The sequence below is a fragment of the Phocoena sinus genome, chromosome 1 (assembly GCF_008692025.1).
Source record: "Phocoena sinus isolate mPhoSin1 chromosome 1, mPhoSin1.pri, whole genome shotgun sequence".
In the NCBI taxonomy this organism is placed as follows: Eukaryota; Metazoa; Chordata; class Mammalia; order Artiodactyla; family Phocoenidae; genus Phocoena; species Phocoena sinus.
Window position 1 is genome coordinate 1,208,680 of NC_045763.1, and position 135,429 is coordinate 1,344,108.

At 63.6% G+C, this 135,429-nt stretch overlaps 5 protein-coding genes across 10 annotated transcripts in view; 2 read left to right on the top strand and 3 right to left on the bottom strand.

Moving 5' to 3' along the window:
* Positions 1-4,776: 4,776 nt before the first annotated feature.
* On the bottom strand, positions 4,777-29,457 carry MORN1 (MORN repeat containing 1). Its single transcript, XM_032629743.1, is given in 11 exon segments — positions 4,777-5,447; positions 5,897-6,021; positions 6,415-6,538; positions 15,048-15,158; positions 16,112-16,208; positions 24,833-24,920; positions 25,500-25,590; positions 26,562-26,672; positions 27,161-27,259; positions 28,174-28,245; positions 29,382-29,457. Coding segments are annotated over 11 exon segments (1,458 nt in total). The 3' UTR covers positions 4,777-4,983.
* A 273-nt stretch (positions 29,458-29,730) lies between these two features.
* On the top strand, positions 29,731-40,530 carry RER1 (retention in endoplasmic reticulum sorting receptor 1). Of its 2 annotated transcripts, none has more exons than XM_032639719.1 (7): positions 29,731-29,885; positions 33,379-33,460; positions 34,494-34,598; positions 36,373-36,472; positions 37,748-37,826; positions 38,993-39,128; positions 39,695-40,530. In XM_032639719.1, the coding sequence occupies exons 2-7, from the start codon at positions 33,380-33,382 to the stop codon at positions 39,782-39,784; spliced, it is 591 nt and encodes a 196-aa protein (XP_032495610.1). In that variant the 5' UTR covers positions 29,731-29,885; position 33,379; the 3' UTR covers positions 39,785-40,530. The 2 variants fall into 2 exon arrangements, with proteins under 2 accessions (XP_032495610.1, XP_032495619.1); XM_032639728.1 differs by lacking the exon at positions 29,731-29,885 and adding an exon at positions 31,184-31,506 and having other exon boundaries at positions 39,695-40,319.
* Positions 40,531-40,679: 149 nt separating this feature from the next.
* Positions 40,680-46,954, bottom strand: PEX10 (peroxisomal biogenesis factor 10). The gene is made up of 6 exons (XM_032639705.1): positions 46,744-46,954; positions 45,715-45,795; positions 44,918-45,324; positions 43,507-43,682; positions 43,285-43,417; positions 40,680-42,430 (listed from the first exon to the last, which is right to left on the bottom strand). The coding sequence occupies exons 1-6, from the start codon at positions 46,853-46,855 to the stop codon at positions 42,362-42,364; spliced, it is 978 nt and encodes a 325-aa protein (XP_032495596.1). The 5' UTR covers positions 46,856-46,954; the 3' UTR covers positions 40,680-42,361.
* Positions 46,955-97,870: 50,916 nt separating this feature from the next.
* On the top strand, positions 97,871-123,567 carry PLCH2 (phospholipase C eta 2). The gene is given in 24 exon segments (XM_032614324.1): positions 97,871-97,994; positions 100,023-100,169; positions 101,943-102,185; positions 102,393-102,523; positions 105,799-105,969; positions 107,450-107,543; positions 107,694-107,897; positions 108,176-108,296; positions 109,848-110,019; positions 110,414-110,521; positions 111,543-111,701; positions 113,990-114,055; positions 114,383-114,465; positions 114,834-114,931; positions 115,018-115,200; positions 115,568-115,675; positions 116,363-116,487; positions 116,567-116,651; positions 116,971-117,117; positions 117,520-117,599; positions 119,714-120,011; positions 121,466-122,298; positions 122,301-122,442; positions 122,728-123,567. Coding segments are annotated over 24 exon segments (4,500 nt in total). The 3' UTR covers positions 123,306-123,567.
* A 2,344-nt stretch (positions 123,568-125,911) lies between these two features.
* PANK4 (pantothenate kinase 4 (inactive)) overlaps positions 125,912-135,429 on the bottom strand; it is a 15,676-nt gene continuing 6,158 nt past the window's right edge. For 2 of the 5 annotated variants that reach the window (XM_032647681.1, XM_032647672.1), the window contains 13 exons: positions 135,410-135,429; positions 134,695-134,776; positions 133,910-134,010; positions 131,535-131,690; positions 130,730-130,842; positions 130,363-130,450; positions 129,315-129,466; positions 128,447-128,502; positions 128,243-128,292; positions 127,784-127,888; positions 127,321-127,421; positions 127,149-127,217; positions 126,810-126,962 (listed from right to left, as the gene is read on the bottom strand). The exon at positions 135,410-135,429 is cut by the window's right edge. In XM_032647681.1, coding sequence (XP_032503572.1) covers positions 126,944-126,962; positions 127,149-127,217; positions 127,321-127,421; positions 127,784-127,888; positions 128,243-128,292; positions 128,447-128,502; positions 129,315-129,466; positions 130,363-130,450; positions 130,730-130,842; positions 131,535-131,690; positions 133,910-134,010; positions 134,695-134,776; positions 135,410-135,429 — 1,112 coding nt within the window. In that variant the 3' untranslated portion in view covers positions 126,810-126,943. Of the gene's footprint in view, positions 126,477-126,809; positions 126,963-127,148; positions 127,218-127,320; positions 127,422-127,783; positions 127,889-128,242; positions 128,293-128,446; positions 128,503-129,314; positions 129,467-130,362; positions 130,451-130,729; positions 130,843-131,534; positions 131,691-133,909; positions 134,011-134,694; positions 134,777-135,409 lie in introns of those variants that run through there. The other 3 variants (XM_032647662.1, XM_032647652.1, XR_004352074.1) reach the window with 3 other exon arrangements.

Genomic DNA, 135,429 nt, shown 5'->3' on the forward strand with positions numbered 1-135,429 from the left:
GCTTTTTTAGGTTCCCAAATCCAATTTACGGGGGATTGTTTGAACCACCCGGGCTCAGCCAGGCGGACTCGCAATTACCAGCACCTGCATTAGGATTCAATTGGGCTTAAATTACCGGGGCGGGGGGCGGGGCAAGGCAGAACACCCCACTGACAACAATTAACATAAAAGGGTTCTGTCGTTTAAAGCTGTGGGTGGAATTACAAAAGGTTAAGAGACTAAATATAAAAAAATTTTTGAATATAAAATCAATGTGCTTTGTTACTAAAATCTGGGTGCTATAATTTAACCAAAATAGGGTTTAGAATATCAGGCGATAGCCACATCGATGAAATCCTCTTTTCTTCTCAACGGAAAGCAAATCGTCTATTCAAAACTTAAAAACAATGGAACAACTGAGATATGTCATATCAACAAAATAATAAAATAGAGTTTAAATTACATATTACTGACATTAGGCCTTGGGAAAGAGAAAGCATTTTCTCTCCTCCTTTTACTTATTTGTATAATTAGAAGCCAAGTTTCTAGAGGGTCCACTTTCTTAATTGCCCACCAGATGCGGGAGGGAAGATGCTGACCTGCCGTCCTTGAGAACCTGGCCCCGGCTGGGGGTGGGGTGAGGGCCGAGCCCCCGGGTAGGTGCTCGGGAGGCCTGGGTGAGGCTGGGCGGAGGGGGGCTGAGACCCCTGAGTGGGGGTGACTTCCAGGGGCCCATCCTTTGTGCACAGGCCTCGGCTCCAGGCGCCCAAGGTTCTGAACCTGTGACTGAGAGGCCACATCCCCTCTGTCCAGGAAAGTCTGGGGGCGGAGCGTGGGGCACAGGGGTGCCAAGTGCCTGTAGCTGCTGTCGCCTGCTGGGGTCCGTGTTCACGCACCCCGGGCTGTCGGCACGATTCTCAGAACAGGTTGGAACTGGAAAATTGCTTCAAAATGTAAGACGACTCGGGCTCTGCTCTAACATCAAGTCAGCCTCAGCCGCGATGCTTCTACTCCGGGCCTCCTTCCCTCCCTCCTGTCCTGGGGCAGCCCGACCTCCAGCCTCCGGGAGATCCCTAACTGCTCCGAGGTTTGAACCTGACTTCGTGCTCCAGCGGCGGGGGTGGGGTGGCCTCCCCCACTCGCAGCGGCTCCCCACCTGCCACACCCAGCGCTACCTCTAGGAGCAGGCCTGCAGGTGCCACCTGCCAGGTCCCGCTGGCCCGACCCGTGGCCGGGCCCCCAGCTCTGCCTTCACCCACCGGGGCCTCGGCTCAGGGCCCGGGGCACTGCCTCCCGTCAGTGAGTGAACCCCATGGCAGGAGGGCAGGGCAGGGCCAGGGGGGGCAGCTCCGGACCCCCAGCCCTCAGCCCCAGCCGGCCTGCCCCATCTGGCGGGCCGCCCACAGTCCCTGGGGGCCTCATTAGGCTCCCGAGGCTGCGACACCCTCACGGCGCCCGTTGGTCTAACAGAATCAGTATCTTCACCACCAGCCCGTTTTACCAAAACCCATTAATCACAACCTTACAGTCCTGTCGCGGGGCTGCAGGGTGAGGCCACAGGGCGGGCAGGGGTCACGGACGGGGCCTGCTCCCTAAAAGGAGACGGGGGGGGGGGGGGCGGGCACCGGCACGGAGGTGGCAGGAGGCCAGGATCCTTGCCCGCAAGGCTGCTTCCCGCTCAAGCTGGCGCCCAGCAGGGCCGGCAGTGCAGCATGATGACACGGTGTCTGACTCGGGCCTCCAACCACTTGGCAGACCGGCTGGGTGACCACCCTCCCCTCCTTCTCTGATGGCAGAGGCGGGTCCGAGCTGGCAAATCGCGTTGCTTGTCTCCGTATGGCCTGGTGTGGACACGTAACAAAGCTCTGGCCAATGAGGTGTGAGCGGCAGTGGGAGGGATTCCCCCGGGAAGCTTCTTAGAAGCGAAGGGCCCCTCGCTCCTTATGCTTCCCGCTTCCTGCTAGCTGGAATAGGGGCATGATGCCTGGTGCTTGTGCAACCCTCGAGGACCACGAGGTGGTGCACAGAGTAGCAGAATAGGAAACAGAAGTGGGAGTCCCTGGCAATCAGGGATGTCACCCCTGCCTCTGAACTTACATGAGCAGCAAACGTCGATGGAGTTGAAGCCACGGCTGTACTGAGAGAAGCAGCGAAGCCTTGCTGTTAGCGTGTGGTCTGCCCAGGAAGAAGCCAAACGCGGCAGGCACGCGGTGAGCTCCGTGCCCTGAGTCAGCTGGAGAGACAGGGCGAACCAACGGTGGAGCTGCCGGGTGAGGGCAAGGGGGGCCCAGGGACAAGGCCTCGGCGAGAGCCGTCCTGTGTCTGGCTCTGTGGCACGCGTCGGTCATGGCAGGCATTCAATAGCGCCCGCGACTCTGGGCCGAGACGGAAGCCGGACGTTTCCCTGGACTCCTTAGCGCGGGGGTACCCTGTAATTCGCTTCAGCAGATCTGTCACCTCAGAGATTTTCCTGGCCCAGAGTTTATCTCAGGACTTGTGCTGAATTATCTTTCGATCTGAAACCCTCTGGGTCTCTTAGAGACCTTTCCGCGTGGGATCCTGGCTGAGGCTGGTGCCCGAGGGCGCGTTCCCCAGGCTTTCCCAGGGCCCACGGCGATGCCCCCCGCCCTTGGACTCAGCAGGGGCCGCCTTCTGCCTCCTGTCCTGCCCCTCACGGCGCTCGCGCAAGTTAGCACACAGGCAGAGACAGCCACCCGAGCCCCTCAGGCCCCTGTGCTGGCTGGAGAAAAGGGCCACAGCCGTGCTGGGGTGAGCATGAGAGGGACGGGGTTTATCTCTCTGGTTCTGAGAATACAGAAGTTCACTCTTATGAGGAAAGGACCCCTGGTTTTTGATCCCTGTACACGTGGGCCTGCCCCAGAACTCCACACTCTGCTTTCCTTTAGGATGAGGGATAAATAAAACTTAAAGAAAAGATGTCTGTCCCCATATAGTCCTAGAATAAGCCATTGTATTAGAATTAGAAAAGGCTTGGGACTTCCCTGGTGTTCCAGTGGTTACGACGCTGTGCTCGCAGTACAGGGGGCCAGGGTTCGATCCCTGGTCAGAGAACTAGATCCTGTGTGCCGAAACTAAGACCCGGTGCAGCCAAATAAATTTTAAAAAGAGAAAAAAGAGGGCTTCCCTGGTGGCGCAGTGGTTGAGAGTCCGCCTGCCGATGCAGGGGACGCGGGTTCGTGCCCCAGTCGGGGAGGATCCCACATGCCGCTGGGCCCGTGAGCCATGGCCGCTGAGCCTGCACGTCCGGAGCCTGTGCTCCGCAACGGGAGAGGCCACAACAGTGAGAGGCCCGCGTACCGAAAAAAAAAAAAAAAAAGAAAGAAAACGCTTGCTCCCTCCCTAGCCCAGCAGCCCCGTGTCCCCCTCTGGCCACTTCGAGGCTTTGCTCTGCCCACCAGGGTCCCAGGTCCGACTGGGTGCCCCGCAGGCCTGCAGCCCAGGGTCTGCCTTCCTGCTGACGGGGTGCAGGGACCCCGAATTGAAGCCGTTTCCTCACTGGAGGCTGACCGCTCCCCTCCTCACGGCAGGGCTGGAGCGTGCACCACAGGACAGACGGAGGACAGACAGACGCAGCGTGTTCACCAGCCTGGGCCGACCTGGGCTCCCCGCAACACGTCCGAGGGGCTCGGGGGCAGGGCGAGTGTCATCGTGGGGGAGATGTTCTGCTGCAGCTGTGTCCGTGCGGGGAGACTTTCACCGGGAACGGTCCTGCGTGAACCCGCTCGCACGACGGGCAGCATCAGTGCTATAGGAGGAGCAACGGCAGAAGGGAGCCCACCTCCCTGAGCTCTGGGCGGCGGGCCCTCTCCCTTCTCGGGGGCACTTTCCGGGTCAGACCCGAGACGGGGACGGAGTGGGGCGCAGGGGCTCGGTCAGCCGTCCTGGAGGTCGACGCTGTGACCACCTCATCTGGCAGAAGAGCAAACTGAAGCCCAGGGAGGGTCAGCTGGAAAATGATGGAGACTCTCCGGCCAGTCCCCAGATGCTCCTGCCGGGGACCCAGGGCCCTCCGACTTGGCGCCGAGCACAGAAGGGTGACGGCCGGAACCCAGCGGGTCTGTGCCCCTCGGCTTCCCTATGGGGCACTTTCTACAGCTCAATGCCCGTGCGGAGCTGCGCTGAATCCAGCACGCAGGCCCGCACTCAGCGACGTGGGGCTCGCATTCCGCATTCCACCGAGACCTCCTAGCGGCTCTGAAAGCCCTCCCAGCGGAGGGCCTGGCGCCCAGTGAGCGCTTTTACACAGAAATACAAGCACATTCCCCGACGACAATGCAGCCAAATTTGCTTCCATAAACTGAGGCGGAAGCAGAGATGGGGTCTCTGGCCAGGCTGGCCCCGCCTGCCCGGTGAGGGAGGCACCTGGGGCTCAGTCTGGACATGCCTCATCTCAGCACCGCACGGCCACCCTGTCTGGCTCGGCCCCGGACACGGCAAATCTGTGCCCCGCACCCACCTGGCGGCGCCCAGGGCTGGAATCCTAACTGGAGGGATGGGGGCCCCTTCAAGAGGCTGAGGAGAGGGACTTCCCTGGTGGCGCAGCGGTTAAGAAACTGCCTGCCAATGCAGGGCACACGGGTTCGAGCCCTGGTCCAGGAAGACCCCACATGCTGCGGAGCAACTCAGCCCGTGCACCACAACTATGGAGCCTACGCTCTAGAGCCCGCGAGCCACAGCTACTGAAGCCCGCGTGCCTAGACCCCGTGTTCCACAACAAGCGAAGCCACCGCAATGAGAGATCCGCGCACCGCGACGGAGACCCAGTGCAGCCAAAAGTAAGTAAATAAATAAAAGTTTATTTAAAAATAAAAAAAGAGGCTGAGGAGAGCATGAGGGCCCTAAACCGAAGTGTGCGTGAGTCTGCCTGTCAGGGACCCCAGCCCCAATTACCGAGCAGCCCTCACAGAAGTGTCGAGGGCCCTGGGGACCAGGTGGGAGCCCCGGCAGCTGATCAGCTGATGCTTGGCTGAGACGCGCCCTCTGTTAACTCACATGCCCACTCTCCCCGAAGGTGCGAGCCCTGGGTTTGCGGGAGGATTCGATCCCTGAGCATGAACTGCAGTGATTAAACCAGCTCAGCCCGAGCTCCAGCACCAGCTTCCGGGAGTAATTCCAGAAAAGACCCGTGGCAAAGCCAGGCCCACACTCCACGGAGACAGGTCTCCGCTGCCCGGGCCTGGGGTGTGCGGGCTCTGCCCGACACCGGAGCCACATCTCCATGAAGAACCTGGAGCCAAGCGCACACAGAGATGCTGTCGGCCCTGTGCTCCAGGCAGGGTGGAGTCGGTCGGAAAACCAGGTGAACACGTGTGACCATCGGGCCCACAAGCTCCCCACAGAGCCGGGGGTGACCTGGGGGAGGGCTCCTACGCGGTGTCCTGTCCAGGCCGACACAGGCCTCCTGCTGGCAGCGGCCTTGGTGGGTTTGCCACCCTCCAGGGATAGCCCTGAACAGAAACAGCCCTGAGACCAGCGGCACGGGGGCCTCACCCGCCGCCAGGCTCACAGGGGACGAACAAACTGACTTCACTCTGCGTTCACGGCAACGAGGGCTGTGCACGTGGACAGCCCAGGACAGCGGTGCAGTGGCCCGGACCACTCATCCCAGCCCACCCCGCCCCTCCCCCACCGGGGGCCCTGGGTCTGCACGGCGAGCACGCCCAGCAGCCCGGACGCCAGGTTGGCAGCCCCCAGCCCGCCTTTTAACCCACCGCCACGGCGACCGCCCCTCGGAGCTGTCTGGGATGTCTTCCTGGGACGCCCCATGTCTCCCAGGCCCACTGTTCTCAGGGATCAACTACACTTCCTCCTGCCCAGGTTTGGGGGCACCGCTGTCACCCCATGCACCCCTGAGCTTGCGCTGCCCACTGCTGACCCCTTGGTTAACCCCACTCACCGGGCAGGTCGCAGGCGTCTCCCTCAGGGAGTGGGGAGTTGGCGCCGGCACCTTCCAGGGCAGCTCTGGGCTCCAGGTCTCTGGACTTGGGGCCGGACAGAGGGTAGGAGATGCATTGGAACCCACTGAGGAGGGAAGGACAGGGCTGGGCTCTGCTCGACGTGGAGCTGGGTGACACCTGGCTGCGGGGACACGGGGATCCAGGGGCCGGTCCAGGTAGGAGGAAGGGCTGAGGTGGCCGCTCGGAGACCAGGGTGGTGGGAAGGAAGGGGGGGCAGGCAGGGTGTCTCGCCGCAGTCCTGGCCTCCCTGCCCTCTGCCTGGAACCCCCTCCCTGCCCGGACCCCACAGTCAGAAGGCGCCTTGGTTCCCCCTCCGCCAGACAGAGTGCGTCGTGACCCCAGTGCCCGCAGTGTCCTGGCGGGAGCAGGAGGGGTGCGGGAGGGGCTCGGGGGAGCAGAGTCGAGGAGGGACCCCTCCCCACCCTCATGGGTGTCGCGCGGGGTCACCCTTACTCACAACGGGGTCTGGATGGGTGTCTCTCTGTGACCATCGTCCACTTTGAAAAAGCTGACCTCCGAGTAGGCTGGGAGCTGCATGTATCGGATACCCGCGGAGATCTCCACCACCTGGCCGTCCTCACCTTCCCGAAGGAGAGAGAGGGGCTGCCGAGGGCTGCAGGGGCGGGGCGGCAGCACCTGGGTTCCCCCAGCCCCCCACCCCGGCCTCCGTGAGGAATGTCTGCGGCAGTGTCCAGGAGGAGCAGGGCGCTGCCAGGGGCCAAGAGCACGGGCACCTCGCCCTCCGCTCACCTTCCTGGGCCCGCCACTCCTCTTGGCCCTCAGCCGACTGTCCACCCTCTGCCTACCCACTCCACCCCGTCCTGGGAGTCCCGACCTGAGTCCAGCTCCGGGCCGTAGGGCACCTCTGTGCCTCTGGCCCTGACCGGTCCCTACTCTCTGGGAGGGCCTCTCCTTGCTGGCTGGCCTCAGGGCTTCACCGGCTACAGGCTCAGGGCTGTGGGGGACCGACTGAGCACACGGCCACCCATCTCCCACCTCAGCCTGGGGGATGGGCTCCACCCACTCACCTACATCCCCGAGGCACCCAGCACAGGCCTGGTCACATGCACTCGGGGGCTCGGGGTCAACAACGAGCACTGACCAGTGCAAGTGAGGGCCCTGTACAGCCTCGAGTTGCTGAGATCGTAAAAGGAGACACGCAGGGCAAACACCAGAACGTCGTGGACTTGGGGAGACAAGGAGCCAAGTGTAGAGACAACTGTGGTTTGATCGGCTTCTGGTTCTGGTCCAGAGGGCGTAACTGGGACCCACGGACCCTCCTACTCGGAGCAACCAAAGAGCAGATGAAACTGAATGGGACTGTGGTTTTCAAGACCTTGGACGTCAGGCAAGGACAGCGAGCGGTTCCCGAAGGATGGGAAACACACGACGGACTCCACAGTTGCCCAGTTCCTGCCCTGAGAGGACGTGCGGGGCTGGTACAGAGCGGGTCGGGTAGAGGCTGGTAGACAGGCCCACGCAGGACGGAGCAGAGGCGCACCACAGGGTCAGTGCAGCACAGGTCAGAGCATGAGTGACGGGAGAACGAGAGGCCCCAGCAGGATGGGATGCCTGCTCGTCCTGTCAGCCAGGCTGGAGAACTCAGAAGTCAGGGCATGTCGAGTGGAATTCTCAGTAATGGGGGGCGACGGGTCTTAGACTGAGGCCCCCTGCAGACCCAACAAATCCCAAACCAAGGTCTGAGAGGATTAAACTGTCTCCAAGCAACGTAACTGCGCCCCAGAACAAAGGTCAAAGGTCAAGAATGTTTACAGGGACACAGGTGTCTCTAGCCCCCAAGGTAAAATTCACAAGGTCCGACATCCAATCAAAGATTACCAGGCAGAGAAGGCAGGAAAGTATGGCCCATAACAAGGAGGAAACTCAATCAAACTGACCCAGAACTGACACAGTGGAAAAGGACATCATTTTTTTTTTAAGTAGGTTTTTTTTGAATTAATTAATTTATTTTTGGTTGCGTTGCGTCTTCGTTGCTGTGCAGCTTTCTCTGTTGTGGCGAGCAGGGGCTGCTCTTCGTTGCGGTGCGCGGGCTTCTCATTGCAGTGGCTTCTCTTGTTGTGGAGCACGGGCTCTAGGTGCACGGGCTTCAGTAGTTGTGGCAGATGGGCTCAGTAGTTGTGGCTTGTGGGCTATAGAGCGCAGGCTCAGTAGTTGTGGCGCATGGGCTTAGTTGCTCTGCGGCATGTGGGATCTTCCTGGACCAGGGCTCGAACCCATGTCCCCTGCATTAGCAGGCAGATTCTTAACCACCGCGCCACCAGGGAAGTCCCGAAAAGGACGTTTTTGAAAGTTATTATTATAACTGTATTTGTGTGTTCAAAAGTTAAGTAGAGACACAGAAGATATAAAAGAGAACAAAGGTGGGGCTTCCCTGGCGGTCCAGTGGTTAGGACTCCGTGCTTCCACTGCAGGGGGGTGCGGGTTCGATCCCTGGTGGGGGAACTAACATCCTGCGTGCCACACGGCCAAGAAAATGAATGAATAAATAAATAAATAAAGATAAAAAAGAACAAAGTTGATTCTAGAGGTGAAAACCATGAGATGAAAAAACACACCAGATGTGATCAACAATAGATTAGATACTGCAGAACAAAAGATTCATGAACTTGAAAACACAGCTATGGAAATGATCCAGAATGAGACACTGTGAGAAAAAAGAAAAAAAGGAAGGGAGGGAGGGTGGGAAAGAGAATCCATGGATGGGGGGGCAGCCTGATACATGGAAAATTGGGGTCCCCAAAGTGGGGGCAGAGGCTACCCACTGCTTTGGGTCCCCCAAATGGGGGCAGAAAAATTATCAGAAGAAATAATGGCTGGAAAATTCCCAAATTTGATGAAAATTATAAACCCACAGATCCAAGAAGCTCAACAGATTCCAAGCACAAGAACCACGAAGACAACTACGCCATGTCGGATCACAATCAAATTATTCAAACCAGTGAAAAAGAGAAAACCTGAAAAACAGCCAGAGGAAAAGGACATTTGTACAGGGACATGAAAGCAGATCTCTCAGAGAAAACAACGCAGACAAGGTGACACCACAAAGCTCACCTGGAAGATGAGCCAGAATCCTGTATGCGGTAACAATGTCTATCAAAAAGGAAAGCAAAATCAAGATGTACGAAAGCTGAGAGAATTCATCACCAGCAGACACATATGACAAGAAATGTTAAAAGTTAAGTCCTTAAAAAAAAAAAAAAAAAAAAAAAAAAAAAAAGTTAAGTCCTTTGGGCAGAAGGAAAATGGTAGCAGATGGAAATCTGGATCCATGGGAAGGAATGAGGACCAGAAATGGGAACTCAGCAGATGACACTAACAGGTGAGACTTCCTTTTCTGTTTGTTGAATACTCTTTAAAAGGTAAATGACTGTTTAAACAAAAATAATAACAATGTATCATAAAGTTTATTAGATACATGAATGTAAAATGTACTAAAACAATAGCATAAAGATTGGGATTGTAGAAGTCAGTTAATTAAATGACATAAAAATCCTAAATGTTTATGCTTCTAATAATAGAGCTTCAAAATACATGAAGCTAAAACTGATAGAAATGAAAGCAGAAATAGACAAAAACACAAGTATAATCAGAGATTTCAACATACCACTGTCAATAACTGATGGAACAAGCAGACAGAAAATCAGCAAGGATATAGCAAACTCGACAGCAGGGTCAACAAAATTCACCTGATTGACATTTATAGAATATGCCACCCAATTCCACTCAGAAGCAGAATTCACACTCTTCTGAGCCATATTCTGAGCCATAAAACAAGTCTCAAAAAACTTAAAAGAATTCAAGACATACAAAGTATGACTCTAACCACATGGAATTAAGTTAGAATCAATAACAGAAAGATTTCTGGAAAATTCCCAAACACTTGGAAATGAAACAACACACTTCTAAATAACTCTTGGGTCCAAAAAGAACTCAAAAGGAAAATCAGGACGTATTTTGAATTGAATGAAAATGAAAGCACACCATGTCAAAATTTGTAGGACGCAGCTAAAGCAGTATGAAGGGCGAAATTTATAGCAATAAACTTCTATATTAGAAAAGAAAGGTCTGAAATAACGTTAGAAACTTTCCACCTTAGGAAAATAAAAAAGGAGAGCAAATTAAACCCAAACTAAGCAGAAGCAAGGAAATAATGAGATCAAAATAGGAATTAATCGGACTTCCCTGGTGGCACAGTGGTTAAGAATCCACCTACCAATGCAGGGGACACAGGTTCGAGCCCTGGTCCAGGAAGATCCCACATGCCGTGGAGCAACTAAGCCTGTGTGCCACGACCACGGAGCCTGTGCTCTAGAGCCTGCAAGCCACAACTACTGAGCCTGCGTGCCACAACTACTGAAGCCCGTGAGCCTAGAGCCCACGCTCTGCAGGAGAAGCCACCGCAATGAGGAGCCTGCGCACAGCAATGAAGAGTAGCTCACACTTGCTGCAACTAGAGAAAGCCCGCGCGCAGCAACGAAGACCCAACGCAGCCAAAAATAAATTTAAAAAAACCAAAACAAAACAAAATAGGAATTAATGAAATAGAAAACAGACAATAGAGAAATCAATGAAACTAAAGGTTGGTTGTTTATCAATGAAACTGATAACCTCTCACTAGACTAGCCAGGAAAAAAAGAAAGAAGACGCCAATAATCAATATTAAGAACAAGAGAGATGGTATCAATTCATTAACTGGGGAGCAAGGGAGTGCTATGAACAAGCTTATGCCAAGAAATCTGAAACCTTGGAAGACACAAAACACCATACTCACTCAAGAAGAAATAGATAAACTGAACAGTTCTATATCCAAAGGAAACGCAACTAGTAGTTAAAAATCCTCCCACAGAAGCAGCCGCACAGCACAGGGAGATCGGCTGGGTGCTTTGTGACAGTCTGGAGGGGTGGGATAGGGAGGGTGGGAGGGAGGGAGACGCAAGAGGGAAGAGATATGGGAACATATGTATGTGTATAACTGATTCACTTTGTTATAAAGCAGAAACTAACACACCATTGTAAAGCAAGTATACTCCAATAAAGATGTAAAACAAAACAAAACAAAAAAAACCTCTCACAAAGAAAACTCCAGGCCCAGATGGGCTTCATATTGAATTCTACCAAACATATACAAAGATTAACTCCAAATAGATAATAGGCCTAACTGTGAGAGCTAAAAATATAAAATTCTTAGAAGAAAATACAGGAATAAGTCTTCATGACTCTGGGCTAGGCAATCTTCTTAGATATGACACCAAAAACACAAGCAACAAAAGAAAAAAATAGGTAAATTGGACTTCATCAAAATTTAAACTTATGGGCTTCCCTGGTGGCGCAGTGGTTGAGAGTCCGCCTGCCGACGCAGGGGACGCGGGTTCGTGCCCCGGCCCAGGAAGATCCCACATGCCGTGGAGAGGCGGGGCCCGTAAGCCGTGGCCGCTGAGCCTGCGCGTCCGGAGCCTGTGCTCCGCAACGGGAGAGGCCACAGCAGTGAGAGGCCCGCGTACTGCAAAAAAAAAAAAAAAAAATTAAGAAACGGCATGATAACCCACAAAATGGGAAAAAGATATTTGCGAATCAGATATGTGACACGGGAGTTGTATCCAGAATATATAAAGAACTCTCAAAAACTCACAATAAAAAGACAAGTTGCCCCAATCTTTTTTTTTTTTTTTTTTTTTTTTTTTTTGTGGTACACGGGCCTCTCACTGTTGTGGCCTCTCCCATTGCGGAGCACAGGCTCCGGACGCGCAGGCTCAGCGGCCATGGCTCATGGGCCCAGCCGCTTCGCGGCATGTGGGATCTTCCCGGATGGGGGCACGAACCCGCGTCCCCCGCATCGGCAGGCGGACTCCCAACCACTGCGCCACCAGGGAAGCCCTGCCCCAATTTTTAATGGGTAAAGGATCTGAATAGGTATTTCTCCAAAGAAGATGTACAAATGGCCAATAGTGCATGAAAATAAATGCTCCAGATCATCACTCATTAGGGAAATGCAAATCAGAAGCACAATGAGATACCACCTCCTGCCCACTGGGATGACTATAACCAGAAAGACAGAGCAAAAAGTGCTGGCGAGGAGGTGGAGGGTTTCAAACCCTCAGCCATTGCTGCCGGGAATGAAAACACATCCAGACTGAAAAGGAAGAAGTAAAATTGTATTTATTTGTAGACGACATGATCCTGTGTATAGAAAATCCTAAGAAATCCTCAGAAATAACCAGCAAGGTCAAAGAATATAAGATCAACATGTAAAAATCAACCGTAGTCTAGTAATTTCTGAAGTGAAGATAACAAAACAATTCCGTTTATAATAGCATAAAAGAATGTAACAAATGTATTAATAAACAAATTATAATTAAACAATAATAAATCATTGATCGTTTATTAATAAATTTAAGAAAAGTGCGAGACTTGCTCACTGAAAAATACAAACATTGATGAACGTAAAGAAAAATAGGTGGAGAGATGTGTCATGTTCGCGAATCAGAGGATTCAGCGCTGCTAATGGAGGTTCTCCCAGCTTGAGTCAAGGCATCCCTGACAAAATCCCAGCAGCTTGTTTTCTTTCCTTTTTTGGGGCACGGAAGTGGACAAGCTGATCCTAAAATATTTATATGGAAATACAAAGGTCCCAGATTAGCCAAAACAATTTTGAAAAAGAAGAACAAAGTTGGAGGCATCTCCAGTTTCAAAGCATACTGGAAGGCTGCAATAATCAAGATGGTGTGGCAGTGGCGTAAGGATAGACACATCAATCAATGGACAGAACTGACGTCCGGACATAAACCTTCACCCTTACGGTCAAGTGACTTCTGGCCAAGGTGCCCAGGCAATTCAGTGGGGAAAGGACAGTCTTTTCAACACATGGCACTGGGACAACTGGAGTCCACATGAAAAAAGATGAATTTAGACCTCTATCTTATCCACAAAAAATTAATTCAAGAGGGATCAGAGACCTAAATGTACAAGCAAAAGTTGTGCAAGAAAACAGGAGAAAGTCTCTGTGAACTTGGGCTAAGAATCCTCAGATAAAGTCACCAAGACCATGGTCCATAAAAGAAAGAAATGATAAACTGTACTTCATCAAAATTTTAGGGCGTCCCTGGTGGCGCAGTGGTTGGGAGTCCGCCTGCCGATGCGGGGGACGCGGGTTCGTGCCCCGGTCCGGGAGGATCCCACGTGCCGCGGAGCGGCTGGGCCTGCGCTCTGGAGCCCACGAGCTACAACTACAGAGCCCACACACCTAGAGCCCGTGCTCCGCAACAAGAGAGGCCGTCAAAGTGAGAGGCCTGTGCACCGCAACGAGGGGTGGCCCCCGCTCGCTGCAACTAGAGAAAAGCCCGTGTGCAGCAACAAAGACCCAATGTGGCCAAAAATAAATAAATAAAATAAATTAAAAAAAAATTAAAATTGTGCCCTTCAAAAGACAACATTAAGATTAAAAGATAAGCCACAAACTGAAAGAAAATATCTGCAAATATATATTTGCTAAAGGACTTGTATCCAGAATACATAAAGAACTTGTATAACTAAAAACTAAGACAAACAACCCAATCCCCCCCAAAAGAATGGTGAAATATATGAATAAATATTTCTCTGTGGAAGACGTACAAATGGCCAACGAGCACACGAGAAGCTGCTCAACGTCGTTGGTTTTAGGGAAACGCAAATCAAAACCATGAGGAGGGACTTCTCTGGCGGTCCAGTGGTTAAGACTCTGTGCTTTCATTGCAGGGGGTGCAGGTTTGATCCCTGGTCAGGGAACTAGGATCCTGCATGCCGCGCGGTGCGGCCAAAAGATTTTTTAAAAACCCAAATAACAACCAAAAGAAAAAAACAAAGAAAACAAAAATCCATGAGGAGCTGCCCCCTGACATCCTCGGGATGGCTACGCCCTGGCAAGGACGTGGAGAAATCGGAACCTTCGTACATTGCTAATGGGATGGTTAAATGGTGCAGACACTTTGGAAAAGAGTTTGGCCATTTCTTGAAAAACTTAAACACGCACCTACCCAACAACTGACCCAACAATTCTACTCATAAATATATACCTGAGAGAAATGAAACATGTTTGCACAAAAACCTGCACGTGAATGCTCACAGCAGCCAAGTGCCAAGGACTGGACTGTCGCCCACGGACGCAGGTGAGCAAAGTGCTGGGCGGGCAGGAGGGGAGGCTAGTGGTCCACAAAGAGGAGCGCAGCACCGCGCACTGGGCGGGAGGGAGGAGCAGAGCGCGACCACAGGTGAGATTCCATCCACACTCAGTGTCCAGGAAAAGGCACTTGTGGTGCCTGGGATGGAGGGTGGGAACAGGGCAGGAACGAGGGGTCTTTCTGGGGTGGAGGAAACGTTCTGGAATGGAACTGGTGTAGCAGTGGTCGCCCAGCCCTGCAAGCGTCCTAAGAATCACGAAATCACTGAATATAGATGAATTTTACGGTGTGTAAATTATGCTGCAATAAGGCTGTTAAAATAAGCCAACTGTGACTAAATATACTCGGTTCATGCCGTACGTCATGCTTCCCACGCGGAGCCGTGGGACCGAGCTGGACCGCTGTGCAGGAACGTCTGTCTCCGGTGGTCCCGCCCCGTCCCTCCGGGTCTGCTCTGCTCACGGGGCGGGAAGCCCGGTCGTCCCTCTGCTTGGCCGCAGGGCTGATTGAGCATCTAGACGCAGCCCAGACGGATGGGCGTCTGTCCACCTTGGTCACCCCACGAGGAGCTTGAGAAACCCTCCCCTTGCCAGGCTGAGCGGCTGGCCCGGGGCCCACATGGCCTCCTCTGTCCTCTGACTCTGCGTGTGTGACCGCCGGGAGGGCCGCCCGTGTGCTCACGCACGCACATGCACCGCACAGCGGCCCCCCGCCGGCTGGAGGGCTCGCACGCCCACTGCCCTTTCTGCCGAGGCTCCGGCAGCGAGGACTTGGGAACGGGGTGACCTGGGTGCAGCCGGGAGGCCAGAAGCCACCTGTGGCATCTTGTCTGCGTTTTTGCTACTTCAGAACCCGACAGCTGCTTATCCTTCTGAAAAGAATACATAACCCTGGCCGCCTTCCTGGAGACACTTACTCATGGCAATTTCCCCACCGTCCCGCTGCAGCTGAATGGTCAATGCGAAGGAAGATTCCTGGGCCACGTCCGTCACCTCCGGACCCAAAATCACGATCCCTGTAGCTTGTGCTGGGGAGAGCAGAGCGCACCTGTCCTGGGGTCAGGGCGGTGAGTGCCACGGGTCTGCATCCCGCATCCTGAATGCCCTGTGCAGCCGCTCAGGCCTGACCGTGTCCCTGAGGGGCGCTGTGGGGGTGGGGGGCGCATGGATGGCACAGCTGTCAGGGCTGGGGGACCGTCACTGACGCCGTGACCTTAACCCCGTCCTGAGGGCCGGCTACAGTGATTTGAAGTGGGTCGTCTCAGAACTGACCTGATCACGGTAGGGGGACAGCAGAGCTGAGGTGACAGCCCAGCAGTGCCCAGTGCACCCGGGGCACGTTCCCGCACGGCCTCCCGCCCACTGCTCGGACCCGGGCCCCGCACTGCGTGCGTCTGAGTCAGCGACCTGATGTGTGCTGGACGAGGCTGTGGCTGTCTGCCCGGGAGCTGGCCTGGTGAGCAGGGTCCACCCGCAGCTCTGAGTGAGCAGCTGCACCCGTGGACCTGGCACCAAGGTTCTGATCGGTGACCCGAGTCCCTGGAGTCTAACAGAAGCCCCCATGCCCGGAGGCAACACGGGGAGGGTGAGGCGCAGGCAGAGGACCCTGCAGGCCACAGGCCACCTGTGCGCACACCGCAGTGCAGAGAGCTCAGGGTGGGGGGCTGGATGGAGGCTGTGCAGGGGGGCCAGACGCCCGGAGCCCCGTGGGTGGGAGACCCCGAGGCTGGGAGCCCTGCTTGAAGCAGGACCACTTGGGTCCAGCGTCTGACGGGGGCCTCTGCGTGTCACAAGCCCCGTGAAACCACAGCAGAGCATGTTTCTCCCAAAAGGGGATTCTAGGTTCCACTCCATCCAGCCCCGCTTGGTCCACACCTCCCGCGAGACTGCCCAGGGCCACCTGAGAAAGGACACGGCCAGACCCAGACGTGACCCCACAAGAGGACCCCACGGGGCCAGCGGCAAGGCCGGGGGCACCTACTCATGGGGTGGCCGTTGATCCACACCCCTCGGTAGACGCCCCCGGAGCAGTGGGCCATGCTGCCCTGTCCACTGAACACGTCACCGTGCCACCGTCCCTGTGGAGAGAACCATGGGCTCAGACGGGCCGGTCTCCCTGCCGCACAGCCCGGCGGCCCCCCAGGCTCCGAAGGCCCCTGGGGACCCCCGCAGAAGGCGCTGCCCTTTGAACTTCAAGAAGCCAGGAACTTTGGAGACAATGGCCCGAATACAAAATGCAAAGAAAATATGGCTCCAAAGGGCACACTTTTGAGCACAAAGCCCTTTTAACACAGAGTCACGGGAGGCCGACCGTGCAGGCGAGCGGGCCTGCGGGGTCGAGGTGCTGAGTGTTCCGACACGCTCCTTGATAACAAAAAGGCCAATTAAAATCACACTGGGAACCCGCACAGCCGCACCCTGGGGGCAGCGCCAACTCGCTGCACACCCCAACTCTGCCACCCCCATAAGAAGCCTGCTTTGTAAACGATACACACGACAGAGCGGAAGAATGGTGCCAAAGAGCAGGAAGACTGTTTTCCTGGAAAAGTTCGAGATCTTAATGGGATTTTATTCAGCTACGAGTTACTCCTATCGGAAGAAGCATTAGCCACAGGCGCGTTTTGGTTCGATTCACTCTTTGGCAGAAGTTGACTGGGCTCCCGCTTTCCCGCCCAGCCCTCCGAGTGGCCCGAGGCCGCCCAGCAGCTGGGGCCGGGCTCCGGTTGGCGGGAGCCCCTCAGGCCCTCGGGAGGGGCCGCCTGGCAGGTGGGGCCTGTGGGAACGGCCCCTGAAGAGCTCAGACACCCCAAGATCTGGGGGAACAGGTTCCACGGCTGTTTGGAACACACGGTCGCTGTGTTCACATTACAAGGTGACAGGGAAGGGGCCTGGCCGCGGCTCCCCCTCCAGCCGGGGCACCAGACAACTGTGGCGCCCTGGTGGGTGCATGGCAGTAGCGGCAAGGCAACAGCTCGCGGCTGCAGGAGGGGCCGGCTGCCAGCTGGGGGTGGCAGTTGGGCAGAGGCGTGGCTGTGCCCCCCACAGGAGGCCTGGAGCCGCAGGGCAGCCTCATCTCTCCAGCCCCCAGACCCAGAGAGCTCTGCCCTCTGGGCCCACACTCGGGCTGCGTTCCCGGAAAGCTCGGTGCCAGCACGGCTGACATCGCAGACGGTCTATCGACGTCCCCTAAGACGTGGCTCACGTCTGCAGGCAGCGTACCAGGCCAAAGAGGGGGCGAGGCCCCACGTATCACGCCAGAGCAGGGACCGCCGCCAACCCAGTGGGCCCCGTGCTGCCGTCCTGGGCTGGGGCTGGGGAGCCCCAGAGTCATTAGCTGCCCATCCCTGGAGCCAGTGTGGACTCCAAGCAGCAGCATCTCCTGGGCTTGATGCCTGGTCCCAGGAAGGGGTCCTGTGCACAGGTGTGCACGCATGCCGGCGTGTGCGCCCGTGTCTGCTGTGTGGTGGAGGCAGCAATGCTCGGTGATCGCGATGGGCTGGGTGACTGGGGGCGAGCAGAGCGGGAGGGTCCTGGCCGAGCTGGGCCATTGTTTCTGAGTCTGGGTGGGGCCAGCCCTGGGGGGCGGGGAGCCGCCCCCCACCCCCAGCTGTGTAGAGCACACTGACGTCAGAGCTTCTCCCAGCTCGTAGTCGGTTTGCTGGGATCAGTGGTGCTCCTCAGAGGTGAACGAGTCGCCGGAACCCTTTGCTTCCCCCACGCCGCCGTCCCCAGGCCTGAGAAGTGACCGGTTTCAACTCGGGAAGCAGGTCTCACGGCCAATCGAACGCAGCCTCTCAGGAGCCAAATCAACTCATCACCCCGCCCCCTCCGTTCCCCCTCCCCCGCCCTTTTACGTAGAGGTTCATGCCCTCGTCTGAGGCTCTGTGCTGGGGTGCCTGGGCAGTGGGCCGGTGGCCCCGGGGAAGGGTGGTCTCCTCCAGAGACAAACACCCCCCTGTGGGGCCCGGCTGCCTCCACCCGCACACCGCCCCCAGCTGGAGCTGCGCCCGCTCTGTGCCCGGGGCCAGTGTGCTGCCTGCCCGCACAAGCGCAGGCCTCACCCCTGTCCTGGGCAGCGGTGCTGGGGTCACCGCCCCTGCGGGGTGGAAGGGGGAGGACGCCCAGGGGCAGGTGGGAGACGGGGCTTCCAGCCACGGGGAAGTGGCGGGAGCTCTGTGCGCGCGCACGCGTGCCCCGTGACACGGCCTCGGCCTCCGTTCGAGCTTCTCCATCACGTGACTCTGAGCGCTCCCGCCAAAGAGGGCCGAGCTCTGTGGCGCTCCGCGGCCCCCTCCCAGAGGCCTCTCCCTTCCCTCTCAGTCGTGGTCCCGTCTTGTCTGTCTGTCTGCTCTGGGGCATGAGCTTCCCAGGGCAGGGCTCCATGGGGACAGCTAGGGCTCGAATGAGCGCGGGCTCCTCTCCAAACAGCACGATGGCCACTGGGGCCCTCGACCGTGTCGGGGTCCACGTCTCTGCACGCCCTGCCCCGCCCCTTGGCCCTCTGCGAAGGCGCAGCGTGGGTTTTCAGGAAGAAGGCAGGCAGGGCCTAGGGTCGCCGGGGAGCCAGGAGCAGACTCAGGCGGGTCCAGCACACAGAGCCTTGGAGCATGGCCTGCGGGCACACGGGCTGCCGCCTACAGAGCAGACAGGCAGTGAACGTGCCCCTCAGACCACGAAGCCCCAGCCCACTCCGCCCTGCTAGGTGTGAGCAGGGTCAGGCTCCCCACCAAGTCACTGTCCAGTCCTCGCCATCCACGCATTGACCGACCGCTTAATCGCTGACCGACCGCTTAATCGCGCTCCCGAAATCTGAGACCCCCCACCCCCCAGCTCAGGCTGCAACATAGCACTTTCCCAGGACAGATACACGATACACTTCAGCAGTGTAACTCATCCAACAGCGTAGAATCTAATTAATGTTACAAATCATGCTTTTGAAAACCCTGCCCTTTCTCAGTCAGCTGACACGCACCAGAGCGCGAACAAACACGTGTTAACGCGTCTCTGCGCCTGGCGGCTCTCCCTTCTCCTCCCCGTGCAGGTGAGGACCTGTGTGTGCTGGCGCAGTGCAGGAAGACGCGAGGACGGCCGGGCCACCCTGCACGCGAAGCACGGGTGCGCAGGGTCCCTGTTAGGAGAGGCCCTGTGGGGTGAGTGGGGCACATCTTGTGGCCGGCGGTGGCTGAGGCAACCCCAGGGCCTCTCAGCTCCAGGATGGGGACCTATGTGCTCAGAACTCCTTCCCTGGTCCTTTCTTTGAAGAGCACGGAGTCGGGGGTGGGACGAGGGGCCGCTTGGGTGCCTTCCCCACCACACACGAGTTTGAATAAATTGTGAGAAATACACCCCTGACTCTTCTCATTTCGGGAAGCACTTTCTAGTTAACAGATTCCCGGGAAAAGTGACGGTGCTTTCCCTGGAATTGCTTCTGCGGCTGCGTTGCCCTGTTGCGTTTTCAGGCGCTCCCAGGCGCACTCTGAATCTCCGCCCCGGTCAGAAGCCCACCTTCCCAGCTCATCCATCTCTTCCCCACCTCCAGTCCTCTCCAGGGCACCGGGGTTTGGCCGACCACACCAAGAGGCGCCGGGGCCCGGCTCTCCACAGCATCTTCTTTGATGGCATCCAGTCTGGAGGAGGTGACTTCCCATTGTCGCCAAACTCCCTCCTGGAGCAGGTGAAGACTTTCCTGAGGCCACGGCTCCTAGACCAGGGAGGGGCGTGGCCCCGGGTCACCTGCCTGGGCCTGCGGCTGCAGGGGCCCGGGGTCTCCAGCTTTCGGGGTGGCCTGCTGGGGCAGCAGTGGCCACACAGGCCAGAGTGTTGGTGGCTCCTGCCCATCATTCTCTGCAGACACAATGCCCCTCACTTCCCAGCTAACAGCAGGGTCCCTAAGGTGTCTTTGACCTCCACGATCCTGGCCATAAGTTCCCTGGATTTCAAAGTGTGACAAGCTCTGCTGATGCAAATACAAGCTGCCTTCACACTCCGGGACCTGACATCCGTATGCGTAGAACCCCACTGGGAACGTGGGGCAGTGCTGGTTCTGCTCTGGCAGCCCAGGCCCCTCCTCGTACGATGTGCTAATGGGCCCAGATGCTTCTCACGGTCAGGCCCTCATTCCTGGACTGTGACCTCCCAGCCAGGACAGTGGCACAGGGACACGGAGCCCCTGGCATTCCTACAGATGCACAGGTGAGGAGAGGGGAGGCTGGGAGCCACCAGCAGGTGAAGACGCGCATGAGGCCGACCACCTGCTCTGTGCGGTGAGCAGGTGCGCCGCCCAGCAGGCCTCCCTTCGAGAAATGCAGAGAAACGCCAACACGAGAAACGCAGCCAATGCACACGGAGGTGCCCCGGGACGGGCAGAAGCGCAGCTGCTGGCGGCACCACGGCACAGCCGCACAGGTAGGAACATTCCATGTGCACAGAGGCTGAGGTTCACTGGAGAGCACCCCTCTGTCCCCTCCGCCAGGTGTGCGCTCGCCTCCACAGCCCACAGTCTGTCCCCAGGCTCCATGGAGGCGGCCCCGGAGGACGCTGCTCTCCGAGGGGCTGCCGGGTGCCTGTCTCTTAATCACTTCATTGGCACCGCGGTTATTTAAAAAGCAGACAACATGGGACTTCCCTGCCGGTGCAGTGGTTAATCCACCTGCCAACGCAGGGGACACGGGTTCGAGCCCTGGAAGTCCAGGAAGATCTCACATGCCGCGGAGCAACTAAGCCCGTGCGCCACAACTACTGAGCCTGCGCTCTAGAGTCCACAAGCCACAACTACTGAGGCCCGCGCGCCTAGAGCCCGTGCTCTGCAACGAGAAGCCACCGCAATGAGAAGCCTGCGTGCCGCAACTAGAGAAAGCCTGCGTGAGGCAATGAAGACCCAATGCGGCCAAAAATAAATAAACAAACACAAAACCCCCAGAAAACACAAGCGTTGTGGGAGGATGTGGAGAAATTGGAACGCTGGTGTGCTGCTGGTGGGAATGGAAAATGGAAAACGGTGTGGAGGTTCCTCAAAAAGTTAAAAATAGAATCGCCACGTGACCCAGCAGTTGCGCCGTTCCCAGAACTGGGAGCAGGATGGTGCTCACAGTAGCGTCACTCACAGGCGCCAAGAGGTGGAGAGAGACCGAGTGTCTATCGACGGACGAGCAGCCGGACATAGCGTGGAAGGAACATCCACACGGCAGAGCAGGAGCCAGCCTTAAAGAGGAAGGAGGTCCCGACACCTGCCCCAACGTGGATGGACCTAGAGGACACGATGCCGAGTCAAATGAACTAGACACGAAAGGACACATCCTACATGACCCCACTTCTATGAGGTCCCTGGAGGAGATCCATAGAGACAGAAAGTAGGAGGGCGGGGGCCGGGGGCTGGGGGAGGGGTGGGGAGTGAGTGTCTAATGGGGACAGAGCTTCAGTTTGGGGAAAAGAGAAAGTTCTCGAAATGAAGGTGGTGATGGCTACACAACGTGAATGTGCTTAACGCCGCCGGGCTGTGCACTTATAAATGGAGGAGGTGGTGAATAAAGTTAAAAATGGAGAAAGCTCTCTGCCTCGTGAAGGCTTGCGGACAGCTGTGCCCTCGTGGGGGACACGCCAACTCCCTCTGGCGGCTCCATCCCTCCCAGGTGACGCTGCATGCCCAGAGGTCACAGGTTAGAGGTCAGGAGCAGGAGGCATCCCCACAGCACGGAGAGGCGGGCCCTGAGAGCTGGGAGCTCCTGTGTCCACACCGTCGGGAAGCTGTTTGGGACGTGGGGATTCAGGGCCTGGCTGTCCTCCCGGGGCCCTCAGGACATGGTCGTGGCTGCGACCGCGGGGCTGCGTGTCCCGGTGCTCAGGGTCTGGGTCGCGTGGCCCTGAGAGGCTGGGGCATCGCTGAGCAGCGGGAACGCAGGCGGACGGCCTGAACCCTGGGGAAGGACCCTCGTTAACCTGCAAAGCGCCGGGGGGACGAAGCCGCCAGCCCCTCGCACTCTGCCGGCTCCCGCCTGACATCCAAGCCGGCGTCCACTGGGCATCCGCTTGGAGGGACGCGTCTCTAGCTCCACAGCCAGCGGAGGAGCCCCCTGCAGGGCCGGGCGGTCGGCAGGGCCGGGCTGCCCCCTGGTGGATGGCGGCGGAGAACCCCCAGCGCCCCGGCTGAGCAGCGACTTGCTGGGGAGGCCCGAGCAGGGCCCCCAGTGCCCAGGCCGCTGATGCAGAGGCCCTGGAGGAGCCCAAACTGCCTCTGGGGGAAGGGCACGCGGGGTGGAGGGTGGGGGCGGAGGCTTTCGGGATTCTCTGGAAGAAGGCGAGGGCTCGGCCACCCCCTGGTTTGGGCGGCCTCCTCGTCTTTGGAATGGTGGTCGAGAGAGTCGGGGAGCCAGAGAGCAGCTGAGGGCAGTGCCAGCACTAGAACCGCGACCCCACACCTCCAGCCCGCGAGGTGTGGACGCTGTTGGGGGTTCTGAGCGAGGAAGATCCTCCCAGGTCCCCCTGTGTTTCCCTCTTCCGTGGCAGCTCTGGAGAATTCAGGCCAGTGACTGTGGCTGCCCAGGATGAGCCCTAAAGCCTGGCCCCATGAGGATGGACAGACGTCCCCCTTGGGGAGAAGCAGCAGAGCTCTGGCCGGGGCACAGCGGCATCTGCAAATGGGCTCTGGCGCAAACTGCCAACCGCAGCGGCCCAGGCGGCACCCCGGGAGTGGCTGGCTACCCAGACCAGGACTTGCGGTCCCAGGAGGGGCCTGGGAGGTGGTGTCACCTAAGCAGAGCTCTGCGTTTTACAAGCAGGCAAGGTGAGTGTGCCGGGGGGAGCCTCGCAGCCAGGGCAAGACTCTACACTCCCCAGCAGGACACTCCATCTCAGGAAGCGCCCTGGCCAGTTACCAGTTTACTGCTTCTCAGCCCCCAAACGACCCTTCCTGCCCGACTCTGTGCTCCGGGAGCTGGACCCTGAAACGTGTCGCTTTGCCAGCTAGTGCTGTGCTGGGCGCTGCAGGGACCCCGGGGGGAAGAGGCTTCCCTCGGGCTCCAGGGTGCCCACTCCTAACCCCTCAGGCACAGGGGTTTGTCCTGGGCGAGTTCCTCTGTGTCCCAGCGTTTCCTGCATACACGCCCCGGCGGCTGGCAGCAGACGCCCAGGGAAGCTCCTCCAACCCAGCGGGCTGTGGCCACACCCCCTGTCGGCAAGGTCTGAGTCTCCGGAAGGGCTGGGCTTTCCCTCGTCTCCTGGGACTTCTTTCCCAATCTCCACTCTTAACTTTCACATGAGAAACTTGGCAAAGATATGAATTCAGCTGACAACCTAATTCTGCAACCCACACAATCAAATTGTTTCAGCCCTGAGGCTGTGAGAAGTGAGGGACTCTCAGGACCGTGGCTGGAGCTGAGTGCAGACCTGAGCTCCCGTCCAGGACACCAAGGGCCTCGCGCCGCCGTCACTACATCCACAGCCACGTGCAACCCTCGGCTCCCGAGGCCCAGATTCAGCTGGCGCATCACAGCCGAGCTCGGTGGCAGCTCAGTCACTCCCAAAGCTACCACGTGCCACAAGTCACATCTCCCATGGCCTCAGCCCCACGCGGTCAGGACCGAGGATGCAACCAGGCCGGTCCCCACCCCATCTTTGGGGGCACCTCCTGGGGCCACTTTCGCATTTGCTTTTGCCATATTCCTGCTTTTACCCCTTTGAGTGTTTTGCTGCCTTTCACTAGTTAATACTTTCATGTTCAATTACTGGTGTGACTTCTGTCTTCCAGTGGATTCTGGTTCAGGCATCACCACCATCCACCTGACGCTTGGGCCAAAAATGCAGGGACATCTTCGCTTCTGCTCTTGTCAACCAGTCCAGTGTCTGTACCTCCAAACCACCCCAAATTTGGTTCTACACCCCATGCAGGCCGCCATCACCTCTCTCCATGACTGAGAGCAAGAGAAACCTTCCAAACACAGGGATCAGGTCACCAACTCCTTCCAGCACTCTCTGTGATGTGCAGGATAAAACTCCAACCCCTCGTAGCTCCAGGGCCTATGCGTGGGACTGCCTGGACCTCCTGCCTTGCCTCCCCTGACCCCTGCTCTGGCCACGCAGGCTTCTTCCTGCCTTGGAGCCCAGCCTCACCCTTCCGCTGCCTGCAATGCCCTTCCCTGTGGTCTCCATGCGGCGGCCCCTTCCCATCCTTCAGACCTGGCTCACGCGGCATTCTCTGGCCCCTGGCTGCATCTCTGCAGGGCCGGTCAGGCCCACAGGCCGGCGTGCGGGAAGCACAAGGATGATGGATTCTGGGGGCCCGAGAAGGTCTTCCCACGTGCCTGAATCTCTTGGCCTCGTGGCACCTAAAACCCCCCATCAACTCGAGAGTAGCAGCTGCCACGATGATGGGGGGTGGGGCGCAGAGCCCTGCTCGCGAGGAGCAGGGAGGGGTCCTCGCCTGCTTCCCCAGGTTATCGAGGGCACTGGGACCCCACGGGTATCTCCTCTCAAAAAGGCTTCACCAGGCCATTCCCACAGGAGAGAGTGTTGGGTCATGGGGTGTTTCAGGAACCAGACGGGACGGAAAGGTGTTAGCGGGTGGCCCTTAAGCTCTCTGAACCGCATCTTCTCATCAGCGAAAAGGGAATGGTGGCCGACCCTACATCGCAGGGTCAGAAGGGCAGCACCTGGACTGCACCCCGGGCGGCACCGGGAGCAGAGGACGCCCGGCCGGTGGGTCCAGTACCTCATAGATGGAGCCATCCGCATGGCGCAGTATCCCATGGCCCTGGCGCTGGTCCCGGACCCAGTCACCCTCGTACTCATCTCCGTTCCTGAGGGACAAACGCGGAGGCTGCTCTCAGGCTGGGAAGGGCCAGGTGGCTGTGTGACGCACACCGGCTCCTCCGACTGGGGCTCAGCACGCACCCCCGGGACCAAGGCAAAAATAGGCCCAGAACAGATGGCACAAGCTGTGGCCTTGCCAGGGCCCAGCCAGAGGGGCAGGTGGCCTTGGCGCCCAGTGGCGTGCAGTGACGGGAGGCCCCGCTTGCTGGGCCCCAGGTGTGAAGGTTTGGAGAGGAAAACGGGAAGGAAGTGGGGGGGCCTGCAAATCCCAAGGGCAGAATTTTGCACGAAAACTGCCCGGAGTGTGAAAGACGCCCAGCACTGGGCCCGAAGCTGAGAGCCTGCGGGCGTCACCCGACTCGGCCCCGCTCCACCCTCGCACCCACCCAACCTTCTCACCTGGTGTTTCATTGAAGGAGGGGGATGGATGTTCTTTCTACTAAATACACACAGAACCAATGTCAGTAACTGAGGGAGAAATTGCAGGATCATATGAAAAAATCACAGACCATACTTTCAGGGCTGGGTGTTCAATGGGGGTACGGCCCACAGGATGGCGGACTCACCGGAAGACCATCCGCCCTTGGCCGTGCCGCTTGTTGTCGTGAAACGACCCCCAGTACACTTGTCCATCTGCGTCCACCAGGTGCCCCTGTCCTGGAGGCGGGCAGGAGTCGAGGGTCACCTCGTACCTCCGTTGGGGGAGGGGGGTGTCTAGAAGAAGGATGGGGTCGGCAACCCCTGCAGCCGGGCCCCATGGGGGTCCCCCGGCCCCGCAATCGGATCTGGGGCGGCCTGGCAGCCACACGCAGCGGGAGCAGCTCTGAGTCCAGCTCTCAAGGTCCCGAGGGAGGATGGGGGCGCCCCGGGCCCCCAGCAACGGAGACTGAAACGCTCTGCTGTCCAGCTGGGGTGGTGCGGCCGCGCGGTCAAGGCCAGCTCGCAGGTGCGAGTTCACGCTGAGGACCGTCAGTCGTGCAGGGCCTCCACCACCTACTCAAAGGGCCCAAAGCCAGAGGAAGTGCTTGTGAGGACACGGAGTCTCAGGGCCTGGACACTCAGGAAGGGGGGCGTCCTGACCCCTCACGGGAGGCGTCCTGACCCCTCACGGGAGGCCTTGGAGGGGTCAGAGCTGCACCCGCGCCGGGCATGCTGTCGGGGGCTTGGACTGCTCTGCTCGCTCCGGCGACCCCGGGGCTCTGCCTGCTGCTCCCCGGAATGTGGCCTCCTGACTGGCTGGGTCCCACAGGACGTGGAGGAGGTGACCGAGCCGAGGGTCAAGAGGACCCACAGTGCTGGTTGAGCCACTGCGACCCTCAGCGAGTCCAGGAGACCCGCCCGGCCGAGCCCAGGCCAGACTGCTGACACGGGATCGAGGGCGATGGCAGAGCAGGGACCTGAGTCACCAGGTTTGAGGGGCTCGCTGTGAGCCCTGCGCTCCGAACCTCACCGGACCGGGGAGTGCACTCGCGCCCAGGCCCGTCCAGGCCCCAAGTCAGTATCCGGGGAGGGCTGGGGTCCGGGCCCCACAGTGTCCACCCCGAGGCCGATGCCTCACGCCTTCCCGCGGACCCCGGACCTTCTCTCAGGCTGCAGGAGAGCTCCCCTTCGTAACGCGGACCCCGGACCTTCTCTTAGGTTGCAGGAGAGCTCCCCTTCGTAACGTCCGCCGGCTTTGTACTTCATGATGCCGTGTCCTTGGGGTTCTCCCAAAACAAACTGTCCAGTGTAGGTGTTCCCTGGTGTGGACGGGACGCGGGAAGCGGTGTCCAGGGTTAGACTCGTTTCCTGAGTCCAGCGGGGTAACCAGTAGTTCCTGCCTGATCCGTGGGCAGTGGTAGCAGAACACGGTGTCCCTTTATCTCACCGCTCACCCTGAACAAGGGAAATGGGACTCCCTCCCTCCCAGCAGTGTACGTGCAAACTCCATTGCAAGGGGACCCTCTCTGGGGCATCTGTGTGCTGGGGGCAAAGGCCCCGCCAGGCCAGAGTCCATGGTGTGAGGCTTCTCTCCGCTGAGAACCCAACACCCGCTTGCCGGTGGGGGTCTGAGGTTCTGCGGGCAGCAGTGTGGCCACCCTGCCCCAGGCTGGCACGAGGCCATTATGAGACACCTTAGGGAAACCAGGGGTCCCCAGGTTACTGATGGAAGTGCCTTCTGCACCCGGAAGGGAGGGGCCAGCTCACACCAAGGTTGGTTTAGGAGGAAAGCGTCGGGCCAGCTAACCTGTCAGGGCCCAGTGCCGGCAGCCCTCTCCCGTGATCTCTCCGTCTACAAACTCGCCTTTGTAGTAACTCCCGTCTTTAAGCAGAAGTTTGCCCTGACCTGGTAAAAGACGTCGTGCTGTCAGGCAGTGGCTGGGAGTGGCCGCTGGGGCATGCGTGTGGCCGGGCTTGTTTCTCAGGGATGAGCGCGGAGCCGTGAAAGTCTCTGCGTTTGGCTCCATCTCTCGTCCAGCACGTGCTCTCTGCAGGCTCACCCACACACGTCCACCAACAAGAACGTCCGTGAAACATGACCGAGCGTCTTCCTGCTGTTCTGGCCATCGAAAGTGCAAGGACCCCGCCCCCAGACCTCCTCAGAGGGGACTCGATGGCCACTTCGCCTCTGTCAGTGCAGTGGCAGAAGGAGAGAGAGAGAGTCTGTGGTCATAAGGTGACACTGAAGCATACATTTCAAAAGGAGGAACCACTCTGTCCAGGCCAGGAAGAGAACCAGAGATTTCAGCACAAAAGTGAGAAACATCCGTGGGGCAAAAACGTTACAAGAAAAGTCAATAAAAGTCAAAAGGTTCAAAATATAGAAAATCCTGGCAGCCAACAGATATAAAAATAGCTCATGAGAAAATACTGAAAGATCAATCCTCCAGTAGAAAATCAGGCAGAGGATGTGAGCAGACAGAACCCCAAACAGGCACAAAACCATGTGTGCAAACTTTGGAAAGTTCAGGCCTGCCTCTGGGGGGGACTCCAGGGGACTTTCACTTGATACTTGCTCTCGTCTGCTGCTTAGATTTTCTACAAAAGCAGGCAGTCTCTTTATCATCAGACAAAAAAGAAAAGCAGATTTCATCAGCACCAGGGGAGCTGTCCAGGCCTCCAGCGCTGCAGGATGGCCCCTCACGGGCACTAGTGAGTGCTGAGGGCCCGGTGTGGCCAGCACCTGTGTGGCCCCCAGATCGGCAGGGACACGGGCCATCAGCGGCATGGCTGCAGGAAGAGGCCACAGCCCATCCTTACCATGTTTCCTGCTTCATCTCCATTCTCCTTCATATCAAAAGAAAGAATTCGGGTAAACGTAGACTCCGTAACCTGAACGTTGAAAGGAGGGTGCACAGGTTAGCAAGAGACACAGGTGACCTGGCTGATGACCAGCAAGCACTGAGGTGCGGGCCGTCCCGGGGGCTTCTCCAGGTGTCTGTGGCTTCACCCCCAGTGAACTCCCCTGCCCACTGCTCCCCAAAGGCTCAGTTTGGGTCACGACTCTCCCTGTTCATCTGTTTATGCACCAGACTCGCTGAGCACCTACTCTGTGCAGAGAGGCCCCGGGGGAGGCAGGCTAGGAGTGAGCGCAGGGTCCTTGAAAGGAGCGTGCGGGTCGGTGGGAGGGTGGATGTGTGTGCGCGGGGGTGGGGAGCCTTCCTGAGAGGGGACATTTGAACTGAGCCGAATTAGCTGGGGGTAAGTGAGGGCACAAGGGGAAGAGCCGTCCCGGTCATCTCTCTGCAGGGACCTCATCCCCCCAGCGGCCTCCTGTGCCCTCCAGACAAAATCCACACTTGCATCCAAGGAGGGCCTGCCCATCGTCACTTCTTGCCACTCAGCTGCTGGGTGCACCATCCCCCAACTCCAGTAGTTCCTGGAGAGGGCAGGGCCCCCCTTCCCACCAGCCCCCCTATTTCAAGGCCAACTTGGGCATTTCTAGGGAAGCTTGGGGTTGCCAGACTCTGGTATCCGCCATAAACGAGGCTGGGGTTCTACCTAAAGTTAAGAGATGTGGACTCGGATCTCTACGGCCCCGTTTTAGTCATTCTATGAACAGGTTCTATCAAACCTCCTCTGACCGCGCGTCGGGGACGTTGGGAGGCGCGGTCAGATGAGGCGACCCCTGCCAGGACGCAGGGACACCCAGGGTCGACTCGGTTCCTGCCGGCTGGGTCTCCAAGACACGGCCGGTTCTGCTACTCTGGGCCCGGGACCCCGCCCATCCCGCGGGCACCGGGACACGCGAACGCGCGTCCCTCCCAAATTGGGGGCGACAAGGCTGCCGGGGGTTGCGGGCTGGGCTCGGGGGAGGCGCGCGTGGGGAGCCCCGCTGGGCTTGGGGGCTGCGGGTTCTGGACTTCCTGAAGTGAAAGTGCGTGTGCGGGGACACGCAGCGAGCGCCCGGACCTGCCCGCCTCCCTCCCATCTGGACCGAGGCCCGGTAGGGCGCAGTCGGCTGTTACCGTCCCGCAGTGGCCGAGCCGGCGGGTCTCGGCGCGCCTGGCGGGAGCTCGCGCACCCATCACGGGCGGACGCCATCTTACCTCTAGAGTTTCCCTTAGCAACCTCATAGCACTCCTCCATTGGCTCGTTGGTCGCGAGGGGGCGTGGCCTCGGGCTCAGTCTCTGGGCGTTACCAATCTCTGGAGCGGAGCTGTCTGGGCCCGGAGCCAGAGGACGCGACTGCGCTTGCGCAACGCGGCGAATTTCCGCCGCTTACGTCCCTTCCGCCGACGCGACCGCCCCGCCAACGGCCTGGGCGCCCGCACCGGAAGCGGAAATGGTTGGAGGCTCTCGGCCCCGCCCCGGAGGCCATCTTGAAGGCCCGGGAGGCGGTGCCGCTCAGGACGGAGCGGAAGTGCTCGGCTGCGTCTTCCCGGACCGAGCGAAGCGCCGGCCAGGCAGCCACTCGCGTCCTCCTTCCCGCGGCCCTCGGGAGACCGCGCTCGGCCGCAGTGGACCGCGAGGTGCCGGCGGGTGGGGTGGGGCGGGGCGGGGGCGGGGCGGGGGCCGGGGTCTTGGGGGCCGCGCGCGGGGCCGGGGCCGAATGGGGCCCCTGGGGTCGCCGCGATGACCGGCTCCCGCCCCCCGCTGGCGCGTCCTGGAAGGGGCCCGTGGGGCCTCGGTGCCCTCGCCGACCCAGGGCGGCCTGCGGGATTTGGGTAGGAAGCGTCGCGGTGGACTTGGGTGTCTTGAGGTCAGGTCCTGGCCATTCTGCGAACCGAGAATTCCGAGCGCTCGGGCCGAGCCGCCCGACGGCGCCCCGCGTGCTGGGCCCAGAGCTTCCTCCGGAAACTTGCCCTGGGCATCTGGGCTTGGGAGCGTCCCGGGGCGCCTGCTGCTCGGTCGGGTGGGTCTCACTTTAGAGGATGTGTAAGGCGGACCCCCCGAGGCCCCCGGTTGTGGTGGTGCAGGTACGGTGTGGTCAGGGCCCGGTGGAGACGGGAAGGTGGTCACGCCCAGGGGAGGGAGCAGCCGGCGGCGGGGCTTGGCCGAGCGCTCGAGTGGATGGGGTCTGGAAGGGCATTTCAGCGGAGGGAACAGCATCAGACGGCAAAAGTGTGGAAAATTACCACGCTGGGGACCCAGGAGGAATGGGGAGGGGGATGAACGGAGAGGCAGTGGGAGCCAAATTGTGGGTGACCCGTGCGCCAGGCGGGACTGTCCTCTGTGTAACGGGGGCCATCTGAGGAGGGAGGTCCACTCCACAGACAAGTGCAGTGATGACTCTGGAACTCTGTACGCAAATCTCCAGACGTGATACTCCTGGTCTCTGCTTGGAATGGTTTTGTCTTACTTTTGCCTGTGTTTTCTTGAGGCTGAGCCTGAAGCAGTGATATCCAACAGAGAACGTACCCACTGCGAGCTCTGTGCCGGGCCCTGTGGGCCGTGGGACTGGCAGTGGACAGACAAGGCTTCCCCCTCAAGAAGCTTGCGTTGTAGTAGGAGGCAATAGAGAGAGAAAGCGGAAAGCAATCAGAAACGATTCCCACACAGAATAAAACAGGGTGACAGGATGGGAGGGACCGGCACCTGTTGGACAGTCACAGGGGGCCTCTCTCGAGGTGGCGGCCTTGGAACAGCAGAGGGGAGAGGACCGCAGACACCCAGCCGTGTGAGGGTTGCCCCGATCGGGAACAGGTGTGACTCGTGTCTGAGGGAGACCCACTCGCTCCCTCCCTCCCTCGGTCGCCCTACGGGCCGGGCCTGCTGCTGATGCTAACACGGCTGGCCGCTCACTCCCACAGAGGCCCGGGAGGGGCCTACGGTGCTTTACAAATCGGAGTGGGGCCGGCCGAGGTGGCCTGCGGGTCACGCCATAGACGGGCCGTTTGACTCCAAAGTTCACGTTCTAAACGTCGCTGTACGCAAGCTCAGCCATGGTGTGGAGCCGTGCGTTACCGCGTATGTCGTTTGCCAGGTGATCTGAAATTGGCTGTTTTGTTTTGGGAAGATTTTGCACACGCTCGGTTGAAAGAATGAGACTTAGAAGCAGTCATTTCTACTTACGGCACGTACTTTAAAGGAATACCCAGGTTTTTCTGATGTTCACCTTAATGCCTCAGCTCAAGTAGAAGCGTTTTAAAGGTAAACACTTTGGTCATAAAAACGTAAAATAAGGGGTAATTTGTATGGAACCGAAGGATAAATGATGTTACTGATGTAGCTTTGTGCTGGCCTGGCTTTGGCCTAAAGAGGGTGGCTGGCTGTCCTAGGTAACATGTTCTAATGTAGCCCCTTTTAAAAAATGGAATTTTTCCCAGTTGAACGTAAAGACAAACCTTCTCAAAAGACAGGACTAGGAGTTTGCCTGTTCAGTTCAGCCTCGGCTCCCCTGAGAGCAAAGGGCATTTCTTAGTCTCCTCCGTGGTACTCCTGGCACTCCTGCACCCGCTGGCCTAGCTGGCCGCCTCCACACGGTGGCTCCAGGAAATGGTGTCATTGAATGACAGACTTTCAGCACAGATGTGATGACGTGTGTGGTGGGACTGCTCAGGTTATTTTAATACCTGAGTTGTACAGTTGACCCTTGAATAACACAGGTTTGGACTGCATGGGTCCACTCACGTGTAGATTGTTTTCACGAGAAAAGTACTGCGGTACCGCACAGTCCGTGGTTGGCTGAACTGCGGATCCAGAGGCCGACTGTAAAGTTATACTCGGCTTGTCGACTGCTGGGGGCCGGCGCCCCTAACTCTGCATTCTTCGAGGGTCAGCTGTAACGGGCACGTTGTTCCACTTGGGACCCGGGATCGCATCGTGAGCCTGCGGACTTGCTCAGTGCACGTGGCGAGGACGTGTCGGCGGGCGTGGGTTCAGGCCCCAGCCCCGCTGTGCGCAGGCTGGGCGTTGGGGCAGCTCGGGCCGTCAGGAGCCGTGGTTTTCTGTCTGAATGGGAAGGGCCGTTGTGCCAGCAGGTGCCATCTCCCCAGTGAGGAAACTGAGCCCGCACAGCCATGCCACTCAGGGGCCCTGGAAACAGACTCCGAGCTGGAGTCCACTTCTGGTCCCCAGCCCTGCCGTGGTGCCAGATCGGGAAGGAGCTGCCCGCAAGTTTGCGGGCAGGGAGAGCTTTGCCCCGGCGTCTTCACCAGCTTCAGGCTGGCAGGGCCCTCCATCCTCTGCATCCTCTGGTCCCGAGGTTCAGGCGGGGGTGTGTTGGGCTGCAGGAGCTGACGTCAGAGCTACTCTTAACTTTGAGAAGTGGCTGAAGCTATTTGGGGCTTGATCCTCTGTTGTGGAATAGGGGTGACGATGCCCTTGGCTTCCCTTAGTGACCTGGGTTCTCACAGGCTAGATGCGCATGGAATCGCAGGGCATGTTGAAATGGTCAGGAGCAGATAGGATTACCTCCACGCACAGATAAGGAACTGGGACGCAGACGGATGATCACCTGAGGATCCTGGTCATGGAGTGGGGATCGGGTCTGGGAGGACCTGGAGATGCACAGCTGGCACCGTGGGCAGTGGCCTGGACAGAGGCCAGGGCGGGGCCTAGAGAAGTGGGGGCACCGAGGGGAGCCTGAGGAGTGGCAGGAGGAGGTGCTGGAGGCCGGCGAGCCCCGGGGAGGCTTGGGCGCGGTGGCCCGTGCTGTGGACCGGCCCCGGGAGGTGGACACAGAAATGGGGCCAGAGGACTTGGCCGTCAGCGAGGGCGGCTCCTGGGGACCTGCTGGAGGAGAGTGAGCCAGGTGACATTAGCAGGAACGAAAGTCCACCCGGTGCTGCTGCTTTGCATGTCACATGCCTTCCTGGCTGTCCACCAAAGCGTGTCGCTGGCTGGTTTCTTTTTTCTGGGTGACTGGTGGTAAAGACACACAGAAGGAAGCCACGGCGTGGATGAAACAGTGAATGCTGAGGAAACCTGCTTGACGGTGTTGATGAAGATAGGGCAAAATGATCCAGTCCTCGAGTACTTTTTACTTAATTTAAAAGTATGTTGTATTTTTCTTGTATACAGCATGTCAGAAGGTGACAGTGTGGGAGATTCCGTCCACGGGAAACCTTCTGTGGTGTACAGATTCTTCACAAGACTTGGACAGGTTGGTTTTCAGGTCACTGAGTGCGGAAACATTTAAATGAGACTTGACCCTGGGACGTTTCCCTGGGGCGTAAGTGTGCTGGCAGACCCCGCAGGGTGGGCGGCCCCTCCCTGGGTCTCTCGTTCACCCTCTTCACCCTCTCAGAAGCTTTTCCCATTGCCGTGAGGGTGCTGGGTCTCCTGAGGTTCAGGCCATGTACTTGTCTTCTGTGTTTTTTTCCAACAACCATTCTTAGCTCCTGGGCGGGATGGACCTGGCGGCCCCTGCTCTGCCCTTGCTGTACCCTCGTCCGGACACCCATGTCTTCGGCCCCTCTGGCCCTGGCCCAGGCTTGCGCTCCGTGGCGGGAATACCCCTTGGGGCTGCAGCGAGGCCTATGAGTTCTGGAGGAAGGAGTCTAACTCAGCGAAGAATCGCACAGTTTGGTTCAAAACTAAAACTGTAATTGATTTTTTAAATTAAAAACTAGCATCTGGAGAAGTTCCTAATTATTGAAGCAGGTGCTGGCACGTGGAGGCTCATTCTCACGAATGGTTGAAATTTTTCATCATTAAAGTCTCAAAGTTAAATTTAGACTACACACGTGTATATTAATTACACACACACATACACGTGTACGTAGGCACACGTGTGCACACATGTGAATCTAAGGATTAAGGCAGTCAGCTCTGCGGCTCCTGGGCGGGCTGGGACCGGCTCCGGGGGAGGCGGGCTTTGGGACGGGACCTCGGGTGGAGTCCCACATGCAGGGTGGTGACATTCTCCTTTCTCTGTCCCATCCTCTCTGGGGTTTAAGTTCAGTCTCCCCACGATGGCCCCTTGGGCCGATGCTGTAGGAGTACTTGCTGCAAGAGGTGGTTCTGTAGTATTTTTGCTTAAGGGGTGGACTTGCCTCAGGAAACACTGCAAATGTTGGATTAATTGTAGTCACCGCTTAGTGCCATTGACTTAAAATCTGAGGCAGATGCTGGCGAGAAGTGCGCCCTGCAGAAGGAACTGCAGGGTCTCTGTAACGTGGGCACTCTCTTTCCAGATCTATCAGTCCTGGCTCGACAAGTCTACGCCATACACGGCTGTGCGATGGGTGGTGACGCTGGGCCTGAGCTTCGTCTACATGATCCGAGTTTACCTGCTGCAGGTCGGTGGGGGGTGGCGGTGACTGCACTGTGGTGTTGGCTGGGGTGTTGTTTTTCCTTCTGTCTCTGGATTAGGTGGGTTTATGGTGAAGGAAAGGGTCTCTAAAGATAATTTTACAGCTAAGCACCAAGTATAAGAAAGACTTCAGTGACTGTCTTTAAATGTTTTCATCCCGTTCTAAGTTCCTTGTGTTCTGTTGCTGGACTTCCCAGGACAGTCTTGGTGTCAGCCGGGCCTGGTGAGGTGACAGCGCTCGCCAGTGTCCTGGTCTGCACAGGGGACCCTCTGGCGCTCCTGGACCCTGCCTCGGGCGGGACTTACGGGGGCTGGGGACTCTAGGGACAAAATCACCCGCACTGGCCACCCCATTCCCTGGGTGCCGTGAGCTGTGCTGGTGTCCGAGGAGGGCCGGGTGGGGTGACCGAGGGCGGCACGGCTCCTCCAGGCGACGGACGCCCTCCCCGCACCGTTGGTGAGTGCCAGGCTCCTGGACGGGAGGGCTCTGTAGACCCTGAGAGGAGGGCAGCTCATGCTCCCTTGTGTCCAGAGGAAGGAGGCTGAGGCTTTTTCTCCCCCTCCTTGAAAGCAAACACCCTCCTTCCAGGTATTTCCCAAGGTTTAGGAGTGTGTGCGCAGATGGGTACTTCACCTACTGGGTGCTGTGCTGCGTCCAGTGCTCTGGGGAATTCTCACCTAAGCTGAGCATAGAGACCTGACCTTGGATGGTATTGTGTCTGTGTTCCTACAAGGAAGCCTAGCCCTGGCTCGGCGCGAAGGCGGTGGGGCCCCGGTCCGGCCCTGCAGCAGGGTGCGGTCTGTATTGGGTGTCTATAACTGATGTTCAGTTTGCTGTGATCGGGTCTAGATTTTTTTAAGAACCTGGACCTTGGTCCATTCTCAGTGGAATGAATGACCTAGAAACCTTGACTTGGGGGATTTGGGCGGGGGCGGGTGCATCTCGTACGGGTTGGTTCTCCTGTGCTCCGAGCTGAGTCTCTACCCGACTTGGCGTCCCTTCAGATTCAGCCTGCCACGAGGAGCTGTGTGTTAACTCCTCCCTGTGCAGAGTTAACTCAGCTGTTAACTCTGCACGTTTAGGTCTTTGTTGTTTGACTTGAAAACGTTTCGAGGTGGAAAGGGCTCATCTCGTTTGTGTGGAAATGTTCAGGCTTTTACAGTTGCTCCTGCAGTGCAGCTGTGGTTCTGATCGGATGAAGTCTGTCCTCTAAGAGCGAGTCATGTGGCACGTGTGCCCCTTTCTCTGTGCCGCCTGAGGGGGGTTTGGCTCCACGACACTTTGCTGACTTGTGCTTGGTTTACTGATTTTCCGGCTCTGGGTTTCTTCTGGGCAAACGTTATGAACATTCCTGACACAGTGTGCGGTGGTGTGAACCGCCCGCCGGAAGGAGCCCGAGCCCCAGTGTCTCAGGCTGGTCCGGAGCCTGCGTCTGGGTCAGGCGCCGCTGGCCGAGGGCAGGGCTTGTGACGCGGGTGTGCAGGTCGGGTGTGAGGCTTTGTGAAGCACCCCCGTTTCTGCTGCCTTCCGGGGGGCTGGTGGCTTTACGTTCTGGGTGCACCTAACTGGACCCTTGAAAACGTTTGCCGTGTGGACCTTGGCTTATCCACTCTCAAGACCCACGGTGCAGTTTAAGATAAACTGTCAGCATGGTTGCTCACTGCACTTCGGTCACTTGTTATGACTCCATGTCCTGGTTCAGTCCAGACAGGGAATGGGTTCAGGGTGGCCTCACTGACCGTTTCTCCTTCTCTTCCAGGGTTGGTACATCGTGACCTACGCCTTGGGAATCTACCATCTAAATCTCTTCATAGCTTTCCTTTCTCCAAAAGTGGATCCTTCCTTAATGGAAGATTCAGGTAGAGTAGAGACTGTCCACTTTGCTCTGTTTGGGGAGAGTTGTGGGCTTTCTGTACTTCCCAGGATTGCTCCATTTTCTCTGGAAACATTTGAAATCTAAATTTTGGGGACTGTTCTCTGGGTGCTTAAAATGTACCTGCAAGTTCAGTGATCCTGGCAAGTTTGTGGAACGACTTGCTAAGCCCTCGTGACAGTCACAGGAGGCAGGCGCTCCTGTCACCCCCATGTGGTAGAGGGGGAAAGTGAGCCGTCAGGCTGTGGAACCTGCTGAGGTCCCGCGGTGTGGGGAGCCAGGGCCTGCTTCCTGGGTAGCTGGCCCGTCCATGTCCCCTCCACGCTTGCCTGTTAGGCCCCTTTCTCACAAAAGCAAGCTTCCACGGCGGCTCCACATGGCTGACTGAGGCCACTGGCCCCCCAGTGTCCCCTGAGGACGATGGGTTGAAAGGTTCGTGGCTCTGGCTGCTCCTGGCGTACCTGGGCCAGGTGGGGGCCTTGGCACACACCTGCTGGGCCAGCTGGGGGCGGGGATGGCTCACGACCGGATGCTGAGGCCTCCATTCCGGCACGTCGCAGCCACTGTTGGGAAAACCCGACGCAGCTCCTGTGGAGCCCATGGAGTCAGAGGCACAGTCGTTAACGGCAGAGGCACACTTTACGCAGCCTGTTCACATCACGATCGGAGCCTGTGTATTTTTTTCTGTGGAGTATTTGATGAAAATAGCAAAGGAAACAACCCTTTCATTTGGTGCTGCATTGGGGGGATTAGGAAACAAGAGGCCCTTTCAGTAGGCCTCAGTTTCTCCATCTGTTAACTGGGGAGGGCACCTTCCCACGTGGGGTGGGAGGCGGCTTGGGGGCCTCAGCCCGAGGCCCGGCTCGCGGCTCACTGCAGAGGGTGGCCGTCCTGAGCCCAGCGCCCCTGAGAGTGGATGCACAGCTCCCGCCTGTGTGCTCTCGTGGGCTGTTGACTTTCATCCTCCCTGTACCTCGTGTTGTATAGTTGACACGTTCCTGAAAATCAGCGTGTGGTTGAATTTTTATGTGATCACTTAAACTGGTCTTAAAAAGAAATTCTAATACAGATTTTCTAAAGCAGTGAATCGGTTTCTAAATCAACTGAAGGTCCCCATTTTATGTCCGGTTAAAGGATGTAAATCTGTTTGTCACGTATCAGGCCTGCTGGTTCACAAGCTCTAGGGAACCTTAAAAGGGCAGCTGTGGAAACGACAAGGTACACTGTGTGCCTCACCTCTGGGTGACATTCTGCCTTTCAGATGATGGCCCCTCGTTACCAACCAAACAGAATGAGGAGTTCCGGCCCTTCATTCGAAGGCTCCCAGAGTTTAAGTTTTGGTGAGTCACTTCCTAACGGTGGTTGCGAAGGACGCTCGTCCCCACGCATGGCCGTGAGACGGGGGCAGGTGCTTCGGTCCCAGCGAGCCAGCAGCTTAGACTCCTTGGAGAAACGCCAGTTCTGTTGTGTTTCCTCGTTTTGAACGTTGACTCACCCAGAACGTGAAGCGTGCCCGCTGGGCGTGGAGGGGGGTAACGGGGCCTTGTAGTGCCCACCCCCCTCCCAAGGTAACACTGCTGCACCTCGATGCCGCAGAAAAGAGGCTGCTTCTGGGGAGGCGGGTCCCGGGTATGTGGCACACTTGGCCTCGGGGGGACGCTGCTTTGCGCACGGCGCCCCCCCGGTGGCCCGAAGGGAGCCCAGCTCTCTCCCCACTCGGTCCTCAGGGTGGCCTGGGCGTCCCCAGGCCTCCTGGAGGCGGTCACGTGTGTGTGATGCTGTGACAAGTACGAATGTGACAGGAGGATGGAGGTGACCCCCTAGTGTGTGTGTGTTGCGGGAGGGGCTGGTCTGTGAACGTGTCTGTCCTGTGTTGTCACAAAAGTGAAGGCAAAGAGCTGCTGCCCTTCAGCCTGTCCTCCTGGTGCAGGGGTGGCCGTGCAGGTGCTCGGTGAGTCCCTGTGGGATGAGTGTAATCGCTGGGCCCGGGGCTGCCGGGGGAGGGTGGGCAGCGGGCAAGGCCGGGTCCTGCCCGCCTTCTGAGGTGGCCTTTGTTCTCTAGGAAAGGGAGACCAAGGGGGATTTTAAGGAGGGCTGTGACCCTGATGGGTTGGGCCCTAAGCCGGAGGGAGGGTGGCCCTGAGGCCTGACTCCACCTGCTTCTCCTGGGGACACTGCTCGGCCACTGGGGGATGGCCTGCTGGGCGTGTGTGGGACTCAAGCCTTGAGGCTCGGGACTGGATTTCTAGACGTGGGCCCCAGCAGCACATGGGGGGCATCTGCATCCCCCAGCTGCTGGCCTGGGCAGTGCCGGGGCCCCCACTGCTGTTTTACACTTCTGTAATTTCAGAAAACTTCGAGTGTCCAAGGGACTAAGAACGCTGTGTCCGTGGTCCCACGTAGTACGTCAGACATGCCACACGCAGCGCCCACCCCGCTCCGCAAGTGGAGACCCACACCCTCCTCGGGGCCTCCGTCCAGCACTGACCTTCTCTCCTTCCGGTAGGCACGCAGCGACCAAGGGCATCCTGGTGGCGATGGTCTGCACCTTCTTTGAGGCGTTCAACGTCCCGGTGTTCTGGCCCATCCTGGTCATGTACTTCATCATGCTTTTCTGTATCACGATGAAGAGGCAAATAAAGGTAAAAACCCAGATGATTCTGCACCGTGAGACAGTGCCACCCAGTACTGGTAGCTTTGGGAGAGCTGGCTCGGGCCCGAGACACGGGAGGGCCGTGTGGACCCTGCTCTCCCTGCAGGTCTGATGGGTGTGGTGCCCGCTCCCCGCCAGTACAGCACAGCCAGTTAACACCCTCAGGTCTGGCACATCATACTGTGGGACAGTCAGGGCCCAGGACCTCCTGGATGGTGTGTTCTGCCAACATCACCCTAGAATGGGCCTTGCCAGACAGGGTGGTGCGGCTTCATCCTGGCCTCCACACCCCCCCAACCACCTGGGCCCGGGTGCCACCTATCCCACGTCCCCAGCTCAGTAGCGCTAGCCTGTCTGGCACACAGGGCATCATGAAGCCCATCCCACACCCTCAGGGTTTCCAGCAGCTCGGCCGGCTCCGCTGGGCAGTGGGGGGACGGGGGCGTCTGCCGGAGCTCTGGCTCCACGCCCGGTATGTGGAGAAGCTGGGGCTCAGAGTTGGAGGGAAGGTGGGTCACGGGGAAGCCGTGCTGAGACGCGTCTGCCTGTCCCCAGCACATGATCAAGTACCGGTACATCCCGTTCACGCACGGCAAGAGGACGTACAAGGGGAAGGAGGACGTGGGCAAGACGTTCGCCAGCTAGACGCGGCCGCCCTCCGCGGGCCCTGGACGGCCGCAAGTTGCTGTGACGCCGTCTTCTTTCCTCACATAAAGTAGTTGATTACAAGGGAGTTATTTTCTTTTTAAAAAGGAGCTTCAATTATTTGTAACCGAAATATCAGGTTCTTGAAGAAACTGGCATTTAAACCGAATCGCGTTGATTTATTTTCCAGTGCCGGTCAGGCGTCCAGATGCTGGCCTTGCAGAGGGCAGGCCGGGTGGACAGCCGTGTGGGCTGGGGGGCGGGGGCGGGGGGCCGGGCCCGCGGAAGGAGCCAGGACGCCAGCTGCTGCCTCCCAGGACGCTCACCGTGGCCCCGGAGGACGCTCGCCTGTCCGTCCGGCGCGTGGAGGAGATTCTGCAGCAACTCTGGGCTCTAATGCCGGTTTCCGAATTTCATCTCGCTAGAGATGTGTTGAGTTGGCCTCTATCATGATGACTCAAAACTTCGTTCTTAACTACCATGATTGCTTCTGAGGGCCTGGAATTATAAATATATATATTTTAATTGTTTGAGATTATTTTGACACATTTCTTTGATACGTGAAGGGTTGTTTTAACTTAAACGTGTTCTCATGCAGCAGCCCCTTTTCAGAAACACCTGGCAGGAGCAGCCAGTTCTGTGGCTTTTAACACATGGCTTCCCACTTTCTACAGGGAAACAGCTCTGACCTGCATGTCAACTTTTTTGATGTGATAAAAACCAATACTCGTAAACATTTTACCGAGTGACTTTTTAATTCCAACTTCATTAAAGACAACGTCGCTGCTCTCCTGTAGTCTTCATCTAACCCGCTACGCCTCTGGCACTGTGAGGGCCTGGCGGGGGAGTGCGGCCTCCCTGGAGGGCGGGCCGTGCTGCTGAGGCCGCGGCCCAGACACCGGGGGTCTGTTCCCACTCCCTGCTGCAAGCGCCGTTTCCATCTGTGTGCGGGTTTCAGACTTCGAGTGTTTACCGCCTGGCTTTTCTTTTGCCAGGTTTTGCATAGCTGAAATTGAACTCCTCTTGCTTTTAAGAGGCCGTATGAAGACCATTTGTGTACCCGATCCTGAATTTTAACTTCATGTGTAAATGATGTCCAAATCGGTACTTTTATTACCACATTGTGGCACCTGAGGTGTTCAAACTCTAGACTTTTTTTTGTTTTGTTTTTCATACTGTTTTCCTGGTAAATGCACAGGGAAATACGGGAAATTGCAGGCACTTGGTGAGTGTAAGTAAGGGGTTTTGGGAACCGTGGAGCCTCCCCTGGGGCTCCTGCCTGTCCGGAGCAGGGCCCACGGTCACGGCCTGCCTCTGGGGCTGACCTCTGCTCACCGAGGAGTCGCTGTTCCTGCATCACCGCTCCCACAGAGTCACATGGAGGGAGAAGCGGCCTGCAGGGGCCCCTTCCACACGGGCTTCCGTTCATCTCACGGCGCTAACACACCAGCACTTCTGTGGAATTGCTGTTGTAAGGATGCCTACGGCAAAGTCCTGTCTCTGCACAGCTTAGGTAGATGTAAAAACCTGAAAATAACAAAAAAGGTGGCAGGAAGTGTGTTGGACACAGCAGTGAGCCGGTGTAGGCGAGCTGGCCCACCACCAGCTTTGGAGACGGGTGGCCTCAGTGGGTCAGGCTGGCTGGGGCCCGCCAGGCGCTCCAAGCAGGAGGAGACGGCTCGTGTTCAGAGGCCAGGACACACACTTCCATTTTATTTTTAAAATTTATTATTTTTGGCTGCATTGGGTTGGGTCTTTGTTGCTGAGTGCGGGCTTTCTCTAGCTGCGGGGAGCAGGGATTGCTCTTCGGTGCGGTGCGCGGGCTTCTCATTGCAGTGGCTTCTCTTGTTGCGGAGCACGGGCTCTAGGCGCGCAGGCTCAGTAGTGGTGGCTCGCGGGCTCTAGAGCGCAGGCTCAGTAGTGGTGGCGCACAGGCTTAGTTGCTTCGCGGCATGTGGGATCTTCCCGGACCAGGGCTTGAACCCATGTGCCCTGCATTGGCAGGCGGATTCTTAATCACTGCGCCACCAGGGAAACCCTCCATTTTCTAAAACGGGAAACAAACTTGACATTTATTCGAAGGCATCTGCCAAATGTGTTAGGGGGCAATCACCGCTCCTTTCTGGGAAGGGCTGTGCCCCCTCGCCCCAAGAGCCAGCTCCAGTGACGAGGGTTAAGGTTTGTGGGTCGTTTGGGCTGGAAGACTGACCACGCTGGGAAGGCAGGCTGCTGGTTCCCGGCCCTTGTTCAGTCCTGGCCCGTCTGGCCCTGCCCTCACTGTGTGCCTGGTATTGGATATAAACGACGGGTTTGGGGAAGGGAGGGAAGTTCTCTTTAAGTGCTGAGCTGTCTGGCTGGCAGCCCTGCAGGCCCTGCCCAACCTGCCCTGAAGCCATTTCACGGCCAGGTCCAGGTCCAGGTCCAGCGCCTGTCCTCCCCGGCGGCTGGCACGATATCTTATGTGAAAAAGAATAAAAGACTTGAGAGTTTCATGATTTCTGTGCAAGTACAGTCAACTTTGAGAATAAACTTCCTCCTGACATCAGGAAAGACTCCTGGGTTCCTCCCTCCGTCGGGTCAGCGGTAGTGCCGCAGGTAGACCAGCTTCTGGGGGAGGAACTTCTCCCTGCAGAGGGGACACTCCATCTGTGGGGGGAGGAGGAAGGTCAGGGGTTGTGACCCCTACAACCCCGGGGGTCCCTCCCCGACTGGCATCTCCAGTAAAACACGGATGTACGTGTATCTCCATTAGGACAGAAAAACATTTTTTTGAGATGATGCAGGCAGTCGGGGAGCAGAGCAGGGACGGTGACCAGCGAGGAGATGGCCAGGCCACGGGTAACTTGGGACAAGGGAGGGCGCTTGGCCGCGGAACGACCGTGGCTGACCTGAACCTCTCGGAGTTTCTGGGTGTGAGCTCACGGGTCCCCTGTCCCCACCCTCAGGGCCGGGTCCCTCCTGGCCCGGGAAGGTCAGCCCCTTGCCTGCCAGGCACGCTTGTGCCCCGGGGCCTCGCAGAACGGCCTGGACCCCACGGAGGAGGCTGCAGCCGCCGCGCCCTGCAGGCCCTGAGGAAGGCTCCTTGGGCAGCGTGTGGACAGGACATCCCAGTAACGAGGCGGCTTGACCTCAGGCCCCGAGGAGAGACGGGGCGGAGGTACACGGGGGCCCGGGACCGGCCCCTCCCTGAAGCCAGTGCAGGAGTAAGGTGGCAGAGCTCCCTGCTCTGGCCTCCTGGACCCCACACCCTGAGATCTCAAGGCCGAGCAGACGGCTCTCGCTCCGAGGGTTCCCAGGTGGGTGGCTGGGGCCTTCCTTTTGGGAGCAGAGCTGTCACAGCAGGCTTCCGGCCACCACAGCTCCCTGCCTCCATCCCAGCCAGGGGCTTTTAAAAACAGCCAGCCCCCCCCCCCCCCCCACTGAACAAGCGTGGCTGTGGAGGCAGGCAGCGGGCCCAGTGCAGCGGGGGTGGCCCGGGGGCCTACGCTCAGGACGCTCACCTTGGTGTCGGCCCAGTGGGTGATGCAGCCCCAGCAAAACAGGTGGCCGCAGGGCGTGGCCGTCGAGTACCTGCGCTCCTCCAGGCACAGGGTGCACAGCGAGGTTCTGGAAACTGCTCTCTCTGTGTAGCTCCTGGCAGGAGAGGGGGGACGATGGGACAGAACTGAGCCTGAGTTCCGTGTGGCGCTGGGTAGCCCCCGCCCCGGCACAGCCCTGCGCACCTGCGGTGGGACAGGCCACGCTGCGGCCTCCACTCCCTCTGGGCGCGCTGCCTCTGCCGGAAGCCGTAGAGCTGCAGGCCCGCGGCCAGTGCCAGGTGCAGCAGGGACACGAGCCCCAGCAGCCTGTAGCTGGCACGGGCCCGAGGGTCCTCTGCGAGCGGATGGCGGACACGGAGCTGTCAGGGACCCGGGGAGGGGGGGACAGTCACATGATCCGTTGGCGTGAGGCACTGAGTGGCCCAGGGGCCAGGCCTCCCCTGTGGGACGAAGCCAAGGCCTGCCCTCTGGCTGCGGGATGGGGCAGCAGCGCCTGGCAGGCTCTGCGCTGGGTGACAGCTGGGGGGCACAGCTGGACAGCTCAGGGCATCACCCCCGGCGGGAGCCCAGCATTGAGCGAGGACGGCCACGGACCTCGAAGCCTGCAGTCACTAGGCTGCAGGCAAGGTATCGCGGGGAGAGGGGGGACGACCAGGCCCCCAAGAACTGGGAAGCCTGAGCAGCGGCGCCCAGTGGGATGGGAGGGGCGCCAAGCGTGGCAGACCCGCTACTCAGCCCCGTGAGAGGAACAGAAGCTCCCGCTTCTAGCAAGGCACCAGACTACCCGGGTGATGTTCCGCAGCTGGGACTCCCGGCCACGTCCCCCAAGGGAAAGCTGCTTGCCCCCCGCTTCTGTCTCCTTCCCCCCGGGGAATGGGGACAGTCAGGTCAGCCAGGCTGGCCAGAGCCTGGAGCCCGAGGGGCAGGGCCCTGGTTGCCTGTGTAGGAAGAGCCCCGTGGCAGCCCCCAATGCCCTGACTGGGTCGAGCCCGTGTTTCCAGGCCCCTCTGTGGCAGCAGCTTAACAAACACCCTACCTAACAGGTAGAGCAAACGCGGTGAGGACTGGGGCTGGGCTCAGGAGAGGGGGTGCACGTGCCGGGACAGCACTGCCAAGGGAGCCTGGAGACCTCCGGGGAGGCAGGGGGCCCGAGGGAAGGCCTCCGGGTGAACCTGGGAGCAAGGGCATCAGCTGAGACTCAGGACGGTCAGAGTGCCTGCGGCGGACGGAGCCCAGGGGAGGCTAGTGGGCATGCTGGCGGCAACAGGGTCGCTGTAGGGTCACCATCAGGGTGTCCCTACACCTGACCCTCTTGTCAGGGTGGCCTGGAAGGGTGGGCACGGGGCCCAGGAGCCAGGGCCCCAGGCCTGCGCTCAGGGTACAGAGCGGGGCGGCCACATGTGCTGGCGGCAGGAAGACAGACTCGCCCTACCCTCAGAGTTTACGGAAACCAGACTTGCGCAGGTCTTTCAGCAAAACGGGACCTGACAAGACTCACGTTTCCAGTGGAGGATTTCAGCTCTGGCCCCGTGACTGTGCTCGGGGACGGAGGTCCCCTGCAGAAGAGCAGGCCCAGGGGGCACCTGTGACTTACGTAGGTGATGCCTGTGAACCTCTTGGCCAGGTGGTAGAAGGCGCCATGGATGTAGAACCAGGCGACGTGGAGACGCTGGAGGCACCCGAGACCCTGCCTGAACACCAACACAGCCCGCAGGAGCGTCCCCTGCTGCTGCTCCGTCAAGGCGGCCGTGCACCGGCGCATCCAGCGTCTTGTCCCCGACTGGCCACGGGCACCGGGGGCCAGGCTGCCCCGTGAGGGCCAGGCGCCGTCACCATCGGCCTGCAGCTCGTGCTCCAGGTGGAGCAGGGCCTTGTCCAGCAGGTAGGGCAGGACGGTGTGCAGCGCCACCAGTATCCCGCGGCGCAACCTCGAGGGCACTCGGCCCTGGGTCGAGTCCACCTGCAGGATGCTGACGTACTCCTCCCCGAGGGTCTGGTAGCCTGTGGGGAGAGGGACCGGTGAGAGAGACAGGCAGGGACCTGCCAGCGACTTCCGTACTGGGTCCCTACAATCCTCATAGCCCAGGCCCCGTGACCGGGCTCAGCGCTGGGACCCCTCTAGGGCCACGGGTTCAGCCACGGAGAAACGGTCCCAGACAGATGTGACAGGGGTACTGCAGAGCTTCCAGAGGCCCCAGCCTGGGCTCAGGGCCTGGCCTCCCACCTAGGGAAAGGGTTCGGGGTTCTCTCCTTCCCTGAGGCTGCATGCGGCCCAGCTCCGGGGGCACTGAGAAGCACCTCCAGAAACTTCTCACTCTGCTGACAGCCCCTCTCCTGTCCTCTGGGCTCGGCGTGTGTTGTGGGCCTTGAGATCCTGCCAGGGGCTGCTACCTGCCAGTGTAGTGAGGCCAAAGTAGGCGACATCCGACACCAGCTCAATCTCTCTCCTCCACTCCAGCCACTTCTTCGCACCTGAGAGGAGGAACCACGTCATTTCCGAGGGGTTGGGGCGAGGGTGGTGCAGCGTAAGGATTAGGAACAAGCCTCCTTCCTGCTGCCAAGGCCCAGCCCCGTCACCCTTCCACGCGGCTGATACTGTCCTAAACCACACTCTGTTCTCTCCCTGGCCTCCTGTGCTGTCCACTCTTCTCCATCTATACCTGCCTCGCCTGGGCCACCGAGTATCCTGAGAACTTACCAACCTGTAGCCACCTCCCCGTCCAGGACCCGCCTGGGCAACTGCTCTAGAGCCCAGAAGGGCCACAAGGACAGTGTAGTACAGTGACCAGGAGCTCAAGCCGAGACCACCCATCCAGCATCAAATCCCAGCTCCCCACACTGCTGGTTGTGACCTCAGGAAGTTACAAGATCTTTCTGGAATCCCCGCTTCCCTGTCTCTAAGGAGGGGACTAGCAACAGGTCCCACTCACAGGGATGTGTCGAGAATAAAATGAGTTAACGTTCTGAAGCACGGAGAACAGTGTCTGGCAGAGTAAGTGAATGTGTTAGCAAAACGAATACACGGGCCATTTGTTCTGATCCTGTCGTGTCCCTCTCCTGCTCAAAACCTGCCCATGGCTACCCGCCCGAGTCTACGGCCCAGCCTCGCTTCGGCTACTCCGAAGAGGAGCCCGCTGTCGTCTGGAATCCACCCCACGCTCTTGCCCCTCCACTGGGCTCCGACGCCGCTGCTCCACGGGAGACTCCCCGTGTCCCCAGAGCCGTGGACTCTTCCACGCCTGGTGCCCGGCCCCCACCCCCGCCCCCGGCAGCAGGGGGCAAAGCCCGGGGCGCTCGCTCCTTCCTTCGCCTCAGGTCTTGGGGGGGCGAGCAGGGCCTGGCCGAGCCTGCGGGGGGATGACCGGAGGGCCTGAGGCTCGTCGGCCCGCTTCGCGCCCCCACGGCCCCGCGGGGGCTCACCCGCGAGGCTGTGCAGGGTGCCGCCCGCCGCGCTCCGCAGCCCGCCGCGGTAGTAGTCGTCCTTCTGAGCCGCGCGGACTACCTCCGGGGGGCTGGCGGCCGCGGGGGCCATGGCCTAGGGTTGCGATCTCCCCGCGGAGACCGGGGAGATCGCGGTGACCGGGGAGATCGTGATGACCTGGGGCTGCGGTAAAGCGGATAGCCACGCCCACGCGGCGGCGCCTCCTGATGGCGCTGGGCTCGGCGTGCGGTGCAGACCTTGTGCGTCACAGATCTTGTGCGTCACGGCGCGCGCGCGTTCCGGGGCGGGGCCTGCTGCGGGGCGGGGCCTGCTGCGGAGCGGGGGCTGACGGGGGCCAGCGCGTGGTAGGGCCGTGGGTTCCGTGCGCGGTCCGTACGGGGCGAACACGGCCCGGATGAGGAGCGGGCGCAGGGCGGGAGGGGGCGGGTGCGCGGGGTGGGGGGTTGAGCGGCGCAGGGTGGCGAGCGGCCTCGGAGACAGCCCCCAGGTACTGCGAGAGGCATTGGAGCTAGAGGGGGCGTGCCGACGCCCGGTGGGGAGGCACTTGCCCGCCCCCTGGGGCCGGAAGTAAGGAGGGCGCTCGTCTCCCTCCCTGCAGTACCCTCTGCGGGGCGCTGGCACCTCGTGTGTTCTCATCCCCGCGACCCCCACTGCGGGCCCAGGAAAGGTGCTCTGCGGCCTGGGGCGGAGCAGGGAGCTCTGATTCTTGAACCGCGGTGTTTCTACTGGCGGCTGCCCAGGCCCCACAAGTGCAGACCCCTGACCCCTCCCAGCTGCTCTCAGAGAGGGGACCGAAGAGGGCCTGGGGAACTGGAAGGCCATGCACCTGAGGGGACGGAGCTAGGAGAGCCCGGCGCCCAGACACAGGCCACGGCTGGACTTGAGCTGCAGCCCAGGGCCGGGGGAGGGGCCTGGGGGGAGAGCAGTGGGAGGAGGCAGTAGGGGTGCCCTGAGGGCTGTGGGTCTGGAGCAGGTCATGGCATCTGTATCTGTGCCCAGTGAGGGGGTGCAGGGATACCCCAGACAGACCAGAGGGCCCTGTCCTGTGGGCACTAAGGGGAGCTGTGGGCCCAGCAGGAGAGAAAGAAGGCAAGTGGGCTGAGGGGGCGGGGGAGCCACGGGGCCCTCCTGACTTCGGCCGGGAGGGCGTGGGTTGAGACAGGCTGTAGCTCTTGGCCTCACTTTCTCCCATACCTGGGCGTCAGCTGTGGGTACGTGCACAGGCTGGCACAGCTCAGCGACACAGAACAGGCCTTGGGGACAGGCTCAGAGCTCGTTGGGCCTCCACCCAGGGGCAGGCAGGCACCTTTAGAGGGAAGGGGCAGGACCTGCGTGGTCCCGCAGTGCCTCCTGCTACCGAAGCCCCCGTGTCGCTTTGGAGCGGTGCCCCTGTCTGTGTACCCAGTTTCCTAGTCGCAGAGGCCACCTGTTGCTTTGGTTTGCAGCCAGGGGTGTGCCCTCGGGCGGGGGCCAGGTGGAGACCCTGAGGCCTCACAAGTTTCTGCCTAACTAACAGGCTGGCCCCTGAGACCCCCTGGCCTATGGCTTGCACAGATGGACGCAGCGTCCACCGGCACCAAGTCAGATCTGGAAGAGGTCTTGTCCCCTTCCTCAGGGTCACCGGCTGGCTCCTTAGGGAAGCCTGAGGGGTGGGGGCCTGCCCAGGGCACCTCCCCCCACTGGCTGGTCCCGGCTCCCTGCCCAGAAACTGCACCTTCCCAGTCTTCCTAACCAGCACAGCCGTACTGGGCACAGGGCAAGGCCAGAAGCAGTGTTACCGAGCGTCTGTTCTTGGGGATGTGCGGCCTGGGGTCCAGCTGGGTTCAGATCTCCCCGGTGTCCTCACTTGCCTCGGGGCTGGTTGGTCGGGGTTGCCGCTGGTGCCCCAGGGCCCCTACTGTGACTTGAGTTTGGGGTCAGAGCCCAGAATGGCCAGCAGATGGTGCTGTGGGCCCATCTGCTCCACCACGTTGCGGGTAGAATTATGGATTGGGGAGTGAATTTCACGCCAAAGAGTGAATCTGGATCAGAACCAAAGGAGAACAGAGTGATGACTCGCCGGGTGCAGAGATGGCCACACGGCCAGGGAGGGAGACGAGGTGGTTTCAGAGGGAAGGCGGGTGGGAGGGACAGACAGGAGTCCCTGCCTCATCAAGTCAGCTCTCCGGGTCCCCTGGCGGCCAGGCGAGCCCGAGCCTGTGTGCTGCCCGCTGTGTTCTGGGGCTCTGGGATTCGGATGGGCTGGAGGGACGAGGGCTCTTGCTGGAGGCCTCACCGTGTGACTTCTGTCCTGGCTCCTGGGGCAGGAAGGGGAAGAGCCGTGTGGACTTCGGGGAAGCGGCCACCCGCGCCGGGCAGAGGTATCTGACTGGGGTCCAGCCCCAGCGTGGGGCCCTGATGTCCACTGCTGTGTACAAACCGAGCGTGCTGAGCCAGGAACCTGCTGTGACCTCGGCTGTGTGACCTCATCCGCTGGTACCTCTCACACGCACTGTCTGACCTCCGGGCCTCAGTTTTCTGGTCTCCGGAACGGGGATGCCGATATTAAGCGTATACTCTGCGCGCGCCTGCACGCGCAGGCTGAGTCTAAGCTCGCTGCTCACCGCACAACAGGCCAATAATAGAGAGGGGAGTTGTTGGGACAAGGCGTAATGACTTTACTTGGAAAGCCAGCAGACCAAGGAGATGGTGGGCCCGTGCTCCAAAGAACCATTGTGCCTGAGTTGGACTAAAAGGGGAGGGAATAAAGTCAAACATTTCCTGGGTCGCGGCGGCCTCCGGAGGGGGTGTGTGAATTTCTTCCTCCCCTGCAGGTCATTCACACGTGGGCCTGGTCAGGATGTTTCCCGTGAGCTAAAACAAAGGTATTTTAGCTTAATGCTCCCTCCCCGGGAAGCAGGGTTCACGGAGATGGGCCGTTATGTAGACTTTACACTTACAGGCAGCATCCCTGTGGTGATTAGCTTACAGTAGAATACAAGCCTTCTTCTCGATGACATCACCACCAAACTCATTCACTTCCTCCCATTGTCAGATCGGTCCCTCCTCTGGGACGTTCATTGAGCCCGGCCTGGAGGGTGGGCATGGCCCTGCTGCTCCCCTCACTCTCCCAGCCCCGCCACTCATCTCCCACCCTCCCACAGCCCCACCCAGCTGACTGGTGGGCAAGCCAGTGGCCAGCTGGTCTGTGTCCCTTTCCGGGGAGGCCGGCTTCACCCAACACGGGCTTCTTGCTTGGGTGGCTGCTGTGCCGTCGAGCCTGGCTCAGGAACACCTGTCGGAAGAAGGAAGGAGGGGCAAGGTGGGTCAGCTCGAGGGCCCTGATTCTAGCCAAGGCAGTCTCACTGTGTGACCCCTCCCGCCCAGTCCCAGGGCTCAGGGTCATCCGAGGCCGGCCGGACACCGGGCTGGGTGCACCCCTGCCCTGGGACCGTGGGGTGGGGTGCTCCCAGGCAGAGCCTTTGCTGGACCTCGTGTATCCCCATCCTATAAGGAGGAGCGGGTGTTTCTCACTGTTGGAGAATGGCAGAGGGGCCACTGAGGCTGAGATGCCCACCCGGTGGTGGGGGTGGAGAGACACGGGTTGCTGGGCACCAGCCTTGCTACGGGCCTGCGTCCACGACTGGGCAGGCGCCTTCGGGGTGTGGAGCAGAGGTGGGTGCTGCTGCCCTCCGTGGGGCATAGGGGGTGGGCAGCTGCAGTTCCAGCCCCAGGCCTGGGGCCGGACTGGCCTGTTTCTCCCCTTCCCTGCAGCCAGCGCCTGGGCGGGTGGAGAGACTGGGGAAGAGCCCGCTGCTCCCCACTGACCTTTAGGGCGCAGCACTCCCTCGGGACAAACCTGGAGAACAGGCTCCTCCAGCTGGCGCTGGTCGCCGGCTGGGCGGTCTGGGAACACACCTCACCCCAGCAGGCAGCCGTGGAGCTGGCCCGGAGGTGCGTGGGGCGGGGGTGCAGTAGGCACAGGGTGGGCTCGGGCTGCCTGGGGTGGGAGGTGTTGTGGGCATAGGTGGGCGGCCCCCCAGAACCGAGCTGGGACTCCCACCAGCCCCTTGGGCAGAGGTCTCCCCCAGTGCAGGGGTGGGAAGGCCCTGCTGTGGGACCCGGAGCAGTGCCCTGCCAGGGGCTTGTTAGGTGGGGCAGGACAGGGGCTCCCTGGGGCTTGGGCTGGTCTTGGAAGTAATGTCAAGCAATTTCAGGACACAGGGGCTGGCCAGGGACTCTGCCGGTGGTGGCCAGGGCCTGTTGTCCCTGTGCTGGCCTGGGACAGGCAGGCACGATTCCTGGCCGAGCGGTGTGCTGGGACTCCAGGGCGGTGGGCCACTGTCAGAAGCTTCAAAGGGGGCAGGACAGGAATCTGGAGCCTGAGGGGACAAGGAGGGAAGGGCCACCATCCATGTGGCAGAGCTAAGAGTCAGAGCTCGAGAGAGGCCCTGCCTGGTCCAAAGCAGGCGCAGGGTGAATCCCAGGTCTGTCTGGTCCCACGTCTGGATCCCAACGTCTTTGCATGATGCCAGGGTGGGTGGGGGTGGCGTGAGTGCAATCATCATCTGGGGCTGAGCTGGTTGGTAACTGAGGCCTGGACACTAAGGGCCCAAGGAAGAGGTGATCTGGGAGGACTTCCTGGAGGAGGCGGCTTTGCACTGACAGGAGAGGGAGGGCTCTGTCCAGACCAGAGGCCATCCTCCCCACCTCCCCTGGGGCTGGAGGGAGGGGGGCGAAGCCAGGACCCTGTGGGGTGGGGCACCCAGAAGAGTGAGGATTTGTGGGCACCAGGCAAAGCCAGGGCGGCCTGAGAGAGGCCGCTGGCTGGGCAAGGGGTGCTGAGAGCGGCTGGCGCAGGTCACCCACACGCTCGCCTCACTCCAGCCCAAGGAAGGGCATCCACTCGGGGCTCTGCATGTGGACGGGCACAGGGAGGTCAGGCCTGCTTGGGGGCTCCTCGTGGAGGGGGCTGTGCTGGACGCTCCCTGGAGACGCCCTCCCCCCACGTCACTGTCCCCATGACGGCATCCTCCTGATGGGGGCGGCCACGGGGGCTGCCACCTCTGTGCTGGAGGTGTGACCTTGGGCAGGTCCTCACCTGCCAAATGGAGGATAGAGGGTCTTACATCCTGGGCCAGGGAGCCCCCGGGACCCACGCGTGTGTGGCGCGGGACGGCGGTGGGCCAGCCCGAGGCTCGCTGTGGCTCCTCTCACGGGTGGGCCCCGGGGGCTGAGCTGCTCGGGGTTTGCTGGGAGGTGGTGTGGGGGCCATGGGTGGTAGGGCCTCAGAGGTTTGCAAGCATCTCAGCAGCAGCACTGCTTGGTCTGTGGACTCGGGTGACAGTGACGAGAGTCCCCGAGGGCGTCTCCTGTCTGGCTCCCTTGTCTGTTCCCAGCGGGCGCCCTGGCGTGCGGCAGCGCTCAGGGTGTCTGTGTGGACCAAGCTCCGAGGCCAGAGCGAGTGGACAGGCCCCAGTGCGTGGCGGGCACCTATACACGGCTTGTGCTCGCAGGGAACCCGAGGCCACGGCCTGCCTTGCCGGCACCCCGCCGGCCAGGGCTGGAAGGAACCACCGTGCGCTGGCTTCCACCTGTGCATCCACGTGGTTCTGACTTTGGTTTTGGGGGGTTTGTCCTGATTTACAGCGACCAGTAGCTGCCAACGGCCAGTGGTTCTCACGGCCCCTCTGCCGCCTCGGGGTGTTTACTTTCAAAGTAGAAGAGCCGATGCTATCGAAAGCCCACAGCGTCCTCACTTCAGACGTGAGAGTCGGGAAGCAACCAGGGCCTGGGGGCTGCAAGCATGTAGCACGGGGGCTCCCCGAGGCAGAAGCGCAGGAGCCTGGCTTGGTGTGGCCCAGCGTGGCTTGGCGTGGCCCGGCGTGGCTTGGCGTGGCCCAGCGTGGCTTGGCGTGGCCCAGCGTGTGGCGTGGCGTGGCCCAGCGTGTGGCGTGGTGTGGCCCAGCGTGGCCTGGGGCTTCTCCCGCGAGGTGCTGTGTGGAGACAGTGGCTCCCGGTCTGTTGGAGGCCAGGGGTCGGGGTCCCCAGCAGGAGGCTCCGGATCCCCCACCCACCCCCCGCCCCGTCCCCAGAGGCCAGAGTTGAGTGGGGGCCCCAGGGCGCGTCTTTAGTTTTCTCCCCCTGGGTGTGGCAGCTCTGGCCGGTACCCTCACTGGGTGCCAAGTGTGACATCAGCATCCCCTGTGCTCCTCCTTCATCCAAACACCAGTCCCCCTCCCCGACCCCCACCACTGCTGCCCCTCCAGACACAAAACTTCTCAGAGGGGATGCTCCCTCCGGGTCCCCCTCCACTCTCCCCACCCTGGGATCCGCTCCTGTTGGGGGTCCCAGCAGCCCCCGTGCCAGGCCCCCCAGGCCGTGGTCCTCGCCTTCCTCCGAGAAGGGATCTGCAGCGGCCACCCCAGCTCGGGGCTGTTCCGGGGGTCTGTCCTCTCTGCCTGGCCTTGAGTTTCCCACTGAATTTCAAGAGACAACAGACATCCAGGGGAAAACGGAGGGGCGAGCAGGTACCGGCCTCTGGACGAGAGCGGTGGACACGGCTGGAGGCCGGCAGAGGGAGAGGCTGATGCCCACCCGGCAGTGGGGCATAGGGGCCGCAGCCGGCCTCCCCTGGGGGCGTGAGGACGGTGAGGGAGGAACAGGGTTGGGGGCCTGGCCGTGGAGATGGCAGAGCCGGGAGGAGCCCAGAAATGCTTCCCTCAGCTCCCTTGGGGAGGGAGGGGGCTTCTGTCTGAGGAAGCTGGACTGGGACTGGGGACTCCAAGCCAGCCCTGGGCCCCAGGGGCCAGACGGGCCCTTCTGGCTGCAGGGCCTTTGCACTTGCTGCCCCTTCTGCCTGGGGCGCCCCCCTCCCGCAGATGGCTCCCCCTCTGAGCCCCTTCGGGCCCTCCCCGACACTGGACCTTTGTGGTGAGCGAGACCTTCCTCCCTGCAGCCTGGGTACTACTGTGGGGTGAGGGTGGGTGCAAGGCCCCCCCAGCCGCCCCTGGAGCTCTGGTCAGGAGCTCTGTGTCCTTGGGTTAAGGACGCAGGGACGCAGGGACATGCCCTGTGCCTCCCTCCTCCCGGTCGCCTACCCCCAAGCCTTGACTTACCTCTTCCACTCAACAGACACCACCCCGCACAAGACTCAGGATTCCATTCGGGGCCGCGGGGAGCTGGCGTCTGATGGAGGTGGTCCAGGCAGGACCTCTGCTGTCCCTTTTGGGGCCCTTCCTCTGGCCCCGGGGGGCAGTTTGACCCACTTAACACCCTCCCCCACTGTGACGTGGAGACTGACCTCGCCACACTTTGCAGATTCTCGCGGAGCACGGAGGTTGGCAGTGATGCTCTCGTGGAGTGGGTGGGGCTCAGGCGGGACAGAGGGGCTGGAGCTGCCGGGAGGATGGGGGAGGGCTCCTGGGGCCCGTCTCTGTTCATGGGGTGGACCCCAGTGATTGCAGCCCGGCTCCTGTGGGGTGTGCTCCTGGCACAGGGGTGGGGAAAGCGCCCCCAAGGGCAGGGGTCCCAGAGCGTGAAGACACGGAAGGGTCTGTGCCCACCTGCCAGGCTGGCTCCTGCCGTCTCCTGTTGGGGAAGGGCTCTCTGTGCACCTGCTCTACGGGCCAGGAAACCAGAGCTCAGGGAGAATTTCTTGGCTACGAAGAGGCAGGCTTCACACCAAGCTCTGACCTGGAGACGCCCACTTCCACAGCAGTCTCTTCTGCAGGCCCCGGGTACAGAGGGCTCTGGGGACCCTCCTCTTCTCATCCCGGCCCTGCTCTTGACTGGCCGGCACGTGGTTGACTGATCGCGTTCACCCATCCCGCCCCTTCTTGGGATGCGCTCTGATGGGTGTTCAGTGCACACCTTTTGTTTTAGTTATTTTTCAGAATGCATACTGTGTTTTGTTGCACTCACCTTAAAAGTTTTTTTAATACAATTTTAAAGGGTGTACTCCATTTACAGTCATTACAAGATACTGACTCTATTCCCCGTGTTGTGCACTACATCCTTGTAGTCAGTCTTACCCCCAATAGTTTGTACCTCCCAATCCCCCATCCCCACATTACCCCTCCCCCCTCTGGTAACCGCTAGTTTGTTCTCTATATCCGTGTGTCTGCTTCTTTTTTCTTATATTCACTAGTTTGTTGTATTTTTTTAGATTCCACATATAAGTGATATCATATGGTATTTGTCTTTCTCTCTCTGACTTACTTCACTTAGTATGACAATCTCTAGGTCCATCCATGTAGCTGCAAACGGCATTACTTCATTCTTTGTTATGGCTGAGTAATATTCCATGTGTATATGTACCACATCTTTTTTATCTGTTCATCTGTTATGGACAAGATGGACACTCAGGTCACTTCCACATTTTGTGCTGCAATTATTTTTGATGTATATCAATGTTAGCGGTGCAAAGGTTTTGGTCTCTGGACCCCTTTCCACTCTGAACAATTGTTGGGGACCCCGAAGAGCTTTGTGTCCAGTGGAGAGAGAGCTGGCGAGAGCCGGCTGTGAGATCTCCAGTAATTCTGGGAGCTGGTTGTTAAACATAGCCATTATTAAAATCAAGTTTTATGTAAACCATGTAAGTTATATAAAAGCGCGAGCAATCAGTACTCAGCACTCAGCACTTCCTAATTATTCGCATCTTACTATATTATCCATGTTCTTGTCCAGATAGGGTTTGCGTCTGTTCCCTCTGAGGACTGGAAATCCCAGGGGATGGAATGTCGCCCATTTCTTCCCAACTCCGCGCTCTGTAATCTCACGGGCATAGCTTGAAATTGGCTGCGGTGGGTGTGCTTACACCACGGGCATCAGCAAACACCCTCCTCAGGGCTTTCCTCCCCCGAGAGGTGGTTGGTCAGCCTCGCCCAGCACACCCCTGGTTATGATCACCTGACAGGTACCACAGTAGAACGTAAAGGTGATCATTAAAAAAAAGTTATGGATGAGGCCTTACTAAAAATAACAATCAACTAATTACACATTAATAGAAATAACATTTAATGAAAATAACTGGTTTTTTCCAAACAAAAAATTCAGCGAGAAGAGTGACATTTTTTTACATTGTTGCAAATCTCTGTCGTGCTTGGGTAGAGAACACAGCATTCCATCTGTCCCAGTGCGTTGTGGTGAAGACTACGGGGAAATCTGCCGACTCAGGTAACGGTGCTCCGCCAAAGCTGAACCAATGAGGGCTTCTTTAAGGGAGCTGAGATGTGAAAGTTGCATCCCTAGCGACGCCATCAGGGGCTCTGTTACACTAACACCCATTGGTCTGCTTTTCGCTTGGAAAGGATCTTCACCTGTGAGTGATTTTGGATTATCCTGTCTCCGTCATCTGGGAAATACTGGTTTGCTGAGTTCGGTGGATTTTCCAGATGTTGACACGTTTCATTAGAGCACATAAACGCCACCGCTCTCATGAGAAAAAGCCTTCACTGCTCGGAAGCTGTCAGACTCACAGTGGTGGATTCAAGTTCTTCCAAATGCCGATGTTCACTTAAGCTGTGGCTTTGACCGTTGGAGACAGATCCTGTCATTTTATTTATTTTCTTTTGAAGTGGCGTGCTTACTTCACTTGTGTTTGAGGAAACTTCTGCCAGATGTCTGCACGCCCATACGGCGTAGCCAGTTTGCCAGCTGTTCTTTCGGGTAAGAAATGGTGTCTGTGGGCTGTGTCCGCGACCAGTTCGGGGGCGGCAGCTCTGTGCGTACTCGGGAGCCCTTCCCCGTGGTCTCGAACAGAATACTAGAAGGATGCGAACCCAGAGGTGGGGTTTAATCAAATTTGTCATTCTTACCGCTCTGTCGAGGGCGGGCTCAGGGACACGGCGTTTTCTTTGTTTAATCCTGAGCACGCAGCGATGCGGGAGGTGATGGGGCTGTGGTCCCTCAGCCTTGATCTGTGCAGAGTGTTACCCACTGTTGTGCAAACGTCAGCACGGGGAAGGAGAGTGGAATCATGAAAATAGTTCAGAACTCGTAGGCCCCCAAAGCTTTGGGGGACCCCTGGGGTTCTGTGGGCCACACTTCGGGAAGCAGTGCTCTTGGTCGTCTGCCCCCTTCTGATCTCTGCTTTCTTTGCTTGGCAGTGTGCTCTCAAGACGCATCTCTCTCCACGAGACACTCTTTCTTCCTCCTTCTAGTGCCGTGTTGTTCCAAGTGTGTGTCCCCAACCCTGGGGCCTCCAGCTCCCCGACCTGACAGGGCTGCCCTGGATATCCGCCCACCACCCCCCAATCCCTTGGGGCCCGGAGGGGTTCTTTCTCTGGAGCAGAGCGGCTGGGTCCCAGGCTGCACACACGTGCTCTGGCTGAGTGATCCCTGCTCTTACCCAGGACTTGCCCTCAACTAAAGCCCTTCCCTCCTGTCCCCGGGCAAGGGTCCTGCTCCATGAAGCCCCTGGACCCAGACGTGTGGCTGCATCACCCAGTCACTCCCGCCTGGCCTCACAGTCAGTCATGTGCGGCCTGGCGGGCCCTGGGTGACAGCCTCTGTGCTGAGCTCTGGCTGGCTTGACCCACTCGAGGGGGGAGGCCGGGCTTGTCGGGGTCCAGCCTCCATTCTCTGCGTCGTCATCTGCTAGGTCCAGGGTGCGGCACAGGGGAGGCTCTGGCAGCAGGTGGCTCCTGGTAGAGGGTCCAGCTCCAGACTCGCAGGCCACGGGGGAGCCCTGACCTGTCGCCCCGTCATCAGGGCTCCTCCACCTTGGACCCACTCTCAGCCTGGAGGCTGTGCTGAGGTGGCAGGGATGCGGGAATAAGCAGGCTGTGTGTGGTAGGGGGCTTCGGGGGAGGCTTTGGGCAGTGAGAGTCCCACCTGGGGAGGAGACTCCGCAGGCAGCTTTGGGGGAGCGGGGAGGGGGATGGGCAAGGCTGGGGTGGGGGCCCTGGGCAGCAGACGGGCCAGCCTTTTGATTCCGTGCCGTGTCAGCCCTCGGGGGCCTCGGGCCAGGTGTCCAGCCCGGGGTGGACACCAGGGGGCACCTGGGCAGAGGGCCTAGAAAGGCTGGATGTTAGGGGCCAGGCCCAGTGCAGCCACACCAGCTGGGCTGGGGTTGGTGGGTTGGGATCCTTCTCCAGCGCTGCCAGTGGAGGATGTGGCGGCCCCACTTCCAGGGCGCTGACACAGAAGGCGGGAGGCAACGGGGAGAGGGTGGCCGGAGGGGGGCTCGTGGTGGCCCCTGTGGCACTCTCACTGCAAGCCCGCTGCTCTGTGGAACATGGTGAGGGGGCACCGCAGGGTTGGGCTGGAAGCTGTAGCCAGTGTCCAGGCCGGGAGGCCGGGCCTGAGGGACACCTAGGCCCCCGCAGCGGGCGACGGCAGGGCGGGTGGGCGCTGTGGACTCACCAGGAACTGCTAGATGGCAGCCACTCCATCCCGGGGCCTCGAGGCTGGGCACTGGCCATTCTATGGAGGTGGACCTGCCCGTCTGGATGTGGGTGTCGCCCCCTGGGCGCTTGGGCTTGGCCGGGCCACCCTCCGGCCTATCCGGGCCTGTGCCGAGGGTCCTGATTAAATGGCCGGCTTCTGAGGGGCAGGAGTCCAGTAAACCTTTCGGCCCTGTCCCCCGCCGACCCGGCCTGGCTCTGAATGATGTCACCGTGACTGCTCACCCGTGGGCAGTAGCCAGTTCCCAGGCCTGACACTGGCATCTGGGCCAGGGTCTGAGCAGAGGCTGGAGGCCTGAGAGGGGCGGTGTCCCTCCTTAGCCCGGGGGTCAGCCTGTGAGAGGAGGAGGGGCCGAGCTGGGGACGGCCGGGCAGCCCCTCTGACCCTCAGCCCCTCCCCACGGGGGCCAGCGTGGCTGGAAGTGAGGAGTGCCGTCAGGGGCCCTGGCGTGGCTGGGGTGGGGGCTGGGCGGCGTGGGGCTCACGGGCGCCGGTGCTGCCGGGGCCTCAGCTCGCCAACCGCTGACCACACGGCCCTCCGTGGCCTCGCCTCTGCTCCTGGTGGGTGCTGTGGCCTACTTAGGCTTGACTGTGCCAGCCCAGCCTGAGCCCCACGCCCGGCCCTGCTCTGGCAGACATGTCCGGGCACAGCTCCTGGGCTCCCGCTGCCGCAGGAAGCGTGGGGCCTGCTTGGAAGCCTGGCAGTAGCTGGCTCAGCGGCCAGAGCTGGCGCCAGCCTCTTGGGCTGTGTGGCCAAGGGGCCGTGGTGGTCCAGCCACCTCGGGGGAGCCAGCGCAGGTGAGCCCAGGAACCGGGCGGTGGCCAGGGGGCGCCCAGCAGGGGAGTGGGCCTGTGGAGGGCTGTGCGGGCCCAGCCGGGCTTGGGTGGGCAAGCGGGGGATGCGTGGCATCGCCTCTGTGCTTGTGGGACGTGCAGGACCCCAGGGAACTCCTGGGGGAGCAGGGAGGGGGATGGGCAAGGCTGGGACGGGGCCCTGGCTGTCGGGCCCTGGGGAGTAGCCGGTTCCGGGTCTGCTGCTGATCTTGGGGGGCTGGGCCAGGTGGAGGGCTTGGGGGCTGAAGCCTGCCAGGGTGAAGGAAGGGCAGACCGCCACGGGGCCCTCCTTCCCGGGTGGCTGGAGAAGGGCCACGAGGTAGGGCGGCTCTGAGGGGCCCTTGGGAAGGGGTGTTGCCCGCCGCCCCCCCCTGTTTTTCCCACCTGGGCAGAGTGTGGCTCCGGGTGTCCCGATGTCCATCCGAGGGGCCAGGCCGCAGAAGCTCCAGAGCCCCGCAGCCAAGGCCTCCCGTGCTGGCCTCTGTGGTCTCTCTGTGGCCCCAGGGAGGAGGCCCAGAGGAGGGAGCGGGCACAGAGGAAGTCTCTAGAAGGAGCTGGCCTGGGGGAGCGAGGAGGGCATTGGTTGGGGAAGAGCTGGAAAGGTGCAGCAGGGGGTCCTGCGCAGAGGCCATGATGGGACTGAGCCTCTGTGGAGGCCACGCGGAGGCCGGGCGGGGCCTGGGCCCACTGTGGGGTGGGGGTGGGAGCCCAGCCAGACAGCCCCGGGGCCGATGGCTGCCTGGGATGCCAGCGTGGCCTCCACCCACTGCCCAGACCGAGTGGTGGCTGGAAGGGCCTGAGACTGCAGACCTGGGAGTGACAGTGCACTGGGACCTGAGGGCTGGAGAAAGGGCTGAGGGACCCACCTGAGCCTTGGGCTCCTCCTGTGGTCCGTGGGGCCCCAGGGTGGCCCAGGGCTGGCCAGTGCATCCAGCACCGTCACAACAGAGTGGGGGCTGGCCGCTCTCTGCAAAGTGACTCCTGTGTTGCCTTTGAAATTTATCAAGCTATGGAACCAGTCCCAGCACAGAGAAACAATCAACACATCGGGTGATGCAGCCATTGATAAGATCCCCCGCCCTCTGGCTGCACCGGCTCCTCCCCCAAAGCCTCAGGGTCCCGGGTGGGGTCGCCCTCCTGCCAGACTCCCTGCCACGCTGCCCTGCGCCCCACCTTGAAGGGCTGCTTGTCGGCGGACGGGGTGGGTAGTGGAGCTGGGCTGCAGTACAGCCTCCTCCTGCACTCCGGCCCAGCACTAACCTGGACGCTGGACAGGCCTCACTCACCAGCCCCGCTGCCCCTGCCTCTCTAGGAGTGATGAGCGGAGACCCAGCCTCCATCCCGGCGGGGGACGCTGGGGCCCTCGGGGCAGAGGGACCTCAGAGTAGCCTCTCCCTGCCTCCCTCGGACGGCCGGCCCCAGCTGGTAATCCAGGCCAGTCCCACCTCTCACCTGCTGCCCCAGTGCCGAGAGCCCTCGGCCCCTCCACGATGGTGCCCTCGCCCGAGGCCCTGATCTGGAGAGCAGACGGCCTTTCCTGAGCACGAACATTCTGCCTGTGGGTGAGTGAGGCCGCCGGGTAGACGGTGGTGCCCTTCTGGGCTCAGTTCCCCAGCGGGCGTGACGTCCTGGTCCCACCTGGGGTACAGGGGGCCCCGCCTGCTCCTCCAGGATGGGGGGCTGCCACGGCCTGCCGGGAGTGGGACGTCTCCCGGCACAAGGGGAGAGGCACAAGCAGACTCATTGGGAAGGCAGCGTGGGGGCTGCCAGCTCCCCCTGTGGCTCCGCCCGGCCTGCTCAGACCCGTGCGAGCCCTGTGCTGGCTCGGGGCCTCAGCCGGTCTCTTGGCTGCCTGTGGCGCCTCCAGGCCTCGGTGTCATGTGGCCTGTTGGCCACTTGTGGCCTCTGGAAGCGGGCTGTGTGGGTCGAGGAGCCCACTCTCTTTCTGTCAACTTTAAAAACCATGGGACTATAGTATCCAGACTGGAAAGTGCACAGACCTCAGGGGCGCAGCTAGGTGAGGTCACGTGCTCCACCCTCTAGATTGGGGAGGGGGACGTCCCACCTGCCCTGGGGCTGCGCCCCCGCCCCCAGCAACCCCTGGCTCACCGTGCTTCTCACGTCCAACACCCAACGTTTGTTAGCTGCATCTCGACTCCCAACTCTTGGAATCACACAGGTGCGCAGGCGGACCTGGCCAGGTGCGAGAGGCCCTGCCTGAGGGGAGGGTGGGTGCCTGGTGGTGCCCCGGTCCTCCCCGGGCAGCCCAGGCTCCACGTCCAGCCAGAGAGACCATGCCCACACTGCGTGGCAGATTTACACACCAGGCTGGGCCTGGGCCTGCGGGAGGTGGGCGGCTTATCCCCTCCCCGCCCAGGGCCCCTGGCTGCTTTCTGCCCCGAGAGTCTAGAGTGTTGGGCTGAGCTGGAGTTGAGGCCACCGCACTGTGTGCCTACCCACTACCGGCCCTGGGCCTGCCAGCCCTGACTCAGGAGCTGCAGGACGAGGTGGGAGCTCAGGACACCTGGGAGAGGGGATGGGTTGAGCTGGGGGGCAGCCCAGCACATCGGTGGGCGCAGACCTGTCTCTGGCATCGCGGCAGTGTTTCCTTCTCAGGTGTGTGGTTGGTCCGGGTGCCTGGGGATGGTCAGAAGGGGTCTGGGATCTCGCCCACCTGGAGTGGGAGACCCCGGGGGGTGCGAATTTCTGGCTGGTTTGCTGGGCCCTCTGCTGAGCAGCTGGTCCACCTTTGGCGGGGGGGGGCGGGGCGGGGTGGGGTGGGCGTTGTGGCACCTCCTTGGCGGACACAGCCGCTCGTGGGACCCTGACTCAGCTCTCCTGGGACGGTCCCGGGTGCGGGTCTGCGTGGCGGCCAGCCAGCACCAGGCTTGTGGGCATGATGACAGGTCTGCACCTCAGTGTGTGTGTGTGTGTGTGTGTGTGCGCGCACGTGCTCACGCACAGGAGGCCTGCTCTTCCTGGGTGGCCGAGGCCCCAGGAATGCGCGGTGACGGCGAGAGCGTGTGCGCGCCTGTGGGCGTTCGTGCTCCGGCCCCTGTGGGCCCCGAGCCGCAGGGACTTGCTCCTCCCACATTCCCCAGACGCTCCGGGACAGGACAGGTCTCTTCTGCCTGGGGTGGGGCTGGGGGGGGGGGTATCTGTTCCGAGGCGCTTAGTCCCCTGCCTGGGCTCGGGGGCCCTGCTTTTCAGCTCAGTCTGGAATGGACGCCAGAGGAAGGGGTAGTTGGAACGGGGGAGCGGAGGGGAGGGGAGGCTACTGGGCCGCTCCTCTGGGGCGTGCGGAGGGGCTATGATGTCGAGGAAAGGGGGCTCCACCCTCAAACTACCGACCCCTCCCCCCGCTGCCTCCCCTCTCTGAGCTCCCTGCCCCCCATGCCTGGCTTGCTGATACTGACGTCAGGCTAGGTCCTCTGCTGGGTGCGGGGCTGAGGGCAGGGCTGGGGCTGCCTGATCCGGCCCTGGAGTCCTTCCAGAAGGCTCCTGAGGCAGCCCCTGTGAGTAAGGGCGGTGTCCCAGCCACGAGGGCAGGGGAGGCCCTTGGGCCGGTGTGTGCTGGAGGCCGCCTGGGGATGGTTGGTCTCCTTGCGGCCAGGAGGCTGCTCCTTGCGTTGGACTGAAGAATGTCCGGGCTCCTCTGCGCCGCAGTGCCTGCCCTGGCTGAAGCCAGCTCTGTCCACAAGCGGCAGACCGGGCGGGGAGCTGGGGGGCCGCGGGTCAGAGCGGTGCCCGAGAGGCGTGGGCCCGGGGGCCGCTCTGGAGCCCTGGCTACATGGGTTCTGGGGCCGGGTGCGGGTGGCACCAGTGACATTACTCGGGGCTACTTGCGTCCACGGCGCCCACGATGGGGGCAAGCCCTGCTCCAGCCCAGGCAGTGAGTGTGGCTGGTGTTCCTGGGGCGCCGTGGCTCTCATCTCGGCCTTGGGCCCTTGGCGCAGAGCAGAGCCCGTGCACTCTGGAGAGAAGCCAGCTCCCGCTGGGCCTGGGTGGGTGGACAGTGTGGGGACCAGGCGCACGGCTGGGGCAGCAGGACGGCCACACCCCCACTGTGCCGTCTTCTCACCCGTTCTCCTGCGTCCCTGGTAATGGGGTTCATTTAGAGCTACTTAATCCCATTCAACAGGCCGAAGGATGGGAGAATGCAAATGAGCTGCCCTGAGGCTATGGATTTGGGGGTGACGTGGGAGGTGCCCGGGGCCTGGGTCTGGCCCCTCACCACACTGGGTCTTACAGCGCTGGGGCGCTGGACCGTGTGTCTGAGTCTGACTGAGTCCTTACTGGCCTGGGGCTGGAGCGGCTGGGCGGCTGTAGCCTCTGGGCCGTGAGGCTAGGGGAGGGGACTCGTGTAAGTCCACACGGCAGGAGTGCAAGCTCTGGGGGTTTCACAGTGTGTTCAGATCCGCTGCTTTCCCTGGGACTTCGGTCGGCTCTACGTTGGCCTCGCCTGTATTTCTTTCTTCCTGGCTGTGGAAGCACGACGACTTGCTCCGAGGAGATGTTTTGGAAAGTACAGAACACGGCACCTTCCTTGAGCCCTTGTGTGCGTGGGTTTCTAACTGCTCCAGGTTACCAACTGCGTCTCTCTGTCCCCGCCCCCTCCCCTCCACAAGCCCACAAGCCCAGCCCTGGGGGCTTAGACCTGCTCGGCCCCCTTCTAACCTTGGCGTCTTCTTCTGGAGCCTGCATTTGAATGGCCTCCTCACTCTGGTGGACGCGGCCCCTCGGGCATTGCCGAGCATCCAGGAACCTCAGGAGCGCTGGCTGTTGTGAGTCACGTGGCGGGGAAGACTCGTGCTCGCGTCCTGGTCTGTGCCTCTGGTTGTGTCCTGGGAAGCACGGCGGCCTTGGCATTTGACGTTCAACGAAGCTCTTTGAAGCTCCCGCCTTCATCTTCCTGGGCAGCCTTGGTGTCTGGTGCACTCGAGCCGGCCGCCCCCGCTGCTTTTCCAGAATCAGCCCCACCTGCTGAGAGGTCAGAGGCCTTTCCGGAGGAGGCAGGACACGTGGACTCACCTTCAGGGCAATCCGCGCCTGGGAAAAAGCGATCACGGCTTCCTGGACGATAGCAGCTTTGGGCTCCTTCATTCTCTGGACGCCCCTGGGGGCCTCTGGGCAGGGACGCGCTCCCCTTGCGGTCCTAAGGGGGTCCTAATCCCCACGAATACAGAATGCAGCCTGGTTTGGAAAAGCAAAACGAAGCCCTGCCTCTGAGTAGATAAAGTACAAGTTACTAAGTCCAAGTACTGTGAGTTCCTGTGCTTCCCTCGGGTGCTCTCTCACGGCCTATTAACTCTCAGTTCACACACAGTTCTAACAGGCAGCCCAAAGGGTCAGCTGGCCAAGTTGACTCTCCAGTCTTGGAGAGTGTGGTGAGGGTCTTTCTTCCAGGAAACACCCCACCCAAGCAAGCAGAGAAGCACCTGACCGCGGGGTTTCCTAGCCAAGGGGACGGGCACAGAACCTTTCTGGTCCTGTCCCCTCTCTGGGATCCAGCGGGCCCCTCTCCCTGGTGCCACGTGCACTGATGCTCCTTGTCATCATGAATCCTGGGCAGGTTGTGTGGATGAAGCCACGAGTCGTTTTTGTCCTCGGGCATCTACCCTGGGCCTGGGCGCACAGGGATGCCCGAGCCTTCGCACACAGGGGTGGTGTGGGGGGTTCCCCCATGCCCAGGGCTTGCTGCACAGGAGAGATTTCTTCTGAGAAGTGCGGGGCTTGCAGCTCCTAACTATCCGGCATGTGTTAGAACTGGGCTGGGCGCTGGGACAGAGACCTGGCTTTGATGGCAGACGGGCAGGAGGGCCCCAGACCATCCTGCCCAGTCTGCAGGGGAGCAGGCAGCCCAGGGCAGCCTGGGAAGGGGGGACGGACCGCTAGGCTCCACATCAGGGTGTAGGGAAGGGGCTGCTGCCGTTAGAAGCAGGGGATGGAGCTGGGGGCTGGTCCTCAGGGTGGGTGGGGCCAGTGGACACTGAAGCTGCAGCGGGGGCCTGCGTGCTGCTTCCCGCAGGAGGAAACCTGGGCCTGGGCCAGGGGAGCAGGTGGCCCAATGCACCGGACCTGGGACTCCTCTGAGCTGACCAGTGCTGGGGGCTGGCCCTCCAACCGCCCCACCCAGCCAGCCTGGCCAGAGGAAGCCAGCCGGGCCAGCAGCGAGCTTAGCAGAAGCTGCTTTGGGTTTGTATGGTGGGGGATGTTAGGGGTGGCGGGGCGGGGGGGCGCTCTGCAGGGACTGGGGAAGGGGCCCAGGCCCCGACAGGGGTCCCTGGGTGGCAGAACCTCCTGGTGTATGGAGCCTGGGCAGGGCAGCGCTGGGAACGGCCGCTCACCGATGGGGCTTGTGTGGGAGCTGCTGTGATGTGACAGGGGAGCCTGGGTTTCTGGAGTCTTTGGGGGTCAGGCCTGCTGCTACAGGAGGCCCAGCCCGGGCCTGATGGGGCCCAACCTTGGGGCTCCTGCCGTGCCCGGCGTGGGGCACTGGGAGTCTCCTTCTTTGGCCTGGAGAAAGCGTGGGCCCCTCTCCGCCATCTCGCCTGGGGACAGCAGCTCCCTGAGCTGAGCCACCAGGTCACCCGCAGGCCCGGTCGCTGGGGAGAGCTGGGGGTGGGGTGGCCGTGCAGGGTGGGCTGGCTGGCTATTCCCAGTGCCCTGCTGCTCCACCCCGGCGGACTGGGGCCCGGGGAACACAGGGCTGCCCAGGGAACGGTCTCTCCTGAGTCTTGCTGGATGAGGAAGGCTTGGGGCCAGGAAGGACACCCCTCGGGTGGGGAGTGGGCGAGGGGGGCACGAAGTCCTGCTCGGCCCCTCCCCGGGTTCTGCGCCAGGACTCACGCCGGAGCCCAGAGCCCAGAGCCTCTGCCCTCCCTCTGGGCTGGGCAGCCCCGTGGACTGGGGACAGGCAGCCCTCAGCGTGTGCCAGCACGCTGGGTGCTGGACCCAAGCTGGCCCTGCATGAGGGGCTTCGGGTTCTGCTTTCTTTCAAGCCAGACACGAGGGGTGCACTTGGGCAGCAGCCGGGCATCCCTTGGCCCAGCTCGGGCCCCCTCCTCTCTGAGCACGGTCGCCCGCCCCAGAGACTTGAGGTCCACCAGGGCCCACCCCGCTGGCGGTGCCCGGGCCCCACTCCTGGCCTGGTGCACCTGGGACCTCCCGAGGCCAGCTGGACGGTTCTGCCTGAATCTCAAGCTCAGCAGCGTGAGAAGTGGCCGTCAGAGCCTCCGCAGCTTTCCAGCCTGAGCGAGCACCTGCCCCCGGAGCCCACGCCCGCTCCTCGGTGTCAGGTCCCCGCTCTTCCCTCCACCTCCGCGGCCCTGCCCATCTGAGCCGCCTGGGTGTCCCGGCCCCGCTGAGGAAGGCCTGCAGCCAGACTGCCTGCTTCCCACAGCCGCCCACCTCCCCCTCTCCTCGCCCCGCCCCCCAGCCATCTGTCTTAATGATCGTCTGGACCCGACCCGAGAACACCTCCCCACTTTTGTCTCTAAGACTCTCAGTGATCCGGCCCCTGAATCCCTTTCCTGCCTCGCCGCCGCCCAGCCCTCTGCTCAGTCCCTCCCATCCGAGGACCCCTCCTGCTGTGCCAGGAAGCCGCCTAGTGTCAGCTGTGACAGTTTTCTTAAACTGGCCAGTTGGTCGAGGCCTCCAGGGTAGGGCTCTTGGGATGGGGCCCACTGAATTCCTAGCCACCCGCCAGGCACCCTGGGGACTCACAGAGAGTGTTTGTCAGTGGTTGCAGGAATGAAAGAACAAAAAGGTGAATGAAAGAACGAACGGACGAACGGAGCCGTCACCCAGCAGACGGGCTGGCTGCTGCGTGAGAGCCATCGTTCGTTTATAACAGTGGTGGGTGCAGTAGGCCGGGAGTTTGGGCGTGGGGTGAGAAGAGGGGGCGGGGCCCAGAGTCTCCTGGGCCACCCCCTCCCTCTTGCTCCCTCCCACTCTCCAAGTCACGCTCCCCTCCCCCATGCACATCCCTCCCCGTCACCCAGGTCCTTCACTGCTGCCCCCAGGCCAGTGGCCCCCAGCTAGGGGAGAAGGCAGTGGTGGGCACTGAGTGTTGGGGTGGCCGCGGGGAGGATGGGCAGGGAGCTGTGCTTCTCCATCCTGTCCTGCCCCCGCCCAGGGCCAGGAGAAGGCACCTCCAGCCACCCCCGGTCTGGGCAGGTCAAGGACTCTGCCCGCCTCCCTGCCCCCCCCACCGCAGCCCCAGGCGCCCCCTCCCTGGCCTGCTGGCCTCCACATCCACGTTGGCCGTGAGCAGCGGCTGCCGACTCTCTTCTCCCCAGCTGGCCTTGGCTCTCGCGCTGGGAGCAGCCCTCCACACTCCCACCCGCCTGCCCTCCAGCCTCCCACCCTCCCCGTCCACAGGCACCTCCCCAGAGCCGAGGCTCTGGCCCTGTGGATGGCCGTGTTAGACATGGCCTTGACCAGGCCCCCTCCATCCTGACCCAGCTCAGGGGCCCCATCCTCGTCCTGCCAGACCCAGATGGAAACGCCCACCCCTGCCAAAGAAAGAGGTCCTTTGGGGGCAGGATATCTGGTCTCGGGGGGCCTGGGACAGGTGCCTTCCTCTCTCTGCACCTCAGCTTCCCCCTCAAAGGAAAAGTGGGGTCAGGAACGAATGATTCCTAAGGGCTGGCAGTGCCCACAAAGACCTCTGGCCCATCAGACATGCCCCCAGTCGGCACCACCTTGGTGCAGCAAAGTGCCCTGGGGGCTTGGGGCAGGTGGGCCAGCCCTCCTCCTGTGCCATGGCGATGCCTGGCGGCCACCAGGCTGACACTAGCCTGGCCAGGACTGCCCCGGGCTCCGTGTGTAGAGGCAGCAGGAGGCGGGAGAGCTGGATCTGGTCCTGCAGGTTGTCTTGAGCTCTGGTTGAGGACTAGACGGCTTAAGACCAGCTGCTGGTGAAAACTGAAACACACTTCCTAAAGTTGGCGGGTGAGAATCGCACGTTCACCCGGTTAAGCTTATTGATCTGGAGAGCGTGCCCTTGTTCTGCCCGTGGCACTCGCTGTGCCTCTCGCTGCCTCTCTGTGTGTGTGTCTCTGGGCCCTGTGTGCTCGCTGGTGACCTCCAGCTGCAGAAAGGTTTCTGAGCCGGGCTGTCGCTGGGGCCACCTGTTACACCCAGAGCCGGGCAACGCCTCCCACGGGGATGGTCTCTGGGTACACAGGGCAGCAGGTCAATCTGGCAAGCAGACATGCCCGAGGCTAGCTGCCAGGCTAGCTGGTGTGTTTGGGGATCATCTTACTGGAGACAGACTCGAAACAAGGGCAAGACCCCTGTGACATCTCAAGGGAAGTTCTGTGACGCGGTCTCAGAGGGGGCGTGGCGTGTGGAATGAGGGAACCAGGGAAGGCTTCCTGGAGGAGGGCACCTCACTCCAGGCCTTGGGAGCCAAGTGGGTGGGGCCCCCTGGGTACCAGGCCGAGGGCTCTGTGTCGAGTGACAGGAGAGCAGAGTCCCTGAGAGTTTCGAAGCGGAGTAGCGTAGCACTCTCAGGCCTGTGGAGGAGCAGCATGGGTAGGGTGCCTCAGAGGGAGGTCCAGAGGCCAGAGGGGGTGAAGGGGAGGCCTGGATAGCAGCCCGTCTGGGAGACACAGGTAAGGAAGGGTGGCCGGGGTGGCTCTCAGCGGGGGCGATGCTGGGCGGGACGGGGGGCAGGCTGTCTGCCCTGGCTGCTGAAGCTGCCCCCGGAGGACCTGGTGGGCGTGGTAGGCACGTCCACACACCACACGCCGCGCGTAGCCTCCTTGTCTGGAGGCCCTGAGCCCCGCCTGCCCAGAGGTCCTGTGGCCTCCTTCCAGGCATTCTTGGAGTCTCTGGCGCAGAATGGAGATTTCTTTCGAGGTTTCTGATTTGCATTTCAGTTTTGGTGTCGTGCGGGAGCAAGCCCGGGTTCCCTGTCTGGTCGTTGCCCTTGGTTTCCGCGTCTCTGTCTCTGGGTGCGAGTGTCTGTGTGTCTCTCTGTCCCTGGCTCTCGGGCTCTCAGCCGCGTCCCCTGGGCACAGAGGGCACATCCCTGTGGGCTGCTGGAATCTCCCTGTGCCCAGGACCGGCAACTCTGTCCCCGTGAGATGAGCCACCCCTCCCCACAACAGAGCCCCACGCTGCCTGAGAAAGGTGTGCAGGTGTGCAGGTAGGAGGTGCTGCCCACTCGGGGTGCCCGGGAATTTTCCACACCTGTCCGCACCCAGCCCAGCTGTCACTCAGGAAAGCCCTGGAGGGCTGGGGATGGGCAGAGGGCAGAAGGAAGCCCCCAGCCCTGCTCGCCAGGCCCCTGCTGTGAGCACCCACTGGTGTGGATGTCGTGGGGCCTCCCGGTAGGAGTCCCGTCCTGGCCGGGCTTGGCTGCCGAGGACCTGCGGGGGCTCCTTCGCTCTTACCCTGCCTTCGCTCTCGCCCCACTGAGCCCCCTGCACGTTTCTGGGCGTCTCCATACTCCACCTTCTCAGCCATCTCGGGTCCTGGGCCCTGTCCAGGTGGGGCTGGGGAGGAGGGAGAGGAGTGGGCAGCCCTGGCCCGGCCTGGGCATCAGGCCCTGCCCTGGGGGGTGGGCAGAGAAGCGGCCGGAGATGGTATTCCAGGACAGGAAGCAGCCCGGAGCTGCTGTGGTGGTCCTGAAGGTGGAGGGATGCCCTAATTTCTGCAGCTCTGGATGCATTGCTTGGACAGCCCCTCACGGAACTGTTGAGGGGGTCTTTGCCTCCAGTTCACAGCCTGGTGGGAGTGCCTGATGCCTCCCTGAGCGGGGGCTGCCAGAGCCAGGTCAGCCTCAGCCCAACGAAGCATCCCCAAACACACAGCTGGGCACAGTTTCCAATGCAGGCGTGCAGGGCTGCGCCGGGAGTTGGAGCCCAGCCGTTGTCCAGTGTAGCTGGAAAGCAGGAAGCCTCGGGAGTTCAGCTGGTCCTGGCAGATGCCAAGATGCTGTCTCTCGTGCGTCAGCTTTGGCCCTGAGAGGGATCTCTGGCCCACCCTGGGGTCTGTGGCACAGCCAAGGAATCTGCCGTGTGGCTTGGGGAAAGTCAGGAACCTCTCTGGGCTGCAGCAATCCGGAAAGAACCTTAGAAACCAGCAGGTCTTATACCTGGGGAAACTGAGGCCCAGAGAGGGGAGGGGCTTAGCTGAGGCTACTCATGGGTCCACGGGGAGCTGGGACACGAGCTTGCATCTCGTCTCCTGTTGTCAGGCCCAGCGGGTGGGATCTCGGCCTCTCTGGACACGGGTGCTTGGCCCGACCTGTTCTCCTGAGCTGCCTCTCCTGCCCCTCCTCCACTGCAGCAGAAGGGGAAGAAAGGCAGGCTGTACGGGGCTCCCAGAAGCCTGATCTGGCCGGGAGGTCCCACGAACGAGGGTCCCCAGGGTCCAGACCTCGGCTCTGTCGCTGCTTGGAGGACCCTCCACGACCTGGAGCAGTGAGAGGGCGAGTGCGCTGGGGCTGGCGCTGCCTTCGGGCAGGGGGCCCGTGTGGGGAGACAAGGGGGTGGGCAGCTCTCACTACTGCTTCTGGTCTCCACGCTCTCTCCAGACTCGGGGGTCACAAGTTTCCGAGACAGCAGCGCTAAGCGTCCCTCCCCCAACCCAGGGTCGTCTGCCCCCTGGTGTGAGCTGAGCAGTACCTGGTTCCCGAAGGGGAGCCGCTCCGGGGCTGGGCTGCCACCCCTCCCCCACCAGCTCCAGACACTGGTGCAGGTTTCTGCACGTGCCACCTTACATCTTGGGGGAGGGGTGGCCCAGCCCCCTCGCTTCAAGCACCAGGGTGGCGGTGGGTTGGGAGCGTGGGGGCCAGTGCCTGGCAAACACCCGTCTCAAGGAGCTGAGCCGCCCGCTGTGCAAGTGCCCTGCCTCTGGAGGGCGAAGCGGTTCTCGGCCCCGCCCCCTTCCCAGTCCCGCGGCCTGGGCCAACCGGAGAGGGGATTGGAGGGGGAGGTAGGGGGTGCGGGAAGGCTGCGGGCGCATCTCTGCGGGGCAAGTACTTTGGCCGCGGGCGCGGGGCAGGCCGGCTGGCACCAGTGTGCCCCCGGGCTCCCGCGCTCTGCGCCTGGGCTCCGCGTCCCACGCCCGCGGCTCTGCGCCGGCCGCGAGCCCGCGCCCCCGTCCCCCTCCCCGCGCGGGGCGGGCAGGGGGTGTGGTGCGGGCGGCACGAGTGACAGCGCTCTCCGCGCGCGGCGCCTCCACGGGGCGTAGTGTCAGCGCGCCGAGCCCGCTGCGCGCACAGCCCGCCGCGGGCTTCCGAGCCGGCGGGGCGATGCCGCCCGAGCCCGAGCCCCGGCCCCAGCCCGGGCCCTGGGCCGGCCGCTGACGGCGCCCCTACCCCGGCCGACCCCGCTCCCGCCGCCGCCGCCGCCGCCGCCGCCGCCGCCGCCGCCGCCGCCGCCGCGGAGACAATGGACGCGGGAGCCGCCCCGCGGAAGCACAGTAGGTGCCGCGCCGCTCCTGTTGCCGCGCCTGGGGCTCGGTGGACGCGCGGGGGCGCCGCTGCCCTGGGCGGCGGGCCCGGCCGGCGCGGGGAGGGGGCGCGCGCTGCTCCCCTCGTGCCGGCCGCCACGGCCGCCTGGTGGGCCGAGATGCTTCTGAGGTCCAGACCCCGGAGGGGGGGCCCCCCGATGTTGGAGGGGTCTGGCCGGGGTGTGGGTGTCGGATGGCGCGGGGCAGGTGAGGGGTCCGGGCTCTTTCGGAGGCCTCCCGGGCGGGCTGAGGGATCTGGGGGCCGCCCCCTGCGAACTTTCCTGCCGTGGTTGAGGATGGATGTCTCACCGGGGCCCCTGAGGAGACTGAGCCCTGCTGAGCCCAGGCCAGGGCACCCCGCCCCCTCACTGGTTGTAGGTGGTGCACTGCCGTTTGGGTCTGCGGCGAGGGGCTGGGGGGACGCTGCGCAGAGAGAGGCCTGGCACACCTCCCTGGGCTGCAGGTGCCGCCCTGGCCTTGGGCCAGCCTATCTCAGCACTGGCAGGCGTGCGTGCGGGTGCGCGGGCACTGCCGGTTCAGGCGGGACCCAGCCAGGCTCCGGGGCAGCTCTGCCCAGGTTGTCTGCAGGTGCTGGTGGGGTGGGGGAAGCAGGCCCTCCTGGGGCTCTGTGCCTGCGAGCGGAGCTGTGGGGCAGGCGTCCTTTAGGGGACGTGGACACTTCCGGAACTGGCAGAGGGAAGATGCCAAGGGAGCAGGAGACCTCCCCAGCCCCCATCCCGCCTGGCCACCGTTCAGGTGGACAGAGTGAGCACGGATGCCCTGCTGAGGCTGGCCTTTCCCCCTGGCCTTCTCCACCCCTCACCCATGAAAATGTGCCAATCTGTGTCTTCTCTGTCCCTCTGTGCCTGACCCCTGAGAGGTGACACTCGGCTCCCCTGGCACCTGGTGCCCAAATGCTTCTGTCATGGGGACCCCATCTGTGATCTGCCAGGGTCCTTGGAGCCCACAGCTCAGTCAAAGAGCGGCAGCCTCAGAGGGGAGTTCTGGCAGGTCAGAGGTCGTCATCTCCTCTCCTGGGTGGTGGGGGCAGGAGCCAGCCTGCCTGTCTCCCCCAGGACCCTGGGATAATTGGCTCTAAAGACCCCCAGCAGCCCCCCGACCCCGTCATGTTTCCTCAGTACTTAACCCATAGCTACAGCCTCTGTGTGACCCTGTGGGGAGGGTTTGGGGGTTCCAGAAAGGGTGGGGAGGCAGGAGGAGCATGTACCATTGGCCGTGTCTGAAGGGTCCCCGCGGCCCCCTTTCCAGAGGCCCGACTGCTCGGTGGCCCCGCCTGGCCCGCGCCTGACCAGAGGCCGCGCCCTGTGCCCGGGGTGTGAGAGGCTGACCCTTTGTCAGGCCAGGCAGTGTGTGCCGCTGAATGGGCCGGGGGGGTGGGGGGGTTTCCGGTGGCCTTGATGTCTTGGACGTGGTGCATCCAGGGTGCGCAGTGAGCCCGAGGCCGGGCCGGGGTGTCCAGGGGTCACGCCTGACACCCAGCCACAGATGCTGCTTTTGAGGGGCAGCTGGGGGCACTGGATGCCCAGCAGGCTGGCAGTGACCCCTCCTGTGGGTGACCAGCCAGGGACCCCCTCAGCCGGTGCTTGGGCCAGGTCTCTGGGGTCCCGTAGGTGCCAGAGGGACTTGTGGGTGGAGAGACCCCTCCAGACCCTCTTGGGGGTTCCCTGAGGCCCTCACCCTGTGTAGCTGAGAGCTCAGCTTACATAATCCCCCCGCCTGGCACACGGGCTGCCAGCGGCAGCCAGGTTTGACGATACGAGTCGTAATTGGATTTTAATGTTTAATGTCTGCAGTAGATGGAGGGATATGGGCCAATTTGTAGAGACTCTGTTACCCTGCGCCTAATAGGCCTCCTTCATTAGCTGCTGACTGTCGTGTCCGCCCTGCTCCCCGCTCCCCAGAAGGGAGTCTGCTTCGGAGACCCACGGGTTGCCTGCCACCTGCTCCACTGCTGTCACTGCTGGGCCAGCCGTCCCCTCCCCTGTCCCGCACCCACGTCCACTGTAGCCCCAGGCCCTGTGTGCTAGGGGTCACTGGGAAGGGACAGCCATCAGGCCACTGAAAATTCAGCTTCCCTGTGGACTAGCTGGGGCTTTTGACCCCAAGGGCCACACGGCACAGATGGGTCTTCTGGGGTTCTGCCTGCCACTCCCAACAGCCAGGCCGGTCCCTGGGAGCCAGGGGTGGGGGCAGGAGTCAGGACTCTGCGGTCTGGTCTCCCGGATGCTGGGGGTGGAAGTGCCCCGAGGTGCCCCCGGGACCTCCAGACAGAGCCAGGCCCCAGGCCCCAGGCCCCAGGCCCCAGGCAGAAGCAGGACCTACCTGCCCGGCCCCATGGCCCAGCATAGCCTGAGGGGTCCCAGGAGGCTGGACGGCCTTCTCCCCTGCACTGCCCGCCCCCCGGATTATTCTTAGGTCTGTTGTGTAACAGGCCCACATCCACGGCTTGGGTAGGAAGGGCTCCTGGGAGACGTCTCCAGCGCAGCCGCCCGCCAGCCGAGTGGAGCTTTTGTCCCTTCTGCTGTGGGGCACAAAGGGACAGAGGAGGCTGCCTGGCCGCCCAGCCCAGCCCAGGCTGTGGAGAGGGGCCCAGGGCCGGTGGGCGCTCGCTCCCTGGGGCTGATCTAGCTTGGGTCTCCTCCAGCCTCCGGCCCCTGCAGCCGTCTGTGTGTGTGTGTCCCTCTGGGGCAGATTGGCCTCGGGGGGCCCCACCCCGCTCCTGTTCTGCCCCCCCACCCCTGCTCTTCTTCCTGCCTCCTTCCCTGCTCTCTGCTCCCAGCAGCCTCTGGGGCGTTGATCTCAGGGTCTCCACCCCCATGGATTGGAGCAGACGCTTCCCACCTGTTTTCACAGCTGCTGCTCCGTTCAGACGGGGTGGGCCGGGGGCTCCAGGAGGCTCAGGCTCAATGGCAAGCAAGCTGGGCCTGGGGAGGCCCAGGGTCGGGCCGTCCACTCACAGCCCAGAACGTGTGTGGGGGAAGGCTCCGAAATGTTCACCTCGCCTGCCTCCCGTGGGGTCAGCAGCCACGTCATCGCCTCCTTCCCCGTGGGGCCCTCGGAGACGTGCAGACCCCAGCTCTCGTGCACACACACTCACTCCCAGGCCCCCCGGAGACGAGGGTGGGCCTCGGGGACGGCACGTTGGGGCTCCCACTTTCCACCTGTACGCAGAGGGGGGCCCGTCCCACTGGCTAATGGGACCCAGCAGCTGGGTTGGTGTGGGGAGCAGGGAGAGACATGGGCCGGCACTACAGGTGTGATGCAGCGATCCAGGGACCAAATGCAGTCCGGGGGCGGGGGCTTTACCTGGGGCTTCACTTATGACTGAACCCCCGACCCCAGGAGCCGGGAGGGCAGGGAGGTGGGGGGGGCAGGGTGCAGTCTCTGAAATGTCCCTGCCCTGTCCCGCAGGGAGGCCTCTGACCTGAGCGAGGAGCCCGGTTCCCCCGCCTCGCCTCCCCTGGTCCCCTCACTGCTGCGGGACCTTGGGTCTGTCACCGAGGTGCCTGCCCTCCTCCAGGGAGTTATGACCGAGTGCTTCTTTAATGGAGCTCCCAGCCAGCACGGGGCGGCTCCTGGGCCTGAGGCCTCCGTGGTCCTCGTCCTGGTGGCCTCCTGGGCAGTCAGACCCGAGCAGAGACACCCACCTCATCAGGAAGGCATCCTGCTTCCTGAGCCCGCGTGCCCTGCGGCCAACTCGAGAAGGTGGCATGAGTGTCCTGGGGCTTCCGGAACAAATGACCACAAACTAGAGGGCTTAAAACTACAGACATTTATTCTCTCACATCCGGAGGCTGGAAGTCTGAGCTCGAGGTGTCGGCAGGGCCGCACTCTCTCTGAAACCTGCCGGGGAGGGTCCTTCCTGCCTCGTCCAGCTCCTGGCGGCCCCAGGCTTCCTTGGCTGCAGCCTCGGTCTCCGTCTTCACGTGGGCCGGTCCCCCGTGTGTCCTGTCCCCCCTCTACTTGTGAGGACACTCGTCACTGGATTAGGGCTCCAGGATGGCCTCATCTCAAGGTCCTTAACTTGATTACATCTACAAAGACCTTTTTCCGAATAAGTTCTGGGATGTAGCCGCATCTTTGGGGGGGCCACCATTCAGCCCACTACAATGGTTGTGTTGTCTGCCCACCGCGCCCACTGGTGGACGCCTGTGAGCCAGAGGCAGGGTCCGTATCTCACCCCTCTGGGCCCCATGGGCTGGCATGGAATTCCCTGACAGCGCGAAGAGAGCTGCCCAGGGTGGAGCCCTGCCCGCTGCTTCCTGGGTTCCCACCACCGCAGTCTCTCCTTGGGCTGGACACTGGCCCCAGAGGCTCCTGGGGGGAGGAGGGAAGGGGGCTCTGGAGGTCCTGGCCTCCTGGGGGATGTGGCGGCCAGGTGGGTCCTGGGCAGGGGCCTCACCCTCTCTCAGTGAATGGCTGCTCCCAGATCCCGCAGGCCCCGCCACCTCTGGATGGGGGCCAGGAGGCGGCCCTGCCCTGGCTCCTAACTGTGGGTCTGGAGCCTAGAGCTGTGTGTGCTCGGTGGTGCTGCCTCACCCCCCACAGTTACTTGGGGGAGCGTCGCCAAGGGTTGCAACCTGCAGCGACAGGCCAGGAGCTGCCGCCAAGAAAGTGGCTGATGAAGGTGGATCAGGGGCAATGCCGGCCGCTGGGAAGCCCAGTGAACTCCTGCCTCCCCGGAGGCCCCGCCCCCTGCCCGGTAGCCTCTCTCCAGCTACGGAAACTGGCTCCTCGGGCCACAGCTCACTCCCAGAGCTGCTACCCCTACACCCCGTCGTGAGAAGGGCCGTGGGCAGCCCTGCGGGTCTGTGGTATGGACGGCCACAGCCCCTCACCCCGTGCAGGGGCTGCCCAGAGAGGGTCCCCTGCACTTGGGAGCAGAGTGCCCCTGTGACCGTGGATCGGACCCCTCCCCAAGGGGCTGGGCCAGCATCGCGGGGCGCAGGTGGGTGGCCCCACGGGGCGGGCCTCTGCCTCCTGTGTCCATGGGCTCTGGGCCCCCAGCCCCGCCCCCCCGCCGTGCACCAGGGCTGCTGGGAGGTGACGATTCAGGCCCGAGCTATGAGAAGGCTCTGGCATCCGGCACACCGCGCACAAGCGTCTGTTCAGACAGAACACGGGTTCGGAGCCCCGGGACCTTTGTCACCCTCCACAGATGCCAAACCCGTGCCGTGGGGCTTGTGTTCCCAGCGGCCTATGGAGGGCGGGCTGAGCAGGGCACCCCCCCCCGCCCCCCCGCGGCACAGGTACAGCACGGCTCCCCTGCAGGGAGGGGGCGCCCCTGGGGACTGGTGGGGGCCTGTGTCACTGTCTCCTCACGGGCACCGTGTCCGCCCTGGTTTACAAAAGGAGAGGTGAGCCCAGGGGATGGCTGGGCCTGGGCGCTGGACCGGACCCTTCAGGGAGCAAACCGGGGCTTCCCGGAGCAGTGCCTGGGCTGGGATCCCCAGCTGCCCATGCGGCCCACCCTGCGCACGGGAGATCAGCCTGCGGGGAGGATTTCATCTCAGCTCAGAGGCAGCAGCGCCGACCTACAGTGAGCCCCGGGGACAGGAGGCCCCAGGCTTCCTTGGCTGTAGCCTCTGTCTCCGTCTTCACATGGGCTGGTCCCCCGCCAAGGCGGGCCGTGGTGCTGCCCCCGCCCTCCCCTCGCTACCCAGGAGACAGCAGGGTTGGGGAGGTGCCTAGATAATTCCTGGTGGGGGAGGCTTGGCCCGGCCTCCCCAGCCAGAAGCAGGAACAGGCCTCCCTTCCTGGGGGCCTCGCCCATCGACCTGGGTCTTGGGAGACCCCCTCGTGCATCTTATTCCCAGGCCTAGAAGCCTTGGTCCTGCTATCGCCCCACTTACATGGAGGCTGGGCGGGGTGACCCGCCGTGGTCCTGGGGCGGCAGGCGAGGAGTGGGCGAGACCCTCGGCGTCGGGTTAGCTAGGGCTGTCTGTGCACACAGCAGGCGCTCACTGGGTGCTGGTTCCGCTTCCCTTCATGGAAAGGGTCGTGGGGCCCGGGCATGCTGGCTGCGGTACGGGGGTCAGGGCCACTCCTCCTGGCACGGACAGGACCCTCCACCCTCTGCACCGCCCTTCCGTCCACTCCCCAAGCTCTGTCTTCCCCTCTGAGGAAAGCCGTGCCCAAGGGTCCAGGTCCCACTGCCCTTCCGGGGTCCTCATGCCTGTGCACACTGCCCCCGGGATGCTATCGCCCCACTCTCGCCAACCCCAGCAGTGGGCACCCCCCCGGGTGTGGCCCCCCGAGCTGGCGTGGGCTGCTGCAGCTCCCAGTGTCCCCAGGACTGTGGCCCACAATGGGGCAGGGGTTGCTGGGAAAGCCCTTCCTGCATTTCTCAAGTGGGGAGGGGTAGCGAGGGGAGCCCCCATCCTTGGGTGGGCAGGAGTTCTGGGGCTACCCGGGCCTGCTCCCCCTGGGGCGCAGGGAGGGGACCGCTGGGGAGCCCCTCCCCAGGTCCAGGCGGGTGGGCGCCCCCCGGGGAAGGGGCTCCGGGCCCGGGCGCCTCTGCTGCGTGCAGCTCCCTGCAGGCCACCTACCACAGAGTCAGATCCCGTGACCATGGAGCGTTTCCGAGCAACCGCTTTCCAGGCCAGGCCGTGGCCCACTTCTCAGGCTGCAGCGGGACTGGCAAAGCGGAATTCCACAGCAGCAGTGGCTGCCCGCTCCAGCCAGCGGGCAGCGAGGGCCAGGGCTCCAGCGGAGCTCCGTTTGTCTTGGGCCTTGGGGGTGGAGGGGTGGGCAGGGGGTCTGCTTCCCCAGAACAAAGCCAGCCTGTGCCTCTCTGGGTGGAGCTGCGTCCCGAGGGACTGAGCAAATGGATGTCACCGTGGCCTGTCCTCGTTGCCCTCACCTGTCCAGCCTGGTGTGGCCTGTGTTGCTGTCCCCGGGGGTGGCTGCAATGAGGGGTTATTCTGTGCAGGCTCTGGGTGTCCAAGTCCTGGCCCTGTCATTCTGTAGGGGCTGGACCAGCAGTGCCCTGTGTGGGCTGGACCCCTTTACCGGCAGGGCGTGGCCTGATGGCCGGCCCCAGCCTTCCTGGGGATCCTGGGGTCGGGATCCTGGGGTGTGGGGCTCAGTAGGGCCCTTGGAGCTCCCCTCTCGGAAAAAGCCCCGAGTTGGGGAGGGTAGGATTTGGGCGCCGGTGGGCTTCTCCAGCCATTCATGGAGTCCGACTGGCCTCTGCAGTGTCTGGGCCCTGCAGGATCCTCAGTGGCTGAAGAAGAGGCTCTGGACCTGATGTCTCAGGTACAGCCCCTGGTGCCGTGGGCTGCAGGGAGCCGGCCCGTCCCAGGACCCTCTGGCGAGGGAGCCAAGGCCAGTGGGCACCTGGAACTGGGTGCCAGCCGCTCTGGGTCTGGAACTGCCAGAGACCCAAGAGGCGCCTCCTGCACCTGCCCTGGACAGATGTGCACCTGGCCCGCAAGAGGCCCCCCACCCCCTCAGCGGAGCCGGAGGACGGCCGCCCGACAGGCCCACCTGTGCCTCCCTCGGGTGTGGCGGGCACCGGCTGCTCCTCGGGTTGGTGGGGGGAGCACAGGAGAGCGGAGAGGGGCTGAGGGCCCAAGAGGGGGCTGGGGCGGGTGGGGGTGGGTGGCCTGGGTAGCCCCACCTTCTGGAAGAGGAGAGCTCGTCCGGCACCACCCCCCATGCTGGGGGAGCATGTCACAGGAGGTGTTGGGGGCAGGGTTGGGGAGGGCTGGGGGTCAGAGCCCTTGGAGGACTTTGCCGCGGTCGGGGTGGGAGAGCACTTTCGGGGCGCCCCGTCTGCCCCTACGCCTGCACCGCTGCCTGGGGCCTTCTGTCAGCCGCTGGGGTGGGGAGGACAGGGTCCCCCTCCCACCTATGCCCTCACCTTCACCGCCTACCTGCAGTGGGCGGGGCAGGCATCCTCGGAGCGTGTGTGTGTGTGTGTGTGTGTGTGTGTGTGTGTGTGTGTGTGTGTGTACATGTTTAGGGTATTTTTAAAGCAACTCTGCAGCTGTGCCCAACCCAGCCTCATTCTCCGGTGGGAGCTCGGCACGTGGCTCGTTGTGGGGTTATTTTGGGCTTGGCGTTATTGGGAGTTATATTCTGTGTCTGTAAGGAAGCGGCGTCATTGCAGGCTGAGTTGGGGGGTTCTTGATGCACCTTGGGAAGCGGGGCCCAGAGTGAGGTGGGGCCCTTGGGGGTTGTCGGAGTGGCAAGGTGGCCATCTCCCGGGGGCTGCCCCCTTCCGCCCGCCCATGGGTTCTGGTGGCCTTGCCTGGGGAGTCCTTCCCCCGCCCCGCTTGCAGGGGCTGCTCTGCAGAGAGCTGCCACCTTGAGCTGGACGGCCGAGGGGCAGTGCCTGATCCCAGGGGGCCTTTCTCAGGACAGCAGACTGTCGGGCAGATGGACAGGGACAGACGAAGGCCCGGGGAGAGTCAGCACGGCCACGTGGGGATGTGGGGCACAGGGAGCCCACCAGCCCACACCCCTTGGGTCTGTAGTTGCAGTTGGGGTCACCAAGCTGCCAGGACCAGATGGCACATCAGACCACAGCTCCAGACCCCTACTGGCCTTTGATCTCCTCCAGCTACCCGGGACAGGAGGACAGGAGTGGGATGGGGGCTGCCAGGCCATCCCTCCTAGGAAGACCTTCAAAGGGCCACAGCCCGTCTCTAGGACACGACACCAGCAGTCGTGCAGCAAGGCCCCCCTGGCCCTGCCGGGCCAGCAAAAGCATCACGCACCCTGCCTCCGGGACGCCTGCTCCTGTCCCGCTGAGGCCCCAGCTGTAGCTGCGGCCCCCGCGCCTGCAGGATCTGGGAGGCATCCCGTGGGGACACGTGGCTGTGTGCTCAGCCCTGACCTCGCGTTCTCTGCCCCGTGCTCTCATGTCTCCCAAAAAAGACCTAAATTGCCCCCTGCACTCAGCTGTGCCTTAAAAAGCCCCGGCGGTGACTCAGCCATCACCATTGGGCTCTGCTCCTGGGGACACATAAGGTCACTGGAGCCGCTCGGCCTCACTGAAACCCCCAGGCAGCTCCCCGGCAGCTGGCCTCCTGTGGAGCCCGGACTGTTCGTGACCGTCCCCTGGCCCCAGAGGGCGGGAGGGAAGATGGCAGGACAGGGCACTGGCCCGCGTAGGGGACCCAGGCTGGACACTGCCACCACCTCAGGTGTCTCCCCTCCTGGGACTCGGGAGCTGGGCCTTCCTCTGACCTTGGCTTGTCCAGGGGTCTTGGTGGGAGGAGTGCCTCGGGCTTGTAGCCCACCCCGTCCTCAGAGGACCAGCCCTCAGCTGGGCTAGGACGCCTCCCACCCATTCCAGGGCCACGCAGGCTCCCAGAAGGGAAGGGACCTCGGGGTTTTCTCCCACTATTGGGACACCACAGGGGTGGTTGACACCTTCCCTGGGCCTCTGCTTCGGGTCCTCTGGCTAGCCTGGGTCCCGGGCCGCCGTCCTTTCCTAAGGAGTGGGGAGCCGTCCCCCAAACCCCCGGGCTGGCCTCTCCTGGCCTCAGGCACCCATGTGTGGCTGCAGGGTCTTTTGGTCCTGCCCTGATGGTCATTACACTGGCGAGTCCTTACCCAGGGTGGCCTGGGGTTGGGGCACTCATGGCTCTCTCATGGTGGGCTGCATGGGGATGGCCACTCTTGGAAGAAAGCCTGGACTGACCGGCTGGTGGCTCCATCCATCGGGGACCGGAATGTGGTCTGGCCCTGGGGGCCCGTTCTGGGTCAGGCTGCCCCCGATTTGCTGGGACTCCTGCCTGCCTGCCCACTCCGGGGTTGGGGGCACGTCCGGCGGCGGGGTGGGGGCTGTGAGGGACCAAGGGTTTGGGAGGCCTGTGCACCTCTGCAGCCCCGTGGGCTGTGATACAGCGTCCCTGTCCCCTCTGCTTCCATTTCTAGCTGCCAACGGCTTCTCTCCAGGTCGCCCGAATGAATGAGGCTCCCAGGGGAACCGAGGTCTGCTGAGATGGGTGGGGGGTGAGCCTGCAGGATGGGCTTCTGCTCCTGAGGGGCACAGAGGAACTGCAGGTGGTCAGTGAGGACTCCCTGGAGGAGGCGGCTTTCCTCGAAGTGACTGCCCAGAGGCTGACCTGCGCTCACCCCATGTCAAGGCGGCACCGGCACCCGCAGGGGTGGGTGTGGTGGGGCAGTTTCCGTCCTGCCCACAGGGTGCTGGGCGCTGCTCCCCGCCCTTTGCTGGACACCCCAGTGACTCACCTGCCCCATAGGCCGACCCTCGTGCTTCTTTTCTTCCCTTGCCCTAAAGAGAAAATAAACATTTGCATACGTAGCGCTTGATGGCTGCTGGGTCCTCTCATCCGCGGGGGGAGCTGGGGCTGCAGAGGGTACAGGGGAGGGCAGGTGGCCAAGGGCATGGTGCCCGGGCTCCCCGTGCTGGGTCCTCCGGGGCTTGACTCCCTCCAGGCTGCGGTGAAAGTGCATGTCGAGGGGACCCGAGTGGCAGCCACCATGGGGCAGGGGATGTGACTGGTCACCACCCAAGGCCTGTCATCTTCGGGAGCCTGAGAGCGAAGGAAAGGCGACTGGCTGGGGTTGGGGCCTCGGGGAAGCTGGGCAGGAGGCTTATGGACACGGGTGCCCAGACCGACTGCTTGTGGCTGGAGCCTCTGCCTGGGGCCGCCAGAGGGACCCCTCCACATCCCACCAGGCACTGAACCCATGGCTCTCTGGTGGGTAGGCCCCCTGGTCGAGTAGGATCTTGGGGTCTCTGTCTTGTCTTGAGGGAAAATGTTTTCCAGGTGCCCCGAGCTCTGTATTCACCCCCCTGACCCTGAGTTGTGTATTCACACCCTCCCCTCCCCCAGTTGTGTGTTCACACCCCCGGCTGTGTATTTCACACACCCCCACCTCCCCGAGCTCTGTGTTCACACCCCCCCAGCTGTGCGTTCACACCCCCCACCTCCCGGAGCTCTGTGTTCACACCACCCCCCCAACACACTGCGTCCCTGTTGCTAAGTGCTCAGGGCACTGCCCGAGTCTCCAAAGGAGCAAGGTCAGGATTAGAGCCCCAGTGACTCCAGTGCGGGGGGAGGGGTGGAGGGATAGTGGCTCTGAACTGGGCGCCGGCGAGGCCTCCTGGCAGACCTGCGCTCTCAGAAGCTGGTACGGGGTTACCCCCCGACCCTCCATAGACCGTCTCCACAGGATGGTCTCAAGGCCGAGCTTCATTCCCCTCGTCCACCTCTTGTGTCCCCAGTCTCACTGGGTATGAACATCTGTGGGGATGCAACCATTGTCCCACTGGTGTAAAGGAGATTAAAGCTGGGGTGTCGTGGTGTGGGCGGCCGGCTCCTTGCACTGGGGCTCCCTCTCCCAGTGACCGGGGCAGCCCGTGGCCACTGGTCAGGATGACATGACCCTCCAGAGAGTTCTTGCCCCTGTGCTGACCATGGCCTTGTAGGGACCCGGCCCCTCTTTGTAAAGAGCCAGCCCTGAAGCCCCTCCCGGTCCACGTCTGGGGCTGGAGCTCAGGAGGCGCTGAGGGACCGGTTGGGAATGCGGCAGGTGCCGTGGGTTGGCAAGGCTCTCTCCACGGGCCAGGAGCCCTGGGGCTGAACCATGAGCCGTTCCCTCCGTGGCCTCGTCCCAGGAGGCCTCACCTTCCCCGTGTAAGTCATCACGACAAATTCAACCCTCACCGTGAGCCCTCTCCAACTTGGAGACGCGTGTGCGAGCACCCAGGATTTTTGAATGGTTTCCATTCTACCAATGAACACCAAGTAAGCAGTTGTCTGGATGTAGTGATGTGGCAAAGTTGGAAATAATTTGTACATAAAATTGCACTGCCGGGAAGACCCCGGGGCAGGCAGGCTTTGGAGGATGGTTTCAGGCGAGCACCCTGTCACAGGGCCGTACATCCTCGGCACGGTGAGGGGCTGGGAGCTGACGGCCAAGGAGGGGTCTAGTACCGCCCCCCCGTCTCCCTCTCCTCGGCCCCTCTGTGCCCTGAGCTGGGTCCCGGGCCGAGAGCTCTTCTCGCTGTGGTGGGCATGGCCCAGCCGACACCTCTGCCCCTGAGCCGGCGCTCCCTGACGGTGGAGGCTGCTTCTGCTTTGCTCATTACTTCCCGGCCCCAAGCGCAATGCCTGGCACACAGCAGGTGCTTAATAAACGTTGGCTGTCGGCTGGGGGGTGGGTGGCGGAATAGGTGGTAGGGGGAAGGGCAAGGGAAGATGGCCCAGGGGCACACAGGTGGCCGAACCTGGCCTGGGATGGTGGGTGCATGCTGCCTGGGAGCACGTGCAAGGCCTGCGAGCCTGGCAGCCAAAAGCAGGGCTTGGTGCACGTGCTTCTGATTTCAAGGGTGTTTGTATTTTTAACCGATGCAAGTTGCCAAGTGGCTTCCCGTCCTCATGCCTGCGTGGCACACGGGCGCCAAGATGGTACAGCACAGGCTGGCAAGGCTGAAGGGGACGCCCAGGTGCTGGGGGCCTGGCCTGGCCTGCCACGGGGCAAGTGGTGGGCAGCTCTGCACAGACCCTGCTGGGGGTGTTGGGGGTTGCCCTGGGTGGGCCGGGCCAGCGACTGTGTGGCCGCATTTGGCCCAGCATCCGGCCCCTGTCTTGGTGCCAGGCCGGTCGTGGCTCTGCCCGGCATGCGCGCGGGCGCGGAATCTAGGTCAGGCTGGTGCAGGGGGTCCGGGAGGTGAGGGCAGTGCCGGCTCCCACGGGCTCTGTCCAGTGACTGGGCTGCGGCAGCCTGGGGCCGGGCGCTGACCCAGTGACCCAGCCAGGCCCCCGGCTGATCAGGGCTTGAGGTTATCCTGAGGGGGTGCGGAGGGAGGCGCGTGGATGCGCTGTGGCTGCAGGTACCACTGTCCGAGTGCGGACCGGGCCCCTGGGCAGCTGGGGGCCTGGGCACAAGGGTGTGGCCTCGGCCATTCAGGCAGAGCCTTCTGGAAGCTCCCCTCCCTCCTGCTGTCCGTGGCCTCCTCTCCCTGCCAGCCCATCGTCGCCCTGGATCGCCCCATTCTTCCTGTGTCCTCCCACGGGCTCTGGCCAGGTGAGGGCCTAGGCTCCCCTCCTGCCCCAGCAGCCCTTGAGGAGGCTGTGGGGGTGAGGACCTCCCGGCCAGCGGGACTCCACCGCCCCTGGTGCACCCTGGATCCAACCATTCCGGGCTGTCGTTTCCACTTTGGTTCGTTCTTCTGCCTGGGAGTGTGGCGAAGATGGTCCTTTCGAAGTGTCTGCTGGCTCCGCCAGGCTTGGGGGACCAGGAGACAGGTTCATGCCCGTGTCGGAGGCTGGCACGGGGGTGCCGGGGGCAGTGGGGGTGCCAGGCCCAGAGCAGCAAGCACCCTTCCCACCCGGTGCCTCTGCTGGGCTGAGGGCAGGTCTCCTGGGCTGTTCACCCCGCACCCCAGGTTTCTGGGTTCCTCGGGTCCCACTTTCTCAGAGCATCTTCTCAGATGCCGCTCCCATGGTTTGCACAGGCTGCACACCTCACTGCTACTTTACGCTCCAGCCGGCCCCCTCCATCTCCCACAATGGCCTGTGGTCACTCTGGGCAGCTGTGGGCAGGCTGGCTCCCCTGGGCCTGTGACCACAACCTCAGGCCCGAGCCCTGGACTCAGCTCATCACAGGGGTGACCCCATGGGCGTACCGTAACCCTAACCCGTACCCTAACCGGGCCTGGGGGAGCAGGGACTCTTCACGGGGGGCATCGCGGGGCCCGGCAGAGGGGCTGTCCCCTGCCTGGTCCCCGTGTGCCACTTGCTTCTTCCTCCCCAGCTGCTTCCCAAGGCAGGTTGTTGCTCAGCCCGTACTGGCGTGTTGAGCGTGTGTCTCGGGTGGTGGGGTGGGTCCAGCCACCCACGAGGGCCTCCCGAGCGGCTCAGTCCCTTACCAGAAGCCTTACCATTTACAGAGCTCTGAAATCAACCGAGAAAGTGACACTAGATTGGCTTCAGTGTTGAATAATTAATAAAACTTCCCCTGCGTGGCTGCTGGGCCCTGTGTCTCTCCCAACAGTGGGACCCTCAGTACTGTGTCATCACCCAAGCGGCCGCCTTCCCACCTTTAAACAAGCGCTCGACCCTTTGGAGAGGTGGCTAAGATGTGCCGGGTGCTGGCTGGGGTGGGCCGCGGTGCCCACACTTGAGGTGGCAGGAGGGGCCAGTGTGACCTTTGGGGTGACCCAACTGGAAGGGGAGCTGCCTGGGGTCAGGGCCTGGGTCCTGGTCTCGGCTCTGCCTCTGCCTGGCTGTGAACCCCGGGCAAGACCCCTCTGTTCAGTTTTTCCTTTTGGAAGAGCAGAGAGGTTGGACCCGGTGGCCTCCGGGGCCCTTTCTAACTGGGACATTCTGAAGAAGCAGCCTCGGAGAAGCAGAATCAGGGACCCGCCAGGGCCCCTCTGCTGTGCACGGGTTCCCTGCTGCCGGTGGGCCCTCAGCAGAGCCCTGCCTGCAGCTGGGCAGCCTCAAATCCGTTTCTTGAGCGGGTCGTGGGGAAGTGTTTCCTTGGAGGTTTATGTAGGACGGAAGTCGGAAGCCGAAATCGAGGTGCCCCATGGAGGTTTCTGAGGGTGAGTGTCTGCTTTTACTCCGCTGGTGGGAAGGTGATTGCTCACAGCCTCTTGGTTCTGGGGTCTGTCAGGCTCAGTGGCTGCTGCCGCCCAGGCACGGGTCAGGGCTGCGCTCTTCGCACAGTGGCCCCCCCTCCAAAGCGGGCATTGCCCTTGGACCTTCGGCGCGAGATGGCCTGGCCCCGCCGGTACCCCACCAGGTGCCCACTGCTCCACACTGCCCTCCAGACCTTCTTCCGTGGCCTCGGGCGGGGCTCCAGGCTGGCCACCCCCTCAGAGCTGCTGGATCTTCCTCGGTGACAGACACGGACACTGAGGGCAGAGGTCGGTGAATTCCACGTGTCACGTGGAGGCTGACCCAGGCTGTGCACGGAGGCGCCCCTGCGAGCCTCTGGGCACACACACGTGCACACACACAGGCCCTTGCGGCCCCCGCAAGACAGGAGAGGCCCTGGCCTGGTCATGGCCCACGTCTCCAGCCTTGCCCTGGGACAGGGGCTGCCTAATGGTTTATTTGGGAGATCAGAGGTGTAGGAGTGTTTCCTGCAGGACCACAGAGGGGAGCTACATTATACCCTTCAAGTAAATCGTGAAAGTCTAAGTGGAAAGTGGGTTTCAGGCTGTGGCGGGGCACTGGTGGGCCATGGAAGTCGGGGACCCAGGTTCTGCCCCCTGAGACCCTGGGCTGCCCCTGCCTTTCTTGGGCGTGCGTGGGGAGCATCAGGGCCACGTCTGGGTGGGGCAGCCCGGGGCCGGGAGCGGGGGAGGCCTCGGCAGGGTCCCCACGCGGCCCTGGTTGTTGGGCGCAGACAGCGAGGGGCTGCCCCCCTTTGCAGGGCCTGGCCCCGGGAGCACGTGTGCAGTGTTCCCATTTTTCAGGCAAGGAAACCGAGGTGACACATGAGGTTTGTCCACTTACAGGCCTGGCCGGGAACCCAGGGCTCTGGGTCCAAGGTCCAGGCTGGCCTCCACGTCTTAGGGCACAGTCTCCTCCCGGCAATGCTTGGGTGGACCCAGCTGGAGCTCATGGCCAGGCCCAGCCTCAGACTGGCCCCTGTCCGGACACAGCGCTTCAGACCTGGAACGCAGGAACCCCAGCCCAGAGAGGGGGTAGAGGGACGACTGCTCTAGGCTCAGTCCTCCTCCGCCGTTTTGACCTGTGAGGCCACACCCACTGCCCCTGCCCTGGGTGTCCAGGCCTGGGCTCTGTCCCCAGGGCTGGGGAAGGCCCTCTGCCCCCCGAGTCAGGCAGGTTTATGCAGCTGGGCCTGATCCCAAAGCAGGGGTGCTGCACACAACAGCAGGGTGGTGGGAGGGAGGCAGCTCAGGCCGTAGAAGGGCAGTGCACCCGGCCGGGGACAGAAGTGGGGCTCAAGGGCACAAGGTGCGCACCCCAGTGAGAGGGGCTCAGACAGGGGCCCCGCGCCCACTTCCCATCACCTGACTGTGTATTCCAGTCCCCTGCCTCAAACAAGAAGGAAATTAAACTCCTGGGGGCCGGCAGGCCCTTCCTCCCACCCACTGCTAGCCAGGCCAAAGGCTCTCAAAGGCGGAATCTTGCTTAAATGCCCAGAAAGGAGATTTAGGAGATCAGAATCTTAAGCAAATGAACACGTGCTTAATCACCGCCTGTTACTCGCAGGCCCAGGTCACGGAGCGCGGGGGGCGGGGCTGGCGACACCGATCGATCTTTCATTAGAGCCTGAACCTGAGTTTCATCCGACTTCTTCACAGGGTGGGGCTCAGGGGCCTTTGGTCCACTCCAGGGACACGAGGCTGGGCCGGCCAGAGCCCGCTCCCCCGGGGACCCTGTGGTCCGCACGCCCTCCCACACATTCTCACTCTCTCGGATCTGGCTTTGGTTTTGCCTCTCATCTCCTCTCCTTTGGTCCCCTCTCTCCCTGCCTCGGTTTCTCCTCTTCTGAGAGTTTGGGGCTGCTGGGCCTTTCCCAGAGGCGACCGGACTTACCAAACCCAGGTGTGGGCTGAGCACAGGAGGGGTTTGGATGCCGAGGGGGCTGGGCTGTCACCAGGGGCCCTGGGACCCCCACTGTCGTCATCCTGCACACCCCCCACCAGGACAGCCAGTGAAATGTCACCCTAGCCACCTCTGAAGCGCCGAGCCTTCGTGGGGGCCCCTTGTGGGGTGGGGTGACTTGTCCTGGGAGGAGGCCCTGTGCAGTGACGTGGGGGGATGCCAGCTGGGGGACATTTGGCTCCTGGGGGGATGCAAGCGTCTACCCGCTCTGGTAGGGGGGCTGACCTGGAGGGCGGGAGGGAGGCCAGGAACAGCCAGGGGTGGTGGGCAGAGCCCCAGCTGGAGGAGCGCACAGCACCACCCCCATCCCATGCTCCTGCCTCTGCCCGCGCCCCCTGCCCCCGACTCCCACCCCTACACGTGCCCCACGTGCACCATTCCTCCCTCTGTGGTTCCCAGCCTGGCAGTGGCAGTGGCAGTGAAGGGTTAAGGCAGGCGGGGAGCCCGCGGGAGGGGCGGTCCCGGCAGCAGTGGCAGCCGGCGCGGGCAGCACGTTGATCGGACAGGGGCACGCGAGGGCTGCCCGGCTTGGACACAGGGACACACGGGGCCAGCACGCTGCCTGGGGACCCCTCAGGCTGTGCCGGTGGCAGTCGGGGTGGAGCCTGCGGGCCATGGCAGTGCCCGGGGACCCTGGCGGGCTCAGCCGGGACCAAGGTAAGGGGGACAGGAGGGGCTCAAGGAAGAAGGCTGTGATTGGCCCTGTGGGGAGCCCAGGACCAGGTGCTGAGCTGCCCATCGGTGACCCACCGACCCCACATGGGCAGTGCCTGACGCCCCCGACCAGGGGCTTCTCCGACGACCCCATTCGCACCAACACCCGCACACGTCTCCCCACCCCCGGCCTCCGGCCCCCACATCATCCCTACCTGTGCCGGCATCCACTCTGAAGGGTGGTGACAACCCCGGTGGGCAGCAGGAGGCGGTGCCCTGTCAGAGCCGACACAGTCCCCTGACCGCCACCCCGCCCCCAACGGACTTCAGCCTTGTTGGGGGTCAGATCTGGGTGTCCTGACCTGTGGGACCCAGGGGCCAAGCCTGTTCACACCGTCCCCGTCCAGGGCCGTGCAGGCAGCCCCGAGCCTCTGTCAGCACCATGGACAGGGCAGCGGCAGCCTCCACCTGAGGGACCTGCCCTTGTTTGCTGAGCCCTGGCACCTGTGCGGGCAAATTCTTGCTCAGATCTGTCATGCTGTCTTGATCTGGGGGCCAGCGCGCTGCTCCGGGCAGACGGCACAGATCCGCTGGGCTGGCAGGAGCCCTCTGAGGCTGCCCGGAGCTGCCGGGCGCCGAGGAGCTTGGATGGAGAGGGGCCGGGTGCTTGGCGTCGGGGCCCGTCCTGCAGGGACAGGATGGGGCAGAGCTTCTCCAAAGAGGGTCTCTGTCTGTCCCCAATGCAGCACTTGCTCCGGACCAGGGGTGGGAGTGGCAGGGAGGGAAGGGGGACCAGCGCCACGGCTGCAGCAGGAGTGACTTGGGCCAGACAGCAAAAGAACTTCCTGATTAAGGGCTGGGATTCCAAGGACAGTAGGAGCTGCCTTCTGGCGACTCGTCTGGATCCTGGTTGTTCTGGACCCGATTTGTTCTGCCCTCTGATTGGCATGGACACGGGGGAGGGCCTGGGGAGCCTTGGAAAGCATGTGTAGCAGGCAGGGGCATTACTGCTAGGCGGACTGAGGATGGGTCCCCGCCGGCGCCTTTGATGAGCTGTGTGACCTCAAGCAAGGCACTGACCCTCTCTGAGCCTCTCATGGAGGAGAGGGACAGCATGGGGCTGCCTTCCTAGGGTGGCCTTAAGAAGCGTGCGCCTGGCCCGTGTGGCTGCTCCAGGAATGCCTGTCCCCTCCTGCCTCCCAAGATGAGTTGCCCTTTATGAAGGAGGACAGTGTGGTGTGTGTAGACGGGGCTGGTGGTGCAGATGTTCCCAGCTTGGCCAGGTGCTCAGGCCACTCCCGGTGCACCCACTCCCTGACCGCAGCCCCCAGCGCAGGGCAGGGTTCCCATGGGTGGGTGGTCCCTGGGGAGGGCCTGGCCCAGCACATTCCTGCCAATCTGGCCTGCAGAGAACTCTGTGGAATTAACAGTCCTGGGCTGGCCCGGCCTCGTTCAGAACCGCTGGGTGCAGGATGCCTGCTTGAAGACGGTGCAGGAATGGCTGCTACCATGTGGCCCCAGGGCCCCAAGGTCCAGGTAGCCCCGACATAGCCAGTGTCTTCAGCCAACGAGGGAGCAGCCTGGGAGCGGGGTGGCAGCAGGCACCGCCGTGAGCCCCCCTCCGTGCCCTGTCCTCTGGGCTGAGGACTCGGCCAGCCTCGAGGGTGGGGATGTGCGGCGTGGCCCTTATCTTCTGGGTCGAGCGTGCTGGGCCCCCCTCCCAGGGAGGGAGCAGTCTCAAACGTGCAGCCGAGGATGGAGCAGATGGCTGCAGTCTTGGGTCCGGCCTCCAGCTGCACAGCTGCTGAGCCGACGGCCGAGGTTTCGGCTCTCCTGTCACCTGTCTCCTGAACAGCCAGTGGTCCGGCCCCCACCGGGAAGCATCCCTCTCCAGGGGCAGGGTGCGGGTGAGGGGCACGTGGGGCTCCGTCCTGTGCCGGGCCGGGCCGGCTCCACGTTCTCTGAGAGCTGTCGGTGGGAGTGGGGTTGAGGTGGGGCATGAGTAATCGGAAATGTCTGTTTCTTCCTGGGACTCTGCTTCCAGCTCGTGGGCTCCCGCGGGCTGGACGGACGTCCCTTGTGGGAAAGGCCGGTGGGCATGGGCCTCCAGGTGGGGCAGCGGATGCCCGCCCCAGGACAGGACGTTTCCGTGGCTCCTGCGAGCTGTGGGGAGAGGAAGTCACCCACCCGGGCAGCCCTCGACCGGGGTTTCCACACCCGCCGGGGCAGCGTGTGCGGAAGGTCCCAGGCTGGGGCCTCGTGTGCCAGCCGGTCAGCTGAGGGGACCGAGCTGCTAGGAGTCTGCCTGCTTGGGCAGCGCCAGAGCCCGTGGACCCTCAAGCTCAGTGTCCCGAGGGTGGGGAATGCAGGCGTGGTGGCCCAGGAAGGCTCCGTCCGCAGGCGGGTCCTCGGGAGCCATGATGAAGCCACCGCTCAGGGACAGAGGGCCACCCTGTCCTGGGGGTCCCCTCAGCCTGCCCAGGTCTGGGGACCCACAGACAAGCCTCCAGGTGGCTCAGGGCGGTCCCGATTTCACACTGAACGGGACCTGGCCTGGCCCATGCCCCGGGCCCTGCCTCAGCCGAGCTGCTGCTTCCTTTGGAAGCTCTCCCTGGCGGTCAGGCCCCCGCGGTGGAGCTGACTGTGGGCCGGGTGCAGGCGGCTCTTCCTGGGCATCCTTCCCGGTCAGCAGGGTGCGTCTGGGGGCTTCATGGAGGGGAGTCAGGGTGAGGCCCAGGCAGGTCCGCCGGGCCCCTCGGGGCAGGAGCAGGGGCCGGCAGCTGGCCCAGCCCCCAGGTGGGGTGGGAGGGGCGTCCTGCACGAGATGTGGGACACTAGTCAGACTTGGAGGACCTGCCCGGTTCTGGAACATCCCCTCTGTGCTGAGGCCCCAGGGCTCTCTCCGCAGCTGCCTTGGAGGTGGCTGGCCACCCTGGCTGGGAGGCGTGGCCGGGCTGGGGGAAGGGCCCAGCCTTCTTCTGTTTCTTGTCTCCCCCTGTGGCTCTGCCTGGCGGCCGTCCAGCCCCACCGGCTGCTGCCCCCCGGACTCCCCGCACGGGCCTGGGCGGGGCCGGCTGGCCAGTACCACGAGGACGCCTCCCCTGGAGCTGTCCCCCAGCCCTGCAGGAGTTTCCTCTCCTCCCCACAGGCAGACCAGGTTCCATCTGGTGACTTTTCAGGGAAGTGCCCCCCCCCGCCCCCGGTGCCGCTGTGAGCCTCTCTCTCCCTCTGCAGCCACTCCCTGGGGCTCCCTGGGCCCCTCCCGATGTGGGCCGGCACCAGCCTCGGCCCCCCACCGCCTGCCCGCCCTCGCAGCCTCACCCAAGTGTTGCCAGGGCAGGAGCCCCCAGAACACAGGCACCAGGGCAGCTCTGAGGGCAGGAGGCCGTGGATGGCTGCTAGCGGAGTCCTCTCCCGGTCTGTCGGATGTGATTAATGCCGCCGCTGTAGCTCAGCGGGGGACCGCCGGGGCTGGGCCTGTCCCCGGCCAGTACGAGGAGGCCCCGGCTCTGCTGGGTGGGCAGAGGAAGGCCAAACGTTGGGACCCCGCTGTGCTGGAGACCCCCCGGCCCCCCGTGGTGCTCAGACGGCTCCATGTCAGCATGGGGGCCCACTGCGGGGGAAGGGGCTCGTCCAGGGGACAGGTGCGGGCACTGGACACCCTCTGCCTCAGAGAGTGTCCTGTCCACCAGTGCCCACTGCCACAGGAGGCCGGAACAGCTGAGGACAGCTGTGACCATCACGAACGCTTCTGCTCCATCACTCTCTGTTGGGTGGTAGACAGAAAGTTCCCGCTGGCCTTCCCAGGGCTGATCCTGGAAGGAGCTCAGGCCGCCGGCCGGAGGGGCAGGGGGCAGGCTGCTGCCATCCCCACCCAGAACAGGAGCAGCAGGGGCCTCTGTGGGCAGGTGGAAGGTGCAGGCCCAGCCCAGCTGGTCCGTCGGCCTGCTGGATGGGGCGTGGCTGGCCACCAGTCTGTCCCCACCCTCTAGGACACACTCTGTGCCTGACTCCCTGAGGTCTAGCGCACAGGCCCAGAGAGGGCAGGTGGGCAGAAGCAGCCCAAGGGGGCGGAGCAGAGCCTGGCCCGCTCGCGCCCTGTCCCCCTCTGGCCCTCCTCACAGCCCAGCTGGACGATACAGGGGGGCCAGGCCCCCGCCCACCGAACGCTCATCTCCCCCGCTGCCTGCCCCGTGAGGTGGGGTGGGGCCTACAGGAGGAAAAGGGCACATCCTGGTGACAGGGTGTCTCCCTCCCCGGCTGCTTCCCTGCCCCCCGGGCCCTCAGCTCTCCCCCAGGCTTGTCTGGGGCCAGGCCCAGGCCTTGCTGACCCGGCCAAAGGACCCTCTGGCTCCACTGTCGTGGTGCGGACCCCTCGGGCCAGCCAGGGCTCCTGTGTCCCCCGGCCCGGAGCACAGCCACGTTGAGGTCTTGCCTGGGAGGGTGGACTTGAAGGAGGCAGCTCACACTGCCTGATAAAATAAAAATAGTTGGGGAGGAGACACCCAGACGTACGGGGTCATGCCGCTTCTCAGACTAAACGTTTAAATAATCTCCAGCATACGTGAGTGGGCCTGTCTCTCCCTCCTGGAGGCCCCGGCCTCCTTTCCCTTCTCCACCTGAGCACTGTCTGAGGGCCTACTGCATGCTGAGCTGGGCCCCCCGTGCAGCGTCGGGGGAGGCTGGTGGGGGGCTGAGGACCCTGTGTGTCCTGCTGTTACTGACCATTCTGAGTAAAGTGGACACAGGGAGGGTCCATTGGAAGGTCCTTCGAGAAGGCAAAGAAGCTTCGGAGGAGGAAAGGGCTGGAAGCAGACAAGCAGGGAGGGCAGATACTGGTTTGCCCCACGAAGGGCAAGCGAACATGGTGTGTGTCCCTTCTGGGGCGGGCCTGCGGCTCCGCGGGAGTCCATGTGTGCGCACGGGCGTGTGTGCGCGTGCGTGCGTGTGTGTGTGCGCTCGTGCTGGGAAGCCTGTGGGTGTAATTTGTGGGTTTTATTGGAAGATTAAATTGATTTCCCAGTCTTCCCCGGGGGAGAGGTGGAGATGCCGCTGTCACTGCTCCCTCGTTGCTGCCGCGTTAGGACAAGATCAATCTCGGCCATAAAAAAAAAATGAAGCCAGAGCTACCCGGCTTCTGACCGTAAGGGCACTCCTTCCTTGGAGCCATGGCCGCCAGTGTCCCGCGGCCGGCCGCCGTCCTCCGTGGGGCTTGGGGCAGGAAGGAGCCAGGGGCTGGGAGCCGCCTTCTGACAGCCGGGGGACCTGAGGCAGGGGGCCGGGTGAGGCCCATCTGAGGCCTCCGTGTCCTGGCGGCTGCTGGGCCAGGCGGCCTGGGCGGTGGTTCCACCGCAGTGTAGCGGCCGGGCGCCTCTCCCCTGGGGGTCGTGTGGGGTCGAGGGTGCTGTGCTCTCTCCTCGCCTCAGGAACTGGCCCTGCCCGTCCCGTCTGCTGGGCGCGTCTGCACGCCAGGCTCTGCGGCTGGAGGTGTTGGTGCTGCCTGGTGAGGCTGAGCCCTAGAAGGCTGGACGGCCAGGCCAGACGCCGGCTCCGTGTCTCCTCCTGGAGCTGACTTGGTGGCCCGGGCCCTGTGCCCACCCCCACTCGAGCGCCCGGTCCCAGCTGGTGCAGGGGCAGAGCCGGACAGGCCCGGACGTCCCCTCCCTGGAGCACACGGTGTGCAGGCGAATATGCGTGGTCCTGTCAGCAGCCACGAGGCAGTGTGAGAAGCCTTGAAGGAATCACCCAGGGTCACGGGACAGGACCTGGAGAGGGGAGCACAGGGGAGGGCCCCTCTGGGTGCAGGGTGGGCGTGAGGATGGAGGGGCCTGGGGACCCCCTCCGCGACGGAGCCCTCCTGCCCCTTCCTGACCTGGGTAGCTGGTCCCCAGCTATCCTGGCCTGGGGGTGCAGGGGGTCCCAGTGCAGGGCAGGCCTCCCGGGTGGGCCTGTCATTCAGGGTGGGACAGGTACGAGGGCCTGGAGGCCAGGTGTGCTGCTTCCTCCCACCTGAGCCCCACAGGGCTGGGCCAGGGCGGCGGACTGGGCACCTGTAGCAGGTGTCCAGGCTCGAGCAGGGAGGCCCCTGACCGAGGGCGTCGACCACAGTTGGGGTCTGGGGCCTTGTGAGGAATGGCAGCCCCCCACCCCGGGGAGGGGTGTGTGGGTCCCAGGCAATGGGGGAGCACACCAGGTTACCTGCCTTTGTGGGGGTGGGGTGAACCTGGCCCAGGTGTGAAGGGCGCCCCAGGGCCCCATCTGTGGCCCCCGTTATGGGGCCAGGTGGGGCGCTAGGCCCTGCTCCCTCCAGGGGTCACCCAAGTCTGCTCTCAGGCAGCCCCCTGGGGGGCTGTTTCTCAGGCCTTGGGACCTGGGCCCCGAGTGTGACTCTGCGGGAGTGGGGGTCCCAGCTGGTGTTGCTGGCCTGGCACCTTTGGGGGGCTGCTGGGGGTGCGAGGCAGGGGTCCCACACCTCCTGGTTTGGGGGCTGAGCCATGTGGGCTTGGGGCCCGTAGGGGGGTCACCTCCCGCTTGGCAATTACCGGGGGCGTGGCCTTTGCACCCAGTGTGCTCAGCGGCACCGTGCGGGTGACACAGCCACCCCTGGGAGGGGTGCTCCCCGCCGGCGTCCTGCAGCCCTGGGGCATCCCTGTCTCGCACAGCAGCTGTGGTTCTGCGCCCCCCTGACTCCTGGAGCATCAGAGGAGGGGTGGGGGGTCCCCTGGGCAGCGGCCTCGCCAGCAGAGCCCTGCCTGAGGCAGATTAGCTGGACCTCATCTGCCTGGTCAGTGGAGGATTATGGCCTGGGGCAGCCGTGGAGACTCAGGGAGCCTGGGGTGCAGGGGCCGGGCCCCCTCCCAGAACCCCTGCCCAGGAAGATGGGGGCACCGAAGCCCCCCGGGGTGGCGGCAGGAGACCCTTGATCAACCAGTGGCTGAGAGCCCAAGGGCGTGGCCTGGGGGGAGAGCTTGGGGTGGGGGAGCTTTGCGGGGGGGGAGGCGAGGGCACCTCCAGACTGGAGCCAGCTGTGGGGAGGGGAGAGCAGGAGGGACAGGTGTGAGCTGGGTTCGAGGAGACGCAGGCTTTGGGGCGGGAGTGTGTGGTCCAGGGCCACGGAGGGGATGAGGGCGGTGACCACAAGAAGGGTCAGCAGGAAGGAGGGGTAGGTATCACACGGGGCCCAGGGCACCGAGAGTGTGGGCCACTGGGCCTCTGCCGGGGCTACCCCGGCCTTGCTCTGGCCTGATGCTCCCGGGGCTTTCTGGTTCCCCTTCCCCACCGCCCATCACAGGGGCTCCGGCAGCCTGTGTCTTCCTGAGGACGCCCAGGACGGAGTCCCCTTTCCAGTTCCGCGCAGAGCCACCTCCTGCAGGGACGGAGCCAGTGTCTCCTGGGCAAAGTTCCTCACTGGGTTTGGGTACTTGGTTCTGAGTCAATGACGGGACCCTGGTTCTTGTGCTCAGCCCAGGTGACCCATCCTGTCTCCTCAGAGCCTGCGCCACCTACCCTCCCTGACCCTGGACCCAGGGGAGTGTCCCGGGCTGCCCGGTCTCTGGTGCCCTCTGGCCCTGGCTCTGTGGCCTGGCCCGGGCTCCGCCCCTCTGGCTGGGGAGGGAAGGCGGACGGGCCCCGGCACAGCCCAGGAGCAGTGGGGTTTAGGGCAGTGAGGACTGAGGGGTGCAGGCCCAGCACTGCCACAGGCGGCCTGGGACACGGATTCATGCTGTCCCTGCGGTGCCTGGGCAGGGGGCACAGGGTGGGCTGGGGGCTCGCGGGCCCAGCGGCAGGAGGAACGTGAGGTCTTCGGGGCAAGACCCCAGTCCTCCCTGCTGCCGTGACTGGGGTGGGGTTCTGCCCCCCGGCCTGTGCCCCCTTGTCTACCAGGCTGGCCTGCCCTGGAAGCCTCCGACACCCGGCAGCCCCTGGCCCAGAAGAGGAGGGGGTGCCGCCCACTCTGCCTCTCCTGGTTGCCCCTCGTCTGGGCCTTAGCCGGTGGCCTTGACCGGGCCTTGTGTCCGGTCAGCAGGCAGCAGGCGGGTCTTCCCTAGGCCCGGCCCTCCTCCCCCAGGACAGGTCGGTCATGAGCAGGGCAGCTGGCCCAGGCCAGCCCAGCCTCTGGGGGCAGAATGCTGTGAGGAATGTGCCCCCTCCGCTGGGAAAGGTCAGTCTTGAGGGCTGGTCCTTGGGGACTGCAGCTGCACGCCAGGGGCCTGGAGCTGGGTGACGGAGGCAAGGAGGGCTAGACCCAGGCTTGGGGACCTGCATCCTTCAGCCAGTGCTGGGAGTCGCAGCAGAAAGGGGCCCAGTAGGCCCCGGGTTGCCCGTGGGCCAAACAGGCCTGGCCAGGCAGTCCCGCCCGGCTTGGCTCTAGGGCGCCAGCCCACAGGGAGCTGGGTGCTGGGGGGCAGGATACTACTGCTTCCGTCCCACCTCCAGGCCCACCGGGACCTCAGGAATCCCCTCGGAGTTCCCCTGGAGTACGAGAGATGTGGGGTGAGATCAGGGCCTTCTCCTGGGGCACAGGCTGGGATGGGGCAGAGCATCCAACCTGCGGAGGGGCGTAGGGAGACCTCCTGGTAGGGCCTGAGAGTGTGCCCCGGTGGGTGGTCCCATGAGGACCACCCCAGGCCTTACAGCTGTGGTCTTCAGGTCCCCAGGGAGACCACCTGTCTCTCCTGCCTGTCGTTACTCAGCTGGGGCGTGGGGGCTGGTGGCCTGGGGCCTTGGCCGACACTGCCACCTGCCTGGTCCCCTCCCGGTCCCCGGCCGGGAGTTCCCTTGGCCTAAATCCTCTGGCCAGCTGGGCTGGATCCAGGCTTGGATTAGCGCAGGGACTGGGCAGAGGGTGGGTGGGGCGGGCAGAGGCCCTGCAGCTTCCCTACCTCAGGCCCTGGGGCGTTGCTTCTCCTGGGACCCCTTTGTGGCCCTGGGGGCGGGTGGGCTGGCTCGGGGGCCATCGGGGACAGCAGGTGAGAGGCCAATGCCAGAGGCGCCTGGGAGCAGCCCTGCGGGGGCCTCGGTGGGCAGTGAGGGGGAGGAAGAAGCCGAGGAGAGAAGGGGGCCCCGTGGAACCCCCGGGCTGCCTGCCACCGCCTGACCTGCCGTTGAGGTGGGGCTGGGGGCTGGCCCTCTCTGGCCTCCGTGAGCCCACCCCTGGCCATCATCGGGGCATGTCTGTCCCCTGGCCATTTAACCCCAGCCGGACCAAGGGAATGGTGGCCTGCCGGGCGGAGGCCCTCCTCTGGGTCGGCGGCAGCGTGGCTGTGTCCTCGCGGTGGCAGCTTGGCCCACTAGGTGAGGGAGCAGCCCTGTCTGGTCATCTGGGGCGGGGCTGGCCTGCTCCTCCCTGGCTAGAGCCCCGCCCAGCCCCCGGGTCACTGGGCTCAGGAGATGGGGGGGCGCTGCTCCTGGGGTTGTGAAAGGCCTGGTGGCTCCCACCCCACCTCCATGCAAACCTGTAGCCTCCTGACCCCTTGGGTCTCCCTCTGGGGGTCACGGGGCTCCGGCAGCAACCCCCGGTGCACCTCTCTGACCCCTCCGCTCAGGGCCTGGAGGCTGAACCCCAGGCGGGCAGTGGGGAAGGAAGGGGTGGGGGAGTCAGGGGTAAAGGAGGGGCCGGGGCCATGGTCCTGGTGGATGTGCGGCTGGACACTCGCTGAGGGGGTCCCTGGTACTTTGGGGGGCAGTGGCACCTTCGGCCCAGGTGTGGTGAGGCCAGCATGCTGGTGCCAGATGTGTCGGCCCTTAGAGGCCGGCAGAGTGCCCGACACTGCGGTGAGACTCTGGAGGGTAGAGTGTCTGTCTTGGCGGGGCCCCTCCGGCTCTCTGTTCCAACTGGCAGATGGGGCCTGGCCCAGGTACCGCCTTCCAGAACCTGGTTCTAGGCCTCGGGGGCCCGCCCCTGTCCCCATCCCCGGCCTCTCCCCTCCCACCTGCTACCTGTGTCCTGGCAGCCATACCGCGTCTTTACCTCCTGATGTCTCCCCTGGAGCCCAGCCTCCCTGTGCACGGCTCCCCTCTGTGCCCCCCACCCAATGCCTGCAGTTCAAGGTCAGAGGTTGGCTTCCTCTGAGAAGTCCTCACTGCCTGTTCCCTCGGGCTGACACTGCCCACGGGCCTCCACACACCACCTGAGGGTTCCTCATCGGGGGGGGCCTCGTGGGTTAATTACTTGGTGTTTCACCAGTTGGTACTTCCTGGGTCCCGGGCTTTCTAAGCAAGCAGTTGTGAGGGGCCGGAGTGGGGCCAGGACAGACCCATCCCTGGGACTTCTGGAGGGCCTGCTACCTCTCCAGCCTGGCCAGCCATGGCCTCCCCTGGTACCTGGGAGATACACAAGCTGCAGACAGGAGGCTGAATAGATGGAGGAGGAGGGGAGGGGAGGGGAGGGGGAGGAGAGGGGAGGGGGAGGGGGGAGGGGAGGGGAGGGGGGACGGGAGGGGAGGGGGGAGGGGAGGGGAGGGGGGAGGGGAGGGGAGGGGGGAGGGGAGGGGAGGGGAGGGGGGAGGGGAGGGGAGGAGGGCGGGGGAGGGGAGGGGAGGGGAGGGGAGGGGGAGGGGAGGGGAGGGGAGGGGAGAGGCAGTGGGGCCCCCTGGGGGAAGGTGTGGGCTCTGCACCTTCCCAGACCTGTGTGGGGCCTTGGCCTCATGGAGCCTCTTCTGTGGCCTCCGGGTGGATGTGTGTGGTGCCACCCTTGCGGCGCGTGTGAGGAGGGCGGTTTCCTGAAGATGCCACGGGAAGGGGATGCAGGCTCTCAGGAGCGCCTGCGGCCGGGCCAGTGAGCCAGGCTGGGCATCGTGGGGGGCTGCCTGCATGCCGCCCACCTGGGTCCACCCTGTGCCTGGCCCGGGACCTCGTTGCCTAGCAGCTCCTGAGAGCGGGCTCGGCCACCCATCCCTATGTCCTCTCGTGTGTCATAGCTTTTGGGGCAGGTCATGGTGGTGGAAGGGGGTGGGTGGGAGGCCGCTGAAGCAGGGCAGAGCTGGGGGGTGGGAAGGGTCCCGTCTGGGACCTCGCCTGGCCCTTGGGCCGCAGGACCATTGGGGAGGCCAACAGGAGCCCGGCTGGGCAGAATCGGTCCAATTCTCTGTGGACTCTGGCCTCTCATCAGGGTCCTAGATTGGATCTGTGGCCTGGGCCAGCACCTGGGGCCTCAGGCAGGCCTGGGGTCTGAGTTCTGCACCCCCTTGAGCACGTGGGGGGTGGGGCTGAGGCTGCAATGAGCACAGAGGGGCCGCTGCAGCGCTCACCAGCACCCCTGTCTGTGTCTGTCTGTGTCTGTCTGTGTCGGTCCGTCTGTGTGCCGGGTCGGTGGGCCACCAGTGGAGCGATGTATGAGTGCCATGCAGGCGGGGACACAGATGGTGAAGCTCCGTGGCAGCTCCAAGGGCCTGGTCCGCTTCTACTTCCTGGATGAACACCGCTCCTGCATCCGCTGGCGGCCCTCACGCAAGAATGAGAAGGCCAAGAGTGAGTGGGGTGGCCCTGGGTGGGGGAGTGGTGGGCAGGGCAGGGCCCCCAGACCAGCACCCAGGGGGGCAGAGGACCCTCCCAGAGCAGCCACTGGGCAGCTGAAGGGGCAGCAAGACCTGAGCCCTGGAAGTCCCCAGGCCTGGCCCATGGGCTCAGCTGGCCTTGGAGATCCTCGGTGACATCTGGACGCAGTGGGGTGAGGGCCCTGGCCCTGCTGCCCACCTAGCAGAGCCCTCTGGGACTCAGTGGAGACTGAGTAGCCCCAGTGCCCAGCCCTGCACCGGATGCTGAGATGCGCTGAGAGGCGAAAGTCTTTCAGTCTAGCCGGGGAGATAAGACCGCTGGTGAGCAGCGAGACCCTGCTGGGCACCCTGAGGGTACGACCCGGTGCTGAATGCTGGCCCAGGCAGCCTGGGGCTTGAGCAGCTGACAGGCGTGTGGAGGCTGCAGAGCTGTCTGGATGGGTGGTGGCGGGTAATGAGCTGTGAGGATTTGGGCAGGGACCAGGCTGGGGGTCCTGGGGGTCAGGAAGAGACACGTGAGTCCTTACAGGCGAGAGAGGGGACTTTACGGCCCCTCCTCTGGCTCTGGCGACTGGAGAGACGCAGGTGTGCCGGGGCAGGGCCTCAGCCGCATGGTTGCTAAGGGCACTGCTGCCACCATGGGGCCCAGGAGAGAGCCACGCTGTGGAGCCCCCTGGGAGGGTGTCTTGGAGGAGGGGGCTGGGACTGCCCTGTGGGCCCCGGGGAGGTGGAACCGCCACTGGCTGCTCAGGCAGGAGCCCCTGTGCTCCATCCGGAGCGCCTGCTCTGTGCCAGGCACTGTTCCCAGCACTGGGCATCCTTTGGGAACTGAGCCGCCATGAAGCTCGTCTTTTGAGTGCGAGATGGGTGACACCACCTAACGGTAGGATAACTTCACATCATGCTGAGTGACGAGAACACAGGATGGCAAATAGAGGGGAGCAGGTGGGTGGGGGTCGTGGAGGCCCCTCTGGGGAAGGGGTGACAGGGCAGAGACCAGCAGGCTAGGACGGGGGGAGACCAGCTGACTCTGGCCATGGAGGGGTCCCCAGGAGGGAGGAACTGTGGGGGCAGCTGTCTCCTGACTGTCAGCGCCCCCTAATCTGGGGGCCCAGAACCCCCACCCCCACCACGAACATGCGTGCGCACAGGGAGCTGGGGAGGCGGGAGCTCCCGGGGAGGGGGTAGTGGGGGCAGAAGACAGAAGGACTCGCGCACCCTTCACTGTGCGAGTGGGGAAGACCCATCGTTACTGCACGGGACACGATAACGTCCAGGGTGGTGCCGAGCCTGCCGCCGGGGGCAGGAGGCGGGCAGGGGGCGCAGTGCTGGAGTCCCTGGCTGTGCCGAGCCCAGGGTGCTTGCTCCCAGCGGGGATGCTGCCCACCTGTGCCCCGACTGCCTGAGAAGGGGCCCTGCCTGGGGCACAGGAACAGACCCTACAAACGCCCTTCTCAGCTCATCTCCTTGTGGTGACTCAGCTTCTGAACGGAGGCTCCACGGAGCTGCAGGCGCTGCAGCCAGTCATGAAATCCCTGCTGGCGCCTGAGCTGGTGCGCGCCAAGCCGGGCCCCGCTGCCCCCCGGCCCCCACCTGGTGCCAGCCTTTATTACCGAGGCGGCCCCAGGCTCAGACGGGGCGGGAAGCCCCAAAGGGCCCCAGCTGTTGCTGAGAGCACCTTGGGGCCTGCGGGTGGAGGACGCCTGGCCCCGGGGAGGGCTGTGACCGTTCCCCCCGCCCCCTGCAGTCTCCATCGACTCCGTCCAGGAGGTGAGCGAGGGGCGGCAGTCAGAGGTCTTCCAGCGCTTCCCCGACAGCAGCTTCGACCCCAGCTGCTGCTTCAGCATCTACTACGGCAGCCACCGAGAGTCGCTGGACCTGGTCTCGCCCAGCGGCGACGAGGCGCGCACCTGGGTCACCGGCCTGCGCTACCTCATGGCTGGCATCCGTGACGAGGACAGCCTGGCCCGCCGCCAGCGCACCCGGGACCAATATCCTCACGGACGGCGGGAGGGCCCCGGGGACCACCCCTCACTGTCCCCCGTGTGAGCCCCAGCGGGCTCACATATTTCGGGAAGGGGAACTTGGGCGGGGTCCTCCACGCCTTCCTGCCCCGGGAGGGGAGGGGAGGGGAGGGGCGGGGAGGGAGGCGCAGCTGGCCTTGCTGCACCTCCGTTGGCCCCTAACTTGGCCCCAAAGTGGCTGAAGCAGACGTTTGACGAGGCCGACAAGAACGGCGACGGCAGCCTGAGCCTCGGGGAGGTCCTGCAGCTGCTGCACAAGCTCAACGTGAACCTGCCACGGCAGAGGGTGAAGCAGATGTTCAAGGTGAGGCCGGCGGGGCCGCCAGGGCTCTCGGGCCCCGAGCGAGGGCTCCTGGGGACAGGCGTGTGTCCGGCAGCAGGCCGGCCCTGTCCAAGCTGCAGGAGGTCCCGGGCGGTGCCGTCCAAGCTGCAGGAAATGGCAGGGAAGCAGCCGTCCTGCACCTGTGCGGGGCGGTCAGTCAGACGCCCCAAGCTGCCCCCTGTTTGCAGCTGTGCTGGCACCACTGCAGCAGCTCCTGGGGCCTCCCCGGACCGGTGGACCGGACATGTGGGCAGGCGCCGGGTCAGCGAGGGGAACCGCCCACAGGACCTGCACCCCGCGATTCCCCAGACTTAGTGGGGTGCACGGGCCCTGCCTTTTGGGCAGCAGCTCTGGCTACCCACCGCCCAGCCACCCCGGTGTTAGCAGTTATGACAATGCATCCTCAGCTGAGCGGCAGCCTTTATTGTCTGTAATCAGTTTCTCTCTTTGCGGAACCGCTGCTGGGCCGGGGGAGGAAGGCGGTGTCAGCGGGTCCTGGATCCGGGTGGGGACGGGCGAGCAAACTCCACTTCACTCAGGCCTCACTGTCTTGTTGCCACCTGGGAAGAGGGTTCCGCGAGCTTGAACCGGGCCCTGCGCCCCAACACACACACACACACACACACACACACACACACACACACACACACAGACAGAGCCAACCGCTCCACGAGGCTCAGGCGCCCGGCTGCCCCCTTCTGGGCTCTCATGAGGGACGGGAGGTTGTGCTTGGCTGGAGCGAGGGGAGCTGGCCGGCCCGGAGCACATGGATCTGTGCGTGAATGGCGGGGGCGGGGTGGTGTGAGCAGAATGCTCTCGGACTGCTGGGTGAGTACTGGGGGGCTCACAGGGCCCCTCCTGAAGGCCCCAGCGGGGACAGAGCCGGCCTGGGCAGTGAGGGGCCGGCAGATAGCTCAGGCCCGCAGAGCAGCCCCACCGTTCCCTGCCTGCCCTGCTTCCAGGGGCAGCTCGGCGGTCAGCAGTGCCTTCCAGAATGGTGAGGCTGTGTCAGGGGCTCAGATTGGCCTCAGAGGCAGGACGAGAGACGAGTGCCCCCCACGGAATGGGTGCGAGTGGGCACAGGCCTCTGGGGCCTGAAGGTCCACCACCAAGACCTGGCTTGAAAATGCCCCCCGCTGGGAGCTCCGGAGAGCCCACGCCCCCCGCCCCTCCTGTAAGGAGGCTGGGCCTCTCCCGCACCCCCTGGGCACAAAAGGGGCTCCCCACAAAGCCCTCTGACCAGCCCCAGGACTAGTGGTGTCCGGGTGCTATCCAGACCGCTTCAAGGAGAACCTGCCAGTGGGGCCCTGGAGAAAGGCCAGCAGGGGGCTGTGGGCCACAGCTGCTGACCCCAGACCCTGGGCAGCTCAGTGCCAAGTGGGCGCTGTCCACGGTGGCCCCTGAGCACCTGGGCCTCCCTGCCCATCTGCACGGGGCCCTCTGTGGGCGCTCGGGAGCCCAGGGAAGGAGGGCTGACCCCCAGCCGGGCAGAGTGGCTCTGATAATTAGTAACAATTTTATGGTCGAGAAATCTCAATATTGTTTCCGCTGCCTGGAGCTGCCCTAACAAAGGAGAGATCTGTATGGTGGGTAACGAGTGGCTAGAGCGTAATTTCATTAAGCCTAAAATAACCGTGGAACGTAGGCCAGGCCGCACCCTGGGCGGCTCTGAGGCCTGACCCAGCAGCACAGCTCCGGCCGGCGTGTGCTTTTAGCTGCCACGGTTTCCCTTTGTGGAGAGGAGAGCGGCTGCGTGACCACATAGACAGGCGTTTCTGGGGCCGAGGGCTCAGAGCCGCCTTTCGGGCCCCTGAGGGCCTCGCCGTCACAGAGCATTTTCAGCCACCACCTCGGCCTGCTGCCCAGCCCGGAGCCCGCGGAGAGGCCAGATCACCCCGCATCTCTGCCCAGCTGCAGCCTCGGCCCCTGGGAGGGCCTCCAGCCCGACTCCGTCCCAGAGGGGCCCTTTGACCTGCAGCGAGTGCCCTGCCTGGGTCCGTCCCACCAGCTCTAGACACAGGGCTGCCCCCAAACCTGGCACAGACACAGGGATCCTCATCTGGCATCTGCTGGCCCCGTGCAGGTGGCCCTGGGCTGGGCCCCTCATACCAAGCTGGCCCTGTCCTGGCCTTGGTGTGAGCACCCGGCATGGGCACCCGGGTCCTGGAGGGAGATGCTCGGGCTGTGCTGGGCGCCCACCTAGGGGCCAAGCCACAGGGCCGGGGTAGGCAGGGCAGCCTTCCTGGGAGCCCTACTGTCTCTGGGGCCGGGGACATGGGGGTGGCTGTAGCCTGCACCTGGCTCGCTGGTGATACTTCTGGTTCAGAGGGGGCCTCATTCCCATCTCCAGCCACCCCAGATTGTGTGGCCATAGGAGAAAAGACAATGCAGACGCCCCGAGAGGCTGGCGGGCACTGCTCTCCGTGGTGCTGAACCTGGTGTCTCTTTTTGCCGGGCAGTTGCACCCACCCCCACCCCCACCCCCCACCCCCCAACCTGCTCACCCGGCTAAGGACCCAACCTTGGCACTCAGGGTCTTGAGTACCTTCCACATGGCCCTTCTGGCCCAGCTCCAGGGACCCCCATGACTTCCTAAGGGCAGCCTGGCCTCCAGCACTGGGTGCCCTTGCCCTCTGGGTCTGTCCCTGGCCTGGGCTCTTGGTGTCCCCAGGGTCTGACACCTCAGCAGGTGCTCCCTGAGTGAGTGGATTCATGAAGGAGTCTGTGGTCTCATTAGCAGCCTGGTGGGTTTGCCTGGGGGGTTCCTGTGGGTATTGTGTGAGCTGCTTTCTGGTCTCAGCCACTGTCCTCGCATCTCTGCTGTGGCAGCCGGAGTCTGGGATTCCTGCGTGCCCGGGGGCCCTGTGCTTCTCTAATCAATGGATGGCCAACCCTAGTTACAGATCATAGCCCAGCGTAGGCATTAACTCTTGGGTGGGGTATTTCTCCAGGGTGGGGTGACTTTGCTGGGTTCAGTTGCAGGTTGACCTGGGAAGGCTCGGAAAGGGGGAGGTGGGGTGAGAGCTGTGTTAACGGGTCACTCGGTGGCTTCTTGGTGGGAGAGGCGAGGGGGAGCCCAGTGAGGACGCCGCTGCCGGGCTTGGGGAGCATTCGTGAGCCCGTGACATGGGCAGTAGTGCTGGAAGAGGGAGGGGCGATTCGACTCAGGGTTGCCTGAGGAATGGGGAGCTTGGAGGCACCCTCGCGGTTGAGGCCCAGGGTGGGATGTGAGGGGACCCGGAGGCCTTGCGTTATAGGAAGCAGACACAGATGACCACCAGGGGACACTGGGCTTCGAGGAGTTCTGTGCCTTCTACAAGATGATGTCCACCCGCCGGGACCTCTACCTGCTCATGCTGGCCTACAGCGAGCACAAAGACCACCTGGACGCCGCCGACCTGCAGCGCTTCCTAGAGGTGGAGCAGAAGGTGAGCGTCCCCGGCAGGAGCCGGGCTCCTGGTGGCTGTGGCCTCACCGCGGCCTCCCGGGGCATTTGAGCCCGTCCACAGTGTGACTGGGAGCTTGGGGAAGTGTGGGCACCAGTCTGGCATTTGAGGCCCACTTACTGCACCTGCCTCGGTTCCTGGCTCGGGCCACAGCCACCAAGCCGGTGGGGAAGGAGAGTGGCTCAGCCCTGACCGTGGCCCCCCCGGAACTCCCAGAGGGGAGCCCGTGCTTGACCCCGGCCCCGACACTGGCGTCGAGCATCTTCTGGCCTAGGTCCCTTGGCCCAGCCTTCAGGCCTGGTCCAGCCACGTGGGTCTGGCTGGCTCCCACCCCCAGGGCTCTGGGCCCGCTGCCAACTCACTCCAACATTTGTCCAGCAGACGTGCAGGCGCCTCTGGGTGCCAGCAGGGTGTGCCTGCCTCTACTGTCCCCGGCCCCAGGCGCCCCATCCGTCCTGAGAGGCCGAGTGCTCCCCGGGCGCTGCCTGGCTCAGGAGTCTGGACCCCTCATCCCGGGCCCGGGTTGGAGGGGGGAAGGCCACCCCCTGAGGGGACAGCGCTGCCACAGCGGGGCTCGGACCGCAGACGGCGTGGGTGCGGCTACTGTGGGCAGCGCCGGAGTGAGGCTGAGGGGCCGCTGTTCCGACAGGGGTGGAGGGAGGGAACGCGGCCCGGGCTGGGATGGGTAGAACTGACCCGTTGCTCCCTGACCTTCGCCCTAAGCTCTCCAGAGCTCTTCTTACCGTCTGCGGCCCAAACTATCCACCGGCTGGGTGGTTTGAGTCCTGGCCCCTGACTCTGGGCCTCCTGGGTCCACAGCTGCTCCAAGCTCTGACCCCATTTGCCCCTCTCCCCCCACTACATACCCATCCCCACATTCCTGGGGACGTCCGGGTAGCCCTGCTGGTGGGTCTGCCTCTGGGAGCGGGGAGCTCCCGGGGGCTGCACTGTGGGGCCCTGGGAAGTCACTCAGCCTCTGACACACGGGTCCACCGATGGGCAAGGCCACCTTGGGCCCGGCTGCCACGCACAGCTTTCTTGCGAGGGACTTGGGGAGGCGACAGGAGGGGCCAGGTGAGCCCCCTGGGCTCCTCCAAGATGGGACGTGGTCCTTCTCACACCGGGCCTCGTTCCCTGCCAGCCCGCCCTGGTCCACAGCCCTCGAGACCCCTAACGCAGCAGCGGTGGCGGGTGGCCCGGCTGATCATGCCAAAGACCCCTCCCCTGCCAGGGGTCCTCAGTCAGCGCCAGCTCTTCCAAACCCAGGGGACCCTCTGGAGTCTGCTGGTCACTGAGTCCCAAGTCTCACGCCACTGGGGGTGGCCAGTGAGCCCCCCAAACGGGGGAGCACGCCGCAGGGACCAGGGCCTCAGCCTCGCGTGGTCAGCGCCCGTGCGCGGAGGCGGCCCGCGGTGGGGCCGGAGTTGGGCCGGCCTGGCCTCAAGCCCCTGCTCTGGCCTAGATGACGGGCGTGACCCTCGAGAGCTGCCGTGACATCATCGAGCAGTTTGAGCCCTGCCCAGAGAACAAGAGTAAGGGGACCATGGGCATTGACGGTGAGTGGGCGCCACGCCGGCCCAGCTGCACTGCTGGGTCAGCGGGGCGCGGAGGGGTCCACGCGGCATGGGGGCGGGTGGTCCCGAGATGAGCCCACGGCGGGGCTGGCACAGGGCTGAGCCCCTTGCCCCACCGTGCTCCCCCAGCAGGTTTCACCAACTACACTCGGAGCCCTGCTGGCGACATCTTCAACCCGGAGCACCACCACGTACACCAGGACATGACGTGGCCGCTGAGCCACTACTTCATCACCTCGTCTCACAACACCTACCTCGTGGGCGACCAGCTCATGTCCCAGTCGAGGGTGGACATGTACGCCTGGGTCCTGCAGGCCGGCTGCCGCTGCGTGGAGGGTGAGTGCTGGGGCTCTGGGACCCAGCACGCCCCTCGGCCCCAGGGGCCGGGCCTAGGCCGTGGGCTGATGTCTCCTGTGGGAGGGCGGGGTGGCCCCGAGGAGCCCTCTGGAGTCTCTGGGCACGGTTCCTGCCCTCCGCCTGGCCGGGGCCGGGCTACGTCTCTCCCGGTGTTAACTGCGGCACAAGAGGGCCGCCTCCGGTTAGCGTCCACGGACTGGGTCTCCGGGCAGCGGTGGTCCGGCCCCTGGAACCCACTGAGGCCTGTGTGCCTGCAGTGGACTGCTGGGATGGGCCTGACGGGGAGCCCATCGTGCACCATGGCTACACTCTGACCTCCAAGATCCTCTTCAAAGACGTCATTGAAACCATCAACAAATACGCTTTTGTCAAGAACGAGTGAGTGGCTGGGACTGGGGGGGGCTGCCCCGGGGGTTGGGGGGGAGGGGCTCAAGGGCCTCATCCTGCCCCTCCTGTACATCCTTTCTGCGGCAGTGCAACCTTTTGGCGGGCGGTCTCTTGTTGAGGGTGAGGGGCAGGGCAGGGGCAGAGGAGAGGGAAGGCGGTGGATGAAGGAGCGACAGCTGGGCCGGGCAGGGCGCGTGTGTCAGCGGCCCCGGGCCACAGACACCTGGTGTCAGAGGCCCTCCACAGTGGTGGCTCCGCACTAATTGCTCTTAAGAAGTTACTGTGTCCAGACTCAACTTGCGTCACTCAGAACGGCTAGAGACACTGTTGAACAAAATCCAGTTTAGTTTCTGGGAATAGAAGATGGCCTCCCCGCACTGCTCCCCTCGAGTCTCAGCTCAGCGAGGCTCGCCGGTGAGAGTGAAGGAGGGGGGAGTGGAAGCGAGACTGATTTAAGAAGTAGAAACCGAGGTGCCCCTCCGGGAAGACCTGGCACAGGCTCTGTCTTGGAAGGGGTGGGAGGGAGGGATCTCTGCAGGGCCTTCTGGCCTCTGGAATTGCAGGTGAGGGGGCGTCTCAGAGCAGGGGGGCTGGGACACACAGGTCTCCTGCTGGGGTCTCAGGACGGGGCTTGCGCCTCCCACGCCAGCATAATCTCTGTGGGCACAAGGTCCTCCCCCAGGCCTCGGTGCCCTGCCTGGGAAATGGGGAGGGGTGGACCTTTGCCCCAGGCCGTGCCTCTCACATTGCAGGACTCGCCCACCTCTTGCTCTAGTTTCTGACTTCTGGGTCTGGGTCATTTACATTTTCTAAAAGGATTATGTTGCCTTTCGGCAAAAATCCAAGTAAATGTGCACATTTCTAAGGAAATAAACAACTGAAGAACTTATCATGAAAGTCCGCACGCTGCACTCCCCACTCTGCACCACGTAGGTAATAATGACGTGCCCCCCGACGGTGTGTACCAGGCTATGTCTCCCTCCTTATTGGGCCCCAGGGCCATGCACAGGACAGCGTCTGCCGTATCTCGGTGAATGGGGTTATCTCTCTCACAGTCTATCCATTGCACCTCGGTGTAGTCCACGCCATTTTTTTTTTGGCCGTGCTGTGTGGCTTGTGGGATATTAGCTCCCCCACCAGAGGGGGACTAACCCTAACCCTGGGCTCCCTGCAGTGCAAGTGCAGAGCCCTAACCCTGGACCACCAGGGAGGTCCCCCACGTCATTTTCAAACCATGACTTGCTTGAACGTTTCCTTTTGTTTTTCCTGGAGTTTCTAATCGCCTTTGTTATTTTCTTATTGGGAGAAGAAGTACATGTCTCCTTTACCCATCCCTAAGGTCTCCCAGCTCCTTTCCCCCACACTCTCTTGCTTTTGAAAGCCATTGGTGGGCCCCTTCCCAGAGTGGCTGGCAGCCCCGTCTATCCTGGGCTCCTGTGAAGATTCCTCCTCATGCAGTGGTGCAGGTGACCCGCAGTCCTACATAGGTGAGACCTAGCCTTCCCCTGGCCTCATTCTGCTCCTTCCCCCTTGGGGCCACAGGTATCCAGTGATCCTGTCCATTGAGAACCACTGCAGTGTCGTCCAGCAGAAGAAGATGGCCCAGTATCTGACCGACATCCTTGGGGACAAGCTGGACTTGTCATCAGTAAGCAGCGAGGATGCCACCATGCTACCCTCTCCACAGATGCTCAAGGGCAAGATCCTGGTGAAGGTGAGCCCCTGCCTACCCCGCCTGGGGCCAGCGTCCTGCTGAGCCTCTGACCTCCGACCTCTAACCTGCAGTCAGGTCAAGGGCAAGGCCCTGCTCCGGACAGGCTGGGGTTCCGCACCATCTGTGATAGATTTGAGGGGCCACAGGGCAAGCCCTGCCCCTGACCTCGCCTCCTTCTCCCCGTAGCTGTCAATCAACTTGGGGCCTTTGGCATCACACCCGGGCACGTCCCTCCCACGCCGCTGCCGCAAGGATGGGTGGGCTGGCCCTGCCCCCAGCCTGAGAGCCACAAGCAAGCTTGGGAAAGGCTCCTACGCTTTGCTGCTGCTCCTGTGGGTGCCGGCCCCCCAGCACTTCCCACAGGGCCCCTGCCAAGGTCCACCTCCTCCCCCAGGGCAAGAAGCTCCCAGCCAACATCAGCGAGGATGCTGAGGAGGGCGAGGTGTCTGATGAGGACAGCGCAGACGAGATCGATGAGGACTGCAAGCTCCTCAACGGGGATGTGAGTGGGCGTGGGGGGCTTTGGGGGCCGGGGGAGCTGCAGACCTGAACAGCCAGCTCAAGCCTTGGTGTAGAAGGGAGGTGGCAGGGACAGAGGGGCAGGGGGCAGATTCTGAGGGTGATTTGCAAAGCTGCCAGGCTGCTGGGCACCCCCCTGCCCAGCCCTCCACACAGGGCACGAACCCTGAGTTCCCAGCTAGCGGCTGTCGCCTCTTCTCAGAGAGTCGCTGGGACCAGGGGCAATGCTGGGAGGCTGAGGAGTCCACAAGGGCTTTGAGCAGCCGAGGGGCAGGCGGGGGTGGGGGTGGGGACTCTCTAATTAGCTTCTTCCCTCTTCTGGGTACTGCCAAGGTATTATTTCTCCCTGAGGGACCATCGGATGGGAAAATAATCTTGCTGCTGGCTAATTGTTTTAGAAAGCCCTGAGGCAGTGGATTCCTCCCGCTCTGGGTGGGTTTGCACGTTTCCCTGCCTGGCCAGGGGTGATAGTAAGCCCTCGGTCTGTGGTGGCCACCTTGCACCCACTCCAGCCTGGCTGGGCATGGGGGTGCCCAGATGCCCAAGGCCCAGGCCCTGCCTGGAGGGTCCAAGTTGGTCAGGACCACGCTGGGGTCTGTCCCCACCCCATCCATCTCCTTGAGGCGCACGGTGGCTGGTGGTGGGTTCCCAGATCCTGAGCCGCTGAGCGGCTCTCAGAGCCCAGAGTGGCCGCCGGGTGCCCGGTGAGCGGTCCACTTGGTCCGGCGGCCGCATCGTGCACCTGAAGGAGACAGGTGTTAGAATCGGATGGGCCTGGGCTCAGGGCCTGCTCGGCACTGTCTGAGGCCCCGGGGCAAATCACATGCCAGGGCGCACAGCAACGTGATGTGGGAGCGAGCCTGGGGCCAGCTCCAGGCGTGAGCTGGAGCTCACGTGGGCTGAGCGTGAAGTGGTGCTGGCCCTGCCCGAGACCGGACGCTGTCCCCGCTGCTGCCCGCAAGCTGGGGACCGAGGCCAAGGGGCTGGCCGTCCGCCTCTTGCAGGCCTCCACCAATCTGAAGCGTGTGGAAAACATTGCCAAGAGGAAACTGGATTCCCTAATGAAGGAGGCGAAGATTCGGGACTGCGAAGACCCCAGTGACTTCACCGCGTCCACGCTGCCCCCGCCTGGCAAACTCGGGCACACGGCAGAGGCCAAAAAGGTGGGAGCCCCGAGGCAGGCGGGGTCGGCCTGCAGCTGGGAGAGGGGCCGGAGCGTGAGGTTTCTGCATAGCTGTGCACACACACCTGCACGCACACACACCTGCACGCACACACACACCTGCCCCCCCAAACCTGGCCACACACACACACCTGCACGCACCTGCACACACACACACACACACACACACACACACACACACACACACACACACCTGCACGCATACACACACACTGCCTCTGGTGTACATCTCCACCCCGGGTCCTCCAGGAGCTCACACTTGGCTGTTCCAGTTCTCACCATGAGGGACCCCCAGCTGTCACCCTGTCACAGGCAGATGGCCAAGGAGGGGCTGCCCTGTTTGTGTGGCTGACAGCCTGTCCCCTGGAGGCCTGCGGACAGCTCCTCTAGCCCACACCCTCCCTGCCTGTGGGCAGGAGCGGGCTGGCAGCCCCCGGGGCACCTGCAGCTCCTTGCCGAAGAGGACCTGGCCGTGGCCTGGGGGGTCTGGTGGTGACAGGGAGGGGCTCCAGGCTCTCAGAGCCGAGTGAGTCCTGGGCAGCTGTGCAGCCCCCTGCCCAGAGGCCCTCCAGCCGCATAGGGAAGGGCTGCCGAGCTCTGGGAGGTTCCTCTGTGGGAGAACAGTGTGGGGGCCGTCAAGGCGGACATGAAGCGTATGGGGGCCGGGCCGATGCGGCTGAGCAGTTGTGGGGCCGTCTGGAGGGGCCGGCAAACGCTGGAGATGTGGCCCCATCAGCTGAGTGGCCCGAAAGCCGGCGCCCCGCACGGGCTGTGATGGGCGGGGCAGCTGGCCTTGGGGCCAGGAGGGTGCCGGTGGGCCCCGCAGACCCCATTTTGCGAGCACGAGGCCTGTCAGGCGCTGTGTCCTGGTGGGAGGGGCTTCCCACACCCCCCCGAGGACGGCACGCGGGTGCTGCCTCCCCTGCTGAGCTTGGGGTGCGCGCGGTGGGGGTGGGTGACAGCAGATCCTGGTTGTGGCCGCAGCACTTCTCCAGGATCTGGGCCAGCAGGCGCCTCTCCGCACTTGTGGCCAGGTTCAGGGGTGCTTGTGTGCTGGGTGACCACGCGGTGCAAAGAGCCAAGGGGTGTGTCAACCCCGCCGGCTCCTGACACACCGTGAACGCGGCTTCCCGACCTCTGCCAGCTCACGGGTTTTCTGAGCGCCTCCGTTGCTGTGCCTTGGGCTCTGGACCAGCGCCCCTCTGGGCAGCCAGCCAGCGGGTGGGAGACAGCACTCCCCAGGGGGTGGAGGAGGGGGTGGGGGGTGGCCCCGTGGCTGTCCCTACCCCTCTGCCCTCCTTGGCCGGGCCTGGGGGGGCCTCGCATCTCCCGCTTGAGCTCCAGGCTCCCTGCTCGGCGGCCGGAGCCCAGACCTGAGGGGTTCTGCTCATTTCCTGGGTGAGGCCAGCGAGCCAGGCCGGGGCGTGGCCGAGGGAGGCGTGTGCGCACAAGCTCGCGTGGGTGCACGCAGGGCGCGTGTGCAGATGTGTGGGCCCCTGGCTGAAGCCCCTCCTTGACAGGGAACCTCGGCTGCGAAGCCGGCTCCCGCCCTGGTGGGCACGTCCTGAGCAAAGTTGGGAGAGTTCGGGGGCGGGGGCGGGGAATCTGTGGAAGGGGCTGGGGGGCGGCTGGTGACGGCTGTGATGAGGGACCCAGGGGACGCTGGCACAGACTCCCAGCCGCTCCAGAGGTGTGACTGAGCTTCAGGGTGGATGAGAGCTTTGTGCCTCGGCCCCAGAGGGGGGAGGGACAGGCCCGGGGGCCCCTCGGGTGGGGGCAGGAGGGGAGCCGCCAACGCGCATGTTCTGTAAACAGCAGCGAAGCGCTGGTCCTGCAGCCTCAGGAGGCTCACCGTACCCGAGTGCAAACGGGAAATGGCCACAGCCCAGGGGATTGTCTAAGTAGGTAATAGCTTTGCCGCTGCAAGAAGCAGGCGGGGGCTCCTGAGCTGCGGGACCCCTGTATAAGGGTCACCTAAGTGGACACGCCGAGGAATGTTCCGGACACACAAGCGGCATTTATTAGGCCGTCACCATCCACGGGAAGAAATCAAGACTAGGCACTGGAGGAGTGTCGAACTGCACGGCACATCGTGGGGAGCTGATGCGGGCGTGCGCGCGAGCGCTGTTCTCAGGCCTCTGCTCCCGGCACACTTCCTCCACGCCCCTCCCAGCTCCCTCCCTTCCAGGAAGGTGGCGCCCGGGGCCTCTGCGGGGAGCTGCCCATCCCAACCCGGGCCCCAGCCCCGCTGCCTGTCTCTCCTCCCAGGCCGTGGAGGCCGGAACCAGCAGACAGAACGGCCGCCTCCTCGCGGGCAGCTTCTCGAAGCGCAAGGTCTGCCGGGCTCCCCATGTGCGCCAGCCAGAGCTGGGGGGTCTCCTCCAGGACCCAGGGCCTCTGGGATTCCTGACGCCCTGGGCGGGGCTGGATGGAGCAGGTGCCTCCATGGCCCTCCCCCGGTCCACGCTGGTCGACGCCCGGAGTGCAGGTCACCCAGGGCCCGGGCCAAGCAGGGCACTGCAGAGGGGGCAGGCCCGGCTGCAGGGTGGGCGCCGGGACCCCAGGGCTGCAGGCCCTTCCCTCGCAGCGTCCTGGCCTCTGCAGACGGCCCGACTGGGCCTGGCGCTCCAGCCGTCCTGACTCTGCCCTGGTTCTGCACAGAAAAAGAGCGGCAAGCTGAAGAAGGCGGCCAGCGTGGAGGAGGGGGACGAGGGCCCGGATGCCCAGGGCGGCCAGAGCCGAGGGTCAGTGCCTGCCTCCATGCCGGGCCCCCGAAGAGGCAGCGTGGCGGCACGCGCTGGGACCCTTGTCCTGGCGACGGTCGGCGTCACATGCGCAGGCTCAGGGACCCGCACGGTGGGGAGCGGCCGTGGGGGCCCAGGGCAGGGACCCCGGGGTGCAGGGCCAGACTGCCCAGCGCGGTCCCCGTGCTCGTTTCTGTAGCAGCTGTCGCGGTTGGCCACCTGCCCCCTCCCCCGGTGTCACCTCTCAGCACGTCCGCCGCATGTCCCGACGCCTGGAACACGGGGGCGTAGTGGACGCCTGAGGGGCGCTCCCCGGAGCCTGAACAGGGAGGCGTGCGACCCAGGTCCTGACCCCACCCCTCCCGCAGGGCCACCCGGCAGAAGAAGACCGTGAAGCTGTCCCGGGCCCTCTCAGACCTGGTCAAATACACCAAGTCTGTGGGCATCCACGACGTGGAGATGGAGGGTGAGGGGCCCCTGGGGGGCGGGGGAATCGGGGCCCTGGGGGGGTGGCTGACCCGGTGCCCTGACGCCGCCCGTCTCACCCGGCAGTGGCGTCCAGCTGGCAGGTGTCTTCCTTCAGCGAGACCAAGGCCCAGCAGATCCTGCAGCAGAAGCCGGCTCAGTACCTGCGCTTCAACCAGCACCAGCTCTCTCGCATCTACCCCTCCTCCTACCGCGTGGATTCCAGCAACTACAACCCACAGCCCTTCTGGAATACCGGCTGCCAGATGGGTGGGCGCGGGGGCTGGGGCGGCCGGGCTGGCGAGGGGGTGCAGCTGGGTTCTCCGCGGCCTCTCTGCTTGCCCTTGGCTCTGGACAACCTTCGCGGCAGCCAGCCAACTTCACCAGGATGGCGCCGGGGTGGGGGCCGCTGGGGCGGGGGCCTTAGGACCCCAGGGCAAGGCAGGAAAGACACAGGTGCGAGGGGCTGCTGTGCCGGCTCTGTGGGAAGTCCTGCCTGCCGGGACGCACGGCCCTGGCCGTGCCCGACGTGAGCCCCAGGGCCCCTGCTCACGTAGTGGACGCGGGCTCACAGGAAGCGGCGGGCGGGACACACGGGCTGGGCGCTGAGCCAGCCACCTCACATCCTTCCCCACAGTCGCCCTGAACTACCAGTCGGAGGGGCGGATGCTCCAGCTGAACCGGGCCAAGTTCAGCGCCAACGGCAGCTGTGGCTACGTGCTCAAGCCCCAGTGCATGTGCCAGGGTGAGGCTGTGGCCCCAGGACGGGGACACGGGGCTGGGGGCTGCTGCACGGAGGTGGCAGGGGGCGGCCACGGCGAGGCCACCTGGCGGGTCAGGCTGGGGCACGGGGAAGCGCCGCCACCCTGCCGGGCATCTGCGGCCCCTCCCCACGCTGCCCCAGCGCGAGGGTCCCCGGGCGAGGCGCCCTTGGGCGAGGTCTGCCTGGCACTTCCTGCCTTCTCGGTCACCTCAGTTTTGTCCCCGATGTGCTGAGAACGACTTGTGGGTTTCTTCCCATCGTAACCCTGACCCGTCCTCCCACGTGCCTCTCGGCTCGTGCCGTGCAGCCTTTATCTGCAGTGGCCTCTTCGAGTTATCGACGTGCGCAGCCCCAGGGCCCCCCACCCTGGACCCTGTCCCCGGGCACCCAGCCCCCCCACCCGGAGGTGGTGTGGCCTCGCACTGAGCCCCCGTGGTCCACCTGTGGGAGGAGCGAGCTGGGCCCACATCACGGGGAGGCCGCAGAGGCGACCGGCCTACGGCCCCCGACGCCCACCCCTGCCCCGGAAGGCTGCCTCCCCTCCCCCGCCCGCACCCGGGGCTCCCATCCAGTGGATGGGGTGGAGGTGGGAGTGGACGCACCGGGGCTGCCCCGGGAGCCGGTGGTGGGTTTGCCCTGCCTGCTCAGCCTCACCCTGGCCCCCCCCAGGCGTCTTCAACCCCAACTCCGAGGACCCTTTGCCCGGTCAGCTCAAGAAGCAGCTGGTGCTTCGGATCATCAGTGGACAGCAGCTCCCCAAGCCGCGGGACTCCATGCTGGGGGACCGAGGGGAGGTAGGAGGGAGGGCCTGGGGGGCCAGGGAGGGCCGGGGCGTTGGCCCGGGCCCCGGTGCCACCCTGCACTGTGTGCCAGATCATCGACCCCTTCGTGGAGGTGGAGGTCATTGGGCTCCCCGTGGACTGCAGCAAGGAGCAGACGCGCGTGGTGGACGACAACGGTGAGGACGCGGGAGGGCCGGGGGCACCCGGAGGCCCCGTCACAGCTCCTGTGCTGCTGACCGGGAAGGGAAGGGTGAGGGCCACCGCCTGTGACCCACATGACTGTCCAGGACGCCCCCTCGGCTGGACGCCCAGTGACAGCCGCCTGGCCTTGCGGTGTTGCTTCTTTCGGCCGGTGACCAGCCTAGGAGGAGGTGCTGGGAGAGGGCGTGGGCCCCTGTGGCCTCCAGGCTGGAGTTGTGGTGTGGATGGGACTGGCCTGTCTGAGAGGTGGGGGTGGGGCAAAGGTGACAGACACCTCCTCCTGGTGGCCTCCAGGATTCAACCCCATGTGGGAGGAGACCCTGGTGTTCACGGTGCACATGCCTGAGATAGCGCTGGTGCGCTTCCTCGTCTGGGACCACGACCCCATCGGGCGTGACTTCATAGGTCAGAGGACGCTGGCCTTCAGCAGCATGATGCCAGGTGGGCAGGGGCCAGTGGGGGTGGGGGAGGGCCAGTGCCCCCCGTAGCGCGTCCCCCACAGGCCAGCAGAGGACGCCAGGACCGGGCGGGGCTCAGCTTCCTCCTGCGAGTTGCCTTCTGCCACGGGGCGGCCTGGGGATACCGAGGGAGCCGAGGAGGAGGATTCAAGGCCACAGCACTTTTGTGGTCAGGGTGGGGGAGGGTAGCACCAGCTGCGGAGCCCCTCAGCCCCCAGAAGATGGTTGCTCTGCAGGCGAGAGCAATCCTGGCAGGCTTTCTGGAGGAGGTAGCGGCCCCAGGACCGGGCTCACAGGTTGTATTCAGGGCTTTGGGACCTTTAAGTAGAGTGTGGGGGACGTGGGTGGGTAGGAGCCGTGGTGAGCGTGACCCCGGCTGTTTCAGGCTATCGGCACGTGTACCTGGAGGGGATGGAAGAGGCCTCCATCTTTGTCCACGTGGCCGTCAGTGACATCAGTGGTAAGGTGAGTGCCACCTGCAAGGTCACTTGCTGTTGGAAAGGGGTGCCCCAGCCCCAGCCCCACCCCATCCGTGTCCCTGGGGCCATGAGGCCTAGTGCTTACCTCGACGGGCCTGTGTCTCCATCCACGAAACGAGTGGCGGGGCCCCCGGGCGCGCCTCTATGTCCCGGGGCCAGTGTGGCCACCAGCATATGGAAGCCATGGCCCTTCCTGGGCAGCCGCGGCCCCTCCCGTCTCTCCTGAGCCTCCCCTTCTAATGCTCGGGGTCCCCTGGTTCTCTGTCCCTCCTCGAAGGCGTCTGCCTGGCTTTGCCCCGTCCCTCACCTGCTCCCAGTACATTTGCCCCAGGATGGGGTCTCACTCCGACTTCCCCAGTCTGCAGAGCCCAGGGGTCCCTGGTTCTAAGTTTGGGGCCTAGCAAGGCTGCACGCGGTGGTCTGTCAGGCACACACGGGGGTCCATGTGGCTTCCGGCACTAACCGTCTCTCTCCTACCGTGTTCCTCGGCCCTGCGTGCTGCCGACGGAGGCCCCGCAGGCCTCCCAGCTCCGTTGTGCGTCCATGGTCACCCTGTCGGTCCCGTGTCTCCGTCTCCGTGCTCCACGCCCGCTGTTCGTGTCTCACGGCCTCACTCTGTCTCTTTGGTCTTGCAGTGGGCTTCTGTATGTCCAAAGTCTACTTTTAGAAGCACGGCCCTGTTAGGAGCTCGAAGGTACCCCAGCACGGGGGCGGCGTGGCCTGCCCGCCCCCCACCTGCATGCTCAGGCCACCCCGTTAGCATCCGTGAATTCCTGGTAGCATTTTGGAGACTGTCAGCTCATGTGACATGGGTCGGGACGTGGTTCCGGGTCCCCCGGGCCATCCTCAGGCACAGAGCGGCATTTATGAGGCAGGTCCAGGACCTCAGCCAGGCCTCCTGTGTGTCCGCCCCGAGGTCTGGCCCATCTCCTCCTACCCTTGGCCTTTCCGACTCCTGCACCTCCCCCACCCCCCGCCCTGCCCTGCGCCTCCCTGTGTCCAGTCCTCTAGCTGCCGGCCCTCCCAGTACCCGTGCCCTCTCCCTCTCCCCCACCTCCCTCTGCGCTCCGCCTGCCTGTGTGCCCCTCTGATCTGTCTGTGCTTCCACACCCAGTGCTGGAGGGGGAGGGCGGGGTAGACCCCAGGGACCAGGAGCTCCGAGCTTGAATTCTGGACCTTCTTCTAAATGACCTCCTAGCCAACTTTGACCAAATTGCTCTGGATTTGGGATCTTGAATCAGACAGCTGATTCAAGTGCTGGCCGCTGATGCCTCTGCCCAGATGTGCCCCCGTGTCGCGGGGACCGTGGCTGTCTCCAGGGTCTTTGCATGTGAGGACCCTGCCGGCCTCTCCGGTGTTGACCCAGGCACGTGCCAGCCGGTCCTGGGGACCCTGGCTGCCGTCCTCAGGCCGGGAGGCTGCGGGGAGAGGCCTTGTCGGGGCCCCCCGGGCCCGGCCGTCTGGGAAGGACTGCCTGGCAGGCATCTGGAAAGGCTTCCCGGAAGAGGCAGCACCTCCAGGGGAGAGGGCCGGGCAGGAGCATGGGTGAGCCGAGCGCGGGGCTGCACCTGGCTGTGCTTGCTTCCTTGGCTGCGGTGCCTGGGGGCGGGCGGGACCGGTGCTCCGTTTGGTTCACACCCCGTCTTGCTCTCCACACCAGGGCCACCCTGGGGGCCCCGTGCCAGCCTGCCCTGCCAGAGCTGGGGCCCCAGGGGCTGGAGGGGTGAAGAGTGCGGTGGGCACTGGGCTGGGGGCCAGGTCTCTGCTTGGGAGACCCTGGGAGGGGCCTCCCCGCTCCAGCACTCCCTGGCCACCTGCCCTGAGAGCCACAGACCCTCCGCCAGCGCCCACTCCCTCCACCCTGGTGCAGGCAGGCGCCGTCCACGCTGTGCTGAGGCCACAGCCTCCGCCGCCCCTGGTAGAGCCTCCCTGGAGACCATCCTCCTTACACACAGCCCTGAGTGGTGCCCCAAGCGAGCAGGCCCGTCGGGCCGCAGCAGGCTCTCCCGGGCCACGGCCTCCAGAGCACAGCTGGACAGGGCTGGGCAGTCTCCGGCCCCTGGTGCCCAGCTGTCGGCTATGTATCTCCTTCTCTTGCAGGTCAAGCAGGCTCTGGGCCTAAAAGGCCTGTTCCTCCGAGGCCCAAAGCCCGGCTCCCTGGACAGTCATGCTGCTGGGCGGCCCCCGCCCCGGCCCTCTGTTAGCCAGCGGCTCCTGCGGCGCACGGCCAGCGCCCCAAGCAAGAGTCAGAAGCCAGGCCGCAAGGCCTTCCCAGAGCTGGTCCTGGGCCCGCAGGACCTGGGCTCTGAGGGGGAGGCCAGCGACGCGGCACCTTCCAGCCCCGGCCCCACTCCCGAGGCCCCGGCCCTGGAGGAGCTGGGCGGCCGCAGCCCTCGAGGTAAGGCTCCAGTGGAGAGGAGCCCGGTGCAGGTGCGGCCCCCGCGGGCCCCCGAGGGCCCTGGGCCTGCCAGGATGGCCACCACCTGCATGAAGTACGTGGTGGGCTCCTGCACCGGTGAGGACGCCGAGGGCCTGCGGAGGGGGCAGCTGCCCAGCCCGGGGCCCGAGAGCAGGCACGCGGCCATCAGCCAGCAGCCCTGCGCCTGGGCGGGCTCGCTGGGGGCGCCCCACACTGCCTCTGGGAGAAGCAGAGGGGCCCCCAAGGGCCCTGGGTCCCGGCAGCCAGGGCCGGGCGGCTGCGGCTTCGTGTCCTCGGACTCCAGCAGCCCAGGCAGCCCCGAGGGGACTCCCTGCTGGCCCGAGGGCGCCCGCAGGCAGGTGGGGGCCCTGCAGAGGGAGATGAACGCCCTGTTCATTCAAAAGCTGGAGGAGATTAGGAGTAAGTCCCCCGTGCTCTCCACCGGTAAGCCCAGGCGCTCCTCTGCAGTGTCCCCGTGGTGGCTCCCACGCTGCCCCCGCATGGCCTGGCTGGCGTCCCCGCTGTGCTTCCGTGTCCAGAACTGTGGCCTCCGTGTGTTCACTGGCCTTCGTTTCCTTGTTCCACTGGCTGGTCCCGTGGGCCCCTCAGCCCCCATACCCCCGTCTGACCATGATTTGCCCCGTAGGCCCCCAATGCTCCCCAGGGGCTGGGAAAGTGACTGCAGCTCTGGCTGCAGCCGTCCTCACCCCGGGCTGGGGACTGGGGAGTCTGAGCCGGGTCCACTTGCCGAGGCCTGCAGCCCAAAGGGTGGCCTCTGGAGCCCAGCCTGACTGCCAGGGCCCCGGGGCAGCTTCCAGGCCCTCCTCCTGCCTCCCCCTGGCCCCTGGCCGGCACCGCACTCCTCTGGGGAGTCTGGCCTGGGTTCCTGGCTGGGGCTCAGAATCTCGACGTAGAGGCCTCTGTTTGCAAAGTGTGAGGGGAGCAGCTTGACCGTGGCCCTTGGCCCTGGGGACGCATGTCTGAGCAGCTCTGCTCTGGAGCCCCCACCCCGGCCCCAGGGCTGGTCGTGACAGCACTGCCTGTGGCCCCTGGTCGCGGGGAGCAATCCGAGCCCGGGGAGGGCGTGCTGGAAGCTGGGCCATCCTCCCGCTCCCCCTCTGTACCCGCCCAGCCTTGCGTCCGTCTGTCCACGGCCAGCCCCACCCCGGCGCTGACCACCCTCTTCTCCTTTCTGTCCCCACGCTGCCTTCCTAGTCAGGGATTGAGAGCGGCTGAGTGCCAGGTAACGCGGCCTGGGCGCGCGTGGGCCCTGAGCTGTGCCGGCCCCAGGAGGGCCTTGCCTGTGCGCCCAGGCCCATCTCTTCCCCCAGCAGCAGCGGAGTGGGGGGGCAGGGTGGGGGCAGCTGTGAGCACGTGGAGGGGCCTGGAGCCCCGCGGGCGCCCCTGACATCTGCCTCTCCCTCTCCCCGCAGACGCCCACCCCTTCTCCTCCCTGTGCAGCCTGGAAACCATTGCCGAGGAGCCAGCCTGGGGTCCTGGCCCCCCACCGCCGGGGGCCGTCTCCCCCAGCCACACCCCTGGAGGGCCCCAGTGCTCTGCGGGGCCCGGCACCGGCTCGGCGAGCCCCCGAAGGGCGGCTCTGGGAGCTTCCGGGCCCCTCCAGCTCAGGACCGGGAGCCAAGGGAACGCTGAGCCAGCCCCCGAAAGCAGGCAGTCGGCGTGCCACGGCGGGGGCCCTGCTGGGGCCTGCAAGGGGGTCCCCGGTAGCCAGACGGACGGCAGGGGCCACCCCCGGGCTCTGGGCCACGTGCTTAAAAGGGCCAAGAGCGAGGGGCAGGTCCCCTCGGAGTCCCTGGGTGGACGGTGGCCCCTGGCCAGGCCCCGCCCCGTCGTGTCCTTGGACGCCACTGGCGGTGACCAGCTATGGCAGCCGCTGGAGCCAAGCAGCCACTGTGGCAGCGTGTCCTCGTCCTCCAGCCTGTCGTCTGGTGACACGGTCATCGACCTCTCCCTGCACGGCCTGGGCTTGGGACTTGAGAGCCTCCCGGGGGCCCCGGCGGGACGCCTGCCCCTGTGGCCCTGCTTGGCCTCGGCCGCCCGCCTGGACCTGCCCGCTGTGACCAAGAGCAAATCCAACCCCAACCTGCAGGCTGCTGGCCAGCTGCCTGTGGGGCCTAACGAGCTGCAGCCCCGCCCCCTGGCCCCATGGCCACCCTGGGCCCACCACCTCCTGGTGGGCCTCCCGGACTGCACTGTGGCTGCCAAGTCCAAGAGCCTCGGGGACCTGACCGTGGACGACGTTGCCCCCCCCGCGTGGAGAGCCCGGGCCGCGGCCTGGGCCTGGCTGGGGAGAGGCCGGCAGGGCGGGGGGCGTGGCTGGACGCCCTGACGGAGCAGCTGCGCAGGCTCACGGGGTTCCAGCAGGCTGGGGGCATCACGTTGCCCACCAGCGGGGTCCCGGCTGGGGAGGGGCAGCGGGGTCCCGGCTGGGGAGGGGTCAGCGGGGTCCCGGCTGGGGAGGGGTCAGCGGGGTCCCGGCTGGGGAGGGGGCAGCGGGGGCCCGGCTGGGGAGGGGGCAGCGGGGGCCCGGCTGGGGAGGGGTCAGCGGGGGCCCGGCTGGGGAGGGGGCAGCGGGGGTCCCGGCTGGGGAGGGGGCAGCGGGGGCCCGGCTGGGGAGGGTCAGCGGGTTCCCGGCTGGGGAGGGTCAGCGGGTTCCCGGCTGGGGAGGGGGCAGCGGGGGGCCCGGCTGGGGAGGGGGCAGCGGGGGCCCCGGGCTTCCTGCGGCGTTCCTCCTCCCGCAGCCAGAGCCATGTGCGCGCCATCGCCAGCCGGGCCCAGGAGCGGCAGCGGCTGCAGGGCCCGAGGGGCTCCCCAGAGGAGGAGCGGGGCACCCCTGAGGGCGCCTGCTGCGTGGGCCAAGAGGGCTGTGGGGCTGTGCCGGCCCCGCCAAGGGTGCCACCAACCAGCTGTCAGGTGCTGCCGCCACTGGCCTCCTGCTGCAGCCCAGGGCTGGGCGGGGCCCGCGTTTGCTTAAGATGCGGAGCTGCCGCCCCGAGGCTGCCGCCTGTCCGGTGTGGCTGTGCCCCTTGGCCCTGCCCCTCCTCCTGGGAGGAAGGAGCCCGCCCTGGGGCAGGGCAGAGTTTTCACGACCTTTTAAGATCCACTTACACAGACAGATACTTAAATTTTCAGAGGCAAAGCTTCTACAATGAGAAAATGGTACCGTGTCCTTTTCCACTTTCCCCCGGTCTCAGCTGCGGGGCGTGTGTGGGCGCGCGTCTGCCGGGCCCCGCCATGCGAGGCGCCCAGTGACCTGGAGCGTGGCCTCCCCGCCCCGACTGCTGGCTTGTTCTGCACACACTCTGCTCTGTACGGGACGTTGTAGACTCTTGTAAACTCCCGAACACAGCTCCAATAAACACGCTTGCGCTTGTTCCGAGTGGGCTCCCTCTGTGGCCGCGTACCCGGTGTCGCGGGGCCGGAACCCAGAAGATGCCCCCCACCCTCTGCCCGCGGATGGCTTGGCTGGACCGCACCCAGGGTCAGGGCCACAAGCCCCGAACACACCCCTGTTCTTTCCCTCCCCCTCTCCCGCCCCACTTATCGGGGGCAGACGTTGGCCCTGGCAGGGCCCCAGGCCAGAGGGTCCCCAGCTATGGGGCTGCTGCTCCCGGAGTCTCTGCGCACAGAGGACCGCCAGGGCGGCCCCCTCCCTCGAGAAGCTGGGGGGCTGACTGCCCTCCCCACCCGGGCACCTGGCCTGCACAGAAGCCAGCTGAGGTGTCAGAGGCCACCCCAAGGGTGGACTCTCTTGGTACAACAGGCAGGGGCTGGGGGCAGCCCACCCACGGCTCAGCTCAGGGAGGCCTCGGGCCCCGCACCAGGATCAGCCCTACCGTCCAGGGTCGGAGGCTCTGGGGACGGTGGGCGCCGGGCAAGGCGTCTGAAAGGCTGGGTGTTGGTGGGCGCCAGGCGCGCTGTCTCTTGCTGTGTCCCTCGTAGGCCCCAGGGACTCATGCCAGCCGCTTGCCCAAACTCAGCAAAGGCCTGGGGGATGGGCAGTTGTGCCAGTGCCACTTTCCTCCCAGGACCAGTCAGGCCCCTCGGAACCGGAACCGGGAAGGCCCTCCTCCTTCCTCTGGTTGGGGGAGCTCAGCCTGGGGGAGCTGTGGCCCAACCCCGGAAGGGAGGGGTCCCCAAGGCACTGCATCTGGGCTACTAGAATCTTGGGGGAAGTGAAGGGGAGGCGGGGGCCAGGGAGGGACACAGCCTGGGGCAATCTGCCAGGACTCACAAGATATGGGGCGGGGCGGTCAGCCCTTCTCCAGCCCCGGGTGGGCGCTGCCTCTTGTTCCGTTACCTCCCAGGGGCTGCCCTCAGCTGCTGGGAGGCCCAGACCCTTTCTGTCCTAGCTGAGAAAGGGACAGGGCATCGCAAGAGGGGTACCTGAGGGCAGGGCAGGTGCTCAGAGCCCTGGTGCCCTACTCACTGCGGGGCCACCGCGGGCTTCCCCCGCCTGTCCAGCGACCCTCAGGGGAGTGCCAGGGCCTGACAGGAGGGAGGCCCAGCGAGGCATCATGACACAGGCCGAGCTGGGCTCTGATTGGACCTCTGGAGTCCTCCTGGGTGTCTGGGCAGGGCATGCCCTGCACAGGGAGCCCCAGACCAGCTAGGACGATGCTGCTCCGACACCAGGGACGGGAGGACAGAGGGTGGCCTGGGCAGAAGAGGGGCCAGGCCAGGCCTCATAGAGGCGACCACAGGAAGCTGAGCCGTGCATAGGTGCAGGCCGGGGGGGTAGCGAGGGGCTGTGTTGGGGTCAAGGTGGGTGAGCCTTCGCGGAAAGGGGATCACATGGACCACCCACTGGACAGGCCTAGCCTGTGCCCTCTAGACGGCCGTGCCCCCTGCTCCCCCTGGCGGCTGCTCATAGGAAGGCCAGGGCCCTCTCTGCCGACAGAGCAAGTGCTTTGAGGTCCGTCCATCCAGGAGTGGGGTGCAGCACATGGGTCACCCAAGGGGGCTGCTGTGGCGCAGGACAGGTTGAGCACCCTCTGAGGTTCAGTGCAGGTCCCAGACCGCTGAGCTCAGGCTCCTGGAAGGGGGTGCAGGGCCCCGGTTTCCCTGGCCCAGCAGGGCAAGTGCGAGGGGGTCTTGGGCAAAGAGGGCAGGGCTCAGGTCCCTGCAGGGGCAGCCCCGACGGCCTTCCTCATCCCGCCCGTCCTCACGTTGCTGGGTGCTCCAGCAGTGAGGGACCTGGGTGCTGGGCAGTGGGGCTTCCTCAGTGCACAGGGCCCGGGGCCACGGTAGCAGGGCCCCCGCGCAGCTCTTTGTTCCTGAGACCAATGGCACACACAGGCGGCCTCGCAGCTCCGGGGCCAGTTCTTCTGCCGCGATGTGGCGTCTGAGGCTCAGGTCTGCACCCCGAGGGACGGGTCCAGTGGGGAAGGAGCCCCCGCCACCTCACAGCACCTCCATCACCGGGCCCAGTGAACCCCCCCACCCACCTGCCGTCAGGCAGGGCTCTGGGCATGGGCTCAAGGCCGTGGCGACAGGACCCACGTGGTCTGAGGTGCTCCGAGCAGGAGAGGACTGGACCAGCCACCAAGTCCCTGAAAGTCCTCGAAGCCCGTGGCCTCCTCTCAGCAGCCTGTCTGTCCTTCCCGTGCGTAGCGGGGCCAGGCGGAGCAGGGGCGCACGGGGAGGCCTCCTCCAGATAGACACGACGGGGAGTGATGCCGGAGGCCACGTGACAGGGCAGCGGCCATGGCCCACGGGCCAAGGTGGGCCTAAGAGTTCTAGAGATCACCTAGGGAGAGACCCCACTGCTGGGCTCCCTGGGGGAGGCGTGGGCAGGGCCCCCGGGGGCGGGGCTGCCCACCCTCACACCAAACAGCAAAGGCAGAAACGCTCTGTTCTCACTCTGGAAACTATTTGCCGTGCCCTGACCTCAGCGTCCCGTCAGAGGCGTATACGTATATATTTATATTTTTATATATATATATATATGTATATATGTATATATATATAAAAGATTATTTAACAGTTAAATATATTCCAATAAGAACGTCTCACGGGACAAAAGTCGTGTCTCCCCACCACGAACACGTCAGCACTGAAGATACACCAAGCCCGAGGCCACGAGCGCTGAGCCCACACCTGGGCGCAGCCGGCTCTCTCATAAATATTCCGATTTGAACGCGGGTCCCTGTTGCAGTCGAGATACGTTCCTGAGGCGACGGGCAGAGCAGCCCAGCGGCGGTGGCGCCTCACTCGGCCGGGACCTCGTACTTGAAGATGACGCTGAAGAGCCGGCCACCCAGCCGCTCGGCCAGCCACGAGTTCTTGATGACGGCCAGCTTGAGGCTCTCGCAGCGCAGGGCTGCGTGGTAGTTGGTGTGGACGGCGCGGCCCATGCCCTCGATGACCACCAGGTCGGCGCCGCGCTCCCGCACCAGCACGGCCAGCCCCTTGTCCAGGCGGCTTCGGGGAGGAAGGGGGCAGTGAGGAGGGTGCAGGCGGGGGGCCTGGCACCCTGCACTGAGCTGCACCCGGGGCAGACGCCACACCCTGCCTCCAGCCAAGGGCGGTGACTGGTGGGAACGCCGGAGACCCCTGACCCTCGGCCCCCCCAACTACGTGGGCCTTGGGTCCAGCCTAATCCCCGGACAGCCAGCCCGGCAGCTGCCCTCCCGGGGCCCGGGGCCCAGGGTCTTGGGGATCCCTGGCAGCTGCGCTCCCGTGGCTACAAGGAAGCCGGTTCTGAAAACTGGGCCTTAACGATACTTTTGTATTTTGAACGTTAAAGAATCTGAGTCCTTTCCATAGCTTTTTATTGTCCCTCCTTGTTGGTTAATAGTGGACCTGGAAGGGGAGTAAATCAACACTGGAGGATCAGCGCTGGAACAGACTGAGAGGCTGACGGTCCCCGAGCCCAGATGTGCCCTCCTCTACACGCCGCTCCAGGTGCTAGAAGCCCCAGGGCGGAAAGCACTATGGCGACGAACTCATTATCCAAGGCGGGGACACGCCCCCCTTGCTTCCTCCTCCCAGGGTCCCGAGGGAAGAGGTGCCTGGGCCCTGCCCGGGGCTGCGGCTGGCACAGCTGACTTCCGCAGGGGACCAGGGGGACCCGGGGGCAGAGGGGCCACATACCTGAGGTCGAGACACGGGGAGCTGGAGCCAGTCTGCATGAGCAGCAGCCTCCCTTCTCTGAGCGCCGAGCTGCCGAGCACAGGGGTCGTCACCCGTGAGGCGGTGCCCCAGGAAGCTGCCCCGCCGCACCCCCGCCTCGCCACGCCAGGCCCCAGCCTCCCGCCCAGCTTACCGGATGACGGGGTCCATGGCCGCGATGCGCTCGGCCACGATGAGGGACTCGCTGTAGGTCACGTCGTTCAAGGCGGGTCCCGAGTTGCACGCCAAGATGACCTGCGGCAGGATGCCCGGGCTCTTTAGGGACCTTGGCCGCCGGCAGTGCTGAGCCAGCCTGGGCTCGCCCGCCTGCCCGCCCACCACCCACCCACCCACCTGGGGCTGCCGGCGGAGGAGCACGGCCTCCGGCGACCTCTCACGGCTGGGCCGGCTCTTGGGGCAGGCTGGAGGTGGCCCCAGGGCCCCACGGTCAGGCCGACCTAAGCCCCAGGACACGACCGGCCAGGTCTCCTCCCGTGCTCTTGCTGTACCACTGCCTACCCGGCACCTACCTGCACACGGAGGGGCCCAGGGCGATGCCAACCCCACCGAGCACGGGAGCTGGGCAAGGGACCCGCCATGCGGCCCTCCACACTCACCTCCGTCCCTCTAGAGAGAAGCTCCCTGACAAAGGGGAAGACTCCCAAAATGACGTCTACTCCACTGTTATCTGCGAAAATTAAGGCACATTTGTGAGGGGGCCCCTGTAAGACAAAACCAGGACGTTCAGTTGGGAACAGGCGCGTCCAAGTGTTCCAGACACCTCCACACTCCACTCCCCACGGCTGGGCGAGGGCTGCTGGGTCCTGCAGGCACTGGGGGTACAGGGGCAGCCCCGGCCTCTTCCAGAACTGCTAGCCCGAAGGACCTCTGACCCGAGGCCAGTGACCTCATCGCTGTCCTGCCGAAGTCAGGCTTGGAGCAGGGATGCCAGCTCATGCTTGTAGCTCGGGGCGGGGGGCCCTCGGTGCACCGCGCGGGCCCGCGCCACCTCCCCACCCGTGAACCCTGCCCGGGCCCCTAGGGCACAGGACAGAGGCGGGGACAGCTCCATGTACCTTCAGTCTCTGAAGCCACTTGCTGTAGGAGTCCACGAGCCAGGGCCGCTCTGCGGGACACAGGGGCGCGGTCACCCGCCCGCCGGCCTCTCCGGGGAGCCGGTCCTCGCCTCCCCCCGGCTCAGCGGGCACGCGCGGCCGCCTCGCTGCTTCCCCCCACCGGCCCGAGTCCTGGCACTGGAGGAGAGCCCGGGGCGCCCCTACCTTGCAGCTTCCTCTTTGCCTCCTCAAACCCAAACTGGGGGTCAGATTCAAGGACGCTGCACAGGGGAGGAGAAGACAAAGTCACCAAAGCCCCGGACCTCGGCCTCCGTCGCTCCCGTGGGCCACGAAGCCCCGCCCGAGCTGGACGAGCGTGCTGTCACCCGTCACTGCTGCCGCGTCGGCTCGAGGACGGGGGAGGTGGCACGGGGAAGCCTCTGTGCCTGCAGCCACAGGCCAGGCCCCTGGGGAGCACTGGCCACCAGCCTCACCCCAACGTGCCGCCCAAGGGGCAGCCGGTGCTGAGGGCAGGGAGGGGGCGATGGCTGTCCCGGGTGCCCGGGTCCGAAAGCGCACGTTGGGTGACCCAGCAAGTCCCCTGCACGGGAGCCCCGGGGAAGGCGCCAAACGGCGGGCCCCGGGACAGGACCCTTGGGGGGACGGGGAGACGCGTGCCCACCGCTGAACTTCACGAGGCACCTATTCACTCCGAACACCCAACAGCGTCTAAGCCCACCCCACACAGTCACTGCGACGCGCAGTTTCACACTGACGACACCCACACCTGCAGCCCTCCACGCGCCTGCTCTTGTGTGCGGGCAGGGAGGCTGGGTCCCAGCACCTGTCCCATCCGTTCCCGAGGCCACACGTGCCCAGCAAGCCCCGAGCAGTACCCCATCCCCCGAGAACCCCCGGTGCCCCCTCTGCCACCTCCTCGAGGGCCAAGCTGGGCCGGCCGAGGCTGGGACTGCCGGAGCCACGTGTGGCCCAGGCGTCAGTTCGGGTCCAGGGGCTGTGGCTCTGAGGCCGAGCTGGAAGGAGGAGGGGAGGGGATGGGCCTGCGGGGGCTGTGAGGACAGCGGGCACCTACTCAGAGACGGCTTTCGCTCCCCAGTCGAAGACGTTGCCGGCCAGAAGCCCTTTCACCAGGGCCAGCTGCCTCTCCTCCCAGCCCAGGGCGTCCAGAGAGTGGATCACCCTCCGGAAACACTTTAATGCCACGCCGTTGTCCTTCTGCTTCACCTGCGGGGAGACGCGAATGAAGACGTGGTCTGGCCTGCCCCAGGCCCCCAGCAGGGCAGGGAGAGGAGAGCACCGCGCCGCGAGAGCACCCACAGCGAGCCTGTTCTAGGAGACAGAAGACTCCCATTGACGTCACTGTGGGAGGCTAGACAAACCCAGATCGCGTCAGGTTAAAAGCAGCGCTGACTCGGAGCGGCGCGGGCTGAGAGCAAGCATGGGGGGCACGCTGGTATCGGTGCAGGTTTGAAGTGTGCACTGAGGACGGAGGCTCAGGTGTGACTGTGCCGTGGCCGAGCACGGAGGACCCACACCCCACGGGTGCCCGCTGCCCTGACCGTGAGATCCTCAGCACCCAGACCCACTGTCCCCAGACGCTCCTGTGCGAGGGCAGGGAGGAGGTGGCAGGGAGCTGAGGTCGGCTGGCTCTGGACCCCGCTCACGGCTCCAGGGCACGCGGCTTCCTGGTCAAAGAGCCCAGGGAGGCACCTCCAGGCCACCAGCCAGGCCCTGGGAGGCTCGTGGCCAGGACGGACATCCTCAGGCACCAACTCTTGAGTTTCCAGGCTGAGTTCAGGAGGCCAGGAAGAGGCGAGGGGGCCTCAGTGCCACATGCCCGCCGCCCCCACCGGCTGCTGGCTAGAACCCCCAGGACGTGCTGCTGACGAGGTCACAGCGGTGCCGGCATCGGTCCACAGCCGGTGCTGCCGACCGAGGGGCCGTGGCCCAGAGCTCCTGGGAGACGGACCCTCACCAGGGCGGCTCCAGGATGCAGCCTGTCGCCAGAGCCGGGGGTCAGGGCTGCCAGCACACCCGCTCGCTGGACAGGACGGGACTGACGCCCCGTTCCCCACGGCCCCCTGCAAGCACGTGCCCACCCACGAGAAGGGGGCGCTCACCTTGGAGTAGGGGTCCGGGAAGTTGAACTCGTTCAAACAGTGCTCCCTCGTGTCCAGGAGGCTGCGCACAGTCAGGGTCCCATAAGCGCTGAAGACAGAGCCGGGCGGAGGGCGGCTGAGTGGGCTGGACGGCTGACTGCACCGCCCATCGCACTCTCCCAACCCAGGGGCGTCCTCGTGGCGTCCAGGCGCCGAAAGGAGAAGCCCAGGAGGCCGGCGGGGTGCTGAGCGTCCCCGAGTGTGTGCCAGGGGAGGGGCACAGAGCTTCCTGAAGAACTTCGAGGGACTCGGCCCGCGGGTGCGAGTGCGTGTCCTCGTAGAGGCCGCTCTCGGGGTTCTGGCCAGGGCGAGCGGGTGGGCCACTCACAAGGGCTGGTGCCGCAGCGCCTGCAGCTTGCTCCAGTACTTCTGGCGGAACTTCTCGGCCCTCTCGGCTGCATCCACGGAGCCTGGCTGGCTCGCCACGGCGCGTTTCACGACCTACCGAGGACGGGGCGGCCAGCAGTGCTCAGGGCAGCCCCCAGCCCGTGGGGGCAGGCACTGGGGGCTCCCTTTGCCAGGTGGGAACGGGGCTGCCGCCAGCCCTGACCCAAAGCTCATATCCGTGTCCTCCGATACCAGCCCCAGGGCCCACTGGACACCAGCTCCCGCTCTGCTGAGGGGACTGGTGGTTCTGGAGCATCCTCCAAGTCTGTGGGACCCCTCGCTCTGAAGACAGACCCAATGGGCCTCTCTGAGGGGTGTCATGGAGGAATGGGTGTTCCCAGGAGGCTCCCATGGCCTTGACCCCCCTGAGCCTGGAGCCGGAGGCCAGCCACTGCTGCCCCTGAGCCCTGTGCAAACTGCTTGCTTTTTAAAGAAACACGGTAGCCGGGAAAGCCACTTGCGAGCCGATGAGGACGCACCTCACTGACACCACGTCCCAACAAACCACTCAGTCAGGTTCCTACCTGGGAACTATGAATTATACCTCAAATAAAAGGTTCCTGGAAACCCTTGTTCTCCTCCATCCCGCCTCTCACTGCCCCTTGGGAACCTGAAACAGTCAAGAGGTAGCCAGGACCTCAAAGGCCCACAGCCCAATTCCTGGACGGACGTGTGTCTTCTTCCTGGGGGTGTCCAGCCCCGCCCCCAGGCCTCATCCCAACCTCACCCCCGCCCCAGGCCCTCACCCCGTCCAGGGCCTCCTCAAAGCAGGTGAGCCAGTACTTTCGGGCCAGCGCGTCGTCTGTGAGGTCGACCGTGTCAGGCACGTAGGAGGATGGGTCCAGAAGGAGAGGCAGGTTGACGAGCGGCCTCTCCAGACGGTCCATTTCCAGCAAGTCGAACTGGGAGGACGAGAAGCAGGTGGGCACGTCAGCCGTGTCCTTTCTGAAAGACCAAAACCCCCTTCTACAGGCCTTGGAACCGGCTTCCCTGCACGAAGGGAAGCTGCCGTGTGCGGCTAATGGAGAGCCTGGTTCCTCCCCGGCCCTGGGCCCTGCCTGCCTCTCACGGCCTCTCTCAGCCCGGGCGAGCCCTCCACTTGTCCGGGGCCCTGAGCCCGACGCCCCGACCCTGGGTCCGCTCACGCCCCCGGCTTCCTGCCGCGCCCCGTGCTCTCTGCTCCGCGCTCTGAACCATGCACACCGACCGCGCTTCTGGTCCACCTGCCCTGCCCGCCGGGCTCTGTCCTGCGGCTCCTGCCCGGGGTCGGTTCCCAGGCGGGGACACACCGCCCCGTCCCCCCACGCCTCGCATCCAGACCCACTGCCCCTGCCACACTCAGCAAGGCCAGGACGCTCGATGCCCACGCCAGGGTCTTTCAAACGAAGGGTCCTGTGCGCCTGGCCCCGTTCTCGGATGAGAACTGTGTCAGGCAGCTGCTCCAGGGACGTGACAAGCGAGTGAGCTCAGGGCTCGTCCTCCAGGCACCGATCCTGCCCCCCACCCTCCAGGGAGCTGCCCACCTGGGACTTGGCCCTGTGTTGCTGACTGGCCCACTAGCAGGGTGAGGCGGCAGGTGTGCTCGGACCAGGCATGGTCTGGATGAGAAGATCCACCCCACGAGGGAGAGATGGGCTTTGGGGACGCGCCACGTGAGTGCACATTTAGCAGGGAAGGAGCCGGTGTGTCTCCACGGGGGTCAAAGGAGGCAATGGCTGCCCCCTGCCCGGCTGGCCGGCAGGGGCCGCCCTGTCCTCCGATGAGTGGGAGCTCACATCTGAGCTCGGCCTGGCCCCCTGCCCCTGGGGATCCCCACGCCCACTTGCAGGGACACCCCAGCACGACAGGCGCGTGGGGTGCCCAAGCTGCACGTCAGCGCTGGCTGAAAGGTTTCTGGCCCGCCCACCGTGTGGCCGGCATCCACGTCGCCCTTCGACAAGTTAGAGACGTTAACGCCTTTCTCTGCACACCCGTCACGGCGGGCCTGGGCCTTGCCAACCCTGCCCCTGGTGCCTGCCTTTGGGAAGGGCCCAGCTACCCCCACACAGCTGGCTGCAAAGGATGCGGTGCGGAGCTGTGGGAACTGGGGGTGCCACACGTGGGGGACTCTCCCCAGGAAGTGAGAGGCGGCTGAGGCACATTCTTCCCATGTTTACACTGATTTACAAGAGAATCTGCATCTACAACTGAAAAGCAACTTTCCCTCCAAACTGGCCTCGGCCTGGCCTCCAGCCCCGCGTGCGATTCTGACAAACCACTCCCTGGGTTATCAGGGACGTGATGTCAATGAAACGGTAACGGGCTTCCCTGGTGGCGCAGTGGTTGAGAGTCCGCCTGCTGATGCAGGGGACACGGGCTCGTGCCCCGGTCCGGGAAGATCCCACGTGCCGCAGAGCGGCTGGGCCCGTGAGCCATGGCCGCTGGGCCTGCGCGTCAGGAGCCTGTGCTCCACAACGGGAGAGGCCACGGCAGTGAGAGGCCCACATACAGCAAAAAAAAAAGATGGCAACAGCTCGTCCAACGATGATCTGGGCCAGGACGGGGCCACGGCAGTACCATCCCGTCCCAGCTGGGAGACCCTCTCCACACCGGCTCGGCTGGCGGGGGAAGCCCCCATCCAGACATGGTGGGCCTCACCCCAAGGGGCGACTGAGGAAAAGGTGGAATCGCCTGACGAAATTTGCAGACTCTGCAGGCTCGGTACCGCCTTGAAACCATCACGCAGAGAACGTGTTCTAAGAGAAGGGGCCCAGGCTGGTGCCCGCGACCCACAGTTTTACCCCGATTCTGCTGTGAACGGTCCCAGAGCCCTAGGAAAGACCCCCTGTGGTCCCGAAACTTTATATTCTCCCTGCAAACCCGGCGGGGACCGCGTGGCCCCGAGGGCTCCAGCTGAACACCGGAAGAATGTGAGACACTACGGGAGGAATGAGAACAGCCAGCTGCAGGCTGCAAACGTCTCTCTTTGGCCCCAGAGTCTGTGGTTCATGACCGGCCTGCACCAGGAGGAGGTGCCTTCGAGCCCGGCCACGGCGGCACGGAGGCTCTCCTCGGGGACCACCAGGAGGCCGCAGCGGAGGCGGCGCACGTGGGACTCAGGGCCACCCGCGCCCGTACTCACGGTGCCACTCCTCGGCCGCTGCGTTGGGCAGAGCTCGGGCGAGGAGCTCATGAGCCCGGAGCTGCCGGCGTAGTTCTCTTCCCAGCTGTACTGGTTTGGGTCTGTGGGACAAGAGACCCGGCGTCAACCGAGGGGCGAGCGGCTCGGCAAACCTTGGGCGGCTGGACTGCCTCTGGGAGGACCGGCTGCCGAAGGCCTCCCTGGCGCCGGGTGAGCCGGGGGCGTCGTTCCGTTGTGTTATTTCTTACTGGCACAGAGACCTCTCAAGCTGAGCGGTAGCTTCCGAAAGGTACCCGTGGCTTATCTCAAGTAAGAAGCTGGACTTAGGGACGCAGTGAAGGTCTGCCCGGGCTACTCTGACTGGCGCTGACCCCTACGCAGTCTGCCCTGTGCTTCCTCGCGCAGAATCACGCCTGCGATTCCTTCACGTGTCCTTCAAAGAGGACAGACCGGATGCGCATCTGAAGCGACAGCTGGGCAGACGGCCAGGAGGAGCCGGCGGGTTGAGGCCTTCGGAGGCGAGGCCGTGTGCGGAGCCCCTGCACGGAGCCCCGTCACTCAAGGACCCATGGGTTGATCACGTGGCACCCACGCAAGTCGGTTTCCACCGGCCCCTCAGGAGAATCACAGCAAAGGCTCCTGCCACTGCTGGGGAGGGTCCACGAAGACGCCACGTCCACCCACAGCCCTCGATCGTCGCTTAACACGAGCAGCCACTCCAGTCACTCCCCAGGGCCTCCCCGCCTCCCAATGCCGCTGCCCAACACAGGCCACGCTGTACTCACTGTCCTGCTCGGCTCCTTTAAGAAACGCTCCTATGGCGCCCAGGTAGCCTTCGTGCCTCAAGAACAGCGCCTGGACCTCCCCCTGCCACGGAGACGCCCCTGAAGCGCCACTCAGCCCAAGGCTGCGAGTCCACCCGACACAGGTGGCCTCCCTCCCAACTCGGCGCTTGTCCACGGGGCTGTACGCACACGCGGAATTCAAGGGCCCACCGTTTAGAGCAGTGGTCCCCGGCCTTCTTGGCACCAGGGACCGGTTTCACGGAAGACCACTTTTCCATGGATGGGGGTGGCGCAGGGTGGGGGGGCAGGGGGCACGACGGTTCGGGTGGTAACACGCGCGATGGGGAGCGGCCCGGGGCGTGGGGATCCCCGGTTCAGAGGGTAACTTCTTCCACAAAACGGACACCCACCCAGTTCCCCACGCTTGCTGGGGGCCACACGCCCCCACGCCGAGACTGACACCTAGAAGCTCACCTGGAGCTCGCAGACAGTGGGAGGCGGTCTCTAGACCCCACCCCCGGCAACGCGCCAAACTCAGGGATGGCCACGGCGCCCCAAGTGCAGGATGCCCGGAGCTAGTGGGTGGGAAGGGGCTGCGGGCAGGGGCTTGGGGGTGTTCAGCTGGGTCCCTCCTTGCTCAGGCCTGCGAGTTTGGAGACATGGGGGCCCGGGCCAGGGGCAGGCAGAGCAGAGGAAGGACGTGGCGGCCCGTTACCTTGGAGAAGAAGTTGATGC

Excerpts from the sequence above, each read along its gene's own strand:
- RER1 (XM_032639719.1), top strand. The coding sequence starts at position 33,380 with ATGTCAGAAGGTGACAGTGTGGGAGATTCCGTCCACGGGAAACCTTCT. Across the intron at positions 33,461-34,493 it reads TCTTCACAAGACTTGGACAG|ATCTATCAGTCCTGGCTCGA; the intron begins GTTGGTTTTCAG and ends CTCTCTTTCCAG. Across the intron at positions 36,473-37,747 it reads TTCCTTAATGGAAGATTCAG|ATGATGGCCCCTCGTTACCA; the intron begins GTAGAGTAGAGA and ends TCTGCCTTTCAG.
- PEX10 (XM_032639705.1), bottom strand. The coding sequence starts at position 46,855 with ATGGCCCCCGCGGCCGCCAGCCCCCCGGAGGTAGTCCGCGCGGCTCAG. Across the intron at positions 45,325-45,714 it reads TGGCCTCACTACACTGGCAG|GCTACCAGACCCTCGGGGAG; the intron begins GTAGCAGCCCCT and ends CTCTCCCCACAG. Across the intron at positions 43,683-44,917 it reads GGTTCACAGGCATCACCTAC|CTCCGTGTCCGCCATCCGCT; the intron begins GTAAGTCACAGG and ends GGTCCCTGACAG.